The 144,179-nt window shown below is 32.4% G+C and overlaps 4 protein-coding genes across 4 annotated transcripts; 3 read left to right on the top strand and 1 right to left on the bottom strand.

The window, feature by feature from the left end:
• The first annotated feature begins 44,384 nt into the window (after window positions 1–44,384).
• On the top strand, window positions 44,385–85,600 carry LOC127729829 (neuronal calcium sensor 1-like). The gene is made up of 8 exons (XM_052237756.1): window positions 44,385–44,634; window positions 51,139–51,163; window positions 52,589–52,637; window positions 71,126–71,215; window positions 73,634–73,712; window positions 75,138–75,226; window positions 81,234–81,311; window positions 82,769–85,600. Exons 1-8 carry the CDS (start codon window positions 44,571–44,573, stop codon window positions 82,874–82,876), a joined length of 582 nt encoding a protein of 193 aa, XP_052093716.1. The 5' UTR covers window positions 44,385–44,570; the 3' UTR covers window positions 82,877–85,600.
• A 2,526-nt stretch (window positions 85,601–88,126) lies between these two features.
• LOC127729806 (uncharacterized) lies at window positions 88,127–94,185 on the top strand. The gene is made up of 2 exons (XM_052237714.1): window positions 88,127–88,260; window positions 91,989–94,185. Exon 2 carries the CDS (start codon window positions 92,011–92,013, stop codon window positions 93,868–93,870), a length of 1,860 nt encoding a protein of 619 aa, XP_052093674.1. The 5' UTR covers window positions 88,127–88,260; window positions 91,989–92,010; the 3' UTR covers window positions 93,871–94,185.
• Window positions 94,186–97,390: 3,205 nt separating this feature from the next.
• Window positions 97,391–115,379, top strand: LOC127729819 (caspase-3-like). The gene is made up of 7 exons (XM_052237737.1): window positions 97,391–97,813; window positions 98,256–98,321; window positions 99,470–99,556; window positions 107,058–107,254; window positions 108,354–108,441; window positions 112,547–112,684; window positions 115,002–115,379. Exons 1-7 carry the CDS (start codon window positions 97,450–97,452, stop codon window positions 115,217–115,219), a joined length of 1,158 nt encoding a protein of 385 aa, XP_052093697.1. The 5' UTR covers window positions 97,391–97,449; the 3' UTR covers window positions 115,220–115,379.
• Window positions 115,380–122,591: 7,212 nt separating this feature from the next.
• Window positions 122,592–128,187, bottom strand: LOC127729810 (uncharacterized). The gene is made up of 2 exons (XM_052237720.1): window positions 128,084–128,187; window positions 122,592–124,702 (listed from the first exon to the last, which is right to left on the bottom strand). Exon 2 carries the CDS (start codon window positions 124,698–124,700, stop codon window positions 123,027–123,029), a length of 1,674 nt encoding a protein of 557 aa, XP_052093680.1. The 5' UTR covers window positions 124,701–124,702; window positions 128,084–128,187; the 3' UTR covers window positions 122,592–123,026.
• Window positions 128,188–144,179: the final 15,992 nt, after the last annotated feature.

Below are 144,179 nucleotides of genomic sequence, written 5' to 3'. Positions count from 1 at the left end.
GTTAAATCGTACAGGTTGTACATTTGCTCTTTTGACCGATAAATTTGTGACGCTTTTAATATTTGTGTGGGTTTTTTTTTGTTAATTGCGCTTATGATATACCTTTATTTTAATAAAAATGTAATTAGCGCAAACGAATGGTAGCCAAGTGTTTGACTCCAGCTTCATTGTACACCTATCGTCGACAAATGCTGGAATAACTATTAATTCTAGAAATGAAAGCATAAAAAAATCGAAGATGTCCCCAAAAGAGGTATAGCCAATTTCTCCTGTATTTATTTTACTCACAAGATCATAATCTAAAAGTTGTCAAATCCTCTGGACATTGAACATTAAATAGTCAATATCATATACTTTAAATGTTTTAACATTATTTTACATATTTCCAGTAATAACGCTTGTGTATCAATACTAAATGTTTGGCTTACCAAACTTTTTTCACGAGCGAACCTTATAAAAGTCACAATATAAATAAAAAAGGTTCACACGAGAACAAAGTTTGGTAAGCCAAACATTTAATATCTATACAAAAGCGTTATTACTGGAAACTTGAACTTCACTTTAGTTTTAAGGATGCATTGGTGATAAGCCTGTGTCTTATTCTTCGAGTACATGTATACTAACAAAGATCAGATTATTCATATGTTATATATAATCACAAACAAAAATGTGTTTCATATATTTCAGATATCATATTGTGTTAAGGCAGTGTCATTGTTTATCATATCACACAGAATTCATATTGTATGTCTTTAAGGATGTACTTAGGTGAAATTAAAAAAAAATCTAGAATTTAAAATTGATACTATAAGTCAGAAGAGCATAAGTTAAGGAACAAAATAAGCTAAGAATATTGATAGGTTATGAAGCTCCTTTTCGAGATATATATTTTTTTAAATGGCGGGAAAAGGCTGACTCGTACTTTTACCTTATATTTGCATGGGTATTATTGGGTCTTAAATCGAAAGAAAAGAAATCAAGAATCTGCTTAAATTTTGGTAAATGACCTTTTATGAGCTATTGAAGTCTTATATGAAAAGAAAAATGGCTGTTATGGGGCAAAATATTTTACCCTGTATCGTAGGAAAAAAAAACAAGGAGTCCGAACATCTGACAAAAATTCCTAAATCTGACCTAAGTACACCCTTAACACGATTCATTCAAAACTTGAGTTTCGCATATTTTGTAAAGTTATGTGCCTCTTAATAAAACCTTATCATCTATGTCCAAAATCAAAATATTGGAAAAATGGAAAGATGACAACCAAATATGGATTTGTTGACGGAACAGAGAACATTCCTGATAACGTGTATACTCCTGAAATACTGAAATACAATACAGTCATATCATCACATGTTAGTCAATATTACTTAATGATTTCTATGAACGAAATCTTAAAAGAAGCGCTACTATTCGGTACCATAGTGACCTACAAATAAAACTACAAAATTAGATATTCGGATACCAGAAAAAAACAACAAAAGGTGCACACTGGAAAACAGGTACTGAGGATATTATAGGGAGAATCGACTACAAAGTGCTCAAGTACAGATATAGCTCTATCGATATCTAACTGAGAACTCATCTCAACAGTTAACTCGAATAATACAGCGATCTCTTACGGTCAGTGTCCCCCAGAGGTTAAACCATTGTGGTGACGTCAACCTATTCATTTACCGTGGATTCTTTTTCTAGAATCAACGCTCCCTAAATCTGCCGCTGAAATGGACTCATCAAATTATATTCAATTGTTTCCTTTGTGTCTCTAATTTCATTAAGTTTGAATTGGCTAATTTACTGATTTCTGTTCACTAATGGAATTAATTTAAAAACTTACCTTTAATTTTTGTAATTTGTATATGCCTTCACTGGGAATCGAACCCTTCCTTGAAATCTGTTATGAATGACTGACATCAACACATCGACGAAACTTCTCGGCTACCAATGGGTTACAACTTAGATGTCTATTTTATATATATAAATGAACATCGGACACACAGGGGTTGTACCTTTATATATACACAATGGGCAGTCGTATAGTATAAGTTGGTAGCCGCGAGGTTAGCATGCTTAAAATCAACGAGTTAAACGATAGGGATTTGTCGGTTAAGGTTCGAATCCCTGTATTATCTCTGTTGTCCCAATTCTGTTTTTTTTTCTAATTTTGCATGTTATAGTGGATATTTTTGTAATAATAGCGAGGTTAACCGTTTATTTTTTGGATTAATATTGGCTATTTCACATGTTTGAAACAAAAATGATTACATTCTATTTGTCAATTTTTGTTGTATAAATATAGTATGATTTCATCTGTTTTACTACATAATTTTACAAATGTTTGTTCGCAAATTCCTATGCGAGAAAATCGTGATGTGCCTAGAGTGCTAGAAATTTCGGTAACATACTTATTATATATACTTTATATATGCTCTTTGGTCGGGTTGTTGTCTCTTTGACACATTCCCCATTTCCATATTTCCATTCTCAATTTTATTAGAAATAAGTTCGAAAATGTCTTATTTTGTAAAAACAGATAATATTCAGATGCCTGATAATATAAAGATCTTTAAAGGTAGAAGTGTTATATTTGTATTTTGTTAACCAATTAATTGTGATCTGAGATTTATCAATGCATCGTTGGACACGATAACATGGTTATTTAAACTCACTTACAATACCTTCTAATTAAGAAAAGGCTTTAATTTTGAAAAGAAATTAACACAATAGTTTAAGTTATAGATACAATGGATAAGCGTAGATTCATGAAAAACAAACCATTCGCCCTCCGGGCTCATGGTTTCTTTTTCAAGAATCCACGCTTATCCATTGTATCTATATAACTTAATGGAGTTATCATTATGAGCGGAATTTAACGTCTGGATGATTTGGGTTACTCAACAGTTCATATGAGTCGCTTTTAACTTGCAGTGATGGCTACGTGCTTTTGCTCCTTCCAAAAAAAAAGCATTACTGAAATGAAGACGAAGAACAGTAATAAAAGCGGTAATTTTTATTAGGGTTTTCGTCAAGTGCGGGTTGGGATTTTATGTCTTGAACTATTAATACACCATATCCTTTTTTTCTCATTACAGCAGTCTATCAAAACTGAAGCTGCTTCCCTAAGCGTGGTAATGATAATAATCTTTCTGAATTTTTCTAAAACCAAACTAAAATTTATGGAAATTGAATATATGTACTTGTTTGCACCTGTCCTAAGTCAAGAACCTGTTGTTCAGTGGTTGTCGTTTGTTGATGTGGTTCTTAAGTGTTTCTTGTTTTTTATACAGATTAGACCGTTGGTTTTCCTGTTTGAATTGTTTTACACTAGTCATTTTGGGGCCCTTTATAGCTTGCTGTTCGGTGTGAGTCAAAGATCTGTGTTGAAGGCCGTACTTTGACCTATAATTGTTTACTTTTTTCACATTGTGACCTTGGATGGAGAGTTGTCTCATCGGCACTCATACCACATCTTCTTACTTCTATGTACGTAAATATAATATGGTAATTATTTTCTATTTTTAGTTGTCATCAAGTTTCTATACTTTTTGCTTAAAAGAAATAAAAAGGAGGCAATGAAGTAGTGCATTAACTGTTTTTTTTTTATTGTTAGGAACCAGTACACTAACTTTTTCAATAAAACCCGATTCGATACGGCACCTTGAAAATTTGTATTCACAAGGAAATATATCACGATTACCAATATATATCGAGAAGAGAGGAATTATTTTGGACTATGAAATGGGTGAGGGTCTGGATGGGGGTCCTTCAGTTCTGTATTCTTTATTTTTCTAGGTCATTTTTGTCTATTCTTTATATTTTTTGGCCATTATTCTCTATTTTTTTTATATTTTAGCACCGCATTATTCTCTATTCTTTATTTTTTCGGTTCATTTTTCTCTATTCTTTATTTTTTTTTGTCCATCATTCTCCATTCTGTAAACTTTCATCCATACCCTCATAGGTAAATTCTAACAGAACGTTCCTGAAAATTGTGTTTTTTTTTTCAAAAACCAAAACATATCAGATATATACATTTTCTAACAGTCGTCTTGAAAAAAAAGAGTTCTCTGTCAAGTTCAATTTATCAATATGTTGGAAAGTTAAGTGAGCTATACAAGAAATTTCTATCGATAGGTAAAAAAATGTATTCGAATTTTTTGTAAACAATCAAATGCGTACATAGTATGATAGAATAAATATAAAATAAGAAGAGTGGAAATATATTGCACAATTATTCTACATTTCCTTTCACTGTATTAAAAGATGTATGCAATAAGGAAAAACAATCGTTTATCGAATAACTAATATTTGTTTTAAATGAATCTTTCTGAATAACAATTATTAAAAAAAATCTCGAACCTATCGATAAACACTAAAGTATCACTAAATACAGAATCACCAAAGTTGCACCAAAGATTATACAAGAAAACTATAAAAAGTTGTTCTTTAAGAAATTAAACTCTTTAACGGAAAATAATAAATTAAATATTTATAGTAAAGTTAAAAAGATTTATGAAATTGAACCATATTTACTTAAAGAAAATAACTTTGAAATCAGGAAATGCTTTACTTAATTAAGGGTAAGTGACCATATTTTGGAAATTGAAAGGGGGAGGTACAGAAACATAAGAAGAGAAGAACGCTTATGTCAATATTGTTCTTCCAATAAAATAGATGATGAATATCATTTCTTATTTAAATGTAAACAAAATGAAAACTTGAGACTTGAATTCTTAAGTAAAAGTAAAAATATCTAATCAAATATAGATGAGATGGATAAATTTTATGTCTTTCATGTCCGTCAGTTATGCGGTATGCGGTTCCATTTATTAAAAAGTCCTGGTCACTGAGGAGAGTTGATACAACAACTGCATGATATGTACATATATGAATTGATGTCTTTTTTTATCTTTTTTTGTGATGTATTATGTACTGATGATGTGTTATTTTGTTTTCATGTATGCCATCAACCCCATTGGGGTATAATACTGCATTATTTCCGATAAACATATATACTTTCAAGCAGTTTTCTTTAAAAACAAGGGTGGAAATTAGTAGCACTAAAAATTGACATTACTAGTCGAGGAAAAGACTGATAACTGTATGAACAAGGCGAATCGAGAAACTAATATTTGGCAATCCTGCAATCAGCAAATTATCGCACAGATAAATGGCATAAACATATTTGCTTTTACTTTATTTGTAAAGTATACAAATATCTTCTGTTGGTATATTGATTCTCTGTTGAGCGAACAATAATATTAATTATTATTCATTTGGGGTTCGCTCGCCTCCTTTTTCTTCTTATTTCCATAGCTTGTGCATATATTTTCCAGCAATGTATACATTCAAATGTGATTTAACGCAAACAAATTTAAGGTGTAACAAAAAGTTGACAATTAACCATTCTATTGTCGATGCCACAATGCAGTGAGACATTGGACAACTGTTTTAAGAGATAATTCCCGAATAATGATGAAAATTTGAAATTATACATTCAAAGTCGATATTAATAAATATGCATATCTATAAATGCAGTGCGGCATAACTTTCACTTTACATCCAGGAGAGCAAATTACAGAAATAGAGAAACTTTGAAATATGAAACTTCTGCTTTTTTGATGGAGTATATTTTTTTTATCTTTCGTCAATATTCCGCTAACATATTGACTTTTCCAAAACTCACTTGCACGCAAAAAGGTAACTGAAGGTTAAGGGCGATGCTATTTCGATAGTGCGACAATTGTTAACTTCCCATTGGCTGTGACAAGTTCACTATACGTAAAATATTCCTTTCAATAGCTCTCTTGCATATGCACAGATTCCTGATGTAAGGTACACTTTCTGCCAATGCAGAACGGCATGCATTCTTTTCATCAGTAATACAAAACTGTATAGAGCCTTCCATTTTATTCATATGGTTAAATATGTATACATATGAAAATCCATGTAATATTTCCCACTTGACTTAAGCAAACAACCAATCACAGAAACTCGTCCCTTAAATCATGATATGATTTTAAAGGAAGTTAGTCTTCTTTGTGTATGTAGTAGAAGCACCTGTTTAGTGTACAGTAGCGCTGCTTTGACATGCCAAAATATGTTTTTATATTTTCAGTCATGCTGAAAAAGAACCAATGTTTGACTCTATATTGCAGTGAACAATTACTTTCCAGCTAGAAAATTAATTTTGCTGCAAATTATAATAAAAGAGTCAAATTAACGAACTCAGAAACTTGGGAAAGGGCTATAAAGGTGTTAGACCACCAATTGACTCCCTCCAATTTAGAACGTATGTAAAAGTAGCTCTACTCTGACACAAAATAGTGCTTTTGATGTCATTGTTTACTTAAACTGACCAACAAATTTGCAGAAATGAAACTATTGGTGAAAGAGAAATAAAGTTAGACCATTTTGAGCAAAAATTTACTTGCCTATGAGTTTGCATTAAAACTCGAGTATTAATGCGCTCCATAGTATACTAATTTAAGATTTCCAGAAAACCAGGGGTTATTTTTACTAGTACTTGTCTTCCGAAAGGCAGTTCTTTCTTACAAGACTTTAAACATGGGTTGAAAATTGACATGTAGAAAGGTGACACATGTACAATTCAGGATATACCTGGTTTCTATGAAGTTAAACTTATGAAAGCCTTGAAAATTGCAAAATTTGGTTAAATAGATAGGGATTTGAATTGGTGGTCTGACACCTATAAATAAGACCGGCTCGAGACTTACCTTTCGCAATATTGTTCTTCTTTCATAACACCAAATCTATTGAATGTGTATAACAGGTACAGAAAATCCAAAATTAAAAAAGAAATAGTTTAAATTTTCTTACACAATTCAAATGAACCGTCCAATACAATTGCATCTAATGAAAGTGAATGTGAATAGCTAAGAATTGGAAAATATATTTAATAATGTTCAATTAATTTGATAAGCCCAATGGTGTAATTTTACAAATTGTCTGGGTAAATAGTGAATGAGTTTGGCGACTTCGTCAAATTAATTCCGTGGTCTCTATCTTTTATTGATAATATCCTTTTTACCAACTGATTTCATCTTTCATATTAGATATTGCTTTTCCTAGTTTCTTGCTGAACTCTGTAATTCTTGGGCAATGAATTTTATCAACAAGTACATTTCAATATTAGAAAATAAAAAAACCTAATGAAATTTTGCCAGAAATTGTGAAATGGAATAGATTTGATTATATTAAACATTATTCGCTGCGTGGAGCCCATTGTTGTGGGGAAAACAAATTTTATTAGTCAATCTCAGCTATAGAGGTAATTGATCAATCCAAAGACACGGAATCATCATTCCGTTTTGATCTAATTCATCAAAATGTTTGTATATGACCTAAAATCTTTTCTTGCGCAAACATCGAATGAGGCTTTCCATGGATCGCCTATCTACATTTCCGACTTGAATAACTAGTGTCACGATTATCTCCATTTTCCATACTTAGACAACAACAAAAAGTGCATAGTAAAATAAAGCAAAATGTTGCATATTATTTAAAACCTACCAAATATGATAATCATTTTTATACGCCCGTCAAATTTTTGACGGGACGTATTATGGTATACAAATGTCCGGCGTCCGTCCGTCTGTCCGTCTGTCTGTCCGTCTGTCCGTCCGGCGTAAACATGTCGCACCGTAACTTGAGAAAGACTTATCCAAATTTCATGAAACTCAACATATTTGTTTCTTATGATGGTCAAACGATCTGTATACTTTTTGGTGAAAATAAGATTAAAACTTTTTGAGTTACGGGACTTAGTAACTAAAACAGGTGTGTGTTTTTTTTCACATGTCGCGCCGTATCTCAAAACAATTTATGATTATTGCTTAAAACTTTACACACTTCTTAGTTATATTAATCTTAAGATCTGTATACTTTTATGTGATGATTCAAAATTTTATTTTAGAGATATTGAGTATTTTGTTAAAAAAAGGGAGGGGTTTTTCACATGTCGCGCCGTATCTCAAAAACAGTTTATGATTATTGCTTAAAAACTTTACACACTTCTTAGTTATATTAACCTTAAGATCTGTATACTTTTTGGTTATGATTCAAAATTTTATTTTTGAGTTATTGAGTATTTTGTAAAAATAGGGGGAGGGGTTTTTCACATGTCGCGCCGTATCTCAAAAACGATTTATGATTATTGCTTAAAATTTTACACACTTCTTAGTTGTATTAATCTAAAGATCTGTATACTTTTTGGTTTTGATTCAAAATTTTATTTTTGAGATATTGATTTTTTTTTTTAAAAGGGGGGTTTTCACATGTCGCGCCGTATCTCAAAAACGATTTATGATTATTGCTTAAAATTTTACACACTTCTTAGTTATATTAAACTTAAGATCTGTATACTTTTTGGTTTTGATTCAAAATTTTATTTTAGAAATATTGAGTTTTTTGTAAAAAAAAAAGGGGGTTTTCGTATGTCACGCCGTATTTCAGAAACTATTTATGCTTATTGCATAAAAATTCACACACAAGACGACGGGCGTATCATGCGCTCATGGCGCAGCTGTTTATTAATATCTTGTTCCGATAAAAAATTAACAGAAATTGCAATCTTTTTCTTCATTTAGTTCTTGTTTATAAAACTAGAAGAAAACACTGAAGAGTCACACAAAAGCAGAAAATGAATTAGTGAGTGTCTTGTAAATAATATAAATAAATCACCTGAATAATTCAAATACATGCATTTAACATATTTCATTAACGAACTGGATTATGTCAAATATTTTAGAAAATTTCATTCAATGATAGTAATGATGACTGAGGTCACTTAGTAAACGAATGTATTTTACATGGTAAGGCTATTTGTGTGTTTTTTTTTCAATATCACAGAACTATTTTCACAGAACTAATTGTGGAAAGAATAGCAGTTTTTTTTAAACACGTTTCTGCACTAAACGAGTCAAGGAAATATGAGAGTGGATCCGGCCGTTGCTTTTAATTAGTCTACACATACAGTCGTTAGTATTTAAGTGTATTTACTCCCTATTTGGCCTACACATTACCAATTTATTTCTGCATGCTTTATGTAAGAAATTGCAAAACTAAGGTAAAAGGAACTAATATGACCGACCACAGATATGTTCTGATTCTCGTCGCCACAATTCCGTCCAATTTTTCTTGATTCTTGACATCTAAGAATGCGACTGATTTTCGGATTGTTTAATTGCCTTGAGCACTACAACGCGTACCTCTAGTGAAGCAGAAACTGTTTACCCTTCTGGAGTACTAATTCCTGTTTTAAATTGGGTTCGTTTTCATCAATCTTTAGTTTTCCGATGAGGGTTTTGTGCACATGTTTATCTTCTTTCGTTTTTAATCTAACTGGCCACGATACTATCCCTTTTCTTTGACTTATGGTCTTTGATTGCAACCGTGGTGTCTTCTTCTTTTTTTTAATCATGTTAGTGTGTTTTTTTTCACAGGTTTAAACAACTGTTATGTACTAAGATACCTTTAAATGGAGCTTATTCCACCATTTCCTTTGAAAAAAATCCATCTCATAATTATATATTAAGGAATAAAACAGATATGCATTAGATGCTTCGTGTGTCTTTTCAACTCTAGGGTACATGTATATGCATTGTTCTTACAAGGCGTTTTTTATGAAATGCTTTAAATTGTCCCGTGTGCTTCCACCTATCATTCCTATTCTCGAAATAATCCAAAGCAACCCAACGACAAAAAAATCTTTACCTAAGTTCGTTTTATTATATAGTTAAAGCGTTTGTATTCAAAATAGAAGATAAACTGTCCCAAGTTAATGAATATCATTATTATAGAAAGATGCTTCAACATAACATTATCTTCTCCAAAACTATCATTCTTTAAAGCAAGATCATCATCTAGACCCTCATTTAATCAGTAGATGCTCTTGTATTCAGAAGACACTCGCTGGATTGCTTTTAGTTTTGATTGCTATGTCAAGCGGGGTATGAAACATGAGCAAATGAATACACCACTTTATCAAAAGACATTTTTATTTACTCAGTGAAGATGATCAATGCGGATGGTTTTTTTCTGCTTGTTAGTTCCCTGAAGGCATGGTGATGTTATTTTTAATACCAGTTTGAATGTTTACTTCATTGACTTTAAATAAGACATTTGTTTGCCTTTCTGTTTAAGTCAACAGTTTCTGGTTTGGTTTTATTTTCCATTTTAAGCTGGTTAGGTATAGAATGAAAAATAAAAAAATCAGCGTGTGTTGAACTTAAAAATGTATGCGTTTTCCAACTTTAGAAAGATTGTAGCAATTGGCCGGGATGAATGTCCGGCTTTGAAATATTCCGGAATTACCAAGCATTGAGATAATTGTAAGCACTGTGTTTTGTTTTTTTAAACATTTTAATAAATAAATAAAACAAGTGTTCCTAGATTCTAGCGTAATCTGTATACATAGTATATCCCACTTGAGCTTAAATCCTAGCATTCATATATATATATATATATATATATAGGTTTCAAATATTTTTGTGTGGAAATATTCAAAGCCAAGAGATGTTACCTTTTTATACTTTTGATTACATTTGTGACGAATTTCAACTCTGATTTATATGGGAGTTCCAAAGTCCCGACGCTCAATATATTTTTCGTGTGACCGTTTTGTTTCTTCAATAATTTAATTTCCGGTGGTTAAGTCATTTCCCAATTGATTTGACTAATCAACACTTTATGAATATTTTATACCAGAAGAAATAGCTTCAAGACAAAGTACAATCGAACATACCCATAGCCAGTTGTGAGTTTGGTCTATAAGCATTTCACCAAGTTTCTTAAAATTAATACAGATATTTGCTTTCCTCAACCAATCACACTGTTTCAGATTTTGTTACTTCCTTCCAAACCGGTGAACTTTAGGCTATTATGTAATACTTAATATATGGATAATACATAAAAGGTTGTTGCAAATTATATCCCTAAAGAAAAGTAAGCCGGAATGAACACAAAATTTACAACAACAAAAATAGATTTAAAACTAAAGAAATTATAGATAAAAAAGGTAATAAAATGTTAACAAAAATATTTGGATAGTACAACAAATCTCACCAACCATCAACACACAATTACTCTGAAAAAACATACGTACAAACAAATAAAAAGATGTAACCGTTATTTGTAACAAAATTATATTTTATGTTATGTATATATTAATTTATATTAGAATTAAAAATAAAAAATGAAACATTTGTTTAGATTTAGAATTGAAAATGTAACTATTAACAGTGTAGAGACAGTCAATATGGAAATCATAGCAGAAATATAAGTCTATTTCACGAAATTTAAGAAAATATTTATGATTCGTTTATGCATCCTACAGAAATGTAATAGTCTCGCAGACATCGTTCAAATTGAAAAACTTTCAAAAATTTTTTTTTTAATAAAACCAATCAAACATACAAAAGCCGGAAAATAAGTGGATTATGAAAGAGTTGAAAATATTAATTTAATTGTGATTTACATTAGCAACAAATGTTACATTAGCAGAATGTGCTACATCAATGTAACAAAACTCTGTTTCTTTGTTACATATCAGATTTAAGTGAATTCCATTGTGATTGCATTTTTTTCTGATGGAAATCTAATTTCCACCTTCATATAAGATAATACAAAAAGCAAATATTTTAATAACATATCTAAACAAGGAAATCATTTACTGTCCGCGCTTTTAACTTGTTGCTATTGTTTTGAACACAATGGCCTATTATTTCTATAACGGCATATGATGTGTTAATTTTATTGGCAATGTCCCGAAGGATAAGTTGTCAATTTTGACTTTGGAGTACAGACAACTAATCAATGAGCCGCTAACGGATACGGTTAATATAGATTTCCGTGAATTACTAACAACACAAACGACTATATCCGGCTTGGGCATTTTAAATATCAAAATCAAGCGGAGATATTCGCCGGAGGTTTTCTATTAAGCTGTCAATATAGCACGACATTTTCGTAATGGTTTGCCAATAGAAGCATGCTGGTTAGCGGGAATTAATGGCAGCTTCACATCACATCACTGATTCGCTGGATCCATGTCTTCAAATGATGCTTTTTAATGTCGCCAAAAGTCTACCCTGGGAAATCAACAAATTGAAGCTGATCGAAGTTATTGCAACGGATGCGATATAAAAATTGACCCCATCAATTAGAACTTCCAGTGCTATAAATTTACCAGATTAAGTGTTCCGTGATGGTAACAGCTATGTTTAAAAGTTTAGGGAATCGAGCTCTTGGTCAACAATCAATTGCGACTTATTTTATTTCGGTTATCAAAAAATCATTTGACAAGTGCAGTAAAGCTGCAATGTTTCTACATCAAAATTAACTTCCGTAATTGCCACATATTAATTGTTTACAAAATTATTCCTTGATATTTTTGAAATATATAATATTTAAAAAGAAAAACATACATGAAATTTATTCATGCTTGTTCGAAAATATAACCATAATTGAGAGGCCAAATTTATTGATTCTTGTTCGAAAAGAGGAACGAAAGATACCAGAGGGACAGTCAAACTCAAAGATCGAAAACAAACTGACAACGCCATGGCCAAAAATAAAAAGACAAACAGACAAATAATAGTACAGATGACACAACATAGAAAACTAAAGACTAAGCAACACGAACCCCACCAAAAACTGGGGGTGATCTCAGGTGCTCCGGAAGGGTAAGCAGATCCTGCTCCACATGTGGCATCCGTCGTGTTGCTTATGTTATTACAAATCCGGTAAATAGTCTAATTCGGTAGGTCGCATTCGTGAAAAGGGAAGGGTATTGTAGTTACGACATAAGGAACATATCCGATATCATCTGTGAAACGGTTATTCCATAACGGTCAACCAACTCGTGATGGCGTCCGTAAAATTTACGAAGGGATGATTTAAACTTCACCATTTGGAACTCTTGGTTTAATAGCTTCCTTGTGAGCAGCAATCCTCTATCAAGGAAATCATGATAGGAAATACAAGCCCGGGAATATCGTATCAATTGGGAGATATATACTCCGTATGCAGGCGCTGCTGGAATGTTGCTACATAGAAATGGAATGTTCACAATTGGGAAGCTGAAATCATCTCTTTTGTTTTCAACCGACCCATAATTGAGAGAGAGAATCTCCTTTTTTTTAAATTCTTCAAGAATTTTAATTGACTTTGAATTAAATTCATAAGCACGAGTACAAACATACGTATGAAATGTGCCCTTTGTATATTATGTGGTCTTTTATACCTTGCTATGAGGGCCGTACAGTGACCTATATATAATTATAGTAGCCAGCATCTACGCCATTATGTCATGGTGGATAGTTGTGGATACCATATCTTCATAATTTAAAGGTTGATATTCCTATTTATATATTTATTTATTTTTAGAACAAACATCATGTACCGATTTTGTGACATGGATGGATATTCCATATCCTTTGTTTTTCTATTACTAGTATATATATAGTGCTTGCCAGTTATATAAATTTATCATATATAATATATAATTATGTATTTATTTATACGTTTTCTGCTGGTGATCACATTTTAACTTATTAACATTAACATGGACTTTTCTTTTTCCTCTAAATCCTACGTTTTAAATTTTTAAACATGCTCAAACATAATGGATCTATTTTTAGAAACTAGGGGACATGTTATATATCAGTATCAAATTTTTTTTAAGTTTTTTAATTGGATATGTAAAAAAAAATATAGAAAAATCAAATATAAGGAGCGAAAATATTTTGCAAAAAGAGTAACAGTTTCTGATATTTTTCACTAGACTGTTTTTTTACTCCAAAAAATGTGATGAAATCATAAAAATACATAAACTAATAAATATATGCAAAATACAATACGAATCACTTAAAAAATACTGCCAATAAAATATATACAAAGAAACACCAATCACAAACTGTTTTCTTGTGAGATAAAATAACCTTTATAGAAAGTAGAAGATGCAAGTGTATGAAGTCATCATGTTTACCATGACAACATTTTGCTGAGCTAAAGTCACACAAATTTCTTTTCAAATTTGAATATAGTTGTAGAAATGTTAACTTAACTCAATTGTTTGTACATCTTAACGTTTCATCGTACGCATTTGAAAGCCTCGTGTTATTACAAAAGTATCCAGAATGCTCTTTGAAATGGTGACTAAAATATAATATAAATGAGCCCAATTACAACTTCAAACGAAATTTTAGGAAGATTTACACTTATAAAATTCTTTTAAATATTTTTTTTTAGATTTCTTGTTTTATTGCATGTAGTATTCATATGCTTGTCATATTCAAATGAGTAGTAAGTTGGTATCCATATATGCTCTAAAAGGTTCTGTTTAAATACATTCAAAGCCTTTTTTGGAAAAAGGATGATGTATCGCTTGTTATATAGCGTATGTCTGTTGTTGGAAAATGCATGTTGTTTTTTATATATCTTTTGGTTGCAATTTTTAGCATTGCTGTACATTTACAGCCATCGCCTCCAATATATTGGAGCTATTTCGTTGTTCAGATTAGATTAGGTACATACCTATTATTCACAAAATTTAGAATATCCAGACAGAATATCACTAGTCGATAGACGGCGGGGAATTATTATTCGAGTTATATTGACAATACAGGACCTGTACTGAATATATTAGAATTTGTTGCAAGCGAAATAGTTAAGCAGTTCAAAGGAAGTATCAAGAAACTGATTGCTTTCTGAACAATGTAGACACTTTGGATCATGTCTAAGTTTGCTGTTATATTAACAGATATATTTATGACAGTGTAGCCATTAAATTCATATTTTTGTTTTAAAAAAATAGTTCATGTTCCATTATTATGTTGCGAAAGAGGATAAAAGGTTGATGCACATGAGACAAAATCTAATGATTACTATATGGAATGATAAATATATCCCTACACGGCCGTCAGGATTTTCGGTATCATAAGGTACCATGTCCTCAGTATTTTAAAAAAAGATACCAAAAATTCTTCTTTCCACAGGGTTATTGCACAGAAATTGAGTATCGCCCCAAGTAAAATATGAAATTGCACGTGCATGCGATAACAATCATTATTGTCGTTATTGTCCCCATCTTCAAACGATATTGCACGCACGTATGCAAAATTTCCATTAATTGTATTTTTAGTATTAATCGATGAATTATACAGAATTATGAAAATTGTAAATTCTTTTTTCAGGGGATGTTTTTTTAAAGGACAGAAGACACTTTCCAATTAAAGTTCCATCCAGCATACATACATGTAAATCTATTTGATATGTTAATTGCATCCAACAAAATAATGTCTAAAATATTGAGGAAATTCATTACTAAAGACAAATTAACTTTAGCCAATTACTTTATAATAAAGGTATTATATGATAAAATATTTAATTTTAAAATCATTATATTTCTTATTTCTTATCGATTTGAAGAATACATATTCGTAAAATAGTCACTATAATAAAATTTGTAAGGGTTCCGCGGAACCCAGTGTCTCGCCTACTTTTTCTGTTAATCGCAGGCTCAACAAAAATGAGGAAGTAAATCAATAAAAATATTCCTCTTGATACTATCTTTTGATTGTAGGAAGCTTCTGCCCAAGTTTGGTAAAAATCCAGGATAGTTTACGAATCTTAATAAATGTTTAAAAACTTTAACTGTAGACTGAATGTAATGTTAACTGGAAAAAAACAAAATTTCCTTCTAGATACTAGCATTTGATCATAAACAAGCTTCTGTCTAAGTTTGGTACAAATCCAAAATAGTATAAGAAAGTTATTAAAATTTTAAAAACTTTAACCACAGAGTGAATATGTTGTTTCCTGGCAGAAAATCTAAGTCCATTTAAAAGTGAAATACGAAAAAAATGGATTTATTTTTTTACAAAATTTCCTTCTAGATACTAGCTTTTGATCATAAACAAGCTTCTGTCCAAGTTTGGTACAAATCCAAAATAGTATAAGAAAGTTATTAAAATTTTAAAAACTTTAAACACAGAGTGAATGTGTTGTTTCCCAGCAGAAAATCTAAGTCCATTTAAAAGTAAAATAAGGAAAAAATGGATTTATTTTTTTACAAAATTTACTTCTAGATACTATCTTATGATCATAAACAAGCTTCTGTCCAAGTTTGGTACAAACCCAGGATAGTTTAAGAAAGTTAATAAAATTTTAAAAACTTTAACCACAGAGTGAATGTAATATTTCCCGGCAGAAAAACTAAGTCCATTTATAAGTAAAATACGGAAAAAATGGAATTTTATTTTTACAAAATTTACTTCTGGATACCATCTTATGATCATAAACAAGCTTCTGTCCAAGTTTGGTAGAAATCCAGGATAGTATAAGAAAGTTATTAAAATTTCAAAAACTATAACCACAGAGTGAATATTTGTGGACGCCGCCGACGACGACGACGACGACGACGCCGACGGAATGTAGGATCGCTATGTCTCGCTTTTTCGACTAAAGTCGAAGACTCGACAAAAATGTAAACTCAACCATGCAGTGTTGATTAAGCAAACGCCTGCACATAATTATTCGATTCTTCAATAGTGTCATTGTAGGTCACTAGCTCTTCCGTCTTCAAACTGTTTTTTTTTAAACAAAAATATGTGAATTTAATGGCTACACTGTCATAAATATATATGTTAAAAATAACAGCAAACTTAGACATGATCCAAAGTGTCTACATTGTTCAGAAGGCAATTACATACATGTACATCTATTTGATATGTTAATTGCATCCAACAAAATAATGTCTAAAATGTTGAGGAAATTCATTACTAAAGACAAATTAATTTTAGCCAATTACTTTATAATAAAGGTATTATATGATAAAATATTTAATTTTAAAATCATTATATTTCTTATTTCTTATCGATTTGAAGAATACATATTCGTAAAATAGTCACTATAAAAATGTAAACTCAACCATGCAGTGTTGATTAAGCAAACGCCTGCACATAATTATTCGATTCTTCAATAGGGTTTGACTGTTCCTAATTAATGAAATTCAGAAAATCGCTTCGGACGCACCAAAATTATAAAGTCTTATTTTTTTCAAGCACTAGGTTGATACCGCTGCTTTTGAAACGCTAGCCTGGAACAGAAGTAGGTGCTTCTGTACTCACATTATTTATAACCACCTTCCGTAAATTCGCTTTTGATAACTTTAGAAATTATTAAGAAACTAATGTTCCAAGAGAGGCGAAAGATAGATACCAATGAGACATTCAAACTTATATGTCGAAAATAAACTGACAACGCCATGGCAAAAAAAAAAAGAAAAAGACAAACAGACAAACAACACATAAAACACAAAATAGAAAACTAAAGACTGAGCAACACGAACCCCATAAAAAACTGGGGGTGATCTCAGGTGCTCCGGAAGGGTAAGTAGATCCCGCTCCATAAGTAAAGTTGAATTTGATGGAATTGACTTTTCTTTTTTTTCTTCCTTTTGGTTATAATTTCCCCATGTATTCAAGTAATTATACATCCTTGGATTCAAATTAAATCTTATGGTTTGAGAGTTTCTGATAAAGGTATTTCCAGAAAAGCATTTCGCACACACTAAAATCATATGAAAGTTATTTTCAATTCAAAAGGAAGGGCTGGGAGTTTTACTGCTCTTTACCGATGTAACATAATTTTATAAAATAAATCGTAAAGGATTGTGGTAAACCCTTACCTCCCGCCCCTTTTCTACTTGCACTACTACCACAGAGATATTAATACGCAAAAATTTGAGTTTATTAAACAAATAATAGGATGGGACGGTACCCCTTTTACATTTCCATAGAAAAAAAATAAAAATATCATCAAAATGTTTTTAATAAACGCAATCCAAAACATATTAAAGCAACATATTATTTGCAAATGTTTAAATCCCTGTCATTTACGGGATAGGTTACATTGATATGTATTGTTTCGTTTGAATTCTTTTATTTATCTAAAAACACTGAGAACACTGCAAAATGTGTAAGTTATACTTAGAAACAAATAGCACCATGATTTACTACTGCTCATGTAAAGAGATTTTCAGTAAATTCAGCAAGTTTGTCTAATTGCATATTTCTATTTATCTTCATCCAATGAATAAGTGTGTTTTCATTTCATTTTTTACCTTTCTTTCGTGTAGGGATATACAATTTCAGTATTTCTTTTCCTAGATAAGAAAAACCTTCAGTCTTCCTTCAGCATCGTCAATCAATATTTACAAGTAGAAATGGTAACATCACCTGTCAAATTAATTACCGTCGAGTTGGAACTAATCAATAAAATTAATCAAGAAAATGCCCGGAGATGTCAACGCCAGTCATAACATAAACATAACACTTCACCATCGATGGTTAATATCAAAGTCTTAATTCTTACTTTATGCGCATGCTCAGATTGAAAGAGCTTTTGAGTTTAAGAAGACTTTTTTGTATTAAGGTTTTTCATAAATTTGTCAGTAAACTTGGATAACGAAATGTGGATGAAAAAAGTAAACGAGAATAACTGTATGATACGAACGCGTACAAAAATTCTTCAAATAGTATCTAATGAATAAACAGATTGATTGATTGATGGTTGCTTAACTTCCAGTGGCAAATATTTCATGCATATTCAGGACGATGAACAATGCTCATAGTTTGTTATTTTCGATGCATGTGTGACAGTGATATTTTCCATTTACTTCTAGTGTCAACATATAGAAACTTTTAGAATTATTTATTTCATTTAATTTATCTTTCAGACAATTCTTCTGTTTTCTTTCATGTCATTCATTTTAATCTTAAAGGACTTCAACTACATGTAGGTGCTAATTACACCGTTTTTGACATTACGTACGTTTGTCATTGTCCATTGTCTAAATACTTTACGATAAGTTCAATATCTGAACACTTAGGGTGCTTTTGTATTTTGTTGGTTTATAGCTAATGATGTAATATTATATGTAGTAGATAGTTCAATTAAGATTTAGTGTGACCTTTAGTTGGGAATCCGACAGACTAAGGCACGGACGTTGCATTTATATATATACGGAAACCCGTAGTCAACAAAACATTTATACTGGACTTTGCCGTGTATTTACATGTATGATTTATACTGTTTTTAACAAAATAATTGTGGTTGTATTTTAAATTGAATTAATATAACATTTGGTATCGATCGAATTGATGTTTTATTTACTTATTCTGTGAGCTACTCCCCAGAACATTTGTTATAGCACTGTCTTCAACAGCAATATTTTGCGCTGAATAACATTTTTATTCAGATGTGTAAAATTGTTGACAATTGGTGTGAGAATATTATATAAATCTCATTATATCACTAGTAAGTTTAAACTACTTTCCAAGTTTCTCTCTGTGAGAAAACATATACTAGGAAAATTGGCCCTACCGCTTTCATGTGGCATCTAAGTCATGTAACGTCTATCTCTAGTACTATCATAAAAACTTTGACAATTTATGCCACTACTTTTCTGTCAATTTAAAAAAAAAAAAAAAAAACAGGCTGCCCTTTAGGTCTATATAATAAATTTGTATTTCAATATTTGCAAGGTATATCATCAGTCTATGTTCATAACAGGCTTTTCAATTTTCACTATTACTACAATGAAAAGTCTAGTACTAGATTCTATAGTAATGGACTTCTGCTACCATTTATTGCAGTACAAATAACAAACACTATGGACAAAAAATAACGGATTGCTTTAATTAAATAATTCATTATTGAATTGTAATGAAATTTATGGAATTTCAACGGTGTTTTACTTCGAGTATTTTTGCCCATTAGTTCGGAGTTAATTCAACTTTTTTCATTCCATTGTTTTTCTGCTTATATCTGGATTTGTTATATTTCAATGTTCCAAATTTATCAAGCTTTGGTCTACTTCTGACCGGCAGTAAAACCCTTGCGAAAGTGGGACGTACGTTTTGCTGTGTGGGGTGTATAAATATGCAGCCACATCCGGTCTGAATGGGGATGTTAAATCCGATGCATCGTGTAGAGAGACTGCAACGCTCTATGCACGTTTAGAACCCTTGCATTAACTCTTTCAGGGGTCCGTAATTGGCAGGTTGCAAGACAAAGTATTAAGCACATTTGTATCAACTCTGTAAGAGGTCTGTAAGTGGACTGTTGCAAGGCAATGTCAAGTTTCTGTCCTTATCCAATTTACCCTAATTTCTAATGTCAGTCTAAATGTCTAGATTTATACATACATATCTCGGTCGACCCCTATTACAAGACCTACCTACATGATTTGTTCTCGTTAGGAACATGTATGAAGTATTTGCTACTGGACGTAAAGCAGAACACAATCAATCAATATTAGTCTTGCAACTTTCATTTTCTCATTAATCATCCATTATGCATCCATCAACAGCCAATCAGATTCTGAATAAAGCCGTTTTTCAGATCGTTTTTGTTTGGTTCTGTTATTCCTTTGATGTCTCACCGCCCCGTCTAAAAAGTGTAGCTTTTATACTTGATTTTTCTTAACCTTTATCTATATAAACTGTACTTAGATAATTTCTCAAAAGAAACAAATAACTTAGTATTCGAGAGCTGGTTATTATATATACATATATATATACCATATTTGCATTACCATAACGTAACAGGCATTATACGAGACACTATCGTAAGATAAATGTGCTTACAAAATATATATAATGATTGATGATTGATTGTTGGTTGCTTAACTTCCAGTGGCAAATATTTCATGCATGTTCAGGACTAGAACAAATTAACAATAAATACAATAGGTAGGTCTTATAATTGAGGCCGTCCGGGATGAGGTCGGGAAAATTTCGACTGCCATGCACTGGAAAATGAAGGTATATTAGATAGGGACAGAAATTTGGCCTTGCAACAGGCCACCTACGGACCCCTCAAAGACGTGCAGAGAGCGTGGCACTCTCTCTACACGAGGCATCGGATTTACGTCCCCATTCTGACCGGACGTGACTGCATACTTGATATATTCCGCACAGACAAACGGATGCCCAACTTTGGCAAGGGTTTTACTGCCGGTCGGAAGAATCCTGTAGTGACCATATTTCTATTCCGCAGTCACTCTTGGGGGAAAATATACATAAAGCCGTAAACATAACTAACAAATCAATAAGACTGTTGAGCGAAAATAAGTAAATAAAATGTGCAGCGAATCCAAAAACTTCAAAAAATTAAAAAGAATCTTAACTCAATAGTTTGCTCTGGATGATCCAAACGACATCATGATGATAAAAGTCAAAAACTCATCATATTTGAATTATGTCTTAAAAAATAATGCAATCAGCTATATATATATGTAAGAGTACTTCTCAAATCTCGATTGGTAAGTCTCTGATTTGCCAATGGGAAGACCACAGTCTATTCTGTTTAGTCACGAAACGAATTGCAAGAATAAAAGCTTTATGTATTGACGATTATATAGAAAATGAAAATAACACTTTATAGATTTGGAGCATGCGTAGTGCGATTAAGGAGGATTTGAAAATTGAGCATGTGTATCCGTGCATATTAATGTATCTTTCAGCAGTATCATTAGGGTGGTGCCCTTAGATCAGACGGATTAGGTAATGACGGAGGACCAGGTCCATTTTGTTATTGGGCATAAAAGGGATTTTACTGCATTTGGGGATTCAAATAAAGAGCAATAACACAAAACTGGTTTATTTCCCAGCAGCATGTTGAGCAATTACTCTTAAACCAGTCGGATTAGATTCCCTGTCAATTATTTTAATGAGGCTCCATTGATTTTACGACAATTGCGGGTTGAAATTCAAATATTTTATTTAGTTTTCACTCAAGCATGTGGTTTGGGAGTGTTAGCATAGTTACGCATTATTACTTGCTAGTTTTGAGAGCACTAAGACTTTTACAATGTTTCACGGCACCATAACTGGCTAACTCAAATTATTTTTTATCGATTTTGTTGTCATTTTCCTTTTAAATTGATACCTTGACACAATATCAGTTATGTAGTTTCCTTAACTTCCATTTTATACCTAAATTGAAGTATTCAGAAAATAAATATAAAGATCATTATTTTCTAGGAAACCATAAATATATTGTTTCCAGTTTTGACAAAACTTACAAAAATAAAACGAAATCAAACTTATAGTAACAAACTAATAATAACAATAAATAAAAACACCGAAATTAATTTTTTATTAAACAGACAATTCAAAGTAGACCAGCTCTTTACATCAATTTTGCAATTTTTGTGCAGTAAACAGCCTAAGATTTTTAGGTACATGTATGACAATCAAATATTGATTGATTTGTCAGAGGTAGTCTACGACATTCAAATATATGTTTACGTCTCGACTGGATAAATAGGAAGCAAATACAATCTTCAATATAATACATATTTAAAACAACGGAATATGTTTATGAAATGAGATAAAAATAATCCTGCACTTTCAATCATAGAATTACCAATTATACAAAGTCAATCTAAAAGTCGATTACGTGCAAATTCAGTTGTAGACTATTCAAATGATTATTTTGTTTAAATATCAACCTCTTTAATAGTACACATTCATTTGTAGTTCATTTCTTATTAAAATGTTGTATCAATGGTTTCATTGGATTTTCGATTTGACGTTTGATTGACGCATATAGCCTACACCTCCTTTTGTTTATAAAGAAAACGAAAATATCCTCATAGTTATATATATTTTCTAGCAAAAACTGAAGTATATGTTGTTATGTGAACCTTGTATATAATTTCTTGTTATCAATTCGTGTCATTCTGCATTTGAAGATAGACAAAAATATCAAAGCAATCACGGTAAAAGAACACCTTAATTGCACTTTATTGTTCTGTGCAGTATTTTATGAGTTATTTATTGATCATCAAATTTAAATCACATTTTACATGTACTTTTAAACCCAAAACCTTGCATTAAGAATCATAACATTTTATTGCTAATCAAAATATGCCATCTGAGGCGATCGAGTATCTGTGATTTGTTCGTGACTTCTTCTAGAAATCGGAGTGAATAATGCCTTTGAATCATCCATGCATATTGTTTATTACCCATTAAATTTCACTCTGTCATTAGAAAAAAGAAACGGTAAAATCTTAGGACAGATGGCAAAATAACAGTAAAAAACATGTCTAAATGACAAAACACAGACCGTACGTTCCGGTGAATTAACTCCGGAATATCAACATTTGATTAAATGTTCACGCTGCATGATTTTCTATATTAATATTTTACTTGATGAATGAGACAAAAATTACAAATATCAATTTATGTTTGAAAAACCACAAGCTTTGTAGTTTTCTTATTTACAGAAGATGGTGTCTTATATAAAATGAAGAAGTTGGGTTCTTCTGAAGTCATGCGTCAAAATGGATGTACATTATACAGATAGGTTAAAAGTGTGGAAATTTATAGAATTCTTTAAGTTTCAAAAGTCCTTGATTTATTATTAAGTCAAAATTTTCAATGTAAAACCGAAAACTTTAAATGAATATGAAGAAATGTGCGTGTGGAAGAGAAGGGCGCTTATTCCACAAGACAGCAAACCTTACGACACATAAAAACAAGACATCTATTGAAGTCAACATCAACAAGAGACAACTTTCTATATACACAGTATCACCTTATCTTATAGTAATATTTGGCACAACTTTTCGGAATTTTTGGTATTCAAAACTTTACAATTTACTTCTATAGCGTCGGTAATGAGTCATATGCAGACAAAACGTGCGTCTGGCGTACACTATTATAAGCCTGGTATCGTTGATGAGTTTTTACAAGCACTGGGTCGATGACACTGCTGGTGGACGTTTCGTCAACGAGGATATCACCAGCCCAATAGCTCGCACTTTTGTGTTGACATGACATATCATTGATATGTTCATCTTCTGTAAATTTACTGTATACATATATATATATGTATATATATATGTTGAGTTATTCGAAACACTAAGGTTTTTCTACCCCAGGTATAGATTGCCTTATCCATATTTGGCACAATTCAACTTTTCAGTATTTAATGCTCTACAATTCGTATCATATTTGGCCTTTAACCTCTTTTAATTCGAGCTCCACTGATGGTTCTTATGTAGACGAAACGCGCGTCTTTCGTTACAAATATAAGCCATTCACTCAGTATATAAAGAAATGTGTGTGTGAGTATGGAAGTATATTTGATGAGTTTTTCACGTAAGATTTAAAACGGCCATCCAATAGAAACGCTGTGAATTAATTTTTACAGATACTATCAACGATCTGTCATATACAATACATTTTATTAAGAATCAAACCATTATGATATATACTAGTCAACAAAAATAACGATACACAAGTTTGAACTCCAATGTATCATAAGATATAATAAATAGGAAAGCCTGGCTGTTAAATTATCCAATGAAAACATTCATTTGCAAAGCAAATGCATATGATTAAAAGAATCTGACCAAATTGGAAAGTGAGAAAATATCGTGTTATTGATCACAGGGGTCAAATTTATTTTGCGGAAATGATGACATAAGTCGGCACTTAATTTCGAAGATGAAAATTAAGTATTCAAATATCTGCAAAGGCATTCAAATTTTAAGCAGACAATATTTGAGTTTAAAATTTAAAGGTCAATTGGGCAATTATTTACCTTGGTACAGTGTATACAATTTCATTATATATGGAAAATACATTGCCTTGTATCGTTTCTTTTGTTGACTAGTAAAGTTAAACTCTTTATTATAGACTTTACAATGTAACATATTCTTGTAAATGTTTAAAAAAAAACATGTTTTTTTATGCTGGAAATCCTTGCTACTATATACTAGTGCCTCTCCCATATCACCTCAATATTGACACACAGTTCAGTTTAAAGACCTCTAACAATAATAATTCAGCAGCATTTAAACTATTTTATTTTCAGTTAATCTTTATCCTTTGAACGATTACTTAATCTGTGACTCTACAGTGTTAAGCATCGTGCGCACATCTGTGTATAAAAATTGTTTCAATTTCTCTAAATCTTCATCACTTAACCTCAAACGATTTTATTAATCATATGGATTTATTCCCACTTAATATTAGCTGAGTATAATCCTTTTAAACTTCTATGAATATTTAATTAAAGCTAAGAGTCCTATACAATATTTGCCTTAAATACATTTCACTTGTTTAACTGTCAACTAATGTTTCGCATGGCTGGTGAGCGTATTATGTCTAAAGCAGAATTCATACTGCGTCAATCCTTGTGGGAGCTACACAGAAATTATTTTCCTTTTTACTAACCAAGTTGGCAGAAAATTGAAGTTCTTTTATCAAATCAAATCCCTTCAATTTTTCCGTTTAACCATTTTAATATCTCATACAGATCTAATAATATAATCTTATTTTTTTATATTCCTTCTTCGTTAAAACGTCGATGACAGATGCGGCCCTAGATATTGAAAGGCAAGCAGTATCCTTTATTATATCTTATGGGGAAAATAATTCAATAAAAAGATTATGCAATTGGAAAAACTACCATGGGATAGCAAAAAAAAGCAACTTATTTTCAACTAAGTTATCAGGAAATTTTTCAATCAAAATACAATCTATTCAATGCCGTAAATTTTGTTTTATTCTTTGCCTTCTCCTCTTCTTTTTCGTCGTCAGAAATTACCATAAATTTTTCAAACTGAAAACTACCGATATTACCAAAGACTACGTTCAATAGAATGATACCGAGGAACTCAACCGAACTATATACCATGTGAGAACTTTGATTGATTTTTTACGAAGCAAACACAGGCACTTGCCACTGAATTTTTTTAACCTCTATACGTTATATTACAGTATATTGGTAAACATTTTTCCAAAGACAAGTGCCTGTAGAAGAACACCTGATTAAAAGGTAGGATCATGGAGTTTTTGGTCAGGGAAAGTGTAGTTTGTAGCCTAACATTCGAAGACGTTTTAAAAATTTTAATAAAAAGGGGGTCCGACTTGAGAACAATCCGTCCCAGATCGGCCGTATGTCAGTAAGCCATTCGCTATGTATTATATTTCCCAATTACGTTTTCCAGGTATATTCAGAACATTCAAAATAAAACTAAGATTACAATTATGGAAAAATGACACAGCACAATTCTATATTTATGTCATATATAATCCTTTTCTAAATAGAAGAGTAAAATGAGGTTTCCATTGGTATTAAATTTTCTTAAAGCCTCTTAAAAGATCTATTTCTATAAATTGAAGTCGTTACATATATCCATTTCTTATATATGTTCTGTTATTTCACCTAGGGGTTTCCCCTATACATCACATTGTTCTGGTTAAGGTATTAGCACCGACGTTTTCTGTTGGGAATATATAAGTAATTTTTATAGGCCCTTTCGATTATTGTGACGTTTTTTTTACAAAGTTGAGAAGGATGTGTTAACAGTATTCTATAGAGTCTGTTTGTGTTGTCTAAGTTGAAAAGTTTAAGTATTGTTACATCTCTTCGTGAAATGTTGGGGTATGGCTCCGGAGTAATTTGAATAATTCAATCCCTCTCCGTATCCGATTTTCGTGTTAATGCAGCCATCGTAGAGCAGTAGAGAATATAACGACTTAATTAATCGGGTTAACACAGGAGAAGACATTACTCTTCAAACCATACAATGCGCAGAATCCTTAACACTAACAAATTCAGTGGAATGGACGCAGTAAGTTTGTTCAGGACATAATTTTAGACAAACAACGTGCAAGAAAAATTTCAGGCGAACACTGATTTCAAAGAAGGGAATACAATCCAGTTTTTTAAAGACAGAATCCGTTAACTATCCCGCATTAAGAAAATTTTGTCAGGCGAAAATGCGAAGAAATTTTCGACTTGATTGATCCGGAGAAAGCTCTTACGCTTTGCAATAAGATACTCTGAAAAGCAGACCGACAGGATTGGGGGACGATTAAAGAATACTCAGATTCTGACATTACGGATAATAATGGAGACACCTCTAAGTGACGGGCAGCCATTTTTTTAGCATCAAAGAAGACTTCTTACGCGGAAATCCACTTGCACAGTCTTTTCTACGAAATAGAGCATGAGTTTTTGACGGCATGTCAAACAACAAGCTTTTTGTCGTCTAGAAAAGCTTCACTCCTAGGTGCTGTACAGACAAAATTTCACCCCAGGAGCGAACGTTACTTGCCACTTCTGTAACATGCCCGGGAATTTTGCCAAAGTTTGCCTGTACACAGCTCATTTGACAACAGCGTACCATCACTCAGATTTCACAGAGACCGCCATCAAAGAACTTCTGAAAAAGATCTTATCGGCGAGATTTTCAAATCCATTGTCGGTGTCCATAAAACAAAACAAAAAATCAAGTCTTATTCTAGATCTAAGGCATATTAAAGCATGTAATGTTAAAAGAAAGATTAAGTTTGAGGGTGCCTTACAAATACCTTTTTATGCTTAAAAGTGCAATTTTATGCTTTAATTTGATTTCACTAGCGGTTATATTCATATAAATTTCAATTTTGTATTTTAGCCTTTGCAACGCTGCGTATATATGTACAAAATTTACAGACCCTTCGTCTCCTTTTGGAGGTCTAAAGGTATATAAATGTTCATGTTCTCGACGACGGGTGGAATTTTGATGATTTTTAGGTGCAAGTCGGCATCTGTACGTTATCCACGCAGTTTTTTAAGATTGTACCGTTTTGGATTGTTATGGTTCGATATACCTGAACCTTTTGGCGGGAGCCGTTGATGATAAGCTTGAGAACCTCCGTGTTAAAGTGCATAACCTTATAGGTTTTAATATTTTGCTACGACTAGGGAACTTGCAGCCGTTGTCGGTTCTATTATTTCTAAAAGATTTGCATACGGTCCTATTTGTAAAATTTACTCGACAATTATCTGATATCGCCATGAAGTTTTATTTGGGACGAGAAAGTTCCGCTTTCTTCCAAAGCCTTAGATGAGCTTCATTTTTAGTATCAAAGTTTTGATAGTTTATCACATAGAATTATTTAACCTTGTATCAGACTGCAAGAGCGTATTCTTTACACGGGATCACGCTGAAGCTGATATTTTACTAAATGAAACAAACGACATCTCACAGTATGTGGGACGATTCTGATAAAACTCAAAGCTCAACCTTTCGAGAGATAAAAGCCGTAGATTTGTTACTGAAGACTATGGGTTCAGCAAATTTGTAAAACTATATTCAGATAATCAGAATGCCATATAAATTTTTCATATTGGCAGTATGAAGTCACCGCTTCAGTGCTTAGACTTCAATATATTTCACCCTTGTCTTGTTTGTAATATTTATTTATCTGTTGCTTTGGTGCGTAAACTTCGAAATCTACAGCTGATTCCACCAGTAAGATCTTCGACTTTGACGATTGGGGTATACATCAGCGTATTTGGTTTAGATAAATCTAGCATTTTTGCGACTTAGAATGTTCAAAGAGGCGTTTTAGTGTTACGTTTTAATGTTAATCGTATTTGAATATTTCTCATGTAAAAACGTTACCAAAATATCAAACTCCAAATCAAATTCAAAAAGGGGATTTCCATTAAAAACTGACAAAATCAAACGTTATCAACCAACGGAATGAGTGAAAAACATTTTAGCTATATTTCTGCACCTCTACAATTTAATTATGAGACATATAAAAAGAGTTAAAAAGTATTTTGATACTGATTACGACTGTTTATTTGTGGAGAACTGTAAACTTTAAGAGAAAACTATACTTTCTGTTTTTGTATATATGTAATATGGAATGTTTATTTGAGAAGAACTGCACGTGCACTCCTGATTAAGAGAGGTCTGCACTCTTTATAGTAGAACTCACTTTCTTATTACTGATTATTAGAGTATTTTTTCGAGTGCAGTTCTGTAATTTGAATACAATAGTTTGATTGTATATTTTAATATATGTGTTCACAAATACACGCACATATTACTGGAATCATTTATTATTACTATTTGTCTTGTTTATATTCCTGTCTGATATTTTGTCACAGGTGCTACACGCTAGGCCAGCTACCAGAAAGAACTGGAGAAATACCAGTCCCATCCTACTGTGTTTAAATCTCTAACTGTCATCGTTAAAAATGCTAGATCGACTGCAACCAAAAAATATATGACTTATATTTAAAACAAAATTCGGATATGGTGCGTTCAGAACTATTTTTCTTTTTTACTGGCATCCGTGTCTTATGTTGCTTTGTTTGTGGAGGTACCATACAGCAGAAATTGTCAGTTTCAATTTTGGAAGCCTATTTTATTCTATAAATGGCAGCATAAGATTTCCCATAATATAAATCCTTGTTTAGATGAATTTATTCTGGAAGACGGAAAACGAATGTTTTGTAAACACTTTACCAAAAATGACCCAATTACTTAAAAAATGTTGTTTAAGTTACATTTGTAGTTCAGCATCATGCAATATAGAAAACAACATGTTCTATTTTAGCCCACTTGTGTCAAGTGTCTTCTGGGTTTTCAACTTTTGTTTTTAGATGCAGTGAACTAGTTAATATTCGGATGTCTAATTTGGTTTTTCAGTTAAATTGTTTTGGAGATTAAAACTGATTTATATAGGAGAGGCAATTCAGATATTATTGCAAAAACACACAACGAGATTTGTCCTGTATTCTGATGAAGAAAATACAATGCGTTAGCAGGTATATTATAAAGAAATCAGACGAATTATATTTTACTGCCATGAACTTTATGAAACCTTAAGGTGAGTACAAAGCAACTGACAAGTCTAAACCCCTTTCTTATACCAGATGAAGGGAGATTTTACTGTAGGCATTGAAACATAAAGCCTCATAGCCTTAGAAGTGGGGGCGGATTTAGCAGCTGCTAATAACAATTACTGTTCTCGATCTTCTACGTGTGTGTTGGGCTACCAACGGGTATATCATTCAGCATTGGTATCTTTAAATTTGAGTTTGACATGCTTTCTTTAACAAAACGCCTTTGCAATGCGATCATTGTAGCGAACGCACTTCCCACTTATTTGTTGTTTTTTGGTTAGTTCAGAAAATGTTTATTTTTAGTTAATTCAAAGGTATAGACAATCAAATATCAATATCAAGATTTTCAGGTAAAAAGGCGATATAACAGAATTATAAAAACGACTTTTAGATAATAGTTTCCAATGCGGCCGACCTTGAAGTGTTCATCTCCCACTTCTCCTGCGGCCAACCTTAATGTGTTCATTTTCCACTTCCACTGCGACCAAACTTTTAATGGACCATCACTTTCACCGAGGCCGAATCTAAGATGTTCACTTCTACTACGGTCGACAGTTTCTTTAGTGGCAATCAATTCAAATCTTTTCCAAATTTCAGTAGATTTTAAACAGTCGGATTAATTTGTATATACTAGAATCTAAAGATTTATTGACGGCCTAACGTACGGTATCAATTAGTGCATACATAATGAAGACGAGAACAAATTTACAATACATCCAAAAGATAGGTTTTTCAAAGTTTTTCGACCGGAATAAATGGCGGAAAATTCAGATTGAACCTGAAAAAAAGAAGATGCGTTTTAATGTGATTTAACGTCCTAATTCAGACTAGATGGCTGCGTATTTAAACATCCCACACAGCCAAATAGACACCCATCTTTTGCACAGATTTCACCGTTGGATTGGAGGTCAAGGTAACCATAATTATGGCAAAATTAACATAAAACTATCTATTCAATTTGCAATCTGATTAAAATTCAGATCTATGTGAACTCGCGTGCTCGTACATATGAGGATATTGAAATTAGAGATCTTTATTTTGATTAGATTGTTAAATTTGTAACAAATTATGATATCTGTAGAAATGTATTAAGAGAAAAACACAAAAGATGACACCTGACACGAATCCAACGACTTGTGAAAAAAGGATGGATGGTACCTTGAGTAGGGGTATCGAACATTATTATCGCCAACTCTTACGCGATTTTGTACATCTTTAGAAAATAGAGGGACTCCTGAACCCTTCCATTTGTAACTTTGTATCCGAAATCTTACGTACATATTCTGTAGATATTTACGGAGAATAGCACTGCAATCACTGGCAAAGATATGAAATTGCTGATTTTCAGTTTGTCTGTTATTCGAATATTTCACCTTATACGAGGGGTATTTTAAGCAATTTTTAAAATTCAATCAAAGTGGACTTTTTTGACAATATAGTAACTTTCGGGAGAACTTTTTGATTAGTTCTTGGTGTTTTCTAAAAGAAAAGAATTAGACATGACTAAAGTTAACATACTTTTGACGTACTGATAGGAGAAAGGGGTTCTTATTGCAACATGTTAACGGTTAACGTATTTGTTCAATTTATACACAAACTACATGTATCATACATTTCCGTTACCTCAAAGTATTCTCATTTTGAATAGATTCTTTTTATGTGCTGCCACTTTTTCTTCACTGTTTTAAGTAATCAATTGAAATCGGATAAATTTAGAGTGATTTGATCAATGAAGCAGAAATATTAGCCGCCGAGATAAATGAGAGGCGAAGGATACCAAAGGGACATTCAAACTCATAAGTCGAAAATGAACTGACAACGCCATGGCTAAAAAAAGATAAAGAAAAACAAACAAATAACAGTACACAAAACAACAAAGAAAACTAAAGCCTAAGCAACACGAACCCCACCAAATCTGGGGGTGATCTCAGGTGCTCCGGAAGGGTAAGCAGATCCTGCTCCACATGTGGCACCAATCGTGTTGCTCATGTAAGTACAAACCTGGTGATATGTCTAATTCGGTAGGTCACATTCGGAGGAAAGGGGACGAGATTGTAGTTAAGACAATTGGAACATATCCGTCATCATCTGTGAAAGATAAGCTGACAACTTACTCGACGTCATTTATCTTTGTATATTCGTTTGTATTTTGTTTGTTTATTCTCTCGCGTTTATTTGAACGTCAACAGTTACTGAACACAAATTCACGACCAGTTTACCGGGTATTTTAATTAAGACCTTCGGAAAACATTTTACGATAATCAGAATTAATTGTAAACTTTGATTCAATGAAAACAATGTACCTTAAATAAACGCCATGTTCTTTCATTGTCGCCGTTTCTTCGTATAGCATACACATTATTGTCTTTGCTTTGAGATTCTTAAAGGCCTAAATGAAGTAAAAGATAAACGGGTTACAGCTTGTCGATTTCTTCCGTCCATCATTAAAACTATATTAGAGAAAGCAGGAAGCTATGCTATTTGATCGTGCGGGATGTATGAATACGCATCCACATCGGGTCTAATCAAAGGATGTTGAATCCAAGACACTTGTGGGAGAATGCAAGACTGTCTGCATGTTGATATACATGATCCATTTTGTAGGATAATTAATTATATTTGATTTTTTGTTTGTTTTGTTTATCGTCTTTTCATACGGTATACCATCAGATTCAAGACCATCAAATTTTAAAAGTGACTGACACAACAAACATGTTAAAAGCAATTATTTGACTGCTTTGCTTCAGTTGCTTTTCATGTGTCTATTCATCGACAAATTTCATGTGGAGACACTTCTTAAATTTATCCATTTTAAACATCGTCTTTCAAAAACAATTGGGAAAACCACTTTAGTATGTAGTAGTCGATAGAGAAATCGAATGAAATTAGTTAGCTCTGATAACAAATGAGCTGCGTCGGATAGAAATCGACCTTATGCAAATGAATATCAATACATCTGTTAACATATTTCGGGTTTAAAAAAATCTCCACGAAAAGTCTGTAACTATTTGAAAATTGAGTTGTTATAAGAACCCTACAACACAGACCAAAATTAATCTTTTATTTCGTATTTGATTTTTTCAAAGTCATTCAAAGTCTTATATACATATGCATGTATAGGTACACTTGCATAAGGTCGATTTATATCCGACGCAGCTCATTAATGAAAAAAAATCTTCGTTTTATAACCTGCAAAGTTTGTTTCTATGGGAAATAAAGAATGGTTGAAAGAGATACGTGTACTACATTTACCTGTTGATTGTTGGAAATATTATTTACCTCTTGCAATTAAAATGAACATTTATTGTACAAATAATACAAATGACACTGAGAATTCGTGGAAGACTTCACTTTACCCTATTTAACCACTGTTAAAATCTTCTTCAGTAGACGCGGCAAAAGTAACGAACTAACATATTAGGTGGTTAATGGTAAAAGACCGATAACTCTAAATTAATGTTTAAAATGTCATTCATCATATACGTATACGGAATCTGTTCACATTTTTTTTTATGGATGAATGTTTAACGTCCAGCGGTAAATTAAATGCATATTCAGGTCGAGATCATGTTAATGTTTTATACCACAACGACACACTAAGCAGGATTTTTAACGTGCTAGTTCACAAAGTAACAGTTCGCAGGAATATACATGTCACCCTTCCTGGACGCGATGTGAGCACGAAACCATGAGACCAACGAGGTGGTAGAATTCATTTGATAGAAATCAAGCAATATATACAATGTCGGTTAAGATATTCTAGCATTACTAAAAACTCATCAAAGGTACCAGGCTTATATGGCACTCGAATAAAAAACATAGAAAGGCTAAAGCTTATTTAATTACGAAGTTGCAGAGCATTGAAAACCAAAATTAAAAAAAAAAGATTTGTTTATGTCAACACAGGAGTGCTGACTTCTGGGCTGGTGGTACCCATGGGGAAAGAAAGATACTTGCAATTTATTTGGCAATACAGAAAACGCTCTATGATTTTTAATTCTTTAGAATGAAAACCTATTAATTTTACAAAATTCCTGAATTTGAAAATACCAGAAAATGTATAATATGATAAGATAAGATAATATGTTTATTCCAATTAAAGGACCCATGAAGAGCAATTAATTCATTACAATGATTTTTATAATTGACACAAATGATTTTGAAAATCATATATAAACATAAAGATGATCATCTAAATTGTATGATCTTAAGCCACAGCCAGACCAGAGCCATAAGCATAGGTATAAAAAGGCAGTAATAAAACTGATTATACATAATATTAACAGGCAAATATTCTTAATGGGTTACATATAAGCATAGCAACTCTATATTGTTAGTTTTCTTAGTTCAAATCAAAATTCACAAATATTTTTTTATAAATCTAGGTTTTATTGAATAAAAAGCCAATTGAACTTGGCACTTGTGTTTAACATTTCAAATTTTTACAACTCGTCAAAATTTTATCATAGAACTTTTTTCTCAATCGATTATAAAGGGGACGTTCACATGAAAATGTTCCTTTATCTTCAACTTTATCCAACGTACATTTTTTACATAACCTTTGTGATTTATCTATTATAGTTGTTTGCATATCTATCTGTCTCTATTTCTATTTTTAGGGGGCGTGCACTTCTTCTGATTTTGCATAGTGCTTGTCTATCTTTAAATTCCTTTAATTCAAAATAAATTTCTGAACCAAAAAAAATCTAATTAAAAAACAAGTCAAGATATATATATATATATTTGATATGTACATGTGATGTAGTATCGTTTTTCAGTCCAAAATAAGAGTATACACGTATCATAACAGGTTTTTGTACCATAAAATTTTCCTTCGATTTGACAAACCTGAAGATCATAAAGACATTTTCTAAAAATGAAATTCATTATTGTCGTTGGTCAAGTCTGTAATATTTGTTATTCGTAAATTGTTTTTTTTATAATTTTCTCTTTTTAATTGGTTCACAATTGTCATGTCTGGGTCTTTTAAAGCCGGCTTTTTCTCGTTGTTGGAGTGTAACCTATACTTGCTTATATCTACTTCAGTTGAACTCTGATGGATAGCTATCTCATTGGTAATCATACCATATCTCCTTATTTTTATATTGTATCGTTAGCATAGGTAGAGATGGCTAAAGTGGTATATTTGATCACTTTATATATACATGACTGAACTTTGAAATTACAGCTGTTCTCAACAAGTGCATGTAAGCAATCAAAATCACAATGTGTTATTTGTTATGACTGGTTGACATCACCTAAGGCTTAATGTCAGACTAGTCAGGCAAACAGTTGAGAAATACAAAAGAAACAAGCAAAGCCTAAAATGTTGAGTAAAGTCCTTAAAACATACCATAGGAAAGTAAAAGTTATTAAGCAAATCGAATCCACCTAATTAATTACTGAGTGGCCTGCAAATTAAGAAGTTTGTTTTAACTAGTTGCTCATATCGTGTTGCTAATGACAAGTAAAATCAGATAAGTTCTGGTCGGAGGTCAGGAATAGAAAATGCAGACTTTGGGTTGTGAGTACTACACATATACATAGTCATCTGGTATATTCATATTTCATAACGGCGGATTAAAGTTTCTATAAGGGTAGGTAGTCAACAAAATAAAGTTCAGAGTAAATTTCACATTTTGTAATATTATCGATCTGAATAAGGAACTATGTTCTAGATTTGGATCCCAAAGAGAGACTGGGGACTAGAAATATGGTCACTTTGGTCTTCTTCCGACTGGCAGTAAAACCCTTACCAAAGTTTGGCGTTCGTTTGGCTGTGCGCAGCAATGTCCGGTCAGAATGGGGACGTGAGACCGATACCTCGTGCAAAGATAGCACTACGCTCTCTGCACGTTAAGAACCCTTGCAACAACTCTTTGATGGGTCCGTACGTGTCCTGTTACAAGGCAACATTTCTGTCCCTATCCAATAAATCCTCAATTTCCAGTGGTATTACAAATTTCCCCGACCTTCATCCCGGACGGCCTCTATTACATGACTTACCTTTTTGAATTTATTGTTTATTTGTTCTCTTCCCGAACATGACATATTTGCCACTAGACATGAGCAATCAACAATCAAACAATCGAGATTTGGAATTGCCATAAAGTAAACGTCATCTGATCAGATAATAAATTGTACAAAGAGAGACAACTGGCAGATTTCTTTGATACACAGAGAATGTAACATCGTTTACACGAAGTTTATTTCTTATAGATTTTCTAAAAGAAATCTCAATATTATGTACTTTTCCCTTTTTTCATTGATGGATACAAAAGGGTGACAGAGGTAATTAATACACGCGGTATATACATATATATATATTTATAAATATACTTCGTCGGAAATTTAGCCTAACAATGTTAGATCTTCCCTCAGCGAAATTCGACCCCTGAAAATTTTATACATCGTGGCAACATCGCCTGCACTGTGTCCAGCGCCCTAGACCACTGGACCAGCTAGGCTATATAAAAATATAGCTTTCGTTAGTCGACCATGCCTTTCCTCGTCGGCTTTATCTAGGGTTGTAACACATTACATGATGTATAGTGGCAAGTAAATTTTTGTCTTCCCTCTGCGGGATTCGAACCCCTGCATATGACCTATGAGACATCGTGGCAACACCGCCTGCACTGTTTCCAGCGCCCTAGACCAATGGACCAACTAGGCTATATAAAAACATAGCTTTCGTTAGTCGAACAATGCCTTTCCTCGTCGGCTTAATCTAGGGTTGTAACATATTACATGATGTACAGTGGCAAGTAAATGGTATACCTTGCAGATCAGCTGTTTTTTGTCTGTCGTAAAGGATGATAATTTTACTTACAATGTCGTCACATCAAATTTTTATTTTATTATATACGTCTAAATATGTGACAACTTTACGACAGACATTCTCCATCGGATAACACAATAATTTATAAATACTTCGTCTCAAATTTAGCCCAACAATGTCAGATCTGCAAATTTGCGTTAGGAAATTTTTGTTCTCCCCTTAGCGGGATTCGAACCCCTGCATATGATCTATGAGACATCGTGGCAACACTGCCTGCACTGTGTCTAGCATCCGAGACAACTGGAACAACTAAGCTATATAAAGATATATCTTTCGTTAGTCGGGCAATGCCTTTCCTCGTCGGCTTTATCTAGGGTTGTAACACAGTACATGATGTAAAGTAACAAGTAGATGGTATACCTTGCAGATCAACTGCTTTTTGTTCGTCGTAAAGGTTGATAACTTTACTTACCATGCCGTCACATCAAATTTTAATTTTATTACTAGTATATACGTCTAAATATGAGACAACTTTACGATAAACATCTCCATCGGATATATAACCTGAGGTTATACAGGGCTAACATAATAATTTATAAATACTTCGTCTCAAATTTAGGCCAACAATGTAAGATCTGCAAATTTGCGTGAGAAAATTTTTGTTCTTCATTCAGCGGGATTAGAAACCCTGCACAGCGTTCAGCGTCCTAGACCACTCGACCAACTAGGTTATATAAAAATATAGCTTTCGTTTAGTCGAGCAACATTGCTAAGGATTGGTCCAAAGCTATTATTAAGAATTATTTACCTCGGTCACCCTTTTGTATCCATCAAAACCGAATATTTGAAAATCAAAGATGTATAAGGACCGAAATAGTTGAAGAGCTACGTGACCGAAAAAGGACATTACAATAATAGCCAAATACATTTAAGGTCAACTTTGCCTGAGGGAGTTGAAACTTTATTTCCTTAATGATTCATTAACGGATAATTTTTGAAAGATTTGTTAGAGATCATGTCAAAACACTGACTCTTGGGCCGATATGAATATTTTTAAGAAGAAACAATATAAAACAGAAGAAAGACATGACACATGTAGAAGGTTTCCAATTATGCAGGCAGTCTGGCACTCTGCAAACATGGACATAGGATTTGACGTCCCCTTGCTGGCCGGACGTGGCTGCATATTTATTCATCCAGAACAGCTTTAGCAAAGGTCTTACTGCTATGCAGGGCAGGAGAAAAATTTAACAATATTTCTTCACCCCAATCCCACTTAAGTTATATCAAAGATATAGTAATATCTTAAGTATATTGCAATATTCATCTCTCAAAGGTGTCAATTATCAATTGGAATTCTAACACTGTACATGTATATAGATTTGTGATGTTAGTAAATGAATTTTAAACAATCATTCCTACTTTTTAACTTTCAAATACCATCAGATTGTGTACACTCGTAATTCAGCTTGGGGAGTTTTGTATATGACATGACAGGAGATTAAAATATAATTCTAAGACTGTTATGAGTTGAATGTTTTAATTTTTTAAATGATAAAATAAAAAAATTTCTGGTTTGATCTATTCAAAGAATTATTACATATCTCAATTAATACGTTAGAAAATATTCTTTTCTTCAGAGCGCCTCTCACGGTGATATTGTGCTCATCTCGTGTCCTGGAGGTCGTGGGTTCAATCCCTGGCCAGGTCAAGGTATTTGCTGCTTCTTCGCAAGGCACGTGTAGTTTATAGGAATAAGAGCAAAGACTGGTCGACTCGGATTTCAAACAATTTCCCATGGTAGGGTGACAGGTCTTCCAGCGGACAATTAAACGTTGAAACTCAGACTCAGCGAGTCGGGCTAGTACAAAGAAGAATTCAAATTCGTATCACATGAATATGATCTCGTTCTGAAATGCATGTGATAGCTGCCACTGGACCGCATTAAACATCAATACATCATCATCGACTTTTCTTTGTATTATTTAAACTGACTTGGAAATATTTGCCTTAAGTTTAAACCTGTTGGTTTTCCAAACGTTTGGTAATAGGTGCTCGTCTGATGATGACATTTATGCACATGAAGCTCGCGTCATATCTTTTTGTCTTTTTATTCTAAATATAACTGCAAATAACCTGATCAGCAGAAGCTCTCCTATTCATGAAACTAGTATATCTGTTTCTTTCTGTGTCATTGGCTAGCTTATTAATTAAGATGTTTTGTTGAGGTTCGTTTTGCTATTTTTTTTTAGTCTTATGTAGTGTTTTGTAGACTGTTATTTGTCTTTTCGAGATTTTTTTTTTTTTGGCAAAGATTTTGTCGGTCTTTATTTCGACTTATGATTTCTGCCTTTGGTATCTTTCGCCTCTTTTAAAGTATGTCCTATATCTTTTTATTCATATCAACATTGTCCAAAATTTAACTTACTTAACTGTTGCAACAAGGTTGGGTAAAAATGACCCATTTTATTCGAGAAGTTATGTTGTATCTAAACGGAAATTCATGATTTCAAATGCGTCTAACATGAATGAGTAAGTTCCTTAAGTAGCTCACAAAGAATCGCTTCCTTGATAGCACTATTCAATACGAACTCCTTAATGATTATGAGTTTTTTCATGAACGCGTTTGGAAATGCTGTATATCGACCTTTTCAAGGTAAGTGATAAAAGATCAGTCAGTACTGTTCTATTCCTTTAACATGTGGAACAGGATCTGCTTACCCTTCCGAAACACCTGAGATCATTCCCGGTTTTTTGGTGGGGTTTGTTTTGCTCAGTCTTTAGTTTTCTATTTTGTGTTTTGTTTACTGTTGTTTGTATTTTTAGCCCTTTTTACGTTTTCGCCATAGAATTGTCAGTTTTTTTTATCTACCTTATAAGTTTGAATATTCCTTTGGTATCTTTTGCCTTTCTTTTTAAGTAGATGCCACTGTTCTTACAGAAAGTGCCACTTTGTGGTTAGGTCTAATTGAGATAAGTATTGACTTGGTTATTCTCCCTTACAGAACTTTGCATTGGTTTTAAGATTATGTAAATATTACGGAGTATCAAACAGCAAAACGGTTTCGACATTGAATGCTATATCTACAGGCACTTTAGTATAGTTTATATAGGCCGAAAACATAAATCAGCGGCTTTTTGTTACTCAATTGGCCCCTTGCCAACAGAAAACACTGTAAAATAATACAGGAATAAATGTTGCTTTCATTACATTGTATCGCTTTAACAAAAATATTTAAATCATATTTTTATTGTAGGAGCGTCCATAAGGATTTGAATTTCAATAACATACTAATCTACAAATTAATTATTTATCTTTAAGATTAATTTTAGATATTTTGAATTCTATTCTGCAGACAATACTGAGTATCAGGAAAAGCCAAAAGTCAATTCGGTATATCCTCGGAGGTTACCTAGTAATAATAAATTTTGCAGAGTGTCTGTAGAGAAAAACCAAAAGTCAATTCGGCATATCCCCTGAGGTTATCCGGTAATAATGAATAATACATTTGCATAAATAGACGAATTTAACGCCAACAAGCATCCTACATTGTAAGTACAACTGACTTACATCGATATCAATTCCTAAAACGAACTTAGATCGATGAGAAAAAAGTATTAACAAAAATACCATACTCCAAGGTAAATTAAAAGATGGGAGAGGTACTATTTTTGTTCATTCTATGGATGTTATTGATGAATATGGAGCAGATAAATAGAAATAAGATGTGGTATGAGTTCCAATGAGACAACTCTCCATCCAAGTCATAATATGTAAAAAGTAAAACATTATAGGTCAAAGTGCGACCTTCAACACGGAGCCTTGGCTCAAAAAGAACAGCAAGCTATAAAGGGCCCCCAAAAATGACTAGTGTAAAACAAAACATGAAAACCAACGGTATAATCTATATGAAAAACGAGAAACTAGAAACACTTATGAACCACATCAACAAACGACAACCACTGAAACATGTTCCTGACTACGGACAGGTGCAAACAAATGCAGCAACACGTATTACTAGTACTTATTATGATACATAATTTCAAGAAACCTGTAAAATGGCCGAGAACCTCTCGGAACTGTATTTCGTAAATTTATTTCTTGTTTTGCTACTTTCAATGCTATTACATGTCGTCTGCTTGGCGTGCGCAAATATTTCAAATATCTAAAACTATTTAGCCATTTGCCATATGACTTTACGGAATTGATTTTTTTGGGAGTCTTTATAGTTTATTTTTGTTCATTCTAGTTCAGTTCATCAATCAACATGGCCGCCAAGGCTAATAATAGAACAAAAAATGCAAGTAATTGTATAATATCTTCAGAACCATAATCTAATCTAGGTCTACAAAATCTGACAGGAAAAAAGTATAGAATACCAGGATCTATCTATCCTCCGTTTATATATAAACTATTAACGACTTTTTATAGGATGCATTGCCGGAAATTTCCAAATGTAGCGTTTCTGCATATTAATTTGAAAACTATGATATTAGGTAGACAGAAACTGTAAACAGGAAAAAACTACAAGATCTAAAAAAGTGCAAATAGGAAATAAGACAGTTAACAACCTTCACTTGACTCGTTAGTTCCCAACTGTCAAAGTTTTTTGTACATATTATCTGAGACTACTATAACACATGTGTTATAGTAGTCTCAGATATTATCTTGATAACCATAGTTTATAGACACAAACTGCGAAACAGCAAAATTGACCAGAAATACAAGATATATATATATACAAAAATACCAAATGCACAATCATGATTAACCTCATTTGGCTCGTTTTAAGAGATATTGCCCTTAAATGATAATTTCTTTAATTTAAATTTAGTGTTTTATCTAAAATCTTGAAACATTTTATGAATTAATACAAACAGTTAAACTGGTTAAATGATCAGCAATGCAATATTAAATATGCCAATACGACTGAATCCATCAATTGACTTTGAATTTTGTAGTTATGAAAGTATTTCCTCTAAAAAGATTATATTTTTTTTTATCAATATTAGTGTTTTGACTTTTATCTTGACAGTTTAATAGATGTGCAAAAAACTTTAAGCTGCAAAAATGATCAGCAAAAGCAGATCTTTAAAAATATCAATACGAATGAAAATGTCAATTGTATGGAAGCGTATTAGAACCACAAAATTATTTTTTATATATATTACTTCCTATGTTTGCGTACCTTTGCGTTATAACGCAAACCTTTGCGAAATAACGCAGGCCTTTGCGAAATATGCAAACCTATAGCACAAACCTTTGCGAAATGACGCAAACATTTGGATATAACGCAAACAATTTGATTTGAATTATTCATTAAGTTTTGCATATTTTGTAATGAAAAACTATATTGAAATTACATTTTACATTTATTATATAATGTGAAAAGTAGTGTATTGGAAATCGATTGCCGGCATTTGCATGTCCGTCTACCGGTAAAATTTGGTTAAGAGAAAAACGAGGCCAAGTCATTATCATAAAGATACATATAGGAAAAAGGGAAATATGTGTCGCAATTATACATAAATTAAGAATGATTTTTGTGTCAGACAACTATATAAATTTATATAGAAAAATAAATGAACCATTTTTCCAGGTTGGGGGAGGGTTGGATTCGCTTACAAGTTTAACCCCGCCACATTCTGTATGTGCCCTTCGAAAGTCAGGAGTCTGTAACTCAGTGGTTGTTGTTTGCTTCTGTATATCACATTTGTTTTTCATTTATCGTTTTGCCCGTATATCAGCCCGTTAGTTTTCTCGTTTGAATTGTTTTACATTTGTCATTTCGGGACCATCTACTATAGCTTGCTCTGCCTATGGGTTATGCTCATTATTGAAGGCCGTCCAGCGACCTATAGTTGCTTACTTCTACGTCAGTTGATCTCTAGTGAAGAGTTGTCTCCTTGATAATCATACCACATATTCTTATTTCTTTAGGGGGGGGGGGGGTGGGGTGTTACGCATTCTGTATCTGCAACTCCTCCTAAACCATTTATTAAAATTGAAACTTTCTCTTAATATCATTATGCACCTGATACTATGTTTGTTGATCAGACTAAGGTGTCCCTTATCAAAACATAGACTTTCCCATTGCCTCTTTTTGGAGGAACAAATTTTGTATCCGCAACTTTTACTCATTCCCTTATACAAATTTATTGATTTTTTCTCATCAAAGCCATTGTTTTATTTGAGGGGTACCATGTTGTATATACGCATATGGTCCAAATATTCAAATAGTCCGGAACATATACAATAAATGAAAATATAAAAAAGATATCAATTATATTTGTACAGTAATAAACAAAAGAGACATTAAAGCATACTGAATTAATATTTCTTTTTTTGGGAATGAGAATAAAACAGTCATGGCATTTTCTTTCCCGACATTCATCCTTTATAAGAAAGAAGCGAAAGATGTCAAAGGCATATTCAAACTCATACGTGTAAGTCGAAAACAAACTGACAATGCCATGAAAAAACGAAAAACGATCAAATGACAAACAACAGTACACAAACACAACATAGAAAACTAAAGACTGAGAAAAATGAACTCCACCAATAACATTACAATACAATCAATTGCTAATTTTCTTCTGATGTTGAAATTAAGACAGGACTAATTTGGCATCCCGGACCATTTGGCACTCATCCTAAAAATGTTACCCCTGAAACACATGTACATGCGCACTGAAATATATACAACTGCAACTGGGTCGATACCGCTGCTGTGTATACTAGTTCCGATGATTAAATCCGCCAAGTAGCTGATATTTCGATATTTTTTATTTTGATTTATAAGTTAGTAGTTATACTTAGTCCTCTCAGGAAAATTTGACCTCTTGAACCGGGTTTAGGCTGTTTTTTTTCATTCCCTGGTTAATATTAATTCAGATGCAAGTGTCGTCCAACAGATATCCATATCGTGCTGTTTTTTTATAGATCTAGCGGTCAGTGTTGTAATTGTATGGCCTGAAGCAAACGTCAACAAATAATGAAAAGTTACGATAAGAAATGAGGATCTATACAATCCTCCCTTTCAGTAGAATGACAACAGATTTTGTAATGTCATATGTTTTTCATGCCTTGTAATTACGCGCGAAACCCCCACAAAGAGGAGTATTATTGACGCCAACCAAGGGAAAACACAACACATTTATTTTGTACCATTATCATATTATTTTAGACCTACTTTTAATGTTGTAGGTATGAGTTGTTTTTATTCATTGCATTTTTCAATGTTTTAAATCAATTAAGGTGGTACATAACACAACAGGGAGAAAACTCTGTAAAAACAGCTGAACGATTTAAACACGTTCTATTGCTAATGAAATATCAAGCTTCTCAATGATAAAAAATAATGATAAATGTGTGGTTTAAATTTTGTTTAAATTTTTATATTTTTATCAAAGGGTCAAAGTAAATATTTTTTCAAAATTTTATGAAAATTAAACGAGCCATACTAATTTTAGTCAAGGTGTTTGGTACCACCTTAATGCTTTTTGAGATAGAAAAAAGTTAGATAATCTTAAATTAAACTCAGGTTGAAACTTTTTTCTTCTTGTTTAATGTGTAATGATCGCTATCCATCAATACTTGATATTATAAATACAGTCATTATCATAAATAGGTTATAATTACCCATCAGACTGCTTGTACAGAATGAATCTGTATTATGTTTCTATTTTCCGGAGAATTATCTTAACATTCAATGCATATATCATAAATAAGAGGAAATCGATTTCCAATGCACCTAATTACCAAACCAAAGAAATTTTACAAAAACCATCGCTAGGGATGATAATTATATTAACGTTATTGTTTCCTACGTGCATGTTAATGAATTACAATTGGCGCCATTTCTCTATGGAAGATAAGCTAATCAGCAGCATCAACACAACACTCGGAATACCTCTGATGTAACCGTTATTATTTGACCTTGCATTTGTAGCGTATGATCAGCGTGTCAGATGTGGTATTTTTGGTTCATACATGGATGCTTACCACAAATAATAAGAATGGGAGAGTGAATGATGTATTTCTGGGAATTTAGAAATGGGAAAAAAGAATAGTAAATTAAAACCAGAAGAAGTCAGCGATTTAAAAAAGAAAACATATTGTAAGTATATTTGATTATTAAATTATAAACTAGTTCATTAAATTTATTAATAATTTGTTTGTGTAATGTATAATTCTAAAAATAATTCAATGATATTACTTCTCACCACCAACGGATATAAATAGCATTGAATAATATAACTATACATATATATTTTGTGTGTTCAGTTATATTGTTATACTGTACTGCATGTGCATTCACTAGGGGGTATTTTAAGTTCTCCCTTAAAGTGCCTCTCTATAATTCAAGTGATTATATGCAAACACAATGATCTTTTTCAAGTTTGAATACAGAGCTTTTTATCGTTTCAAATTTATTTAGTAAATTGCATTTGTCTTTACAAGGATGGTATCGATTTATTGAGTGCCTTGATATCACCAAGGGAGCCTTCCACATTAAGCAATCAATATTATGTTTATGATAACCACAACATAACGTTGCAGTAGCGTGCTCCATTATGATTTATTACGTGTCTTATCCACATATTCTATTATTCAATTATCACATTGTTAGTAAGACAACTATTCAATGATAAACGGATTCTACAAGAATTTTAAATTCAATTTCCCAATTTCAGATAATTTCAGATTATTATTTTGCTTATTACATGTAGCCTATAATTTTGATTTAAGTCAATTTGGTAGGAAAACATGTTTACTATAGCTAGTAATATGAATGTTTCATTCGACAATGTTCGTGATACCAAATGTTTACTCTTATCAGTTTACTTTGAAAGAGTTATCTCTCCTTCGGGAAGGGATAGTACCGATCTATAATTTATGATGATAGTTTTATATTTACACGTATTTGTCCTTTCAAAAAATACAATATTTTAAGCAAATGTAGAACAATATTTTGTGGCATATATGGAAATTAATCTGATCAATCGCTCCGTAATTCTAGTATCATGTCTTTGTGCGGAATTTATTTCACAAAGCCATGTCACAATTTGAGAGCCTCAGTCCGGGGAGGCGAAAATATTACCTGATTTAGTAGCATTAAACAGGTTATCGGATTTTCAGTGTATAGATATCGTAAATATCAGCCGCTCGATACATTATGACTCCGGGTTGATATCTTTCGATACCATTTGCAGAAAACATTGTAACATATACTGCTTGACTAGCGTTACTATTTTTCTGTGTTTCCCTGATGTTGTCATGTATAAGATTTCCTGACTTCTTAAATATTTCGTGTTTTCTATATTGCACGTTAACTTGCGTTTTTAACATACCTGCTTGCACATTCCATTCTGTCTCTTTGACTTTTTACGGGAATATTGAGTATAATCGTACGTTTAAATCATAACATTCATTTAAGTGCCAATTATCTTTTTCAAACAAAATATCAAATAGATATTTTACATAAATGTCAATATTATAGACATTTGATATGAGTAATTAAACAATATGAACATTGCAAAATAATAGAAACTATTTAATTTATCTGCCATGTGAGCTGTTTATTACTTAATATCAAACATTTCTTTTAGTTTGTTGTTGCATTGCAGTCTCATTGACGTATATCCCCACATTTTCTTTTATTCTTGTGACTGAGGGCCATTGAATAGCCTATGGACATCGAGACCATGAACTTCCTGTTTGGCCCAAAGTTCTGAAAGACTTGCTACAATTGATTAAAGAAACTGCCACTAAAATGTGCATGTTATTTTAATAACCATTTTATGTTTGTGTTGAACTTTTCTTCTTAAAACGGTTTGTCAGCTCACATTATAAAAATAAGGAGATGAGGTATGATTGCCAATGAGACAACTAACCACCAAAGTTCAAATAAAGTGGATGCAATGTATGTTTTGTTCAGTGGTTTTACCTTCTCACTTACTGTACTGCTTTTTCTGTTCGTGTCTTTTATTATGTCTATCCAGTGATCTAGAAAAAAACCAACATTTAAGGACCATAAACAAAACATTGATCAATATTTTTGTATATGGGTCGTAAGAACTACTCAAACTTAGTATACATGTACATTTATAGGGTACTCGATGTTTTACATACATGTGCAAATATGCTAGTATCTATCTATTTCATCAGATATTGGTCAATAATTAAGATAAGGAGAAACAAACAAAATACAGGTAATAAGCATTCTATAGACACCTGGTAATGATGAGAGATTGGCATGCATTACACATAATTACTCTCTACACAATATGGTATACATTATCATACGACAACAAGCGCATTATGTTAAAAGGATTTGATTCTAACCTTTATGAACCATGCATAAGTTTCTCGTTTGTATGTTGTATTTCAATATTGTGTATATCTCTATTGTTTCATAAAAGCAATTTCTCATTTATTTCGCACGTTTATTTTATAATAGTTCAGGATGTCATCTATAATTTTTCACCCCAACTTCAATGTTTTGTCTTTTCTTCCATCCTTTTTCAATTCACGAATCATAAATTACTCCGAGATCAATACTGTCTCCCTACGGTCCAAACATCCCGACTCCTGCTAGTTATAAGAAGTTGCATGTTCTCTCCTTATTCATTATGTTCTTCTTTGTGGAAGTGCCTCTCTCGCATGTGTCACGAACTTAAACTGTTGCTTTATTCGTTTTGCAGTATATTAACATTGTCAACATGCTTACATAAACCATTGCTTAATTGGTTTCAGAGTATTGTCAACTGCCGAACCTTAACTTTTGAATTAATCTTTTGCGGACAAAAAGATTAAGAGTTTTTCTAATGTATTGTTTATTCACATGTTATTTGTGTCGATGGTTAATGGATTTGATTATGTCAATAACAAAAAGGTCGATTGGCGCTCTAATTTCATTAGACACACACTTGAGTTTCCGCTGCTTCTGCCATTTTTATGACAGTTTTTGAACATATTGATGAAAGAGTTATTACTACCTGTGTTCGAATAAAGAGATTACTAAGAGAAAAGGACACCGATATCATTTTCTTCTTCGTTTGATGTTCTCTGTATACATATATTTTTGTAAAATGTAAAAATATCACCGTGAGGTTGCGAAACTTGAGTTGTATGTAACCGAACAAATTCCTCAACCACGACAACATACAAACACGAGAAACTCTACACAACAATTTACGACAAAAGGGACTACTTTTCTTTCCCTATTGTTAATTTTCCTTTTTTGACGGTAATGTTCCTTTGGCACCGTCCTACGGTGTTTATATATCCCAACTCGTTCGCTATGCCAGTGTCTGTAGTGACGTTTTGGATTTCAATGAGCATAATCTATGTAATACTGGTAAATTATTAAGTCAGGTATTTCGTTACCACAAACAACTTAAAACCTTTACTAAATTCTTCCATAGGTAAAAATATTTGGTTTAGGAAATTGGCAGTACCTGTAGAAAATTTATTTCAAACGGAATAGCACATCCTAATTTTTACGGTGATGTTGTTTACCGAGCCCGGAAATTTAGATACGATCCGGGTAAACTTATCAATCCTTTAAATAAATTTATTCTAAAAGGTTACAAATTCAACACTGTAATTAGATCTTTGAATTTTTTTTTTATTGGTATAAATGTTGATTTTGTCATCAGTAAAATAAAACCATGCTAAATATTATTGTTATACACATATGCACATTACATGTAACGGTACTACAATCTGTCGATACCTATATATTTTGGCATTGCACAAGATCATGTTTAATTTTTTCTCTGACTTTGAATGACGTCTTTACACTAAATCCATTGGATGTGTACTGATTGATATTTTAGTCTTAGATACGTGATTTTTTAGTTAGTTGTAATTGGCTTTGAACTAGCTGTTTTATGTTGTCAGGGATGTATAAATACCCTGCCACGTCTGGTCTGTCTTTTTGTTATATGTTTTTCTGCTTTATATCGATCTGATGAGTTTAGCCCTTTTCAACTGATTTGTATTGTTTGTTCTTATATTGTATGTTCCACCACTGTCCCATGTTAGGGGAGAGTTTGCGCCTTCAAAAATGTTTAACTCCGCCACATTCTTTATGTGCCTGTCCAAAGTCAGGAGCCTGTAGTTCAGTGGTTGTCGTTGGTTCATGTCTGTCATAATTGTTTTTCGTAAATTGTTTTTTTTTTTATAAATTAGACCATTAGTTTTCTCAATTAAATTGTTTCATATTTTTCATGTCGGAGTCTTTTATGGCCTACTATACGGTATGGGTTTTTCTCATTGTTGAAGGCCGTACGATTGACTATGATTGATTACATCCACTTCATTAGAACTTTGGTGTATTGTCTCATTGGCAATCATACCACAACTCTTTATTTTCATAACATATGTGCACAGTTTTATTTTCAAAATCTGCAACAACAAAAGAGAATGTTTTAAGGATAAACAATTGTAGTGATTCAAAAAAAAAAGAAGATCCGTGTGCATTCGTACAAACTAAACCAAAATACTGTCGGACAGATCAACATCCCACGCTTTAATTACACCAATTAAAAATCTGGCATCAATTATCGGTAAGAGATAGGTCAAATGAATAAAACTATTTCGGTAATATTGTTAATTAACTATACAATTTAGAAACAAAAAATAAGCTGGCAATATTGTCAGTTACTTTTTTTTCTGTTGCTATAACTTTTTCAATTTCACCTGATTGGGTGTGTATGGTTTTAAAACTGCGCAATTTGCAATCATTCTATTTGAGGAGAAAGTAAATGGTAATGTTGATTCCTTATATCTAATGATATTCAGTATATTAATTAAAAATACTTTATAAAAAAAATACAGAATCTTCGTTATAGAATTACCTCTGATTCCGTCGTGATTATCATTAAAGAACACATTAAGCTGAATTGTGTATCTATATGAATATAATTTTGTCAAATGTCACTCAACATTGCGAAGATTATTGGCGGGTTTTATACATAGAATTTCTCCTGTTGTTAATTTTACTTTTTTTAGCGGTGATGTTCCTTAAGCTCTTCTTACGGTGTGTATACTTCCCAACCCAAGCCCGTGTTTGTAGTGATGTTTAAGATTTTAATGATATTTTACAATAACCTTAGTTATGGTACGAACACCTTTAATAGAGACATCGACAGCAAATGCGACATAGAACGATTGCATTGACATCAAGTTGTGTCAGTATCTCATGACCAAATATCAAAAGGTGAAAACGTGCCGAAACTAAAGGAGTATCAAAGTTATATAGACAGTGCATTTCACTGAACTAAAACGTTTTCACATATTACCACATAAACCTTAAGCTCCTGCTATACAAGATTCCATAAAACTGGTGCCATTGTAGCAGGTTTTTCTATTTTACTTTAATGTAGAAACTTGGAAAATGATGTGAAAGAACAAATAATAATAGAAAAATAAAGGATATGCGGTACCAACCATGACACATAATCAGTCCATGCACAGCAAAAAGCAAAAGAACAGCGCTTTTATTGCTGTTCTTTATCTCAAAGTTACAGTGAGGCCTTCAAGACGGAGCAAAAAAACTCTTACCTCACTGCAAGTTAAAGACGGCCCCTAGCACCAGCTTGAGCGGAATTTTGTGCAAAAATAATTCGGATAGACTTTGTAAGATGTAGCACCACCAAATCGGGCTATAGATAATAAGTCTTATATAACTTTCAAATACTTTTATCATTACGGTTAAACAATTGTGATGGGTGTATATATACAACTATCTTATAGAGCCCAACATTTATTCTCCCTTCCAAAAAGTCTTCTTCGGAACCGACACACTCTATATCAATAACGCTCTTATTCAAATATTTGTAAGTCAAAATGTTGAAAATTATACATTGTTGTATGAGGTGTTGGAAAGTACATTCGGAATGGAGTGTTGAAAAACTACCATTAAAGTGCAGAGAGCTTTTTTGTACTGTAAATGATGAAAAAATGCAGCCTGCACCGCCCACGTTTGTGTTTTCTTGGATTTCCAAGATTCCGTTCAGAGGATATTTTTTTGTGCTTAATTTCTTGTCTTAAATAACTTCATGTAGGACTAGTTCGCACTTCAAAAGATTAAAAATCAATGTTCGCGTCTTTGATTTCACATTTACATGACGAGGCAAAATTTGAAACCATGAATTATCATTTAGCCAAGAATTTTAAACAGAAATGAAAGACGCATTCACGTAGCAGGTAATTGGATTTTGGAAAACTTCCACAATATCATTTGTGAAAACAACACAAAACGAATTACGCATAGTTAGATACATGAAAAACAATACGTGAATTAATACATTTTGTAGTTTATTACAAAAAACAAAGGTATCCAAAAGAAGGTTGCTACACATTAAACGCTGTGAATATCCACGAAAAATTCTTTTTGAATTGTGTTTCAAACAACATCAAAAACAATCGCTGTATGATTAAAAAAACACAAAAAGCTATCAACAATAAAATTGCTGCATTGCCAAACGAGTTTATTACAATCAGATTTCATTGTGAAGATGATAATAATTCTTCTCACAAAATGAAATAAGGATTAACCGCCTAATGTTTAATATCTTCCCGTATACCTGAAACATTTTCTTTTCTTTTTCAGTTTCAGAAGAGGAAATTCAACAATGGTACGTTTATGTATTATATGTTTCCATGAAAGTGATTGAAGTTTAGTCGAAGTACTTTCGACCCAGTCCATCAAGCAAATAATTAATCGAATAATATATTGTATTATCAATTATTAATAAGATATACATCGTACAGTAGCATTTAGTCATAATAAACAGATCCCAAGGGTTACCATATTTTATTTACCCAAGCCAACCAACAATGGACAAAAAAACATTAAAGGAATGTGGAATGTTTGCCAAAGAGAGAACTATCAACCAGAGACCAAAAGACGATGGTGTAGAACAACTGCGCCTTCAACAATGAGCACATTTGACAAAACCAACAGCACTCTTATTGCTGTTCTTTAATTAAGTACCCCAACACTTTGACTAAAATAGATTTGTATTGTCTAGAATTAATAAAATTTGGACAAAATATTTACTTTGACCTGTTGACAAATATTTTTTATAAAAAAAGAAAGAAATTTGAGAACCACATAATTTGCAGAAATAATTTCATCGGATATTAACCGGTTTGAGAAAAACACTAATTTTGATCATTGAGAAGCTTGATTTGTAAGCATGTGATTAAAACGTTCAGCTGATTTTTAAAGAGTTAACTCCCTTAGATGTTCTGTAGCCCGCTCAAGATTCATAACGAGGCCTTCAACGTTTAGCATTAAATATCACATCTTTCTGTAATATCAAGACGGCCCCTTCCACCGGATTGATCTAAAATGGACAACACTACGTACATTTACATCTGTAGACCAACAACAGATAAACAATCGAACAGATACTGTCATAACTTACCAGACAATTTCACTGTCAAATACAGAACCTGTATGAATATTTAGACAGGCATAGGGTTCATAAACATAATGACAGAAAATAATGCATGGGTTAAGGACAAATAGTTCAGATGGAAGACATAACAATTTCCAACAAAAAGGCAGATTTAGAAAGAAAACTGAAGAAATACAGATAAGAGAAATAGTTTCAACAAATCAATATACCATCGCTGAAAAAATATAAATGCATATACTCTGGATTTTAAGATTTTCTAAAAGTTAAAAAAACAACATCAAGGTACACAAAACATAGATATAAGAAGATATGGTATGAGTGCCAATGAGACAACTCTCCATCTAAAACGCCTACTTCAAACCATAACATTTAAGTGTCATTTGTTTAAAAAATAAACTGTACCTCAAACTGATTATTTCTATTGCTGCATACTACTAAAATGAAGGGCCTCATAATTTGATGTTATATAAAATGAAATTTGAATATTAGAATAAAAGTGGTGCTATCTGTACAAACCACGTGCAGATAAATACAAAAGTAATGATAACAAATAAAGGGAACGTGAATGATATTTCAAGATAAGTTATTATGAATGTTTGCGATGAAATGTAAATGACATAATTTATTTTTTATCAGGTACAAAGGTTTCATGAAGGATTGTCCTGACGGCAAACTGACATTAGATGTAAGTACATCATACTGTTAAGAACAAGTGGGCGGAATATATATCAACTGAGTTATTAAAGTCTCTTCATCGACTAGACATCTCCTTACCCTTCCAGAGCACCTGAGATCACCCCCCGTTTTTGGTGGGGTTCGTGTTGCTCAGTCTTTGGTTTCTATGTTGTGTTTTGTATATTGTCTTTTTGCCGTTTTCTTTTATTGCCATGGCGATGCCAGTATATTTTCGATTTATGAGTTTGAACGTCCCTTAGGTATCTTTCGCTTCTCTTCTAAAATGTAAGATTGCAACACTCTAAAGGTAGTTGACCGTATACAATTTTGCTGTACTATTTAGGCCCTTATAGTTTGTAGTCATACACGTAATATTTTTTTGGCTTTACAAATTTGGATCACATCACGAACGTATCTGTTGAAGATAATTCCATAAGCACGTGTTGTATACACGGACATATTATATCGGTTATTTTGTACATCACATTGCTGTATTTACATTTGATATGACCCAAGGTCACACTCCTCACTACATCATGTAGTCGTATTTGTCATACACATTCTCTACAATCACATATATGTGTTTTGTACCTTTCAGACCACTTCATACACATTTTGAATATTAATGTCATGCCTTTGACATGATTTTTTATTGTTCTTTCGATCATTTACGTTATCAGTACCAACATACATTGGCCTATATCATCATGTTGTTTTCTCTTTTACTAAATAAGATATGTTTAATATTTGTCATCACACTGCTTTCGTTTTGTTTTCAATTGGCGTTCTTAACGTTTCGACATTATTACTCCCGTATTTGACTTTTTGTACTTGATTTGTTTTCTTTATCTACTAAACTACCCTTAAGCTTTTACTATACTATTCTTATGCTTTTACTATACCATCCGTAAGCTTTTACAATACTAATCCTTAGGCTTTAACTATACCATCCTTAAGCTTTTACAATACTATCCTTAGGCTTTTACTAGACTATCTTTAAGCTTTAACTATACTATTCTTAGGCTTTTACCATACTACTGTAAGCTTTTACTATACTATTCTTCAGCTTTTACTATACTATCCTAAGGCATTTACTGTACTATCTTTAAGCTTTTACTATACTAACTTTAAGCTTTAACTATACTATCCTTAGGCTTTTACTATACAATCCTAAGGCTTAAACTATGCCATCCTTAAGCTTTAACTATACTATCCTTAAGCTTTTACTATACTATCCTTAAGCTTTTACTATATTATTCTTAAGCTTTTATTATACTATCCTTAGGCTTTTACTATACTATCCTTAAGCTTTTACTATACTATCCTTAAGCTTTTACTATACTATTCATAGGCTTTTACCATACTATCCTTCAGCCTTTACTATACCATCCTTAAGCTTTTACTATACTATCCTTAGGTATTTGCTATACTATCTTTAAGCTTTTACTACACTATCCTTAAGCTTTAACTATACTATCCTTAGGCTTTTACTATACTATCTTTAAGCTTTAACTATACTATCCTTAGGCTTTTACTATACTATCCTTAAGCTTTTACTATACTATAGATCCTTATGCTTTTATTATACTATTCTTAAGCTTTTACTATACTATCCTTAAGCTTTTACTATAATATTCTCAAGCTTTTTTTTACTATCATTAAGCTTTTACTGTAATATCCTCAATCTTTAACTATAATATTCTCAAGCGTTTATTATACTATCCTTAAGCTTTTGCTATAATATCCTCAAGCTTTTATTCTACTTTCCTTATTCGTTTATTATACTACATAAGCTTTTACTCTACTATCCTTAAGCTTTTACATATACTATGATATCTTTAAGTTTACATTTTTTCGCTTTTTAACTATACCATCCTGAAGTTCATATTTATTCGCTAGAAAAGGTCCGTTTCGATTTATTATGCTATCTTGAGGTTAATATTATTAGCTTCTACTACACTTTCTTGACGTATATATTGGTTATTTCTTATAATATCTGGAAGCTTGTGCATATTTCGTTTCAACTTTTGCAATTTGAAGGTTATATTTTTCACTTCTATACTACCATCTAGAAGTTCACATTTGTTCGCTGGAAATCGTCAGCTATAAAGCACATTTTTTTGTATTCATGATTATGTTTTATTTCAATAAAGCCAACAGTACATAAGTTAATAACAGATAATTGGTCTAATATAATCGTTATACCATCATTTAATTTTCCTTGCTTCTCTTAACATCAGTTTAGTCGCTTTTGATCTGCCTGGTTAGTGTTGCCCTTTGATTTCCAAGTTTCGACTTATCTTTTAGTGCAGTTTGTTTCGTAAATTCGAACTGTTATTTACTGACATGAATCATCCCACTAAAAATAGTACGAATACTCTTCTCAATATCACATACCACGGTCTTGGTCGTTCTAGGTTTCAGTATTATAATTTTATCTTTTGTTAAATCTTCAAAATTAATGTGCTATACATTACAGATGTATCACGCTTTGTTGCATAGCAACTTAAACTATGTCCAAGACGTAACTAAAGTTTGCACCATTATAACGCGCGCTTTGAAACTCATGAAAGATCTTTGTTAGGTTATGCGGTGACCATGTCATATTAAAGTTTTGCGTTACAATTAAAGGATAGCGAGCTCGTGCAATATATTTGGTTGTATCGCAATATAAAGTGCGTACAAACCAAACCAGAGTGCAATTTCTATGGTATATCGTCATGATTTGACGACCTGGACGATTAAAAAAGATTTGCAATGCAGTAAAAAGATTATTACACGAGTAATTAATTAGTTGCGTAACGTCCAGTGGCAAATATTGTATGCATATGCGAAACCAGAACAAATTTACAGTTCGCATAACAAGTTGGTCGACCTCGACGAAGGGCGGAATATTTGAACTGGCTATTGGAAAATAGGGATAAATTGGATAGGGCCGATATTTTGCCTGGTAACAGGCCTTACTCGGACCCTTATTAGATAGTTTCTCCAATGATTGTTTAAAGTGTGTTACTCTTCCTACACTAGTCACCGAATTCAACGTCCCCATTCCAACTGAACGTAGCTGCGTATTTATACATTCCGCAAAGCAAACGGACGCGCTACTATATCAAGGTTTTATTGACGAAACAGGAGTCCAGGGATGACCATATTTCTATACCTCAATCAACACTTAAGGTTGGTTATTTTACAAAACGTGGTGATCGAATGTTACCACCCATTATATTTGTAATCGGCAGCTCGTAAATTAATAATAACTACTTCTGACAACATCTATCAATATTCATGTAATATCCCGTCAGGTATATCCGTGCAATAACATTATCATATTACACCATTTTCTCGTCTTAAGTATACTGAAGAGATACATTATATTAGAAACACAAACATGAAGTTGTAATCATTTGTAATGCCAAAGACTGAAACTATTATGTCATATTTAAAGAAAAACAAAAGCCTGAGTACCCTAGGAAAATTCAGTACAACATTTTTACTTAACAAATTAAATGCAACTTGAAAGTTAATAGATAGTTGAGTTGAGATTCTATTATTACGACAAATGCAAACGTATAAACTTCTCCAGTTACATGTACCACCATGAAAGTGTTTATTGGAGTTAAGTGCTTTTACCGAATTTATCTTTATGTACTATATATTGAAGATTCTTTACTTTTCGACTTGTGAGTTTGAATGTCCCTTTGGATCTTCACCTCTCTTTTACGTAAGGTCAACTTTTTTTTTAATTCGGATATCGAGATGAGAGGGAGATGATTGATGTAATTTCTTAATATTTTGTTGGTGTTGATGGCAGATCTATCATAGCCTTTGTTCGGTTTATTACTTTAATGAAACGCAATTTATGATTGCGAAAGCCAATGGTGACCTATAGTTGTTAATTTCTGTGTCATTTGGTCTCTCGTGGAGAGTTGTCTCATTGGAAATCATACCACATCTTCTTATTTTTATAATGGCTTACGAACAAAAAAAATGGAAATATGTTTATAAATCAAAAACTTATATGCATGTTACTAGATATATTTTTAGCATCATGTATATTGTTTCAGAATTAGGAATTTGTTTTAATGTATATTTATTTTCGAGTTATCAGATATTTGTTCAATAAAAATCTGTTCTTAATTGTTTAGAAATATGACATGACAAAATGGAGTTCATCTTCTAGGACGTTATAATGTGGCTCGATGATTTTTCTTGTATATCATATACCAGTTTCTTTCGTTAAACAGTGTTCGCTAATTCGGAGAGAAGTAGAATAAATTATATAAGGATGGTCTGACAGTATGGGTATTCAAAACTCGATCGATGAATTATGTTGCTATAGGGTCAAATGTTATTGGATAAGCGCTGATGGTCAAAATTTATACATTTTTTATAACACATTTCCTTTGATTTATTCCGTTTAACACGATTAGTTTTATTGACATTATTTGCTATGTGTGATGTTTAAACGGTGTTCATATCATATCATCAGGCATTACATATAACACATACAAATGATGGCTATTTCATGCTAAATTTTCCTTTCACAGTCCAATATTCATGACCTTAAGAACGGAACCTATTGCCTGAGAGGTTTCATTTTTTTTTATCATATTACATGTAGTAATAATTATGAAACTGAAACCCAAATAAAAGTAACCGAAATAAAAACTTTCTCTAAAAATCACAAAAAAAAGCATGAAAACAAAGTCTGACGTTAATTAATTATACTGTGAAACACTCCATACCTTTTTGGAAAGGTTAAACTTGTTTGCTCTCATATTTTCAGTATCATGTTATACATTATTCTAACTTTTTAACATGGGAATACGATGAATATGTGTCTGATTTATGTTATGTTTGTGCCAAAATCAGTGTTTTTTAGTAGTATGATAATTTCTCTTTTTGAGAGTCAATCGTGATACAAAAGAGTCTGTCTTTAAATGGGCCCATCAAAAGGATAACTGTCCAGTTCTGTTCTTACAGCTATTTTATCGGAGCATTTTCTTACTCCCCATATTAAATTATCAAAATTATTTAAAACTTGCTTTCTATCAATAAAAGTAAGAGCATCTACTTTAAAAAAAAAATTTTCTCCTCTAATTAGAACTGTTCTAAACTGTCCTAGAACAGTTCTACCCTAGAACTGTTCTTAGTAGAACTGTCAGAATCAGTTCTAGGTAGAACTGTCTTAAACTGTTCTAGGTAGAACTGTCCAAATCAGTTCTAGTCGTAGAACTGTTTGCAGAACTGACCAAATCAGTTCTAACCGTAGAACTGTCAGCAGAACTGACAATCTTTTTTTTTTATATATATATTATATTCTTTTGAATTATTTATATTTAAGACAAAGAGTTCTTAAAACTGTTCTATGGATAGAACTGACTAAATCAATTCTAGCCGTAGAACTGACCAAATCAGTTCTAATCGTAGAACTGTTCTAGCCGTAGAACTGTTCTAGTCGTAGAACTGACCAAAGATTTGGTCAGTTCTAGGTAGAACTGTCTAAAACTGTTCTAGGGTAGAACTGTCAGGATCAGTTCTAGGTAGAACTGTCTAAATCAGTTCAAGGTAGAACTGACCAAATCAGTTCTAGGTTAGAACTGTTCTAGCTATATATGATGAGAAGTTAGAAGTGATCTCCACTGTATATCCGTATAAATGGTAAAGTTTCTACACCGGGCCGATTTAATGCTTAGCTTATTGTACGGACACCGTTGTATTGTTGAACACTGTAGGTGTCTTTTGTTTGTTTGGCCTAAAACTACATCTACTTTTATTTATTAAATTATGTTGAATGGACACCGGTATATTGTTGAACACTGTAGGTGTCTTTTGTTTGTTTGGCCTAGAACCTACATCTACTTTTATTTATTAAATTGTATTTTACCATACTAACATTACCATTTTCTATGGTATCAAACAGTTGATCAGCATTGACTTACAATGGTGCTCAAACTGTTTATTCAATGAAGACGCCGTTAGAGGCTACGAACCCTCTTTAGATATCTAACGTTTATATAACATGAACCATGACATTTCATTTTTTTTTTAGAATAGATAGCTATTAAATATCGATGATGTATGTTCTTCCACTTGTGCTTCACACTTGTTATTTGCTTTGCTGATCGAAGTTAGACTAATCAATGCCTGCATATTTAGATCATCAATTATATGTTTTCATTTCTTATACAAAATTATATCGTAATAGTCTGTAGAAACTTTAAATGTATTTCCATGTACAATATTATTTAGATTCCTGGCTTTTGCAGGGTATTATTTAGATTTCTGGCTTTTGCAGGGTATTATTTAGATTCGAAACAACATTATCGGTATCAATTGACTTGTATTGCAGTTCAGTTCAGTTTCTTGTATATTCCTCCATTAATTGTGGAGCACTACCCATAGGGTATAATTGTAGCAACTATATACACCTTAGAACATAAGGAAGCATTTAATTATGTACAGATGACTGAATTTAGGCAATAATAATCACTAAAAATTAATATTATAACTAATTCATAGGATTGTCATCATGAAATTTTAAAAATAATATTCATAATGTGCTGAAGTGTAAGAATAAGTTAAGTAAGAACTGGATATATTTACAAATAAGAATTTAGAATTTAAGTGGTCTTAAATTAAACTTTCTTATAATTGTTAGTTAAAGGTGCTATACATACATCAGAATTTATAATGAGAAGGTTATTTTATAGGGCTTATGTAAAAGGGTTGGGGTTTAGAACAATTCATCATATATACATAAGTTTACCTTCACAGTTTAAATTTACCTTATTTCGGATCTTATCGTTATTCGCACCAGATGCGCATTCCGACAATTAATTTATTTGAAATTCAAAAATTGCAAATTGAGTTTTCTTAATGCAAGAATGCTGTATTAATTATTTAAATACATACCTCCAGATGCGACGAAAGGGGCACTTTGCCTTTTTTTCAATTTTGAAGCATGTCAAATTTTGAATAAACATTAAAGTGTACATTTAATCAACTTTAGAAAAAAGTCCCAGGGCAAATGTAGTTTGTAGAAATGAAGAACATATATTTGAAAGTCAGTTAATTATAGGCGTTTACATTTAATTGTAATATAAATTACGTTGTGATATCGCTGTATGTCATCACATTCCAACTCCTTCATTTTCCTTATCTTTTAGGGTGTAATGAATGAACAAAGAATTATCTTTTTGAAACGAAAAGTTAACGTATTTTTCCCTTTCTAAAATAAATGATTACTTTTAACGTGATTTTCATCACGTTCTCCATCCAGACTGGTTTGGATTGTTGCACTGTTCATTTTTTCGCCGTTTCAGAGTCTAATGCATTCTGGGTAATATTTTCAAAAACCTACACCAAATATATAATATGTAAAAAAAAGTTTCAAACAATGAAAATTCAACTATGAGGTGAAGTTCGTTGTACTGTAGGATGCGAAAATGAAATTACCCATAGTCTTTTAGATTCTGAAACGGCGAATTACTTCTAGACATTTCATCCCAGTCCTTTTCAATTTGACTGAGTTTCCGTTGTCTGGAGCGGATCCAGCCATTTTTAAAAGGGGGGGGTTCCGACCCAGGAGAAAGGGGGGTCAGAATGTGTCCCCATTCATATGCATTGATCGTCCAAAAATAAGGGGGGGGGGGTCCAACCCTCGGAACCCCCAACCCTACCCCCGGATCCGCCGTTGGTTGTCATTAAAATTCCCCCATTTTTTCAAAAAATTGTTCTGCTGTATTTTTGAAAGTATTTGGATGCGATATATAAAAAAGTTCATACGCTTCATTACCAGTAACTATACCGTGTTGTTATGTAACATGATAAAAAGATAAACTGACAGGAGATTGGCAGGTAGTGTATACTAGGATCATGTGTGAAACGGTTCGTTACCAATTAATGATACATGTACACATTCATTACAGTAGTTAATCAAAAACTACAAACAGAAAAGTTCCCCTTTAGATAAATGTTCCTACTTTCATATGTATGTCAATTTTAAAACATAAATCATTGTATTTGTAGCAAGTACAGTGTTGCGGCTCGAGTATTGCAGTTTATATACTTGAGCATGTCGCACGATAGTTTCACCAAGACATACATATTGTTAACTGAAACCTCGTTTTTTAACTATCCTCAAATTGAATACTTCTCAGTTGGTCGAATGAATATCAAAATCTAGGTACACTAGAAATAACCAATCTTGAACGATATACACTTATACTGGATATGACGTTGATATGCATAATTCTAAATAAAGTAATGACGCAAGTCTGATCGTAAAATTTATAATGTCAATTTTTATGCAATGTCTACATTGTATCGATTTTGACTGTGTAATATTAAAATTATTTTGTTGGCAGAACATTATTTTAATGTATCGAAGGTTTTCTGCAGCAGCAGATGTTTCCTTAAATTTAATAGAAAGTATATGAAATGTTATTCTTGGAAAACAGATTCAGAAGAGTTACATAACATTATCACTGGGTGATTGTGATTTGTCATTGTATTTGTATAAATAACACTTTAAAAGTTAAGTTAAGTAATGATAAAGTAGGTGTCAGAGGTGCTCTTATTCTGTAGAGTCTTGTTCTGCTTTCTAATATGTCGTATGTTACGAAAACTCGAAGGACCATAAGAGCTACAGTTCCACAGATATTACGATGTAATCATGGTATTATTGACATGGACAGCTGTAAAAATGTCATTATTCTATGGTCACTAGTGGCTCAAATTAAATTACAAAGTCTTACATTACATTTGTTTATGGAATCTGATACAAAATACTTCATCATTATGCAGACATAACCAAATTAATAGTTTATTGTAATATAATATTCCATCTTAAAATGTCGGACTGTTCAACCTAGAGCGGACATTTGCATAGTTTTATCCATTGACGTATTCCCCTATATATATTTTTACCTAAGGGTGGCTAAAGGTTTGACTTTCCGTTTTACCGTATGAATGAGACCATTGTTTACTCAGCCTATTGATTTTGACCGTATATTGGTCTCTTAATATATATTTTTGTTGTCATGGCACCTACACATATTTATAGTTTACAAAAGTATATTGAAATGTTGTGCTCTTTGATGAAATTTGTAAGTATATAAAAATACCTTATTAGATATATGGTTGTATTGGAGATGTTTGATACGATGCCTCGTGTTGGAGGAGTTCTGCGCTCTTTGAAGGGCCATATATGTCTTGTTGCACGAACTATTTACCACTGGTAGTTATACAACCAACACTCAACACATCAATTTAAATTTGTTTTGATAGTTTACCTCCCTGTCTGGCTTTATAACAGACTGGCCCTAAAACCCTCCATGTACGCATTTCTGTGTCTTTTGGTCTCTTGTGTAGAGTTGTCTCATTGGCAATCATACCTCATCTTCTTATCTTTATATGAGAACGTGTTTGATCTTTAATTGCATATACAATGTTACATCTCTTGCCAAAAATATGATTTTCCTGTAACATGTACGATATTGTCTCGAGCATATAACGACGCGGTATACAATTTACCATCTATGACAATAATTCTAGAGAATAGTAAGCCAGTTTACTAATAGCTCATCAATACGTGGTGTATCTGTCGAGACCAAACGTCACAAGTATATGTTGTATCCGCTTCTATCTGCTGTTACCGGAAGACAGTTACAAAAAAAAATGCAGGTGAAACATCCACTAACATGATTTATTAATCCTTTGTCTACAAGAGATAAGAGAAATATCATTCAGAGAAATAGTTGCTTGTGATTACTCAGAGATGTTTGCATTATATGTTTGTTATTCCTATTTTCATTTTTGACTTGCATAAAAAATATGGAAAACGAATTTAAAACGTCTATCTTTTTTCTTTTGTTGGTTAATGATTATTCTAGGAGATATAATTGTAAACTTGTCATACTACCAACATTTATATCAATAATTGTTCGCTAATGACAGTAAGATATATGCACATATGTTAAATCAGCATGTCTTTGGTTTTTTTTTTATTGCAATGACATTTAAGAAATAAGCTGTGCAATAAAAAAAAATATTCCAATTAAGTAACCAACTTGCTATGGATATATTGTAGGCTAACAAAATAAAGTTTTTAAATCTAAACTTGGACAACACACTCACAGAAAATCCCGATATGTCAGTGAAATAATTTCACCAATCCAAACAACAATGTAAAGTTTGAAGCAAATTCATCCAAGCATACTCGAAACTAGTGCACGACAGGTGAAAAATTGCGATAATAACATCTGACAGTTTCATTGAAAGTCAAACCTAACTATTTTCAAAATAGAAAAGGAAGCTTTTCCTTTTATTTATAATTTTAACAACAATATGAATTTTCTGTTAAATTTTTTACAAGTGGGAGGTTTAGCTAGTTATAAAACCAGGTTTAACTCACCATGTTCTTCGGACAATGCCTGTACCAAGTCAGGGGTATTGCAGTTGTTTTTCACTTGTTCCATTGATTGATAGCGCTTATTTTTGTCAGCTTTTATGCCCTCCTCTTTTTGATTATGCCTTGGAGTTCAGTATTTTTTTACTACTTTTTAATACCCAAATTAATGTGCGACATGTGAAAAATAATTGCCTAAAATCAAATGTTTATTGTACAATCACACTGGAATGACCAATGGAAAACCTTTTAATAAAGAAAAGAAACATACTTCTGTTCATAATTATTATTACTACATCTAGCGAACCAACGTAGTTGTGTATACTTTTGGTATAGACTCCTGAAGAGGATACTTTGGTATGCAGGTTTGTCAATAAATATCATCAAATAAAGTTGCATGTTAATAGTCCTGTTGACGAGAAGTGAACTGTATTATTGACATGGACAGTAGAGGGACAATAGATACCTGACAATAATTGGAGAGTTAAACTGTGTACCTGAGTGGACCATATCAAGTGAAACTCAACTGTTTATTAATTTAATCATCTCCTGCAGGGACGATTTAAAGTCCACAGCAAAATCCATTTAAGCTTTAAATTTTCTAAAACATAAAATGCATTTGGATTTTATTTATCTAGAGAATGCTATCTACGCCTTAAAACTTTTCCAGATGCAAAGGCTAGTCTGTAAGTAAATTTTGAGGTGAAAACGCATCCATTTTAGCCAAAGAATCCACATGTACCTTAAGGGACGTATAACACATTTTTTGGTGTTATGCTGCTTTAGTTGTGTTTTCGTGTTTTGGCTGTGACGTTATCTGTCCTTAAAATTAAGTATACTATACTGACCGATTCTGCTCTTGTAATCAGTGGAAAATTACTTCCCTATAAACATGTTTATCAAGCAAGACGAAGATAGACATTTACACCCGTAAGGTTGCCATAGGACAAACGATCTGTAAACCTTGGAAATGATCCTTCGATGATTACACAATTCGTTTATGATACCTCAAATACCAAAGTGTTGGAGTATAACATGTTTATCAAGTAATGTGCAAATAGACATTTTTATCCGTAAGGATGCTATAAAACGAACGATATGTAAACCTTGGAAGTGATCCGATGATGATTACATAATCATTTATGATGATGAATATTATTTGAATGTTTAATTAAACTTTCTCAAGGGTAGGACACATTTTGCTGTGTTTTCCCTGAATCAGTTTAACAGCACAAGTTATATTAAAAGATGAAAATCCAAACTAAATATAAACCATTTAAAGAGAAAACCACGCATACAATTGTCATTTAAATTATGCAAATATCATAACGAACGGAAGCTGAACAGTACATTCGTTCTAAAATCATATGATAGGAATTCCCAACCTATAAACTGACTTAAAAATAAGGGGTATTAGATGGGATATACATGAGATGATCACTTTGGAAATACTAGATAATCACTGTCTATTAAAGAACATCCCAATGAGCTTTGAGCTTTTAGAAATGAAACTCAGCTGCTGATATCATCGTACACCCCACATCGTCTTATGATCATATAAAACATCAATATAGAAAGTAAAACAATCTTCTTCAATTCCGCTATGTTTCCAATCTTATTTTTATTAGAGTCAGAAAATAATATTTATGGAGGTTACATTTTAAATGCATCATTGTCCTGTTGTATCATACTTATAGGAATTAATAATTGAAAATTGGTGATTCAAATATAAGTGATGGAAAATTATGCGGATTTAAGTTTTCAAAGTGTTCATCGACCTATTCAATTAGAACCATGATCATAGGTTTCAAAAAATTGCAATAAATGAATTGATAAGGAAGTAAAGGAATTAAAATGAAGAAAAAATAAATGAAAACAACACTAAAAAATTTCATGCGTCCGAAGCCCTTTTCTGGATTTACCTTCATCAAGAACGTTCATAGCCAACTTTTTGAAAGCCACGAATGTATGAATAACGAAATAGTAAAAAAGATCAGAACGCACGTTCACAAAATGATAATGTTAATGTCATTTGCTAAGTAATAATAAAATATACGCATCAATTATGATATTTAAGCGACATTAACATTAAATCAATCGCCTCCACCAGTTACATATACGTTAGTAAGATATATGAGAACGAGTTAGCATCGGAGCTCATAATTCTCTTTAAAGATGGGAACGTTTCACAACTTCTCGTAATGGTTGTTTGACCTTTGTCCTTTTTCGGGTTTTGGCTTGTCTGTCCTTCAAATTACGGTTGCTGACTATTTTTTTATCTTTGAAAACACAGTGCTAGTAGTATTTGATGTTTATCAAGCACATTGCAAATAGACATTTATATCCATAAGGATGCCATAAAACGAACGATATGCAAACTTTGGAAATGATTCGATGACGTTTGCACAATCGGTCATAATGATGAATATTATGTAATGTTTGATAATCTTTATTAAACTTCCTCAAGGATAATGATTTTTTGCTGTGTTTTTCCCAGAATAAGTTTTATTGTACAAAACATGTTAAAAGGTGAAACCCAATACCAAATATAAACCATTTATAAAGAAAACCATGCATGCAGTTGTCATTTTAACCATCTTTTCTTCCATTAAAACGATAAAAGATTTCAGTTATGATGAGTAATGCAAGGCTAAAAATAACTAAGTGCTACCATCACTAAAGTATAGAAATTTCCAACTCATAAAATGGTTTTAAAAGAAGGGGTATGGGACGATGTTCAGGAGACAACAGAATGTCGATGCATTCAATTGTCATACCCTCTTTTCTTCCTTTAAATGACAAACGACTTCAGCATGTTCAGTTAACGGAAGTTGAACAGTATTTCTGTTCTGACATCATCTGATAGAACTTTCCAACTTATAAACTGATTTAACACATAAGGGGTATTAGATGGGGTATATTGAGACAACCACTTTTGAAATACCAGAAGATCACAGTATATCAAAGAACACATCTTTGTGCTATAAACTTTATAGAAAAGTAAACTTGTCTTCCCTAAAACGCAACTTCCGTCTTTTGATCATGTAAGCGATAAAACATGATTACGTGGGAGTTGTTCCGCAAGTCGTTTTCAGTCTATGATTGTGTTAGCAGCTCTTCAGAAATAACAATCTGCAGCAGCTCACATGATAAAGTTCAATATTATGATGTGCGCAATTAATTCAGTATCTAGATATGTTTAGTGTTTGAACCAACTCAATAAGGACTTTTGGTGATTCAAATTTTTAATGATTGAAAAATATGTGGATTTCAGTGGTTAACCGTTCATTAACAAATGTTAACAGAAACATAACCATTCGAATCATAAAATTACGATGAATGAAGAAACAAGAAAGTCAATGCAAAAAATAAAAGAAGTGGAATCCTTAAATTCATTTAAAACTTAACGAGTCTCATGACGTATGCAAATAAATAATATATGCGTATAAAACATAAATTATTATATTGATGATACAATTAACATTAAATTTTAATCAAGTGTTTGATCATTTTATGCAACGTTTTGGCAAAATCAATACTACATCCACTTCATTTGAAATTTGGTGGATAGTTGTCTCATTGGCAATCATACCACATCTCCTTATTTTTATACATAACAAAACAAGTTATCCAAAATCATATAAAATACAAAAAGTGTTTTAATGTTGGAAACTTCATATTTTAAAGATTTCCAAGTGGTCTTATTTAGTAATTTCTGCAGTCATTATTCTAAAATGTTTTCATTGAGAACGTAAAGCAAATACAGAGTCGACAAAATTGAATATAGTATAGATATCTGCAAAACCATTGTATTTTTTTTAAAATTGGACGGGAAAAATATATACGATTGAACTTCTTATTACTTTCTTCTTTTTGCAAAAAGCATACATTTGCAAATTGGATTTTGAAGTAAAGATAACAATTATAGAAGCAGGTCTATTTTTGTAATATCTGACCCAAAAAAAAGCGCATATTCTTGCGATTTTGATACATTGCAAGGGATACACTGTAAAACGTCAAAGAAATAAATATATTTTGTCGCTGGGTTATAAAGTATACTTTTTAAATCATTTGCCGTTTTCGATTAAGGTCTTTTGATTGTTTAATTACTCACACTCCATAAAAAATAATGGTTTGGTATTGTTTGAATTTGTCATTCAGGAGGTCATATTTTTACATACGCTTTTGATTTAATACCTTGAATGCTAAGATAACTTTTAAACGGAAATTTTAAAAATCTAAGATTAAAAGTACGAAACATCTATCCCTTAGCAAGAACTTTCTTGTTAAAATATAAGAAAACAACTACAAAAAAGCGTCAATACAAAAACTCAAATTGGCACTGTAGGTAATGCAGAAAGGCGATTTATTCTTTTTTGGGAGGTAAAATGACAAACTCTTTAACTTAGAATTTCTTCAAAACTTCTTCAATTACTTTAAATTTTACTGATTTCCTGACCGTTGCCGATGACACCATAAGTTTCTGATGTAGAGAAAGAAATCAAATGGAATTTCATTATAAGATTTATATTTATCTACGATAAAATGATAGAAATATTCTTCTGCTGTAACGATTGTCTAAATCAAAGACTGCAGTATTACCTATAGTGCTCTAATTTATCTAGATAATGACTTTAAGAGGTTTTTGTCGTAGTATGTTTGTTATTTCTGCTCATTCAGTGCAACCTAATTATCTTTGACACACATATTACACGTTCACAAAGTATAACTTGAAATTCATTACTATATGTGTAAACAGCGTAGTTAAGCTATATGTGTAGCTGGATTAATAAAAACTATCAAAATATAAATTCAAATTCGAATTCATTATTAACTTTGAGCCTTACGGCCATTTGCCTGAACAGTACTGAATTGACTGGAAGCGATTTGTCTGAACAGTACTGAATTGACTGCAAGCGACAAGTCTGATTATTGATTGAAAGACTTAAATATATACCCTTAATAGAGAAAACTACGCATACAATTGTCATTTAAACCATATTAAAGTGATAAACGACTTCAGTATGTTAAGCTCACGGAAGCTTAAAAGCATGCACGTTCTGCGGTTTGGAAATCCTTGAAAATGCCAGTCTATTAAAGGAAATCCCTTTGAGTTTTGAGTTTTTCAAAATGAATCTCAACTTCCTCGAGCTGCTGATATCATCATATACCTCACATCGTCTGTTGATCATGTAAAAGCTCAGTATAGAAAGTAAAACAATCTTCTTTAATTCCGCTTGGCGTTTTCAGTCTGATTTTATCAGCTTTCCGAAAATGATATTTATTGAGGTTGCATGATAAATGCATCATTGTCCTGTTGTTTATATTAATAATTGATAATTAGTGATTCAAATATAAGTGATGGAAAATTAAGCGAATTTTTAAAGTGTTAATCGAATTATTCTATTTCAACCATGAGCATTTGTTTCTTAAAATTGCAATGAATGAATTCATAAGCAAGCAAAGGAAATAAAATGAAAAATTCAAAGATCATTACACACTTCACAAGTTGATAATTGTAATGTCGTATCCAAAGTAATGATAGAATATAAACACCAACTATGATATTTAATTGACACCAATATTTATAACCAATGACTTTCACAAGATACATTTAGTATGATGTATGAAAACGAGAGAGCATTTAAGCCTGTCATTCTCTTTTAAGATGGGAACGTTTTTGTTATCTTTAAAAACACAGTGCTAGTAGTATAACATGTTTATCAAGTAAGATGCATATAGACATTTATATCCGTAATGATGCTATAAAACGAACGATATGTAAACTTTTGAAATGATCCGATGACGATTACACAATCGGTTATAATGATGAATATTATGTAAATGTTTGATAATCTTAATTAAACTTCCTCAAGGATAAGGTTTTGTTGTTGTTTTTCCCTAGAATAACTTTTATAGTACAAATTGTGTTAAAAGGTTAAAACCCAGACTGAATATATACTTTTAAAGAGAAAACCATGCATGCAATTGTCATTTAAACCATCTTTTCTTCCATTAAAACGATAAACAACTTCTGTATGAAAAGCTATAAGTGAAGCTGAACATAACAAAGTGCAGCATGATAGAAGTTTCCAACTAATGAAATGATTTTAAAAGGAGGGGTATGGGACGATGAACATCAGACAACAGACTGCCTATACATACAAATGCAATTTATACCATATTTTCTTCCATTAAAATGGTAAACAACTTAAGTATGTTAAGCGAACGGAAGCTGAACAGTATTTTCGTTCTGACATTATCTGATAGAAATTTCCAACTTATAAACTGATTTGAAAAATAGGGGGTATTGGATGTTAATAAACATGAGACAACCACTTTTGAAATACTAGAAAATCACAGTCTATCAAAGGACAAATCTTTGTGCTATAAGCATTTAAAAAAATCAAACTGGTCTTCCTTAAGATAGAGATAGCTTCATAAACCCAACTTCCGTCTTTTGATCATGTAAGCGATAAAACATGCTTATGTGGGAGTTGTTCCGCTAGTCGTTTTCAGGCTTTGATTGTATTAGCAGCTCTCCAGAAATAATATTGTGCAGCAGCTTACATGATAAAGTTCAACATTATGTTGTGCGCAATTAATGCAATATCTAGATATTTTTTTTGTGTTTGAACCCACTCAATAAGGACTTTTGCTGATTCAAATGTTAAGTGATTGAAAATCATGTGGATTTCAGTTGTTGACCATTCATTTACAAATGTTTACAGAAACATGACCATTTGAATCACACAATTACCATTAATGAAGACATAAGAAAGTAAATGAAAATAAAAATAAAGAAATGAAATCTTTAAATTCTTTTAAAACTAAATAATTCTGATATCGTTTCAAAGAAATAATATATGCGTATAAAAAAATTATGAAAGTGTATTAACATTGAATTTTAATCAAATGTGGTCATTTTGTGCAACGTTTATTGCAAAATCGAATACATAAAAAAATAAGTAAATATAATCAAAAATTATATAAAAAGCAAACATTATTTTAATGTTGGAATCTTCTTATTTTTAAGATTTTCAACAGATCTTATCAATAATTTCTGCAGTTTTTATTCTTAAATGTTTTAATCGAGAACGTAAAGCAAATATAGGGTCGATAAATACAAATATAGTATAGATATCTGCCAAACCAAGGGGTTAAATGACAAACTTTTTAACCGAGAATTTCTATCAAAACCTTTAGGTCTAAATCAAAGACTGCAGTATTATTTTTGGTGCTCTTATTTATATAAATAATGACTTTTGTCGTAGTATGTTTGTTATTTTCTGCTCATTCAGTGCAACCTTATTATCTTTGACACACATATTACACGTTCATAAAGTATTACTTGAAACTCATTATTGTATGTGTAAACAGTGTAGTTAAGCTCTATGTGTAGCTGGATAAACGAAAACAAAAAACAGAAGCCTAGGCCAAACAGAAAATCCTGCAACAGTTGTCTCCATCAAGTGCTTTTAATTGGTTATGCCTTTACTTTTAACCGCCTATATGAATGTATTATGTATTATCATGTGATAAGTACACTGCTCATAGATACCAGGCTTAAAATTTTGTACGCGAGACGCACGTTTCGTCTACAAAAGACTCATCAGAGACGCTCGAATGAAAAAAGTTAAAAGGGCAAAATAAAGTACCAAGTTGAAGAGCATTGAGAACTAAAAATTCCGAAATGTTTTGCCAAATACAGCTAATGTATTAAGAACAATTTAATACTTTGTAAACAGTTAATTTATAATTATGACAATATCAATGATAAGTCATGCAAAGTTGATCAGTCTATTTCATTGCAGTTTCTTAACAAAATGCCAGGTTAAGTTTGAAGAAGTGGATTCGTGTCAATAATCGAATATATACGTGTTTAAAAAAGTAAACCATCACAGAGATTTTCTTATTTATGCAGCTACATGTTTATAAGTCGAAGATGTAGAAAACTCGACATACATACAGGAAATCACAAATTCGGGACGGTTATAAATCATTTTTGTTTTATTCCTAACTAATCTTTTATTTACCCATAATTTTTCATTTTTTATCTAAACCTTTGTTTTTGTTTTATATTTCAGGGTTTTACAAAGATTTATAAACAGTTCTTCCCGTTTGGTGATCCAAGTAAATTTGCTACATTCGTTTTTAATGTTTTCGATGAAAATAAGGTAATATCCTTTATAGTTTTATAATTGTTGGGTATGGTTGGTTCACTGACATATTACCTGCACCCCCGTTTAGGCAGTATTAGTAAATTATTATTACATTGGACAAGAAAAACAGTTTACAAATAAATGTGTACACACAGCTTTACATATGAAGCAGACAATAATCAACAATAAAGGAGAAGGTGCATTAATGTCTTTATTTGGCAAAATATTTAGCAAGTCTTATCATTAAACATGATGACAAAACATGTGATAACAATATTTAGGAGAAGTGGGCAATATTTTTTATTTTTGGAAAGTTTGTATGAACTATGAACTTGCTGAACTACATCTGAATATCGGAAAAAAATACATATTGCATTCATACTTCCAGGGATACTGTTGAAAAAAAGATTATATTAAAAATACAGATCGTAGACATGTTAAAGTGCAATATATATGAATTTCATTAATGTAATTTGCAATTTTTAGAAATCTATCCTTGGAGTTTTGTTTAAAGTGACATGTTATTGCAAGGAATGTTTTTCAATTTAAAATTACTACTATTGGGACTCTGGATTAATTTTTTTCAGAAATCAAATGTCTCGATGTGTACAAAAGTGTGGAGAAAACCTCGAAATAGACAAAATAACCAAACTTATCATACGATCGTGGCGGCATCAAACTATAAAATCGTATTTAAAATGAATTTTCTTGTATGATTCCTAAAATTTTAATGATTTAGACTCTGATTTAGAAACCACAAACGATGCCAGTGACCCCCTTTAATTTTCATATCGTTAAAATGGAAACGCTCATAACAATAGAATCGCAATTATACACAAGTTTCAGGTGGAATTTCGAGAAATCACAATTAAAATTGAAAACAATAAAATGTTATGGCACTTTGACGTGCATAAATAGACTATTTTCATATTACCGACTTTTGACTGCGAATTATATAATTTTTCGACATGTAACCTACTCTGTGGTAGGACATTCTTGTACTCGGTCGAGTAAGAGCAATTTAAAGAAGTGAAATCAAACATATAATCGGTGCAATTTGGGGAGAAAGTTTACTGTTTTCCAATGATTTTGTCGTGTATAGATAACACAAAACAGTAAATCCCCCCCCCCCCCCCAAAATAAAATACAGATTGTAAGATTAATTTTAGTTCTTTAAGTTGCTCTTACTTGACTGAGTACCAGGATGTCCTACCTCAGAGTAGGTAACCTGTCGAAAAAATATATACTCTAGAGTCAAAAGTCTGTAATACGAAAATAGTCTATTGCTTTGTATCTCTGGAGGTATAAATATCTAAATATATATACTTCACTATTCAGATTCAGTTCAGCAATCTCTTATTCCAGATTACATAAATATCATAAATACCTTATTTGTTGACGAACATTCACATGCATGAGACTAAATTTTGACAAATACCATATTTTATAAAAAGTCTTCTAATAGCCTTTAAAAAACTGAAGAATTAAATTAAAAAAAAACATCAAATCGCATTGAGATATTTAAAAAAATTAGACAAAATATGAGGACCAATAAGTAATAGTTTACTTACATTGTTTATTTGTCTCATACATTCGTGTACATTAATACCTTGAAAAACCCATTGAAATTTTTTTTTAAAGTTTTATCTAGTAGTGAGAGAATCTTCATTTTTGTGCGTTTGTAGAATTACAACATGTAGAAGATACAAGTTGGGGCGTTTATTTTTACCTTTTGCTAATACAAATTGCTTTTATTGGCAATTAACCGAATGATAGAAACACATGATGTTTAAAATCGGATTTAGTTTCACAATTATGAAAATAAAAATATTTTGATCTATAATAACATTAGATACGTTAAATATAAACTATAACTGTTATGAAAACATTTTCCACAGATAGCAGTGATGTATATTGACAACTTTATCTTGAAGAACTAGGCTTAAAGATTTAATAAACTTTACACCTATTTTTCTAATTCATAACCACCTGTCATCGCAAAAGCTTTTAATATTTCGAACACGTGCTAAAACGTACCATTGGATCAATACCGTTGCTTGTGGGCAGAGAGCATGAATTGTTATATACTTTTTAAAAAATCGAAAATATTCGAACTCCTAAGTCTTTATGACCTCAAACATTTTTTTAAATCCTTATTGTTACATGTAACTGTGCACTGCATGGTCTCACGAAGATCTCTACCTATGTTTCCATTTTGATATATACCAGACGGCAGATTTGGCCTTGCAAGTTTAAATAAAGGAATGCTTGACCTATCATTGTGACTGTCGTATTTAGTAAAATAGATGCTTAAAACAAATTTTCAGCTCTGAACAAAAGGCTTGATGTGTTTTTACTCATTTTCCAGACAGCCAAAAGTGGTTTTGTTTTACATTTACCTATTATTTGACCAATCTGATTGCATTTTTTTAGGACGGTTTTATAGAATTTGGAGAATTTTTACAAGCTTTATCCGTGACCTCTAGAGGAAGTGTACAAGAAAAGTTACAATGTAAGTGAACACACGTTTTTTTTTCATTTATTATCATGATTATTGGTTATACAATTCACTGTTGCAGAATCTAAATGCATTCTTGGTATTATTTTAAAAAGAGTACACTAAAACGGCACAAACAATGGAAATTCAACCAATGACGAGACCTTATTTTCATAAACAATGGAAATTCAACCAATGACGTGACCTTATTTTAATAAACAATGGAAATTCAACCAATGACGTGACCTTATTTTCACAAACAATGAAACTACCCATAGTCCTTTAGATTATAAAACGGCGAATTGTTGAAAGGAAATCAGAAATTGTTGCACCAAATAAATCCATGTTTGACTTTCTGGATTACGTCATCAGTGTTCATTGTGTTCACGTGACAGTTAAACATTTTACTGTCCTCTTGCATAATAACCAATTTTAAACACCATTAATCAACAAATTCTCTTTCATTCAAATCACTTAGAACATAGTTGGTATATATCTTCTTGATGTGTATGCATTAACACCTTTTAACATAGAAAGTAGCTTTCAACAATATACACATTCTTCAAATAGTTAAGCTAACCTTTTATATTTCGTTAATAATAATGTTGCAATGGTTAACCACAGGATGTTATGCACATTAAAAGATACATATATCTTATAAATACCCGTCCTTCATTTAAGTTAATTTTCATGTAAACATTGTTTAACTTGACGCTCTTTATCTTTCAATTAATCCTAGCAATGTTATGCAATAATTGTTGTATAACGTCAGCATTGTTTAATTTTACATGTTCTACAGTTCTGTAATGGTGATCTGAAATAGTTTTTTTACACTTTTCATGAAATAGAAAAACACTTGATTTAAACAAAAATAGAAAGTGTTGTATTAGAACAATCTTAACTTTATAAAAAAAAGTCAATAAAGTATCAGTTATATAAATATTTGTATTGGTATGTTGGATTTTTACCTTTCTGATACAAGTCAGAAACTTTACGATGCCTCGATTCTTATGAGTCGGTTTTTATACATCCTTGGTTTTCAAATATTCGACTTTGAGCGTTACCAATGAAGGGAAATCCAAAAAATAATGGGGACTTCGTATTTTGCTTAATTTAATTAGGGGAACACGGACAATGCCATATTTACAAATGGTTTGGCGTGCCATATTCAAATATCTTTATTACTCAGAGAATAAGTTGCAGTTAAATCTTCAAAGAAACTTGTAAGCATAATGCACTTGTTCATCTTATATTTTATTTTTATGTCAATGATTTTAATGTATGCCAAATTTTAACATAGACGTAGAAAAACATTAAAAATTATTAAATTATTATTATTATAAACTAGTATATATTGAGTTTGAGGTCTTCCATGGACAACTCACATTTAAATATTTGAAATGAAAATATTTTTTTGGAAATCTTGAATTTTTATTCCAGGGGCTTTCAAGTTATATGACCTTGACAGTGATGGCTATATAACACGAGTAGAATTGTTAGATATAGTAGATGCCATTTATAAAATGGTGGTATGTATATTTTACACAAATAATGCAAAACAATTAGGTATTAGCTACACGCATTTGTACAAGTGTATTTTCCAAATCATCTCCCCTTGCATGCATCCTTTCTACTTTCACTTCTTTCCTTTTCTCCTAGGCTTGCAACATGTATTGTTCTCACGGAAGTCTTTTCCAAATATGTTTGCCTTTTCCTCCATTCTTCTGATTTTTATATTTAATTTTGCAGTGCCCAAATCTTCAGTTTTAAAGCATACGGATTTGCAAACGTTAGTTCTTGCTTGTTCCCATTTGTGTGTTGTTTTAAAGAATTTGATGGCAGGTATCTCCTTTAATACTGTTGATTTTTCCGTCTACCAGATTAATACAAACATATCACATGATTTCCATGCGGAAAACACGTGTTTCTAGAATAAGCTTCATCAGCTACGCTGAAGACCAAAAATGTGGAAAGACGAAAATAAAAATGTAGGAGAGCACAAATGAATGAAGAACCTAAAACTAAAAGCCAAAACTGTCTAAGGCGTAAGTTGCATGTTTGAGTTGAAAGCTTTGTACAATTACAAAATATTTTGAAATTGGAACTTAAAGAAAAAGTATCATTTGAATCAACACTTGCGATATTTGATAAAAATGCCATGTTTGTTTTGTTCTTATGCATTTTCAATAAATAAATGCGTTTTTATACGACCGTTTACGGGGTGTATTATGGTATAACGTTTCCGTCTGTCCGTCCGTCCATCCGTCCGTCGTCAACATGTCGGACAATAACTCAAAAACGCTTTAACCAGTTTTTATATAACTTTGGTGAATTGTTTATATCTATTGACGTGAGCTCCCTTTCGTTTTTTATAAATTTTTAGATTTTACGTTTTCGAGTTGTGGGGTTTTATTCATTAAAAAAGGGGGATTTTCCAGTTTTTGGACAATAACTCAAAAACATTTTCACCAATTTGCAAGAAACTTTGGTGAATTGTTTGTATCTATTGACATGAGCTCCCTTTCAATTTTTATAGATTTTAGATTTTATGTTTCAGAGTTATGGGGTTTTATTCATTAAAAAAGGGTGGATTTTCCAGTTTTCGGACAATAACTCAAAAATGCTTTCAGCAGTATTCATGAAACTTTTGTGAATTGTTTATATCTATTGACGTAAGCTCCCTTCCGATTTTTATAAATTTTAGATTTTACGTTTCCGAGTTATTGGGTTTTATTCATTAAAAAAAGGAGGATTTTTCCAGTTTTCAGACAATATCTTTAAAGTGCTTTGAGTAGTTTTCATGAAACTTTGGTGACTGGTTTATATCTATTAAGATAACCTTCCTTTAGTTTTTCATAAATTTCTGATATGACATTGAGAAGTTATTGGACTTTATTCTGTAAAAACGCGACGGGGGTATCATGCGCTCATGACGCAACAGCTTATTAATCATTATATCGGAATGTATAGATGATATTGATAGTGTCCGTCCGTTCGTCTGTCCCTTAGCTTCCAATAAAGGAATAGTTTGACATTTTGTCTTGAACTTTATAATGTTGAGTGGTTACCGTGTAAGCGATTTTCATATCTGCCGGACAGTCACGTTCTGGTTTCGCTGCGTGCAGCTACTTTCATGTTCATATAATTAGATATATTTGAAGTTCCCTTTGCATTCATATTCAATAACCAAAGATAATATTAGATAAATCAGTATTCCCTTGAAATACAAATTTGGGAATAGATTCTATATATTACGACATTTCTTTCGGGGTTCAGAGTTATTTACTTATTCTCATGTAACCGTTTTTTTTACGTTCGTTCATTGTATTGGTCTTTTTAAAAAAGAAAATAAAAGCTAAATTTTCTTGCATTTTGCGCGAAAAAATATTTACTGTGGATTTTCGTGGATACCGATTTGAATGGATATTTGATTTCGTTGTATTGCCGAATTCTACAGACAAGGCTTTAGAAAATGTGCATTTCGTTGAACATGGAAATTTGTGGTTGACCTAAACTGACGAAATGCACGCATATTGGTATATAACGATTAATAATGAAGTATTATACAATGCTATAACTGAAAGTAATAGGTTTTTCCGCATTGCACACGACAATTGGAATAAGACTCGAACACACATTACCATGGGTAGTGATCACTGTAGAGCATCTACTTAGACAACTCGGCCAACGAGGCCTCTCTTGAACTCGAAGACAGTTCCCAATTAATTTGCACATTAGATGCAAATGACAAACGACACGTTAACATACAATTACAACTTTGGCAATGAAAATATTATGGATATTATAGACATAATTGATGTTACCTGTTTTACTGAAGTTTATGATGAAAGATGCCATCAATTGTCTTTAAAACTGGCTTGATATGATATAACAAAACTCATCATATGATAAATAAGATGAAGTGATAGTAAGAACACAATTATACTAGCCAAAAGAAGAAACGAAACACATTACTGCATTTTACATATTTTCTTGAAACTTTATATTCGTGTGTGGGTTTGGTCTTAAATTTCGTCTATTTGGCAAACACATCTACAAAATTCAAAATTAAATTTCTCAAAAGTTTGAGATAGCACTAACTAAACTCCTCAATTTTAGCTTTTATCAGACTTTTTTTTTATATTTCTTGAAAATTAAGATGAATAATTAGACATTGTTGTATGGAGACTCTTTAATGGATAAAAGGTAAAATAATAAAAATACCGAACTCCAAGGAAATTCAAACAGAGAGTCCCTTATCAAATGGCAAAATCAAAAACTCAAACACATCAAACGAATGGAAAACAAATGTCATATTCATAACCCGCGTCTAGTGTAGTTGGAATGAAATTCACAGCCAATCATATTAAGATTCGCCAACAACACCAAAACTTCAATCTTTAACTAAATACAATCACTGACGAACTTGAATTGGGACTGGTACATTCGCATGTGTTAAAGGAGTATTCAGCCTACCGCCTTTTGTAATCTCCATCAAAAAAGGTCGAGAGAAGAACTATAATTTAATTAGAGAAAACAGTAGTTTACAGATATTCAAATCTTATAAATATATTGTGAAGATACAAATCAAGGTAAGAACCAAAAGGAACGAGACCAGATGCGATTAAATATTAAATATCATTCTAGAAAATAAAAAACCACTATTATATGTATAACTCACGTATTCTTGGAAAATGGTAATATATTCTGCATCTGTTAATCAATGTACCCCTTTAATCAGTTCTTAAACCCACTTTTGTTAAAATGGCTTATTTTTTAAAATCTTAAAATGTGCATTAGATGTAATCAGTACAAACACACATAAAATTACTTTCAATTTATACAAATTTAACCACAATATGAATAGATTTTCAACTTTGAATTTTTTTAATCGCATACGTGATATCATAAATATTTTGGAGAACAAAAACATGCGTTGCACATGTTAATTTACATTGCAATGATATTTACAACGGAAATACAACTATTAAAAAATAAAGATATATTTTTATGAGGAAAAATATGAAAAGGTCAATACTTAGATTTTGATTTCTGATAACACAAGGAAAGTTTTGATTTTAGTAGCCCTGGTAGTATGTCTGTGAATGTGAATGCTATTTTTCAAGAATTTAGTTTTTGCAAGTAGCAATCAACATATGCCTTCTGTATATTAAGATATTCATATGTATCGTGTTCGTGACTTCATTGAGGCAATTTTATGTTGGTTTGACTTAACTATATAAAGAGATTACCCAATGGAGGAAAAGGTACTTGACATTCAAATAGTTTTGCTATCACAAGAAAAAAATATTGTAGGCTTAAAAGTTTTACAACAAATATTACCCACTTCATTCACAATAACACTCATAAAGATCCCAGATGAAATATCCAGACATTTGGTAACTGTGTCATTGAATTTACACCTACAAAACTTCGCGAGTATGGCCATGGTTCTTGAAATGAATGAGATAAAACGGTGCAAAACTATAAATCTTTGCGCATTCTATTTGTAGAACTTATTTCTTTCTTTTAATAGTTTTTTTCTCCGTTGGCATATTTAATATGCACGACTTTTCACACAAAAACAATAGTTTGGTGAGGAATTTTAATCGACACTCTCCTTGCAAAGTTCTCCCTGAGCAACAGTTATTAAGTTAATTGTGGTTTTTTTTATATTTGCTATACTTATGCATTTTCTTCGTCAAATTATTTTGTGTTTAAATGATAATCTGAATGCAGTATTTTAAAATACAAAGAAATAATCAAATAAATCGGAAGACAATTGATACAAAAATATAGAAAAAGTGTTCACGTTTAAGTTTAATGAATTCCTTTGAATAAAAAAAAACAAAGGAACAAGAAAAAAAAGATCAAAATATCCAAATGCCGGGTTGCGAAGAATGTTTATTAAAAAATGAGGAATAGTCTTTACTGAACATTTAAATATATGGAAATAAAACTTAAAATGTATAAACGGTAACATATATGTAAACAACTCCATAATGGATGGTGCACAACTTCAATAAGTTTGCAAACTTTTTGTGAAGTTGCAAAGATCTAGGTTTAAAGCGAAAATTGTTGCCCCTTTTTAAAATTTTAAAAGTCTGGAAAAAAGGGAAATCCTTAACCAATTCCTTAATAGCGGATGCACATGTACAACATATTTGCAATCATTCTGTGAAGTTTCAACGATCAAGGTTGATAACTGTAGGAGAAATGTTTTACACAAAATTTGTAACTTTTGTCGAAAAAATAACCAAGTTTCCAAGTCTTGTCAAATGGGGAAAAATTTCTCAAAAAATTCCATAATAGCAGGTGCACAACTTCAACATCTGTGCAATCTTTCTATGAAGTTTCTATAGTGGGAGTTGATTACACAAATTATGTATCAACTTTTCTCGAATTCCGTTCGTCCGACCATCTGCACGACATCACCATACTATAAACCAATTTTGGACATCCTACCTTCCGGCCAAAAGCAAAAAAAATCTCACAATTCTAAAATTTTAGGACATTTCATCAAACTAATTGCGTGTGCTTTTTTCAAATATTTATATTCTATAATATTTACCATTTGGCCTGCAAATGGGTTTTGATTTCCTTTTCAACGAAAAGTTGCTTATGTTTTGTTTGTTTTAGCTGTTATTAATACACATCACATTAAACATGATTATGTTCCACCTAGGAGTTTTAATATAATCACAAATGTTTTTAGTTTTGCCTCATTCTCACACTTTTAGTTTACCTTTATAAAAACTGCCTTTATCTGGATACTATATTTTGTTAAACATTGGACTTTTAACAAGCTTTCAGTAGCTACAAGTACTATTGGCTCGGTTGTTTATGTCTGTTATCTTTTGTTATTTGTTTTTGTGCCTACAACTGATTTAATGAGTCATCCCTTTGCAACTGGGATTTACCTGTTTTTCTTAATTTATGTTGTTAAACTATACTGTCCCAGGTTAGGGGTTAAACACTCACAAACATGTTTAACCCAGCTGCATTCTTTAAATGACTGTCCCAATCGCTGTTTGTCACATTTTCAAATCGATTTTGTTTTCATTTTTTATATAACATTGCCTAAAAAATAGCCTTTTGGCATTTTTGTACAACAATATTAAAGACACCCAAATAGGTCGTTATTAGTTTGCAGAATGAGCATCAGAAACATTTTTTTAATATTTCTTTCAAATTTATTACTAAGAACAAACTAATAGAAACAATAAATAGTGAAAGAACTTTCACAAAATTGGATCTCACCATCCATTTTCTCATCACTCAATACACATGTTAATAACGCCTACAGATACTTTGATACTTTTTTGCTGTACAACTGCCAATTGTTGAAGACTGTGCAGTGACCAGTGAAAATGTTATCGCAGCCAATTGCGTTTGATTAATTTAGTGTTTATAGTTAAAGGATTGTAAATACTTATGACTTCACATGAAAAGGGTGAAAGTTAATTTAAAAGTCAAGAGAAATTATGTACATCAAGATATCTTATTAATATTTGTCTGAATTTTGTTTGTTTACAGGGTAACATGGTAAAGTTACCAGAGGAAGAAAATACCCCAGAGAAAAGAGTCAATAAAATTTTTGACATCATGGATAAGGTAAGGTAATCATTGATGCCTGAGGTCAGATCATATTTAATATTTAATTTATGTACTGTAAAAAAGACTGAAATGCCTGTAGAAATCGAACATCCAGAGGACAGTTGTAGACCTTTAGATAATCAGTTTAACCTTTTATTACAATGTACGTGTAAGCATGTTTTGCCTCAAGTGCAAGACAAGGTAATGGTAACAGGCAACCCATGGCACACAATATTCATTAACGAATTTGAAAAACAATGTTGCAATGCTTGTGCTAGATTCAATGAATCCAAATCTAACACATATCAACATTTAAATAAACAATACTGAAACTAAAAGCGGGGCTGACTTGAACTAAAATATAAACTAAACAGAAGTCGAAATGAAAGCGGGTACTCCGTAATGTTCAGCATATCCACATGCCAAATCCGTCTTAAATGTTAAGTTATGTATAAACTTATCATAGATATAGCTTCTAATTAACAAAAGTCTGGTAAGGAATAAACTCATCATAGATGTAGTTAATAATTAACAAAGTCTGGTAAGGAATAAACTCATCATAGATGTAGTTAATAACTAACAAAGTCTGGTAAGTAATAAAATCTTTATAGATAAAGTTACTGATTAACAAAGTCTGGTAAGGAATAAACTCATCATAGATAAAGCTAATAATTAACAAAATCTGGTAAGGAATAAACTCATCATAGATGTAGTTAATAATTGACAAAGTCTGGTAAGTAATAAAATCTTTATAGAAAAAAGTTACTCATTAACAAAGTCTGGTAAGGAATAAACTCAACATAGATAAAGCTAATAATTAGCAAAGTCTGGTAAGGAATAAACTCATCATAGATAAAGCCAATAATTAACAAAGCCTGGTAAGGAATAAACTTATCATAGATAAAGCTAATAATTAACAAAGTCTGGTAAGGAATAAACTTATCATAGATATGGCTACTAATCAACAAAGTTTGGTAAGGAATAAACTCATCATGGATACCAGGCTTAAAAGTTTGTAATCCAGCCGCACTTTTCTCAAAAGACACACCCGTGGTGTTCGAATAAAAAAAGTCAAAAAGTCAAAAAGGCCAAATAAAGTACGAAGTTGAAGAGCATCGAGGACCCAAAATTTCGAAATTTTTTGCCAACAGCTAATATAATCTACATCTGGGGTTGAAAATCCTTAGTATTTCGAAAAATCCAAAGAAATGGTATTATTAAGAATAATATATAGGATACATTCATCTGTTACTGGTCGCCAATCTTAAAACTTATATGAAGTGATACCATTTGATTTCTTTCACAAATATACACTACTCACTGGATTGGTTGTTTGTTTTGCGTCCAGTGGAAAATGTTCATGCATATTTGAGATAATGCACTAATCGAACAAAGAACTTAAATAACGAAAGTAAAACTGTCATTGAACGATTTTTAAATTATATATATCTTATTTACCTTTCCTTTATTTTCAGAATAAAGACGATAAACTATCATTTGAGGAGTTCATAGAAGGATCTAAAAAAGATCCAACAATAATCCAAGCACTGACTCTTTACGACACTCAAAATAGCTCAAGCTAGGGGAGACAAATCCCTAAATATCACAATCTCTGAATGAGGACCATCTATATGTCTTCCAAAACCATGACGATAGATACATTGTAACACATTTGGGATGTATGTGAATGAGGTCAAACCCGATATCTGAGTTACCATGGAAACAGAACCCTTTTAAAGTGGATGACCAAAGAAACGATGTCTGTACATAGACAGCGTTACTTAAACCTGACTGTTTCCCGATCAAATTTTTTAACAACAGTTTTTTAATGTTTATATCTTGTTGATATTACCTGTATAGAATATACCATGTACCGACACATTATTAGGCAGATGTGATAAAATAAATAGAAGCTTATACAAACTGATACCAGTTTACAAATTATACCTTCTTAAGTAATTTGTAGTATATATAGGGGGTTAAACTTTTTAAAACACCTGACAAGTCATCCAGGCCAATCATTTGGATGCAAATAGTACCATGTTCCTGCTCTGTAAAAGCTTTGTTATTGATAAAATGAGGATTGCAATATTCCCGATCTATAATAATCTTTGTTATCCGATATATTTCAGCAGAATATATAAAAAACATATCTTCCGAAAGAGCATGCAGACATTTTGAAAGGACAAGGTCAATTGCAAATAATAACATAATTTTTTGACGTAGTTGGAGTTGTTGATTCAAGAGAATGACTTCAACATGAACTATACTGCTGTGATATAGCTCAAATGTAAATCTAACATTTTATATGCTTAAATGTTATTAAGTTTATTTATTGTTTTAAAAAAACTGATGTGATCAACTTTCATCCTATTCAAAACTTGGTTATATACTGATGATTTAAACCATCCTATTAGTTGATATATTTTCTTTCTTTCTTTTAAATAATGTTTAAATGATTTATATCGCATTTGTACTGTATAGGTTAGCATTTGCCAACAGGGATGTGTAACATACATAATCATTTACCTGATATTTTTTTTTGAAAATTAAAACATACAAAATAAACGTTTATAATCAAATTGTAAATAAACAAAATTAATCCTGAATGTTTAATCAAGACTTAGTAATAGCTTCAATGATAAGGGGGTAAATAAAAAAATAAGATGCTTAATATTCTAACTCCGCTTTGTAGTGTTCGTTTTGCCCTTCAAGTTGTTCGTTCTATTGTTCGTCGGTTCATTCTCTGTATCCGCATCGCCACTTTAACCAAAGAAAGATTAAATCAATACTAGAACTCGTAAAGAATCTTTTAGTATCTTATGGCGAGTGCAAATTAATGTTTAGTCCTATTGAGTTTTATACAGCAAAATATGGACTGTGCCAATATATCCGATAGGGGAAAACATCTTGTATCCGGACCTCCTAAAACAATGGCCTTATTTCAGTGAAACTTTCATAGTATTTTTTTACCTTATTTCGTTATCCATCTCTTTCTTTCAGTTTGACAAATTTGTGATTTTTAAACGGCAAAACATGGAACTAAGTGAATTTTAAACAGATGGATATATGTAGTTATTTTTATGTAAAACAATAAATGATATTAGAAAGTGAGTGATTGACAAGTCATTTAAATATTGTTTAAAAGTTCTTAGTGAATATCATTTACTTTTGGAAAAAAATATGGTTTCTGTTGACTATGTTTTATTTTCATACGAATAGTTATACAATATAACGTTTATTATTTTTTTAATTTTAATTTTGAAGTGAAGTATGTATCCCTTGTTTCGCATATAATTTTGCTCCGGTAACCATATTAGAACTTACAGAAAATCATTATAAATTACATTTATATGTTTTTCTAATCAAACAACTTTAAAGGTCGATTTATAAATAGCTGCTTTAAATTAAAAAAATCAAGAATTGTAAATACTCACTTTTATAAATCATGATTGAATGTGGATGTTTATATACGTTAGTTTGAGATCTTGTATACATGTACGTAATGGGGTTTGTCACTTGCTTCAGTCTCTTTCCTGTCTGAGAGGTTACACATAGTCTACCAAATTAAGGCGTCCTTAGAAGGGACAAATATTGAACTCTTCTTATATATCGGACATATGATGCGTTTGTAACGGGCGATGTTTTAGTTGAGAATCTTCTGGTGAAAGGGAGATAACCGAAATTCAACTCTTAGTTACATGCAGTATTAGTATGTTAGACGAATCCGAAACTTTAGATTTGTATAACTAATGTAGTTTTGTGAATGTCGGACACTTATAAGAATCGTCCGGACTTGCAACATAAAAAATAATTTGCTAAATAATCTGACTTATTTCACACAATTTTACATTTAATGTATTTGTTATGTTAGGTTATTGGTAAATAAGATTTCTTTCTGGTAAATGTACATGTAAACAGAAAATAATATAATCTGCTCCATCGCTCATTAGAAATGCATTATACAACCGATACTTATTTTATGTGCTTACTTAAATTAATAGTTAGGTATGCATTATGTATAAGTAAAGTCGGACGTATTATGTGAAGTAACAGGTTAATTAATATATACCTTAGGTGACGTAATTGAACATTAATTTTGTCAATCATTTTATTACAATGCTCATTTTCTCGATGTTATGTATTTGTTTATTTATCTTACACCAGTTTGTTTCCCAGAATTTAGAAAATGATTATGCAAGATGTATTTTATTTATATAATTGTTGACATTTTTCACATATTTTTAATATATTACTTATGTTGTTCATGGCGTGTTTCCTCACTCAAATACAATTTTTGAAATCCGTGTCTTTTTATTGTTATTTATGGTGTTTTTATTCACGAATATGACGCAATATTAAACAGGAATCGGGAATAACTAAATCCCTAGGGTAAACACACTGCAACACAATTATCTACATAATGTAGATATTTTTTTGAAATTGATGCTGACATCAACAAAAGTCATGAGCATGAATAGACGCGAATAAATGAAAACGTATATAGCAAATAAAAAAACCCCGATTGTACCAGAAAAAGGAGCTATTTTTGTTTTGAGCCTCCGAGAAGAGTCAATGAAAGCCTTCAAAACTAGTGTGAACAGATTCTATTCAAGTGCGCTCAATCATATGCGGGTTGCGACTAGAATTAAACAACAAAACAATTGTATATTTTTTCCTAAAGTAAACGATTTCTGCACTCTAAATTACAGTCCCTCATTCTAAAGAGAAACATCGTCTACATCTTTCTTTAAACAGTATTTCTTCTACATGAATGGTAAACGCAGTAACCATTAACTATATGTTTCTCTAGATAGAAATACAATCTACTTTTAAGAACAACATTGGAAGTCGAAGTAGAAATAATTCTTACGCTGAAATGTTTGATCGACAACATACCTGTTGAATTAGGCAGATTAATATGCAAGCAGAGAGTCTGTATTCCAACGGTTACAACATATAATTGTGCGCCCCTGATAGAGGACGAGTTTTAATCTCCTATGAACCAGAATTTATACTAAACCTTCTCTCAGATAATAAGAGAACACCTAACAAAATCTTTCGATTTCATATTCATATATATTGGTAATGACCTTCACTAAAATCGATGCATACATCTCACTGATCTCTGTACATCTGAAATTAATAAAACGATAAAGACATGAAAGTCTGCTTTCTTATCTAAACATTTTCTTCAAATTAATGATGATGGACATTAGTAAACTAAGATCTATGATTTCAGTTTTCCTTCATCAACTTTTTATACTTGAGTAAATTCGTATCATCTGCGTCAGCCGTTGGTGTGTACAAACTGAAACGATAAGTCAGAACCTGTTCTCATTGTGGCGTCTTTGCTGAAAGAAGTTTCTCTGAACTCAAATGCTACTCCAGCAAGGGTATAAGGGATACCAACTGAAATTATTACTTAAAATTACATTCAACGGGCGACGTTATAAATTGGCTGCGCGTTATAGTGTCTCAACTTCTCAAATAACTACGAACATTATAAATCTGTCATATATGTCACATATATAAAAATAAGGAGATGTGGTATGATTGCCAATGAGACAACTATCCACCAAAGTTGAAAAGAAGTGGATGTAAGCAATTGTAGGCAACTATACGGCTTTCAACAATCAGATAAAACCCATACCGTATAGTTGGCTATAAAAGGCCCCCACAATGAAAAATATAAAACAATTCAATTAAGAAAACTAACGGCCTAATTTATAACAAAACGCGTTACGAAAAACAAGTATGACAGACATGAACCAACGACAACCACTTAACTACAGGATCCTGACTTGGAACAGGAACATAAAGAATGTGACTTGGTTAAACATGTTTGTGAGCGCTCAGCCCTCCCCAAACCTGGGACAGTGGTGTTACAGTACAACTTAAGAACAAAGTATAAAAATCCATGTCTACTCTTTCAATCAATCATTATTATCGGGTTTTGTCATGTTCCTTCTTGTGATACTTAGGGAGCTACCATTTGATTTTTATAGGGAAGGGGGCTAGGATGAAAATTTTTGTCCTGCATTTTTTTTAAGTTGTAATCTCTGTCCTGCCTATTTATTTTTCACTCTATTTGGTCCTGCCTTTTTTTTTATTAGTTTATCCTGACTTTTTTTACAAAAATTGTCATCCTGCCTTTTTTTTGGCAAAGTTGCTCATCCTGCCTCTTTTTTACTCCAAACTCCTGTCCTGTTTTTTTTTAAATTTCATCCTAGCCCCCCCCCCCCCCCCATAAAAATCAAATGGTAGCTCCCTTAGAACTGAATTTGACAGTGTGACAGTTGATGCATACATGGCAGAATACTGATCTTGTGTACGCAACTGACCTTATTCCAATTCATGTTCATGTCATTCTATTTATTTTCGCTACCATCTTGTTTTATATCTGGTAACTTATCTTATATTATACCACTGAATCTTAGATTTGTAAGGGAGCTGCCATTTGATTTTTATGGTGGGGGGCTACTAGGATGAAAAATTTTGTCCTCCATTTCTTTTTAGTTGTAATCTCTGCCTTTTTATTTTTCACTCAATTCGGTCCTGCCTTTTTTTTTTTTTTAGTTTATCCTGCCTTTTTTTTACTCAAAACTCCTGTCCTGCCTATTTTTTTCAAATTTCATCCTAGCCCCCCCCCCTCCCCCCCCATAAAAATCAAATGGTAGCTCACTAATCCAGTTCAAAAACCAGTATTTCCTCATATACAAAAGAAATTTAACACAGATATCTAAAAATAGAATGTTTATTGTTTGTTTACATTTGATAATGAGATATGATTTATGCAAGTTCATTGTTTAAATACTAGTTTTATAGCCTTTCATGAAACCGCCACTTGTACAATGTTGTTTAAAATAAACAGAATTGAACGAGGAAGTAAAAATAATTGGGAATTTACAGGTGTCTGAGGCAAAAAGAAAGTAAACATGGATTTTGAGCTGGTTATTTGATGCAGGTAAAATATAGGTGGAAGATACAAAAGAGATACCAATATAAAAACTAAGAAAATGAGGTATGATTGCCAATAAGACAACTATCCACCAAAGTTCAAATGAAGTGGATGTAAGTAATTAAAGGCAACCGTACGGCCCATAAGTCGCGGATGACGAACTGACAACGCCATGTCAAAAAACGAAAAACGACCAAAAGACAAACATCAGTATACAAATACAACATTGAAAACTAAAGACCGAGCAACACGAACCCAACCAAAAACCGGTGGTGATCTTAAGTGCTCTGGAAGGGTTAGCTGATCCTGTTCCACATGTGACACCTGTCGTGTTTCTGTTATAAAATACGTTGATATATGTACTTTATATAAAGTGATAAGGCATCACACAAAAGCGGACTGGTGACCGACTCTGATCTAACCATAACTTTTATTTGCAAGAAATATTCATTTATGCAAGTCACTGTTCCTACTGTTTACTCATTCAAGTAAATGATACAAAAGTATTCTAACATCAACAGTTCAGATTTGTTATTGTATATTCGATGAGAATCACTCTTTTTATGCAAAGCGTTTGTTTGTGTTCTTGAGCGTTTCACACATACACACACACACACACACACAAATCGCTCCACTCGAATTGACATAACCTGAAACGAGGTGAAAGGTGAGACGAATGACGGTCTTTATTTCACAAATTCTCGCGTCACCATGACTCAACTACATTATGTTCCAAAATATTATAATTCTTACAAAATTGTGTCAATGTAAATAACGTGCCTTCAAAACATTTCTAAAAATATTCATAGTTCATTTATTTCATTGTTGTTTTCCTATTTGCAAATGTTTGACTTGAGAATTAAGAAATTAACTTAAATGATAAGCACATTTTAATTTCTCATTCTTACTAGTAGCATCATTCTGAGAGAGTAAAGAGGCAAAACCATAAAATTTAAGGACATATAACTAATACCTTTATCATTATAGCAGATTTTCACGTCATTCACATACAATTTTAAAGGATAAGATAAGATATTTTTTATCCAATAAAAGGGCCCATGAAGAGAAAGTAATTTATTACAATGATTTAGATAATTGACACAATAATTTTAATAATCATATATAAATATGAATATAATCATCTCAATTCAAAGATCTTAAACCACAGCCAGATCAGAGCCATACACATATTAGTAAAAAAACATAACAATTATAGTTAATATTAACAGGCAAATATTCTCAATGGGTTATATATAAACATATCTGTACTATATTGATAGTTTTCTGAGTTCAAAACATTTATTAATATAAATTGCAATAATGTTCAATCCCTCTAGGTTTTCTTGAATAAAAAGCCAATTAAACTTGGCACGTGTGTTTAACATTTCGAAATTTTTACAACTTATCAAAATTTTATCGTAACTATAACTCTTTTCTCAAGACATTGACAAATAAAATGTTCTTCGTCTTCAACTTTATCCATTGTGCATTTTTTACATAATCGTTGTGATTTATCTATTATAGTTTTTTGCTAATCTATCCGTCTCTATTTTAGGGTGTGTACACTTATTCTGATCTTGCACAGTGCTTGTCTATCTTGAAATTCTTTTAATTCCAGATATTTTTCTGTACCAAAAAATGTTTGATTGAAAAATAAGTCAAGAGTTTACCTTACTCTGATTTAACAGTATTTTCTCTAAAATCTCTCCAATAATTAAGAAAACTTTTTATTACAAATATATGCATCATATAATAAACCATCCTTTGTGTTCTCTAACCTATGAACATATTTTAGCATTGCCAATGAAATATATAGGAAATCTTTCTGTTAACCCCAAGAATATATTTCATAAATTTTGTGTGTGATTTTTCAGATATGTCTTTTGAAAAAAAAACTTTTCTAAAATGTAATCGTTCTTCTTCTTACATGCAACTGAAGTGGTTGAAAACATTTCCCATATTTCACTGCCATACATTAAAATAGCTTTAATTGTATGGTCATAAAGGTGCATTACATTTGAGACACTAGGATTTGATGATGCTAGGCATTGTTGTAATCCAAAACCAGCTTTTATAGATTTCTTGTATAGCTCATCTTTACACTGTGTTAATTTACCACTAGATACAAAAGTAATTCCTAGGTACTTATAACACTTTACACTTTCAAGTTGTTTGCGCATTTAAATACAATGGACAATCAACATGTTTTCCTGGATTGTTAAAAATTTAAACTTTTGTTTTATTAAGGTTTAAATTTAAACACCATTTTGAGCAATATAATTGTAACCTATCCATTCTCTCTTGTAAACCCTCTCGTGTTTCAGATAAAATAACAATGTCATCTGCATACATAAGACTATCAATTCTGTTGTCGTTTAGATCAACAGAGTCAGTACATAATGAAAATGTTTCTAGCAGATCATTTATAAACAACTTAAAAATATTGGGCATCGCCCTGTCTTACTTCTATAAAAGTTCTAAAAATAGGGGTTAATTCATTTCTAATTTTTACGCATAGTTTATTTTTACTATACATGTCTTTGATAATAGAATAAAATTTGCCTGTTATATTTAGTTTTAAAAGTTTATATTTTATGCCTGCATGTTTAACAGTGTCAAATGCTTTTTTAATGTCTACAAAGCAAGCAAATAGTTTTACACTTTTTTTTTATTAATATATTTATCGGTCAGAGTTTTTAAAACAAATATATGGTCAGAAGTTCTTGATTTTTTACAAAACCCAATTTGGGATTTACTTATTATATTTTTTTTCTTGTGAAAACTTTTCTAATCTTCAATTTAAAATAGAATTGAATCATTTGCCAATGCATGAGTTAATTGCAATACCACGGTAATTTTCTGGTTTGCTTGGGTTACCGCTTTTTGAAATTGGTGACAAATATGCGGACGTCCACTGTGTAAGATATTGACCTGAAGACAGCAATAGACTGAAGAGTCTTTGACTGTAGCAGAGGATTTAATACAGAGGAACCTGCTTTCAACATTTCAGCAGGAATTTCATCCAGTCCACATGCTTTTTCACTTTTAAATTTAGATATTGAATCAGAAATTTCTTTTACTGGAATTCTGTAATTCATAGAAACTTTATTTTTTTTCCATATTTGCTACTAGAGCATTTATCTCATTTAAAGATGATGTATCTTACAAGTATTATTTTTTTTTAACTGTGGAACCTCAATTAATACTTATGCGTTGTAACTACATATTATAACAGATATTAAAGGTCAATTAGATATTTGAGAGGACAAACTTCTTTTTTATTTTCAAAAATATATAGCGCGGACTTTTGTTTCTCTCTCTCTCTCTCTCAATAATAACTTAATTATAACATTTTATACATGGTTGAATTCATTATTATTATTATTTTATACTTGTCTCTTGTTGAAGACAGTATATTGATATCTAAACGTTAACTGGTTTTGCGTGTCGTTGGGTTGCTGCCTCATTTACCTTTACCTCCTTTTTTCGTATGTATCAAAGGTTAAAATCTGAATAGGATGCTTCATATGGTCAACATAGAAAAAGCGCCAAGGAATACGGTTATTACCAGAGTATATGCCGCTTGGCTTTTGCCTCCATCTTTGTCGAACTTTAAAAATGAATGGCAAATAATAGTAGCACAATTATCGCTTCAGATATTATCACGAGGTGTACTTTCTTTTGGTAATCTTTAATAGCATTCTTTTTTAACTGTTTAAATTATTTATATTTAGAACTAACTGACATGAGGATAATATGGGAAACATTACATCAACAAATAACACCAAAAACAGCACCACCTCTAACCAACACAATAAACCTATGGAGGAGAACGAACAGTGCATTAACAGTGACGTCATAATTTCAAATTCTACCTCCGAAAATGAAGAGCAAACAAAGGTCGATGCTGCAAGACTACCTGTTGTCGATAATAACAATTTGAATAAAGACGATTTGGAATCAGAAGGTCAGAGTGAAAAACGAACCTCACAAAGAAACGAAGACGAAGTTTTTAAAACTTGCAGTTTAGAAGAAGAACAACAAAACTGCCATGATGAAACACTAGTATTGCTAACCGGAGAAATCATTGAAACATCAGTTACAGAAGTACAAGCATATGATCAACCAACAGACCAAAGAACTATTTTGCGAGAAGAGAAAAAAACAAGTAATTTTGGAGAGGACCAAAATGAACAAGAGTTAGAACAGATAAAACAAACTACCCAAAATGAAAACCGGAAAGTTACTGATAACGAAAGCCCAATAAGTTACCAAAATAAACAATTGTCCCTGGACGTTTATCGACAATGCCCGATATGCTTTGAGAGCGCCTACAAATGTCCGAAATTGCTCCCATGTGGACATACATTTTGTCTTCCGTGTTTGAAAGATCACGTCAGAAACAAAATTTCCGATGAGTCCGTCATTTGTCCAATGTGTCGCTCGAATATACACATTCCTGGCGATGGAGTAAAAGGATTTCAGGAAAATTATTTCGTGAGGGCTGAAAATGTATTAACCTGTGATGTGTGTCGCGAAAACGCGAGTGAATGGCTCTGTGGTGAGTGCGATAAACGTATGTGTGTAATTTGCCGAAAGAGTCACAAGTGTAAAAAATCTGCTTCAAAAGGACCAAGAAATTTGTTTTCGTTGAGCACGTTTAGTGATAGTAGTGATACTGATTCTGATTCATCTTCGCATTCTGTAAGGTCAGATGCGTCTTTACCTTGGTCTTTCACACGACCGAATGCACCATGGACAAAAATTCTTCTTACCGAGCATGCGCATTTTAAATTAGAGGAAGATACTTGTTGCAATGGTATTCTCCCCGTTTCAACAACCGAAGCTTGGTTATTCAAAACAAATGAGGAATTGGAAACCTGTTCTTTTGGATTATATAATATCAACGGAGACATGTTAAGAAATGTTGATATACAGCCATCAGCGTTAGGATTTGCTGTTGAGCAAACACATACAATCCTGGTTTCATTTGCCCAAGAAACTGTCGTTCGTCGTTTCGCAGGAAGCGAACCAAATATTATAATTCCCCCAAGTATATTTCATCCTATAGGTATCGCAATTTTTCCGGATGATTCAGTTGTTATAGCAGGTTTTGAAAAGGATAATGTCGCAGATGTTGTACTTGGTTGTGTAAAATGTTTTATGCCAGCCGGGGAGGAACTGTGGAACTTCAATACGGGGTATGACATCGTACCAATGCGAGTTTGCGTACTGGGGAATGATCTAATCTGCCTATGTTTTTCGGAAAATCATTTTGTTGATGTTCGCTTGAAAGATGGTAACGTAGTCGGAAAATATTATGGCAACGATTCCGATGACGACGAATCATTTACGCCTGTTGATTTATGTATTGGATCTTATAGTAACAGACAAGTTGTCTTGGTAACAGATAGTTATTCAGACACCATTCACATGATTTCATACGCAGCGGAATTCGTTGGACTTCTTCTTAGATCCCCAGTATCAGGGTCGTCAGGTTTAGGGGAACCAGGGGCTATAGGGTCTGATTCAGATGGGAAGCTTTGGGTTGGGCAGAGGGAAAGTAATGAAATTTCTATATATAATGTTTGTAAATATTCAAATGTAATGCAGTAATAAGAATAGTAGAAGTTAACATAATTAAAATAATTAAACACGCATGTCGCTCAGTGTCGTTAATTTAAAAAAAATGTTGTTTTTTGGAGGGGGTAATAGATAATGTACATGATTAAAAATAAGACATACTATTGAAAAAGGTTTTGACAATGCACAACATTTTGAAAGTAAAGAAAAAGAGATATAGAAGTATTATTGAATGGTCTTTTGAATAAATTAAACATAAGATCCCCCCGGGTTTTGGTGGGGTTTGTGTTGCTCAGTCTTTGGTTTTCTATGTTTGTGTTTTGTAATATAAACTGGTGTTTGAATTTTGATCGTTTTCAGTTTTTTTTTGCCATGGCATTGTCAGTTTGTTTTCGACTCGTGAGTTTGAATGTCCCTTCCGTCTTTTACAGGGCTGCACAAGATATACTTAAGAATAATTTTCGACTGATGTCAGAAATAAAGTTTCATACATTGATTTTCAGTTTTCTTTTAAAGAAAATAGAACATGTTCCTATAATCAGCAAACAATTACTCTGTTACTAAAATAGAACATCTGATTAAAATCAATGAAAAATTTGAGTATAAAATAATGATGAATGATGTAAAGAGGGGTTTAGCTGCCAACCTTTTTGAAAATGATGCATCATACCAATGTATGATCTCCTTTAGTAACTGACCCAACCCCGACAAAAAAGTGTCCTCATCGTTACAAAAGAAGAAAATCCAACACGAAAAATTCAGAAAATTATTCTTGAAAATCATATATAGAAAAATGCTTATTACCATAATTGCTATCAACATAACTGTCACCGTTTAAAAAAGTATTTTACCAAATGTATTCGTGAATTAATTTTTTCGGCCGATAACCACAATAAGGAGAAACAAATTTTACGGGTCTTTCGGTTCTTTATTTCATCATTTATCGATGTAAGCTACGAAAAATATGAACTTCAAATAACAATAATCATAATTGTTATATAGTTCTCTAGGTAGTTTATAACATTTTCTCTAAAAAGGCATACTCATGATACTCAATTGAGAAAAAGAGTACAGGGAAAATGTTTAATGTCAATGGCCCACAATCTATTTCACACTACGACCATTTAAAAAAAAAGTATTTTTTAGATAAATTCTGGGATTTGAAATTAAAGATTTGATGATTTTAAGACAAATTTAAGAACGGCCGATTTTATTTGCTTTCTAAGTACAAATGATAAATTTTTACCTATTTTGACAGAATTAAACCAGTAATAATTCAGAAATGAGATGAATGAGTTATTTTTTTCTCAATTTTCAGTGGTTATAGTTCAACGAGCCAATTTGTATGCAAAATTTATCCAAAATTTGTGACATACATGTATCCCATTTACTGTACCTTTATCTTAAGCCGCCACATTCGTTTAAGAGAATGGTAAATGTTCTGTTAACTGCTCCAATCGGATAAAGAACATATGAGAACTCGAATTCAATTGTTTCAATACAAAATATTCTAGAAATGGAGCCTTTCTGCAAAGTATTAAAGTTAGAATATGTCAATTGAAATTGTGTCATGTGGGTAATTTTTTTATCCTTTTAATGTATAATAGAAATAGACCAAGGCAATTGCAGACAATAAAGAATTTGTAGGCTGCTATCAAAACTTGAACAAAAATGATGTTCAGTAATACACAAACTTGAGATAAGTACCGATTTTTTATAATATGTTTACACTTTGTAAGGATAGTAGTACAGTGTCTATCTTAAGCATACACCTACATAGATAAGTTATCTCTAATAACTAACGGTTATCATTTACATTTACTGTTATGAAACAATCCGGATTCTGACTCGGAATAACACGACGGGTGTCTTTTGTTGAGCAGGTATTACCGACCCTTCCGGAGTACCCCTAGTTCCACCCTTGGTTGTTGATAGGGTTTGTGAATCTCAATCTGTGTTTTTTTATGGTGTTGTATGGACTGTTGTTATTCCTTTCGGTCATTTTTATTTTGTAACTTTCTTCGACTGATGAATAATGATCGTCTGTTTCGTATTCTTTTACCTTTTAGGGATCTGATCCTCATCTATGTAATGTGAAAACATTATGTATGAAGATGAATGAAAAGAGATGTGGGTGCTTACTTCACCGAGAAAGCAATCAGAAAACACAATAAAATCAGAAATAACAAACAGAGGGCAACAATAATCGGTCTTCAACAATGCACAATGTATATATAGTATATCTTTAGCATTAAAAAGTGTTAAATCGAGTCAAGAAAAGGAGTTTGAAAAATTTATAAGAGACTATCAAAGATCTGACATCAATAAAATAATTCTATCAGAAAAGGCTGTGATATAAAAAAAATAGCACTGACGATGTTTCTTACTTGGGACAGGTGCATTAAAGTCAGTTGTATTTTGAGCATTCCGACCTCTCCCTTTTTCCCAAGTAAGGGGAAAGGGAAAAAAAGGTTAAGAGTAGAGCGTGCTTTGCAGTAAACATGTTAGTTCAGAATCGAACATCGATCGTTTTAAAGATAACAACAAAGAATGCTCACAGTAAATGGAAAGCAACTTCTAACACTTTCGTGTTCTGATAGATTTCGTACAATTACGTCCCGAACATTGTACAAAAACACGACGTTGCACAATGTTTAAAGTACACCCGTATACTTCTGTACATATTGGAATATAGAGAAAAATTTCATAATGACCGAAACAAGCGTGTTTTAAACGAATATACACATTTTGTTTAATTCAGTTTACTTCAACCTCACCCCTCCCCATACCTAAATAGTCTGATATAAAGACTTTGTAGTCCAATTTTGAAAAAAAAAAATACACCGGGGAAGAACACGGCTAGGAGCGTGCCACTGTATGTTAAAACATTCATTTGGATCAAAATTTATATATGCTTAAACTGAAAAAGGTACCCAAATTTACATACATGTATATATTTATACATTTTACACTTAATATAATCCTCCTTACTACAAAAAAAAAATATTAAAAAAAAAAATCATAGCACAATATTATGTCACGTGTTTTATACCTTCAAAAACGCAGATCCTTTTCTGTGTATCTCCCCCTTAAAAATAACTACATATTGTTGGGAAATAAACATATAGAATGATATTGAAGGTAAACCACCATCTACCTCCCCACGGGAAAAAGGCACAAAAACAGATCTATACATGCATGCACTAGCAAACTTGCATTTAAAGATTTAAACATGTTAAAAGTCATACATGTATAATTTTATTAGCGAGCATTTGATTACAGAGATGTAATATCTGTGACCCAGTTTAGTCAACTATAAACACTGGTATATCCAGTTTTCATAAATAGATAACTAAAAACCTTGAACTAGGTAACGGTATGGTTCAATGACCCGTTATTAATAAATAAGTGCAGATAAAAAAGAGAATTGTTAAGTATTATATTTTACCACAAAAGGACAAATAAATATTTTACCGGTGTTTTAATCAATATTTCGTTCTGATTATAATGTTGTTTATTTGAATAATAAAATTGATTTTGCGCTTTTAAACAGGAAGTTCAATGCATGAGTGAGGTCATATTACGAATTTTAAATTATAAAGGAGGTAAACAATGCCAGCTATACCAAAAGAGGCGTTTGACAAGCATGCTTATCTCACCACTGAACTAAGCAACTACATCGGCAGTTCGATTGACAATGATCAGTATCAACGACTTTTAAATAGGCTGAAGTCTGTACTTACTCCAAAAGACAGACAAAATGCTAATACCATTATGGACATCCTGGAATCTATGGAGAAGAAAAGCTATATTGCACCTGGCAAATATGCAGATTTAAAAAAGATTTTAAATGAATTTGACGAACGAATAGTTCGAGATGTAATAGAACCAATAGAAGAAGAAATTAGCGCTATCTTAGAAAAGAATTCAACCAATACTGCTCTACCCCCTGGACAAAGTGATAGTAGTAACAAAGGTCAGTATACCTCTTTCGATTTCAACAAGTACTTGTTTCAAACATGATTGGATTTAAAGAATAAGTTATTAATAGTTGTATCTATTCTAAAATTACTACAACGGTGTGGTCCTCTCGTCCTGTAAAGCACTGGTGGGAAATTTCCAGTGGTACTTTTGATAGTATTTGAAATCACCATTCACAACCACTGCAAATTAAATGTAGTTTTCTCTTTTCAACAACTTTTAATTATTTTTCTTTCAATTGTTTAAAAAATGTCTTGTATATAAAATATATAATAACAAACTAACAAACTGCTATAAATAGATACATGCTAAGAGTAAAAGTACATTTCTTTGAAGTTCTTTTGAGGTACATAAAACCATAAAAAAAACCCAATGTATCTTGTTTTTTTTTATGTTGCATCACAGAATTTTAATGTGCAATTTCGCTGTTTTTTTAGAAGCTGTTGCATCAAGTTCTACTGACAAACAACCACCAAAAAAGAAAAGGAAAATATCCGAAATTGGTAAGCACTACAGTTTTTTTCCAAGCGACACAGAAGGTACCAATGGGGCAATCAAAAACGATATCTTTAAATAAAAACAAATACCCGAAAACACCATGGCCAAAAAGAAAAACGACGAAAAGATATGTCAACGAAACTACACAGATAACTAAGATTAAGCATTTAATTTACCGACTCTATCAAAAACTGAGGGGTGAAATCAAGTGATCCGGAAGGGTAAGCAGTTCCTCGTTCACTAGTGGCACTTAAATGTTACTCCTCATTGCAATTGAAAAGTCGGTGATTAGTCGTATTCTGTGATTCCAAAATCGAAGAAAAGAGGACGAGATTGTGGCTAAAAATGGGACATATACATGATCATCGGTGACACAGATATTGCATAACGGTCAGTCAAACCATGATAACGTCCTTAAATGTTTTGAAGGGATGGCTCCAAACTATGTAAAAAGCATTTATTTATATACTGTGATAAGAATTTGTATAATGTCTAAGGTACTAAAAGGAGAAGGAAAAAGTAATAATGATACCATTTGGATACAATGAAGAAAAGAAAATTGATCTTACTTTGAAAAAAAAAGTTAATTTAAGTCGTAATGATTTAGTATGATATTAAACAAAAGTGATAGAAGAGAAATAATTTTAGTTATATTATGTTTAGTTAGACTATATTTTTGAATAGGGAACCAAAAGGATGTAACTAATATTATTTTTTACAAAATGTTTATTTTCCATAATTATTACTGGTAAGATACCCCCGACCAACCGGGTAAGGTCTAGTCAGAGGAGTGCAGAATCCTTGCCCATTTTAGATGATTTTTTTTCTCTTTATTTTAAGGTTTCAAGGGGTTGCGAATGACATAAAACTGAGCAGTATATTGCATGTATTGGGCATTAACCGCCAGTGTTCTGTAATTAAAGAACTAATTAAACAGGGGGTGCCAATAACAAAACATCCAACCCTCTTTCCCTAAGGGTTAATCCTTATCTTCTCAAACCTTCAATACGGTAAACTGCAGTCCTTTGTGTACAAGCTAAATTCGTTTGGAAGACTAAGTCTTCATAATTGATCAGTTTATTATCATTTAGCTGTATTGTAATTATTATACATATCTGTTGTTTTATATTTGTTTTTAATTATATTTTTCAAGCAATACCGGATTCAGCTAAGTATGTGTATGAGAATTCCGGTCAGAAAGGTCTCATGTTGATACTGAATTTCTCTCGAGACCGAGAAGGTACGTGATAGACGTCTTTATACTTGATTGTATTATTTTCTTGATTTTATAGAACATGACGACTTCATGGTACAAAATATTCATAACAATATATGAATAAAAACGTGTACATAAAAACAATATGCTACAAAATACAGATGACCAGTACGCATAAATATATTGTAGTTCAATTCAATAATTTATTTTAATCTTGTCTACCAATAATATACGGTATAACATTACATTAATTGTAAGCTGTTATAGAATGAATAAGAGAGCCAATACGGCCATAGAGAATTAAAAGAGACTATAACGTTGCAAATAATTCGTATGTATATATACTTTAAAACTATTATATTTTTTCGTTTGGGCTTGTATTATATTTTCCTTCGGGTTTATATGATCCGTTCATCCTATTTCGACTCTTTAAAATTCAAGAGTCTATCCTAAATTGAGGTATATTATATGGCCTTCCAAATACCGTTTCGATCCCTAACATCACTGAAGAGACATTAATTGTCGAAATCCGGATATGGTGTACAAAATTTTGCCCCTCATGTTTGCGGTATACCATCTTCTCAACAAGTTTATTGTTTTCTGTTTGGTATTAGATTTAATATAAGATCCACGTTACATTTGGCAGACTGGTGATCAATTTATTTGGCAATCGTCAATGGCAGTCAGCAGGGTTTAAGAACATCAGTTGTTCGACCTGTTAGTCAAATGCGTTTTGTTAAAATATACTTTTTACTTTTTTGGTCTTTTGGAAAATGTTGTTTGTGCTGTATTTAGACCCCTCTACCAAGAAATTTGTTTTACATGCACACGTATAAAAATTGCGGTTTTTATCCAACGCAATCATAGGTTTTAACGTTGTTTTCAATTTAGACACGTTTATACTTTAAAACTTATATACAGACTATTTACAGAATAAAATATTTATTTACGTATATTTGAAATAAGATAACACACTTTGTCACAGTACGACTCATAATTATGATACAAATGGCTATAAATAAAAAAAAACAAATTCTAGGATACAGAACATTTCTCGTTTGAATTGTTTCACATTTTTCATGTCGGGGTCTTTTATAGCCGACTATACAGTATGGGTTTTTCTCATCTTCATATAAGGAAATACTGGCTATAGTAAAGTAACAAGGGCTTCTTATTCTTCTGTAAATTTTTTACGTGCATCACAGACTCGATTCGTTTAAAGTTTCGAACCTCTCTGCTTTTATTCTTAATAATACAACAGTGAACACCAAATCGACATTTGGCAAAAGAACTTCTATGTATAAATGGCATTAGCATTTTAGTAGGGTGCCCAGTCAACAAATTTGATCGATTTGGGTTAACGGAATAACACACGGCTATATTTTATACCATTGGAAAGAAGAGAACAAGCCTCGTCGAAATATTGATGTCGTCGTTGTCTTCAGTGGTCACGATTTTCTAAAATTTGGGTCAAAGGTCAAATCTAAAATTTCAAGGAAAACGTAGAGTCACGTTTAGACAGCTGGCCACCCCTACATATTTGCGTTTATAGCAAAATAAATTCGAATAATTCAAAGGATTATAACTAAAGTTTCTATATTTAGGACTTATTTGATAATATTATTGCCAAATATGGTTCGAGATTGACATTTGTACTTATAGGGTGCACATTTACAATTTTCATTCAGCTGTTAAATAACAGTGACCTTGACCTTTTAAAAGTTCCAAAACCGGAATTTTACACAAGATTCAATACAAGCGATCTTTGAGATGTTTTTTTTTAGATATTAACATTTATAAGTTGCCCTCCCAAAATGTTATTTTTTCCGCCTTTTGATAGAAGGTGTTCGTCATGATTTTCTGGGTAAATATCCAATTTTCTTTTGGTGAACGTGGAAGCACATCAAATAGTACTTAGTTCCAAAACTGATGAATATTAACGCAGAATTGATTGAAATACCAGGTCTGAGTATATATTTGCTTTACAGAAATAAAAAAACAAACTGCAAACGGTGAAAAAGGGGGAAGGTTTATGTTACAAGTTATGAAAACAAAATGAGAATTAGAAACAGCAGGCTAATCACTCCAACTTACACACTTATATCAAGTGTAATGTACATGACTTATCGAACATAAATTGGCCTACAATTGACATGAAGTTAAAGATTATCTACAAAAAGAAAGTTTTGTACAGCATCGATGTATTTTACAAACACTTGTAAACAACATCAATCTAATTAAAATATAGATCTCTGATTTTGTTATCCTCATTTGAGCTTATATATAAGAGCACGCGAGTTAATAAAGATCAGAATTTTAATAAGAGCGAAAAAACATGGAAAAATTACCGAAGCTAGTAGTAGCTATTACGTTTCATTGCCTACTGTGAAGTTGAAAGCCCGTCGACTAGGTTTAGGTAAGAGAGCTAATTTCAGTTGTTCTTTTTAAATCGCATTCGACGCAAGTAGCAGAATGCGAGGCATACAGAATACAATCTGATGGTGGTGGCGGCAACACCGTAAACTATTTGTATAGCTTTATATTTCAGAGGGCAGAGGAACTGGATGATTCATACTTTGTATATAGATCCATTGTGTTACGAAGTTTCCGTCATATAATCATTATCCTGGACCTCATATTCATGGTTAAGTGACTGCTAAAAAACTGTATAGCTTTTTTCGTCATGTGAATGTCTCAATTATCACGAGTTCTAGGATAACTATATTTGGTTACTAATATATGGTATCCTTGCAAGGTCTACATGACCGTCAGACATGATTCACCTGACCTCGACCTAATTTCACGGATCAGTGAATAAGGTTAAGTTTCAGTGGTCAAGTCCGTACAGTCTCGGATAGTAGTGGGTTAAATATATTTGGTGTATGGAATGGTAACAAGGTGTACGTGATTTTGAGGTAGAGTTCATTTGACCTTACCTCATTTACATGGAACATTGATAGTGCTAATTTTATGTAATACTTGTTGTATAATATAAAAATTAGGAGATGTGGAAGCAAGCAATTATAGGCAACCGTACAGCCTTCAAACAATGGTCGGCTATAAAAAGGCCAGTTATGAAAAAAATGAAAGAATTCATTTGAAAAAAAAACTAACGGCCTGATTTATAATAAAAGCTAGTTTTTACGGTAATGATGTTTATGATCATACTTTTCTCAGACTATTGATGACGTCCTTTCATTAGTTTTCAGTAAGGGAACACCCATTTGATTTCGAAAACAGGGAGGGAATGAGGATTTTGAAAATGAATTACTTGGCCTGGTATGAACTGAAATAATTGACTTTGCACAAGACAGGATGAGAATGAACACTCTTCAACATGAAATGCAGGATAGTTGAGGATATGAATGTGTACAAAAGTTAAAATAAATTTTCGCACCGCCAGCCCCATCCCTTTCTTCAGAATATAAACTGTTCTACCCTAACGGCGATTACTATTATATCGGTACTTTGTGTTTTTTGTCTTCATGTTAGTTGTTTTTGTGCTTCATGCCGATTTGATAAGTCAAGCCATTTCAAACTGTTTTTCAGCAGATTTTTCTTATGCTGTGTTGTTATACCATTGTTCAGGTAAGGGGAGGGTTGAAGGATCACAAACATGTTTGACCCCTCTAAATTCTGTATATGTCTGTCCAAAATCAGGAGCCTGCAATTAAGTGGTTGTCGTTGGTTGCTGTCTGTTGTATACGTTTTTTTTTGTTGCACGAACGGTGGTATATTTTTGTTGTCGTTCCCACCGAGAGGGTTTTAGGTCGAAAACATCATACAAGACTTTTGATGTGCTATATTCCGGGTGTGAAACAAAACCGACCAATTTGATTCTTATACTACAATTATAACAAAATATTTATTCAATAAAAAGTTTAAAGTTTTGAAAAACAGCCACAAAACAGATTTCTTCGAACAAAGTGACAATCTATAAAGTTAGCTGGCTTTTCACAACAAATAAATCAACCACACAACAAGCAAAAAAGACAAATATTTTGAGTGACCTCTGTCCTTGTTAATGACCTAATAGTGTAAGCAACAAAATGATTAATGGCACGAGATAATCCGTGTTTAATCAATTATACCAAAATGTTGACTTAATTTGTGTTTTTAATTTGCTAATTTCTTCATAACGATTTTTATTTCACGCATACAATTTGGCACACACATGCACTGTGTCTTATTGCTTAAATCAGAGTAAAAAATATTGTGATAATACACGTAATAATTTTGCTTTCGATGAAAATAGGGTAAATTTCGGGTAAAATTTTACTCTTACTAAAATGCTGAAATACTTATATCAAAATCACTTAAATACTTCCTCCGATTTCGTTATATGATATATTTAATATATAAACTATATTATAGGTACTGTTTTAACTACCAACAAAGAACGCAATAATTTTATATTTCATGTTAAAGATTCCCCGTACAATACGGTATCTGGTGGTACCCTGTAAAAACACGAAATTTAGAAAATCGTGACCACGGGAACTTACGACGACAATCATGATTATAAAATATAATGATTTTCCTATAATGTGCAAAAATATCAGCCGTGCGTTATCCGTTAACTTAAACTCGTTAACTAGAGGATTTTTTGGACATTGGGCACCCTACTATTTTAAAATACGTTCGTTTCAGTTTCGAAATTTTTATAAATAGATAATATGTACAGAGCTTATTATCCTCTTTGCATGATATACATGTAGCTCTTTTTGAGTATTATGCCAATGCTCAACATAGTAACTGGTCATTCTCGACCTAATATTTTAACAACTGAAGTTGTATCATTAATATAGTCTGTAATGATACCCACATGTTCCTTACATGGACATTCCATTTTATATTCAACTACGGTTTCCTCTCGTAATGTATTAGATACAATATAAAGGTAACAAAGAAACAGGCCGGTAACAACCGTTGCCGGATAGTTTTTCTGCACGAGTAGTCAGGTCAAGGTCCGAGGCAATAGCCGAGGACCTTGACCTGACTACAATTGCAGAAAAACTATATGGCAGGTTGTTTCCGGCCTGTTTCTTTGTTACCTTTGTTTTGTATCTGACTTGTACGACGTTTCAAGAAAGAAGTAGTACATTTTGCATTTAGAAGAGGTATCAAAACATTTTAAAAACTTGCATGGCTATATACTAGTTAATGTAAGTTACAGTTCAAACACATTTTTTTTTTTCACTTCCCTTCAGCCGAGAGTTATTTTCTCAAAAAATTCAAGAATCTAATAATTTTATAAAAAAAGAACCATTTCAAGTAAAAGATGAATGTTGTACACATTTGAGACTTTTTAAAATGCAACTTCGAAAGTAAGTAATGTATAAAAAAGATTTCAGAGGTAAGCAAGCTAACATTTGATTTTTATTGGGGAAAAAACGAAAAAGGGGGGGGGGGGGGGTTAAAATAAATTTAAAATAAACAGGCTTGATCCTTTTTTTATTGAAAAAATGCATGATGTCCCATTCCATCCCCCCATTCCCCCTTTTAAAAAATCGTAAAAATCGTACGTTTGCTGCCAAACATACGAATTCAATACATACGAATTCAACTTATATATGAATTCAATAACAATATAAATGTATCAAAAGAATGAATTTCCTATTTCATTAGTGAATGAAATGTAATGAAAAAATGGATTTTGTCTTGTTATTAGATATATATAGGCATGCAATTTGTTTGGTTTTTTTTAAATTTCATGCTTACAGGTTTTTATATGTCTCTGATAGTGTTGATCAGGATTAAACACGTGTTACTATATGATCCAATCGCAGCTTACCGTCCAAAATTGATGACATAAGTTGAATGATTTTTTTTAAAGATTTGCTGCCTATTTGAACATGTATTACACGGACACTTTTTATTTATAGGATCAATCGTGCATTGGTGAGTTGATAGGGATTTTATCTTTTGATAAGATTTGATTTTTTTATAAATATTTCCTGTCTTTTTTATTGAAATATAAACGTCGGTATCATCATTTCTTTACTTTCAACATTGTCCAGAATACTATTCATGTCCATATAGTGAAAAAAAAAACGTTTACGGACCGACCATTTAGCTTCAAAAGGGGGGTATGTTCTTTTCTGAGTAAGAAAGTTATTTAGTTTTTCAACGCTATCACCCAAATATTTTTTTTTTCGAAATTAGCACTATTATAAACTGTATTTATTAACATTATGATTTTGTCATCTGCTTGACCACAATATATTTTTTCTCATAAAATTGGGGATCAAAATATTTTTTTTAGGAAAAAACCATAACCCCCCCTTTTGAAGTTAAAGGGTCAATCCCTTAGTGTACTGATATGAATAGTTACTGTAATTTACTGGAATTGTTTGGAAAAAAAAATTATTGATGCTAACGTAAATATTTTAATAAAAAAGACAGGAAATATGTCGGTGAAACAAAATTTTCAAATCTTATTGAAATTTAAAGTGCCCTTGAACTCACTGATCATGCACGAGTGATTCTATTCATAAAAAGTGTCCGTGTAACAACTAAAAAGTGTCCGTGTATCATCTAAAAAGTGTCCGTGTAACACCCGTTAATGTACTGTTTTTATATAGCTCTGCTGGGGGCAAAGTCGTACAAATCTTTCTACATGAAAATCTTTCTGCTTAACTGGTTAGATATCGCGTTTTTATATGTCTGTGACATCAGATGTACATGCACGTGTCTGGAAGACTAGTTCGCTCATTACTGAAAGAAGCTATAATTTCATTTATATATTATGATATTTTAGATTATTTTTCCATCTTATTGAATCATGAATCTTGAAATATTCCTGCACTTATATTCTAATATTGGCGACAGAATGCCTAGCTCAACTTTTGAACTTTTGATATAAGATGTTGTATAGCATTGAACACATTTATAATGGTACAACTGCAGCATCTCAAGTAATATTGATTGTTTGGTTTCAAACTGAGTCTGATACGATTTTACGCGTTCTATGGCTAACTGAGAACCTGCTATTCAAGGTAAAAGGGCATTTTTTTTCATATAAATTTCCGACCGTTATAATTGTGTAAACCTTGTTAAATCTTTTTTTCATAAACACTATAAAAAGAACATGCATTTTCGTTTGGTGTTTTTTTTCTCTCATATAAATCAGATCTTTGGTTTTCTCGTTTGAATTAAACTTTGTTTTGTTGAGACCTTTATATTTTGCTTTGTGGTATGGGTTTTGCTCATTGTTGACCCCCGTACGGTGACCTATAGGTGCTTCCACCAATGTCATTTGGTCTCTGGTGGATATACATACATGTATATAACTGTCTCATTGGCTATCATACCTCATCTGCCTATTTTGTAGAAAATGATTTTTTTCATGCATTATATGTAGTCATATTTTCGTTTCTCCTTTGAAATCTCTTTCAAACAAGAGCTAAGCCAGATCACAAAATAAAGCTTTACATTCGCATACGGTTAAAAAGTATAGTTTTCAATATAAAGTACGATTGTACCTGAAATCTCATTAACACTACTTTAATTTGTATAAGTGCAGGAAGTACAGATGACGTGGAAAAACTTACAACTTTCTTCGGAGGCAAGTTTGATTTTGAAATTGAAAACCAACCCGATTTGAAAAAAGAAGATTTACAGAAGGAGTTGACTGGATTTAGAGAAGAGTACCTAAACAGTCCAAGACATTCAAAGAAATACTATTGTTTTGTTTGTGTTATAATGAGTCACGGGAATGAGGTAAGGTTTATAAGATAAGATAAGATTCTTTTTTGAGTGATTATACACATTATGAAGAATCTATTAAAAGTTTAAATTCACGCTATCTATTATTCGATTATATAAAAAAGATCTAAATTTGACTGTTGAAAGCGGAGAATATCGTATCGCACGAGAAACCGTAAATAACTTGTTTTTCCTATGATTTCTACACGATATCAAATGTACGCAAATTTTAACGTTCTTTTTAAACATCTGCATAAATTGTATTATTTTTGTGTGACGTCACCAGGAAAGTCTTCTCATCGTCCCAATAGTTTCAATATCTTAAGACTTAATTATCATTGTACATGAATGATGAATTTTTACATGATTTTTTTCTTCGTATATGCTAGTGACCGAGAGAATCATTACGAAGTGATTTAGGTTGTGCAACTAATAAATAGGTTATTAGATATTTATTTGAATTTAAAAAAAAAAATATCTTTATAGAAAAGCACAAGATAATTCTTTGTATAATCCGTCATTATGTAAAATAGGAAAAACCGTGAAATGACTAAAATTAATACCAACCAGCAATAATACGTGAAAACTGAATTGGTGTCGAAAAGAACAGAGATTCAGACATCGCATCAAATAAGGAATCCAAATACGGTCAAAGGTTATTCAACAATGAATTCAAATTTGATTATTTTATCAAGAATATAATCGTAACAAGAAAACATTGATGCTTTTACTTATACACTCATTCATCAGAAATCAATTGGAATAATACAGAGTTACTTAGATGTGGAGGTCCGTTTGGGACCTATTAAGAAAACAAATCAAATAAACATATTGTGCACACAATTTATTTTTTTGGTGTGCTCCACTTATTATAAAGTTCACCAGCTAGTGAATAAAAATGATATTATGCATAGGTAATCGACATTAACTGTCATGCAAAAGCCCTTTTTACTGTAAAACAAAACTGTTTAAAATGATAGCAACATGGTGTTTCGCCTCCGATAAAGTCTACATTCCGTGCGATAATACAGTACACTTCGTTGATTTATGGGGAATTATGCATGTAAACCTTTGGTTAGGAAGTAATACACTATATTTAATATTTTTATTACAGAAAGGAATCATGACCGATGATAAACAGGCAATTTCAATCGATGAAATAACCTCATACTTCAAAAATAAAGAAACACCTCACTTTATTGGTATGTTTACATAAAAATAAGAAGATGTGATATGATTGCCAATGAGACAACGCTCCACCAGAGACCAAATAACATAAAGGTAACAAGTATAGTTCACCGTACGGCCTTCAGCAATGAGCAAAACTCATACCGCATAGTAAGTTATACAAGACCCCGAAATGACAAATGTAATACAATTCAAACTATAAAACTAATGGCTACGTTCATATATGAATATAAATTTATTTACGTGTTCTGGTACCCTTAAATATATATACCAAATTAAAACAGCGAATGATAAATCTGCTTTTTATTCCTTCAAGGACTTTAATATACGTTTTAATTAGATCGCAGTAGTGGATCCAGGATAGGGTGTAGTGTTATACGTCCCCCCTTTGATCGCCAAAAAGCTTTACAAATCTCCTGTTTCTCACGATTTGTGATTTTTTAGCATAAAATCGTCCGAAAATGTTTGTGCATCGCTCCGCTCGGCGGTATATATTAAGTTTTCTGGAATTAAGCCCCCTTTCAAATATCCTTGATCGGCATGTTCTATAAGATGCATGTTATACACGCAATTCATTTGGTGTTAATTATGCGTATATGCAAACAAAGTTTAAAGGGAAAGATATATCTTGACTTGAAAGTGTTTGCATCGTTGAATATTTAGTCTATTACTTTCAGAAAATGAGAACAGAATTTAAGCAAAAAATGTATCTTTTACATTGAAATGGTGAAATAGATCTATTAGGTTTACATTCGAATGAAAAGCCAAAATTAGATTAAAGTCAGAATGAATTCCCCCACAAATATATATCTTTTAAATGCAAATCATAATGAATTGCCAAAGTTTAACATAGTTTTATTTGATTGAAATCAGAATGGATTGCCCAAAATAGATCTATTAGGTCCCGATCAGGATCATAATAGACTGTTCAATATAGATCTATTAGATTTAAATCAAGTTGGATTGCCCATTTGCCCACAATATATCTAGGTGATGCATGAGAATGGATTGCCAAAATTATATTCTAAAAAGATTTCCCAAAATAAATCTATTAGTTTCAAATTAAAATGGATTGCCCAATTAATCGGATTCAAATTTGAATAGATTGGTCGAAATAGATTTATTAAATGCAAAGCAAAACGGATTGTCAAAAAAAGATTCTTTTAGCAAATCATTAAGTAGATTTATTAGATTCAAATCAAAATAGTTTGCCCAAAATAGATCTCACGGTAGGTACAATGTATAGTGCTCGTCTGAGATCGTATTTTTTTGAGTGAATCGGTTCACTTTTATCGAGTGTAGATCAGGTTTTTTCGGGTAATATTACATATGTACCTGCGATTACACCGATTTACTGCTATTTCGCGAGTATAATTGTTTCCTTCGTGACTGTTCATCTTATTCTGAATGCTATTGATATAAGAAGATGTGGCATGAGTGTCAATGAGACAACCTTCCATCCAAGTCCAAATTTTATAAAAGTAAACCATTATAGGTCAAAGTACGGTCTTCAACATGGAGCCTTGGCTCACACCGAACAGCAAGCTATAAAGGGCCCCAAAAATTACCATTCAAACGGGAAAACCAACGGTCTAATCTATATAAAAAACGAGAAACGAGAAACACTTATGAACCACATCAACAAACGACAACTACTGAACATCAGATTCCTGACTTAGGACAGGTGCAAACAATTGCAGCGGGTTTAAACGTTTTAATGGTACCAAACCTTCACCCTTATCTGAAATAATAGTGTAACATCACAACATAGAAAAACACACTATAAAATATCAATTGAAATGGCTTAACTCAATCAAAAGACACATTAACACCGGTGAACATACACTGAACAAATAAATTTGATCTATGAAACAATGCAAATACAAAATAAATAAACTAAGGGAAGAATAATTAAAGTAACATGTTATACCTGTGCGAAATGTTAAACAATTTAAGAAAAACAATATACTTGAACAAAAATATCAGCCATTTGCAATTACTTTAAACACAGGTAAATAAAAATAATTTTGTTGTTAGGTATACGTGTACAGTTCAGATAGAGAAAGGAAATATTTTTACAAAATAAATAATTTTGATGTTCATAGTACAAAGAAGTGAAAATTTATAGTAATACCAATATTTATAGTATACATGTTTTGAGCACAAACGGCAAACAATTTCCTTGTAGTTCACATACAATTCAGTGTTTTATATTGTCCGTGTTTTTTCGAGACATTCAAAACGTCCGGGTTTTTCAACAAATGGTCTGTGGCACTCTCTCCGATCTCTGATCGGACGTGGCTGTATACTTGATCATCCCACACAGCAAAACGGACGCCGCACTTTGGCAAGGGTTTTACTGCCGGTCGGAAGAGGACCCAAGTGAACATTTTTTTTATTCCCCAGTCCCCCTTTCAGGTAAACAATTTTAGAAAGGTTTGTTATAAGTCATGTCAGTACCGAAGTGAGCATATCATAAAATCGGGGACTTATCCAATGTATTTAATAAACAACGAAATAAATAATCTGTAAGCTTTAATACGATCCTTTTGAAATAATAAAAAAAAAAACGAAATGTGTATATAATATGCGTACACTTCACAAATATACATTGTCAAAAAAATGAATCTTTATTCATTTAATTTCTGATGGAAATGAAGCTACGATGGTGCTTTATTTCTGTGTGACCAAGCATAACATACGCTTGATCAGACCCCCTCTTCACAGTAGGAGCATTTGAACATTGTTCTTGGTTTCCATTTCTAGAACGATAAAACATATTATCATCAAGACAAATAGTAAATGAAACATTTATGATGTATTTTCTGTTAAAAAATACACACATTTACCCGCTTTACACACTATGTATACGTACGTCTCAGTCAAACTTGTCGGAGCTCACATAAAGATTGTTTACATCACGAAATATTAACTGTGTGAAATCCATTTCGGTATACTAACATGAAGATTTCTGAATACAAATGAACGATGCCTTTCATGAAATGTACGTGTTAATACAGCATTATCAAACTGGTTTAATGCAATGTTTTGTGCTTTAAAAAGTACTTATTTTAACCTTTTCATTGTTTTTTAAACGTAAATGCACTGACAAACTACATTAATAGCCATAAGATCTTTGTTTTTTTCACTCGATAAAACAAGGACGCACTCGAAAAAACACAGACTGCTCTCGAAAAAAACACGGACATAAAAATGATTTTACTCTCTAAAATGTCCTTTTCAATGCAAAAACAAGAATTTTTGTAAAGCGTCTGAATATTAAAGTATAATAGATTCCATGTGAGCATCTCTGTTTACATTTGCATTGGTATGTGTATAAAAATGGCTTTATTCTATATTTTGGAATAAATCATTGTAAGGCTAAATTAAACGTTTTTAAAACAGAATAATGTAGGGTTGAAATTTTTTTTATCACAAATACTAATTTACCTTCTAAGATCTTGTATAACATCTTTTTTATGTCTTATCAGGAAGGAAGTCTACTTGTTTACATTTTTGATAATATTCACTCGAAAAAACGTGGTCACACGCGAAAACACCCGATCAAAACACTCGAAAAAACACGATCCCAGCCTGACACTATACCTGCTGTGGATCTGTTAGATTTAAATCATCATGGCTTTCCCCGAAAGTATGAATTAGATTAAATTTATCAGAATGAATTGCCCAAAAAAGATCCGTAATGGTACATCTAACTAACAATGTTTCATGGTTCTAGTGTTGACTTCTTTGAGGTCGACGTACTCGAATACATATGTTGTAGGATTTCCTGACTTGCCCCTCTAGTACTTGTCGAATTGTCAAAGATTCGGTCCTCCTATCTTCCATAATGTTTTAAACGAGAGGCGAATGATACAAAACGATATTCAAACTCATAAATCGACAAGTTATGGCAAAAAAAAACAACCAAAAAAAAAACGAAAACGACAAAAAGACGAACAACAGTACACAAAACACAACATAGAAAGAATGAGCAACACGAACCCCACCCATAACCGAAGGTGTTTCGTTTTTAATTTTGAAATAGAAATTTTATGGTTCTTTTAAATTCTTTTATAGCTTTTCAAAAGCTTTTCTATCTTCGTTTATTTTTACAAGGAAAACCAAAGATATTTATAGTCCAGGCGTGTAGAGGTTCATCTATTCAACCAGTAATAACACCAGACGACTGGCCAGAGGATAAAATGTCGGTACCACACGATGCTGATATTCTTATAGCATACGCAACTACTCCAGGTTCGTTCGTCAATTACCAACTGTGATGTAAATTGCGAGCAATATTATCATAATACATACAATATATTATATATTTTTCGTATATAACAAAAACAAACTGAAAATTCAAAATAATATTCATAAACTTTAGTTTAACACTACTTATGGACAAAGAGATATTAGATAAAGTTATACTTTTCAATTAATTCCAGTGGCAAGTATTTCATTTATACTCTTGAAGAGAACAAATTAGCAATAGATTTAAAAGATAGTTTCTGCTAAAGAGGGTCAATCGGGACGAAGAATGGGAAATTAGACTGTCACTGGAAAAGAGGGTAGACGTGTTACCTTGTAAAAGGCCAATTACAGTTACGTAGGATTCTGTATCATGTACCGAGTACTTAATGCTCTCCCTACACAAAACACAAGATTAAACGTCCCTATTCAAACCGCACGTGGTTCCGTATTTATGAATCAAATACTGCAAAACAGACACCCTTTAAAGATGTGTTTTACCACCAGACGAAAGAAATCAAGGGGACCATCTTTTATAATCATGGAGACAAATTTTAGGTTTAACAAATTCCTAAGAAGTACTAGTAATGCAGAATACAGAATAAAGATTAAATTAATAATACATATTTTATGAACGAAACAATGACGTTACCTGACAGTTCCCATGCAAACGTAAAATACCGGTGTAAGATAATTAAATTTCTTGAATTAAACAGCAACTGAAGGATGAAAATGCCAAATATAATTAAAGAACCTTAGTGAGCGCGCTCACATACCCCACGTCCCCACATTGTCACTGGAGAAATAAAATAACAATAAGAAAAAAAAATTGTTTAAGAAAAAAAATTGAATCGTAATTTCCTGTCGATATGCACATCTACATAGTATGTCCTTATTATCTACAAAGTTTCATGAAATTCTGTTGTGTGGTTTCAGAGGAGTTGCGATGACAAACTGTTGCAGAGGTATAGTGAAGCAAATAAGTTCAAAGGGGCGTAACTCCTAGAAAAAAATTGAATCGTTATTTCCTGTAGATATGCACATCTACGTAGTATGTCCTTATTATCTGAAAAGGTTTCATGAAATTCTATTGTGTGGTTTGAGAGGAGTTGCGATGACAAAAGGTTGCAGTAGTATATTGGGCAAATAAGTTCAAAGGGGCGTAACTCCTGGAAAAAAAATTGAATCGTAATTTCCTGTCGATATGCACATCTACGTAGTATGTCCTTATTATCTACAAAGTTTCATGAAATTTTGTTGTGTGGTTTCAGAGGAGTTGAGATGACAAACTGTTGCAGTAGTACATTAAAGTAAATAAGTTCAAAGGGGCGTAACTCCTAGAAAAAAAAATTGAATCATAATTTCCTGTCGATATGCACATCTACCTAGTATGTCCTTATTTTCTACAAAATTTCATGAAATTCTGTTGTGTGGTTTCAGAGGAGTTCAGATGACAAACTGTTGCAGAGGTATATTGAAGCAAATAAGTTCAAAGGGGTGTAACTCCTAGAAAAAAAATTGAATCGTAATTTCCTGTCGATATGCACATCTACGTAGTATGTCCTTATTATCTGAAAAGGTTTCATGAAATTCTATTGTGTGGTTTGAGAGGAGTTGCGATGACAAAAGGTTGCAGTAGTATATTGGGCAAATAAGTTCAAAGGGGCGTAACTCCTGGAAAAAAATTGAATCGTAATTTCCTGTCGATATGCACATCTACGTAGTATGTCCTTATTATCTACAAAGTTTCATAAAATTTTGTTGTGTGGTTTCAGAGGAGTTGAGATGACAAACTGTTGCATTAGTACATTAAAGTAAATAAGTTCAAAGGGGCGTAACTCCTAGAAAAAAAATTGAATCGTAATTTCCTGTCGATATGCACAACTACATAGTATGTCCTTATTATCTAAAAAGGTTTCGTGAAATTCTGTTGTGTGGTTTGAGAGGAGTTGCGATGACAAGAAACAGGACTGACGGACTGACGGACGGACAGACGGACGGACAGACGGACGGACGGACAGACAGACAGACGGACGGACAGACGGACGGACGGACGGACGGACGGACGGACGGACGGACGGACGGACGGACGGACGGGTCAAACACATTATAGCCTCCGCAACTCGTTGAAGATACCGAAGGGATTTTCAAACTCACTCGTCGATAACAAACTGACAACTCCATGGCAAACCATTCGAAAAACGACGAAAAAAACGTCTGCACACCACAAAATATTAATGTACAAAATTACCGTTCGTCTTAATTTGATATAAATTGATTTTTTTTAATCGATTTAAACTTACAGTTATAATCTTTGTTTAAGGGTTTAAAGCCTTTAGGACGAAGTATTCTGATGAAGGAGCATGGTTCATACACGTATTACTTCAGGAGATTGAAGAATCCTACGAAAGCGACCACCTTGAAGACATGTTGATCTCAGTAAGATATAAACTGGCAATTGACGAGGAATGGAGGCGGCATGAAATGTGTCAAATGCCATGCACATGGACAACCTTGACGAAAAGACTTTTTTTCAGATAACGCATTCGTAATGAGTGTTGAAATATCGATAAGGCAGCTTTGCACACACATATAAATTTTCTGTCCATTTTATTGGGAAAATTCATCGTATAATATGAAAAGATTGTAAAAGTCATCTATACTTATGATAAAGGCATAATAAAATAATCATGATCTCTAATGATATTATTGAATCCATCATACTCTTGTATCCCCAAATGAAACTCATAACTGTATTTTTTGTCTTGTCATGAGCACCATGACGGGTATCACCAGTGGAGCAGAAACTTACTGCTAACCCTTCATGAGCACATGAATTTACTCTCGAATTACAACGAGTTTTATGTTTAATCTTTACAGTTTTGTATGCTACGATTGTTTTTGATTTTTTTCTTGCCCGGTATGTTTGCTGGCGTATAAATGCGCCGGGTACCAATCAAATACTAAGTAGATGTAAGCATGGCTACTGACCACGTGCACTTGTTTCCTGCGATGATAAAAGCTCCCTTCCTTTTTTCTACGAAAGAAAGAGTGATCCTTTACCATCACATGAAACAATGATGGATTGACATGACCTGCTGATAACTACCATGTCCAACAAGGAAACGGATCATTGAATGTGGTTAAAATGCCCATTGGACTGCACGGTTACCCTCTAAACCAACGTTTTGACATCCAAACCATCTAGAATAGACTTTTCAGTTTTCTATGCAAATAAATGCGAACTGAATGACATGTTCATGTCGCCCGCAAAATAAAACATGAACAATTGTATAACCGTTCAACTACAATTTTTAATGGTGTCTATCTCTAGTATAAAGCCCAAACTTGTTTAAATCCAGATTTGATTTCTGTAATAGTTGTCGTCTTCGTGTAATTTGTTTTAATAGAATGGCCATTAGAAACTGCCTACACATTAAAATGCATACACATGACAGATAAGGGGTGTGGGGAAGATCCCTATGACACCACAACCCCTAACCATCTGAAGACTATTACAAGGGGGCACTGTCAAATCATAAACGAGGAGCATCATCCGCTGAACGGCAATCTTTTATCGACCCCTATTAGTATACAAAACAATACAAAGCAACCAATTTGAACAAAACCACCAGTTATCAAACATGCATGTCCCAAAGTGCCCAAAATTGAAGATGAAAATACCAAGGGCAATTTATCATGTGCTGTTTAAAATTGAGAAGGGGCACTTTTTGTAAGGTTACAGTTGCAGATTCCGGATTTAATGATAAGAGGGGACAATAAAAAAAATATGAAAAATGCTAAATTTTAAACTTACAACTTCATCGATATTTCCTGCACTCGTATGAACTTTCAATATCTAACGATATGAATCAGGAGAGGTCGATAAATCAAAAAAAGTATAGAGGGACGATAATTTGTGGTGATATGAAGACAGTCCATTTGTTGGTTGTTTTATATTGTGCACTTGTCGATCTCATGAGTTAAGTTTTTTTCATCTGATTTTTTTCGTTTGTTCTATAATAATGTCATGCTGCTACACTATGAATTTTTTCCAAGTTAGGAGGAGGGTTTGGCTGCCAACACATATGTTTAACCCCGCCGTATACTTCATATATATGCGTGTCCCTAGTCAGGAGCCCGGAATTCAGTGGTTGTCGTTTGTTATTGAATTTCATATTTGTTTTAAATTTATTGTTTTGTATATAAATAAGGCAGGTGGTTTTCATATTTGAATTGTTTTTCACTGGTCATGTGGGGCCCTTTATAGCTTGCTATGCGGCGTTGGCTTTTGCTCCCTGTTGAAGGCTGCACGATAACCTGTACATTGTAATTGCTTACACCAACGACATTTAGTTCTAGGTGGAGTTTCATTTGCAATCATACCCCATCTTCTTATTTTTATACTGAAAGCTCTGTTTATATAGTGCCTTGAAAAAGATGAAAATTTCAAACAGAACTTTTATTTTGATATAGTTTAATAAGCATGATACCAAACACCGTTATACACAAAATCACATGTGATTTGTAATTTGAAATATGCAAAGGAAAATATTCTTCCATCACTTTCTCTTGCAGATACTGTAAGGTTTCACTTATATATAAGAATATGGTCACCTGGACATTTACATCAGACTATGGGGATGTATAAATACACAGCAACGTCTGGAAGGAAAAGGGATGTTCATTCCAATGCCTCGCGTAGAGAGAGTGTCACATTCACTGCACGTTAGACAACACCATGCAACAACTCTTTAAGGGGGTAGTTGGTTGATATTTCAAGGTAAAACTTCTGTTCCTGTCCAAAATACTTTCTCTCCTTCTTTCCAGATGTAGTGTAGATTCCCATTCTTTATTCATGTCGACACACTTTGCAAATCCTACCTCACTTGGCGTCTGTCGTCGTCGTCCGTTAACTTTTAAAAAAACTTCCTCTCTGAAACATGGAGTCAACTAACTAAATTTTGTCAAAATGAAGTTTTGTCTATAATTTTCAAAACAGCTATAGAAAACTGAACGCGGCAGAAATATTAAGAATGTTGAGATCTACCTACTGTTCATTTATACCAAAACTATCAGACGACTCCTTACAAAAGATATGTCGTCAAATGACGTTTTTTTTACTAATTAATTTCAATGTTGAAAGCTATAAGAGATAGAGAGAAACTATAAATTGCAAAATTATCACCAAAACCAGGTCAAATGGCTGAAATCGTGAGTTTTCCTCCTAAATAAAGATTTTTACCAATTTTTGGCGTCGTTGCTTTTTTTTTTCTTGAAAACTACACTGGATAAAAAGAAACAGTAAAAATTATCAGCTGGGCAAGATCTACAAATTGGTCAACATTGGTTCTGAATCGTAGATCGACTCCTTAGTTATTGCCCCTAAATTACAATTTTTACATTTTTGGGCAAAATTATAGTAGAAAGAGAAAAACTGTAAACAACAAAAATGATTAACAGGACCAGAGTTAAGACCTTTTCAACTGATTTTATTGGTTGTTCTTATATTGTGCTGTAACACCACTGTCCCAGGTTAGGGGAGGGTTAAGCGCTCACAAACATTTTTAACCCCGCCACATTCTTTATATGCCTGTCCCAAGTCAGGAGCCTGTAGTTCGTTCATGTCTATGTTATCAAAGGTACCAAGCTTATAATTTAATACGCCAGACGCTAGTTTCGTCTACACAAGACTCATCAGTGACGCTCAGATCAAAATGGTTATAAAGCCAAACAAGTACAAAGTTGAAGAGCATTGAGGACCCAAAGTTCCAAAAAATTGTGCCAAATACGGCTAAGGTAATCTATGCCTGGGATAAGAAAATCCTTAGTATTTCGAAAAATTCAAACTTTTGTAAACATCGTATTTGTTTTTCGTAAATAGTTTTGTTATAAATTAGGCCGTTAGTTTTCTCAATTGAATTGGGTCATATTTTTCATGTCGGGGCCTTTTATAGCCGACTATACGCTATGGGTTTTTCTCATTGTTGAAGGCCGTGCGGTTGCCTGTAATTGCTTACATCCACTTGAACTTGAACTCTGGTGGATAGTTGTCTCATTGGCAATCACACCACATCTCCTTATTTTTTGTAAAATCTTACAAATTCGTCAAAATGGCCGAAATTGCCAATCTACTTCCATAAACGATAAAAATAAATTACAAAATACCTCGGACTACTTGTTGATCATTATAAACAATCACAATGAACCAATGTAATTGACTATATTTTATATATATCTATAAAATACAACAACAAGAACGATTATTATTTTTAGTATTATTAGTCATGCGTATTGTCTTACAAGGCGGTTGTGGTTTTTGAACATTGTCTGTCAGTTGAATTGACTGTTGAGGTTGCTGTCGTCTGCTGGGTCTATCATACAATGCAATGAAATAAGCCAAAGGTTCGACATAGTATGTTTCTATCCATGCCATTTTATAAAACATTATTTTCTTTACTTTTACTTTATCATTTCCAACCATTACAGATTGGGTATCAGCGATAGTCTTTAGACGAGTATTCACATCGCAAAATTTGTTCACATTATTCCCACAGGCCATTTCGTCCTGGAATATACACACATCCGTTAATGTACCGGGGTCCAAATATGAGCAAAGAATTATCATGGAGGCAAGGTCTTCGTCAGAGATGCACACATATCTCCTGAAATCTGTAAGTCGGGTAATATCATATTCTGTCTGATCAAGATTCAATACTTTACACATACAATTCAAATAATACATTAATTTTGCCGTTGGATTATTCGGAACACTAACGTTTGAACCGGATTCTTTATCGTTGATAGAGTCTCCGTTTAACACTAGTGCCATCTGCAAATCTGTTGCAATGTGTGTCACTAAATTATAGTCAATTTTATTGCTTTAGGCTTTGATTTTTAATCCTTATTGCTTAATAGTAAGTCAACAAACATATATGCCTTGCATGTACACGTAGCTTCATGGACTATACATGTTTCCGTTTGTAGCCTTTCAAATGTAAATGTGTGTTCCGTTTGCGCCCTATTAAACGAACTTGTATATGTTTATGTGAACTTACAAGCTTCCATGTAATTTCCTCAATAAATGAGACCATACAAATCTTGTTATTAGTTCTTTTGAATAATGGAGTCAAAAGATGGCCGACCTATTTGTTTATAAGTCATTTATATTCATACTAAGTATTCATAAGCAGTGATGGTCTAATTTTTTAAATTGAAAACAATTGATTGATTTTCATTTGCTTAATATCCTGTTGCAAATATTTCATCCATATTCAAAACGAAAACAAATCAACAATAAATTCAATAAGTAGGTTAGGACGGATAATTTGGACAGCCACTGGAAAATCTGATTAATTTGAGCAAAGACAGAAATGCCACGTGCCACTAGTAATACCGACCCCTAAACTAATCATGGCAAACGTTTTGTTAAGTTCAGAGAGATTGGTTATGTCTCTACAAAGGCATCGACAGGACTTAACTCGCTGCGTATTCATACATCCCGCAAAGCCAAGCAGACTATCCTTATGCTTTGGTTTTACTGCCAGAAGGGACAAGTCTAAGTGACCGTATAGTTCTACATTTAAGAAAGTCAATCTTTGGGGCTCTGTGGCAATGATGTATGGTTAATTCTTTACAAACACATGATTGATTGTTGGTTGCTTAATGTCCAGTGGCAAATATTTCATGCATGTTCAGGACGATTTACCAATACAAAATATATTTTTATGTCAAAAGAATATTTATTTTACTTTATCTAATCTAACCATCTTAATATTTATAAAACTACCAATATTCTTAAATATAGAAGAAAAGACAATCCAGCTACATTCTGTACCCAAACAACAAGATCTTTCCAAAGTGTTCTCTCACAGAAATGGCTAGACAGTTCCACTCTGTACCATCATAAAAATAAAAGCTTTAAATATTTAGATTTTAATGCGAGAAAAATGTATTTCCTTTTCTCAGTAAGAACGAATAATCAACTTGGCGTAGCCTCGTAAAGACGAAATGAGCTTTTTCCGGATCGACACACTCTCACACGTATTGTTTATTGTTTAACGATATAGTGTATTATAGATAACAGTGTTAACTTTGAAAAGGAAGTGACGATGTGTAGTTCTTACGAGAATTCAGTAAATCATTATGATAAAGAAATTGTGTTTAATCCTAGTCATAATGAGATGGAAAAAGAGAATGACAAACGAGCCCCAATTATAAATAATCTGTTATTCTACGATAGATATATATAAGATAATGTCATGTCTATGGAAGACAAATTTAATTTATAAGGTTAATGCTGGCTCACTTATAACGAGAATAAAATATGTTACATTAACAGATTATTAAATAGAATTTAAAAAAATACATAGACGACTGAACTGTATATTTGAGTGGGGCAGGGAATTAAAAAAAAAACCCAAAAAAACAAAATCAAATCCGATAGAGAACCGTTGTTGCAGTCATTCAGATAATAGGAAAGAGATTTTAAAATCAATTGTTTTATTTGTGGGTTGCTTAAACTCCAGTGGCGAATATTTCAGGATAACTAAGTAGCACACAATATTCGGGTTTTTCTATTAATGTACATACACAATTGATGGATATTAAGTAAATTTGTAAGACTGATTTTTTGAAAAATTAAAGTTTTGTTTTCAGTTTCAACTGAATTATGAACAGATAGCAAAATATGTCGGAAGGTAAATATTGTTTTATCGTCCGACAACTGAAAGTGAATAAAGATTACGAAATCCGCGCAGATGCAGAATTTAAACTGCTGCCCGAGAACAATAGTAGTTTCTTTTTGACATTCATAAATGAAATTTGTATTTTGTTAATTTAAAAATTGTTTCTTATGTTTTTAGCCAAAAAAAAGATTTTAGCAGATTTGCATATATGTTGTTTTGCATATATAAAAGTACCTAGCAAACTTACACACGTATAGTTGCAGCAGCAGCGTAAAAAGGGCATGCAATCACAATTGAAACGAGTTAATTCATCACCATTACGTCATTGTTAATTTATACCTGAGTTTTGTCATGTTTCTTCTGTTATAACTTTGGTCTTCGTACCAACCATACTGATGCATCAAAACCTAGTGATGGAGGAGTTAAACTGAATAATGTTTATCTAAAAATAATTCTAAATTGGAAACTACGAGGGTGAACAACTATGTAATATTGTTTTAAAACCAGACTTTGGTATACAATAGGAACACGGTCGAACTGTACATGGACATATGTCACTACATATTGCTTCAATGTCCGTTCAATTCCAAAGGACTCTGGAAATCAAGACTAAAAAAGAACTGTTCTACAGTAAAAGATGGCCTTCTGAAATATTGTAATATGTATTCAACCAGTGGTTGATTCTGAAAAATTCTGAACACCTACTTCAATCTTCAATCACAATCTTTACATTTTTGCAGTTATATCAAAACCTTTGATTTATTCTATTCTTTAGACTACTATTTCACATGCTTAATTGAAAAATCGGCTACATCGTCTCATTAAACAAAACTTATCACACAAAAATAGGAAACAAAGATACAAATTCCTTCGTGTAGGCCATGAAAAGTCTTATGACAACCACGCTGATTTTAACTTATCACACGATTAAAACCATCACGATCAAAATAATGTAAATCCTGATCTTTTACGATCAGTTATTGTTAAATATTATAAAAATGTCCAGTTTTTCTAAACAAAAGCCTTAACCTTTTCCGTGAAAACAAACCAATTACACTTATCTGTACTATGTGACCAATAATCGATTTAGTTTCAAATGCAGAATATACCATGTTATATTCTTAAATGTGATTTTTTTATTATTCGCATGCATAGGGTCATGTGTAGCCTTTTCTGTTTTCATAAACGTACTGCATATTTTCTAAAATTAGTGCGCAGTAAAATTGAGAAATAAAACACATTCTTACAGTCACATTTAATTAAGTTAATTCTGATTTGCTACAAATAATACATCATATTTTTTCCACAGATTTATAAGTTTAATTGTATCATTGCATTGACGACCCGATATCAGATCTTTCACGATCCGATCACAATACTTTACCATCGTTAATTATTCTTGATCAGTTATCTCGATCTTCCGAAAGACAGCTGTGGAAAGGCGGTTAATTTTGTTTTATACCGAACAAACTTTATATGCACCTTTTTCGTTCGTTGTGCGTTCTGCTACGTGTTTAAGGAATAACACAAAAAAGGGTAAAAAAATCCAACAAAAAAAAAAAAAAAATGCTAACCGTTTCCTAGACCTTTAGTTTTCCAGTTATGATAGATCAATTTATCATACAAATTTTCCTTTCGCTGTCTTATTCTTAATTGTTTTATCATGGTTTAAGCTCTTGAATCACTGAGTATTCGTTTCTGTATGTGAATATTTTAACCTGTCCATCTTCAAAACCGATCCACAAATGATCGTGAGGAGCAATTGCAAAACAAGCAGGCTGACTATCATGCGTGTCTATTTGAAGTAACACGCCTTCTTTGTCAAGTAGATGTTGTCTGAAACCTACTCTATCTATCACTGTAACTGTTCCGTCAGATAAAAATCCTGCACCTATAAAATCATATTTTATTCGCTTTGCAGCCTTAAGATCGATCTCTGGATATCTAAATTTCATTTCCCCATTACAATTCACAATGGTTATCCATGAAGCTTTTCCTTCCGGACAACTTACAATACATAAATCTCCGTTCGTGTTTTCGGAAATATAAACTGGCGCTTCAATATCAATTTTATCCTCAGACAAAACCAGGTCACTCTCAAGCTGCGTTTTGTCATTTGCATATCGTCGAATAATCGGATTCTTAACTAGATGTTGGTCAGACGCTGTTTTTTCTACAAGACATACTGTTATGTCGCCATTAACGGACGCGGATGTACAGGTACATAAACACACAGCTTGAAGAGGCGCGGTGTTTATATAGTTTCCAAGAGTATAACTCTTATTTCTGGAGAAAAAATTGAATCCAAATGATCCGCTATATTTTAGCTGTTTAAGAGACTTCTTATTCAACATCCCAATGATAAGTTCGTTTGCATTATTTCGAGCTGCACACTGTGGTTCCTCGTCTAAAGTCTTTAATATTTTTGTCTTGACAATACCCGTGCTACAGTCTAGTTCTTCGATATCGCTGTGAATTAGCCATGCTTGAAGACTTTCTTTTGGTACAATGTGAACGACTTTAGCTGTCCGTTTAAAAGTATTTATAGCGAAGAAATCTCTCTTATTTTCCTCTGTAAATTTTAATAAGGGATAGAAATCACTTCCTTTTTGCTTTTCTGTGTCTTCGTTTTTGTCTTGATCGTTTTCTTGCCTCATACGAATTCCAATTTCATCAACTTCAGCATAAGTCCCCGATTCCATGTAGCCTATGATAGCTTGTAACTTACCCTTTTGTACTAACTCATTTTGACATTGATATCTGGGTGGTTGAATCCTTGGTACTACGTCTACGTACGGATCATCTTCAAGGTTCAATGATAGTTTTGAATCGTATGACAATACCTCTACATCAAACATGTTTGAACTTTTAGATTCCACAATCTGTATAGTTTCTTGGATTAAATTTAATCTTGATTGCTGCCTGTTAGAAAATCTATCAAACTCTTCGTTTGCAGCAATTTTAGTAGCTTCAAAATTTTTAATCAGATCGTCTTGTAATTCGTCCACATTTTTTTTTATCATTGCTCGTCTAAGTTTTACTCTTTCGATTTGTTGATCGACAGACGCATTAAACTCTGCTTTGCCTATATTTGCCTTCTCCAGTTCCTTTTGTATGTCAGGTAGGTTTTTATGTTTTGCTTCTGTTGCAGTTTGTATTAAATGTTGTCTTTTCTTGCTGAGATAATCAATAAGTTTGATTTTCGTATGACCACTGTGACGTCCAATGACACAGTCATCGCAAATCACCACGTGATCATCTTCACAGTAGAACCTTGCTTTCTCCGATGGATGTTCTGGACAAGTGATAAACTGATTACTTATTGTGGCTGCCATTACTGAAATAGACATATTATAATTGTGTGTAAAACACCGATAGATTTTAAAAATAAATAAACATTATATTATTTATTTAGGAATTCATTTGGGAAGAAGGCAAGAAATTTGCACAGTCTGGAATAAAAGACTATGCTGTGAAGCTGCACTTTTTTGCCTTTCAATGTGTTAATTCAGTCACGGACATGGGAGTTTTCTAGTAGCTTTTAAAATTGAAATATAGCTTCGGGAAATACCATTTAATTTAGTTTTCCGCCATAATTGATTGAACACACACCGCGTATCCATATTTCTATTAACTTATACAAAGACTGTTCGTTTGATTTTGCATCGTCCTGCAAGTCTTTTGGGGTTATTCTCAAATGATTGAACTGACTTTGATATTGCTACATTCAATTTCAAGAAAAAAATCTTCATTGTATTTTACTTTTATGGAAAATAGAAATGTAAAGTTTTCATGGAAGAGGTTCAATGATTGTTAGAAAGCACGAAGTAAGCAAGTTAAACAGTTTAAGGATGTTCGCAAAGGACATTTTGTCAGATATTCGGAATCCTCTAGTTTTATCCATTTAGTGCCAATACAAATTTTGCCCGCTAGCCCCCACTTTTCTTTTCATACTTTTATCACATATAGTAGCACATATAGTTTAAAAAAACATTTTTGAAAATCATATAAGATCCTTGTTATTTTTTCATAGTTTTTTGGAAAAAGGTACCAATGTAAAATGTAGGATAAAAATAGAGAGAATCATTTCCCCGCCAAATTTCAATTGATTAGGTAGCAATACACAGTTAGGACTTCAGTTTCGCAATTTGGCCATGGTAAATTTTTCAAATGTGAAAGTTTTTGAGCAATAAAATTGATTTTTAGATAGCTATGGAATTATATAGCCTTCAAAGTGGGTTTATATGAACATCAATATTTTTTTTGCATGTTTTATAAGCCATGTTTCTGTTTGACATCCGTATTTTCACATCCGTACCGTCCGAAAGTCCAGACATTATTGTAGTGTTTTTCAACAAATAATTGACCCTCGAATGTTTCAATTTAATTTCATGGAAAAACGAGGCGAACTGCATATGTTTCTTTTTATACCTCTAGATAGATAAATGTCAATGTCAAGGACACGGACTTGTCATTTTTTTCTCTACTTTTTCAATTACGATATTTATATACTATCAATTTATAACAGTCTTTTAAAATGCTTGTTATTTTGAAACAGTGACCGCGAACAACTTTTGCAACATTTTCGTATTGTATCAATGGTTGTGAAGCATGTCGGAAGAGTTGTACCCTTAGGGTTGTCGCACTTGATCTCACTCCGTTTGTTTCAAACGAATCTGACTGTTTTCATTCCTATTTTTGTCTTTTTATGCCTTGACTTATGATATTTCATTTGACATTTGTACAAATAAAAAGTGTTTAGTTTTCGTCAATGAAACATAAACACAACGATACAAATAACAAAAAGACATATATACCTCCGAAGGTAATGTTTTACGATGACATAAGTCGGGTAGTGATATGCGTATGTTTAACGCTAAGGAACGTCTTTATCTTTTAGGTTATTAAAAAAAGAAAAATAGGACTCTACTGTAGACTCATATCTGTGTGAAATATGTATTAACAAGGTAGGAAAAATGCAAATAACACTTTATAAGTTTCATGTGTCCGAGGTACTTTTCTGGATTTACCTTCATCGGGAACGTTCAAAGCTGAATATTTGAAAGCCAATGAAGTTTAAGAACCCTGACAGTTGAAGAGCTGTATGACCATAAAGAACCTAAAATAATAGCTTAATTCATCTAAGTAATCTTTATCAGCGGAAGTTGAAATCATCGTTTTTTAATAATTTCTTTCTAAATTTATGAAAAAGGTAAAATAATAAAAATTCAGAACTCCCAGGAAAATTCCATCGGAAAGTTCCTTATCAAATGACAAAATCAAAACCTCAAACGAATGGAAATAACTGTCATATTCCTGACTTGGTACAGACATATCCTAATGTCGAAAATGGTGGATTGAACCTGGCTTTATAGCTAGCTAGACCTCTCACTTGTATGACAGTAGCATAGAATTCCATTATATTGACAACAATGTCAATTTTAACGGCAATTTGAGAACGATTTGTTTAAAATGATGTCAGTACCGAAACATTTGTCGTAAAAAAAAAATCAATCACAATTTACTTTAAACATTCCAATTTGATTTTTTTTGTAAATTCTTCTCAATTCGATTTCCTGACATTATATTTTGAGAAATTGCATTGAAAAGTAAAGAGCTTTAAAGGAAGGTGGTAGGAAAGTATTCTTAAGTCAACTCAAGATCTTGATTCTGACCAATGAAAACATAATTTTGTCATTACAAAGTGGGTCATGCTAAAGTTACCACATTTAAAGACATTTTCAACAAGGAACCGCTCAAATACAAAACTTGGTGAGTTAGAGTGCCTAAAGATATGTCTAACAGTATTTAAAAAGCGATTGAAGAAAATTGCCCACTGTCTATAATACCATCTTTACTCTAGATTATGCAAGATTACGAGATTATATCACATGTATGAGCAAAATGTAACGCACAGCGCTAATATAATTTGTCGTTAGCTTTTCTGTCTCATACATATGAATCGACACTGACCCTCCATTTTTTTTTATTCATATTGAAAATACGGGAGAGTATTTGATAATGGAATGACAGAATCTCTTGCGTGTTATTTTTGTAAAATTTTAAATATTGTTTGCATAATAGTAGCCAAACGTTCAGTGACAAATATTCCATGCATAATCAAGACAAAAACAAGTTGAAATATAGCATCAGGTAGGGATATGAATAAGGGGGAGGCAGGAAAAGAACGCTATCTTTACAACAAATACTACCTTCGAATTTTCTTCAAAGATTTCATGATTGTGATCCTTAAAAAAGGTGGAATATACCACGGAGACGTTCAATTCCCATAAGACGATGAAAAACTGACAACACCATAATTACCATGACACGAAAGACGAAAACACTACACAGAAAATTAAGGACTGATGAGCAACACGAATTCCATGTGATGAAAAATGGATTTTTTCGAACATGCTTAAATTTAATGTCACCAAAAAGATCGACATATGACAAAAAAAAAAAAAAACGAAACGAAGAAATACACAAACACCTCAACGGACGCCCTCTCAAGTGCAAAGACGTCTTTTGTTCGAATTGTAGTCAGAACTTTATAGCCTCATTTATAGACCCCAGGTGACCTTGAGCTACCTGAATTAATATTCTAAAAAATATTTTGTCTTTTGCTTTTCATTTAGTGATACTATAAAACTGAGTTTAAACCATTTAAAAGTTAAGATTAGATTAGAAATCAGTTAAGATAAATCGCAGTGCTTACCTGAGATATAAACCTTGATGTTAAAAATAATAAAATGATTCAAGATTTGAAATGATGATATAAGCCATAACTAAAATACATCGTCCATTTTTTGTATTTTTTGTCAGGGGCAGTTGATTGAAAAACATACCAATAATTGATCATTGTATAAATGTTTAAATACCTTAAACTAGTATTTGAAATAATCAATCATTGATATATTTTTATCTGATCGTATAATCGAAGTAAATATATTTTAGGTTATTATAATATGAATGACGCACGCCTTAAAGCTGTATATTATTTTCAAAATAAATATTACTTATATTTGAGTTATGTTCTTGTTCATCTTTCCAAACGAACAAAAGTATTCACAAATAAAAACTATAAACACTTTATTTCGGATATAAGCTCGGGTAAATAGTACGGTAATGCCCTGATGTAAAATATAGTAAAATGTATGCAGTAATGTGTATATACATAAATTATGCATGTATTTTAACTGCATTCAGGCACTGCTTCATCATTATCAAGTAGCAATACACAATCTACTAAATGAATAATGTATGTTACTAAACAATCCTCTTTAAATTTGGGAAGATATCTCCTTCATGCAAAGCTCTGAATATTTGCACGGCTTCGGCTACAATTTTTGTCCTTTATGTTGCTAGCTCTTCGTGTTTGAATGCGATTAGGATTATAGAATATTTTATCCTTGAGCATCACTTAAGAGATATTAATTGTCGAAATGTGCATCTGGTGCAGTAAACTTGGTAAACAAGGGGCGAAAGATACCAAAGGGACATTCAAACTCATAAGTACTGTTTATGGTATTCATGTATGCAAATTCATATTATTAAAATAGAAATAAAGAGATGTGGTATGATTGCCAATGAGATAAATATCCACCAAAGTTCAAATAAAGAGGATGTAAGTAATTATAGGCAACCGTACGGCCTTCAACAATTAGAAAAACTAATACCGTATATCCGGGCTTTAAAGTTATTGTTAAACTACCTATTCTAGAGGTGGCGTGAATCAGATGTGGATACAAAAATTTCCAAAGATCTTTTAGAGTACATAAAATCTAAGACTCTTTCATCTTGCAATAGTATTAAAACATTTGACTTTTCTACAATTTACACAAGTATTCCCCATTCCAAACTAAAAGACAAGTTGAAAGAGTTGGTCCTGCTATGTTTCATAAAAAAGAATGGCTAACGTAGATACAAGTATCTTGTCTTAGAGGGGGATAAATCCTATATTGTAAAAAAATCACTCTGATTCTAACAAAAAATTCTCTGAAACTTACATTATCAAGATGCTTGACTTCTTGATAGACAACATATTTGTTACGTTTGGAGGACGTGTTTTTCAACAAACAATCGGCATTCCCATGGGAACCAACTGTGCTCCTTTTCTTGCCGACTTGTTCCTTTATTCATATGAGGCTGACGTCATACAGAAACTTCTTAGGAAGAAAGAAAAGAATTTAACAGTATCCTTTAACTTTACTTTCCGCTACATATATGATGTTCTCTCACTAAATAATTCAAAATTTGGTGACTATGTTGAGCGCATCTATCCCATCGAACTTGAGATAAAGGATACAACAGATACAGTTAAGTCTGCCTCATATCTTGACTTACATCTAGAAATTGACAATGAGGGTCGGTTGAAAACAAAACTTTATGACAAAAGAGATGATTTCAGCTTCCCAATTGTGAACCTTCCATTTTTATGTAGCAACATTCCAGCAGCGCCTGTATACGGAGTATATATCTCCCAGTTGATAAGATACTCCAGGGCTTGTATTTCCTATCATAATTTCCTTGATAGAGGGTTGCTGCTCACAAGGAAGCTATTAAAACAAGAGTTCAAAGTGGTGAAGTTGAAATCATTCCTTCGTAAATTTTACGGACGACATCACGAGTTGGTTGACCGTTACGGAATATCCGTTTCACAGATGATAGCGAATATGTTCCTAATGTCGTAACTACAATCCTGTTCCCTTTTCCCGAATTTGTGACCTACCGAATTCGACTTATTACCGGGTTTGTGCTAACATAAGCAACACGACGGGTGCAACATGTGGAGCAGGATCTGCTTACCCTTCCGGAGCACCTGAGATCCCCCCAGTTATTGGTGGGGTTCGTGTTACTTAGTCTTTAGTTTTCTATGTTGTGTTTTGTGTACTATTGTTTGTCTGTTTGTCTTTTTGTTTTTAACCATGGCGTTGTCAGTTTATTTTCGAATTATGAGTTTGAATGTCCCTTTTGTATCTTTCGCCTCTCTTCTATAAAGGAATCCGACATGAAAAATACGAAACAAATAAAATGAGAAAACGAACGGCCTAATTTATAACAAAAAAAAATCGTTTTAAGAAGTATACAAATAGTAGCAAACTCATTTATCTATCCCACTTATTATATCTCAAACAAATACGGTGATGTTCCAAAGTCATTATTTATCTGAATGTTGTTAAAGGGAGCAATTATTTGCATAGGTGATAAAGGCAGCATTTTGAGGTTTAGCTATTTTCATGATCAAAAATCGGTCGGAAAATATGGTTTAAAATTTGATTATCTTGCTTTATTTTCTCCAAGAAATTATGAGCAGTTCTAGGAAAAACAAATCCTGCTATTACATGTGTTTTCCATTTTGTGGAAAACGAAATTCTTGCTACATCACCAAGACAAATTTTCTTAAGGCTTGACATTTACCTTCAATTCATATTTTACAAATACTATAATTGAAATTAAATGTAATTTTTAAATATTGAACACTTATTTAAAACCTTTAAGAGAATAACTGTCAAATTATGAAAACAAAACTGATGCAGCAATGTTACTATTGGAATTTATAGAGGGGTTTTAAATTAGATTAAACTATACTGGTTCAAGGATCTCGATTTTTGCAAGTAATCATATCGGCAGAAGTTCACAAAACTGAAACGAATTTAAAATTACAAAAAGAAGTCGTCTTGGTAGAATGTTGGGTCTCTTTTAAAAATTACGAATTTCAACTTTAAGAATATCTCCTATTGGGGTTGTTGCAAAAAATGACGGGGGATAGCGTCTTATAACCCACTTGTCATATCCTCCAAACTGGAATGAGAATGATTTCATTGATCCAGAAATTTGCAAAGTAAAGTATTCTTCTTTTGATATGATTTCAGAATTAGGAAATAACGTGCTTTGCGCAAAAATGGACATTAGTCAGGCCTTTAGAATTTTATTGGTTCACCCAGCTGATTTTGACCATCTGGGAATTTTCCTTAATGGGTTATGTTATATTAATAAATGTTTGCCTGAAGTCTGCTCTATAGCATGTGCCCTCTTTGAAACATTTGCCACTTTTTCTTGCATAAAACAGTTGCATTGAGAGGTGGAATTGACACTTTAGACCACTATTTGGATGATTTTTCCTTACTGGCGAAAGTTCGACAGATAATTGTACCATTTTGATGGACACTTTGAATGAAGTATGTAAGCAGCTAGGTGTTCCACTGGCAGAGAACAAACCAGTAGGTCCTATCACATGTATCACATTTTTAGGCCTTGAAATTTACACAGTGCTTATGTTGGTTAGAATACCCCTGAAAAACTGGATAAACTTAAATTTATGCTTGATCAGGTCTTGTCGAAAAAGAAAATGGCACTGAAGCAACTTGAATCAATTACTGGTTTATTATTATTATTATAAGGCTTTTTATACTGTCAGATTGAATTCAGAGGTGAAAGCAGATGCTAGAGTTTGGTTAAATTTTCTAGATCGATTCAATGGTCAGTGTTATTTTCCTGATAGATTTTGGTCGACTAATGAAAGTATGGCATTATTCACTGATAGTGCAGATAATGTTTTATTAGGTTGTGGAACTTATTTCAATGTCACTCGCTACAATAACTGTGAGCCAGTAGTTGGGCTGATACTAGCATTTTATTGGATATAAAATGTTTGAAGAGATTATTCCCATCGTGCTGGCTTTCATGATATGGGGTCCTTCTTTTAGAAATAAACAGATTTTGTAAAGAATAGATAATCAGGCATTGGTAAGCATTGTGAACAAAAGAACATCAAAATCAAAGACAGTTATGAAATTGATAAGACAACTAATTTTTCTCACTATGGACAACAACATTCAATTTAGGGCACAACATATTGAGGGTTAGCACAACGTAATAGCAGATGCTCTTTTTCGATTTCAGGAACAACGTTTTATGGACTTTGTCCCGAATCAGACAGTTCTCCATCCGCAATCCCACAAGAATTCCTGACAATGATTTCAGAACTGAAATGAATCAATTACTTATAAATTCATTAGCACCCAGTACACAGAAAGCATATTTGCGTAGCATGGACATTTTTGTTAAATTCAGAGAAAATCAGGGTTTTTCTGATGTCTGGACTATTCCACTTGGTGACTTGACATCATTAATTGTTTATCTGTTTAGGAAGGAACTGTCCCACTCAACAGTACCTAGCTATATTTCAGGCTTAAGTTACTTTCTTAAAATAAAAAATTTAGAAGACAATACACAGAAATGTGTAGTCAGAAAATTGACTGAAGAAATAAAAAGGTTGGGGGCCCAAATCAAAAGGACACTAGATTACCAATAACGAGAGATAGGCCTATATTGGAAAAATTATTGAGGTCACTGGCGGTGATTTGCAAAAAGGGTATGAGACAAAATTGTTTATGACCGCATTTTCGCTAGCCTTTCGTAGTTTTATGAGAGTAGGTGAAATATCAGTCGATTGCAAAAATAAGCAGATGCATACTGTAAAATTTGAAAGTATAAAGCTATGCAGTGCACGATTAGAGGTTTTATTGACGTCATCAAAAACTGATCAGTTTGGTTCTGGAACAATAATCGTTATTTCTAAGCAGAAAACAAAAAATGTCTGTCCAGTACAATGCGCATTAGAGGGTATTTCTGATGAACAAATTAAAGAAATGGGACGTTCGAAGTCACAGGCCTTTTTGCGTCATATTAGGATTTAAAATGTGCCTGAATATTATACTGTACACTTATTTCAAGTAAATATGTTTCTATAATTGCTTATTTTATAATGCAGTCTAGAGCTGGCATTTGAATATAAATATTGTATTAAGTAAATAAATGGTATGTCCTGCATCAATATAAGCAAGTAATAATTTCTTTCTAAGAATTGCAGGACATGCTACAATTTGGATGGTTGGATCCTCGATTATTAAGCATGCCTTTGTGAAAGCCAGAGGAAGACCGGGAGGGTAAACTTGGGGCTGCAGAGGATAGGAGTAAATATTTGGTGGCAGGTATAGTGTAGAGGTAAAGTGATGAACATGAAACAACAAATAAGAACCATGTTAAAATATGAAGATCCACCATCTATACTATTTTTACATATTGGAGGCAATGATATAGGGAAAGAAAGTACAAACACTCTTTGTGAACTAATAAGGAAACTGTTCAGTTGGATGCGTCAACTGATGTTGGACACAATTTTTGTCTGGTCTCAAATTATTCCGAGATCAAGTTGGCGTTACTCTAACAATATTGATGCCATGGAAAAATGTAGAATGAGGGTTCATACCTCGAGATCTATAGCATCATTCTTAACAATCATATGGTTGTTACATCCGTTACCCTGATATTAGGGTAATGAATCATTCCTAATGAAAGATGGAGTGCATTTGACATCTTTGGGAAATAACATTTTTTTTTAATACCCTCCAGGGAGGATTAGAAATTATTATCAGTAATCTTGGCATAAATTTAGCCCTGACTGTATTTAGATAACAAGAATGGCTGTTATGTTAACATTTTATATCTGACGTCACAAGCAAGATACTAGGAATTAACTTGAAAGTAGTTATATTAAAATGTATTTGGCACAGCTTTGCGCAGCTCCACTCCCTCTTTTCAGTGGCGGTTGTCCAATCAGATCAAGTTGTTATTCCGATCTTATCGGACAATTTGGCACATTTCGCTGCGCTGGATTCAACATTCATATATTCAGTGAACAGTTATGATAGCCTCTGATTACCAGGGCTCATCAGTCAACTTCTCGTACCAGACATATTACTTAATTATATTTATATAAGTGGTCTGCCATAATTTGCGGTAGCCACATTATATTTATATATATATATTAAATACATATTATATATCATATATGTTATATTTTAATCAAGATAAAGCTGTGGTCAAATACTGCGAACACCTTATTATCTATTTGTTGTTTTTTTGGCCTCAAGGATAAAAGGATTTAAAATCTGCAATTTTAAAGCCCGTTATCCATTGTGTACAAACTTGAAAATTTTAATTTGGGTAGGTGGTTGTTCACTGTTTGGTTTTTTAACATTTGTGTTGATTAGGTTGATCGCAACCTCGCTTTGGTCTTTTCGAAATACATCAGCAAGGTTGCAAACGACAAAAACTTAACGAGAAAATAATCTAAAAAAAATCCACCACCCTCCCAATGTAAATATTTTGTGTTATTTGTTCTGAATGGAAATAAGAAACCAAATACTGCTTTTAAGTTTATATTTCAGCTTATTTCCGGTAATGGTATCGAGGTAGGAGACAACTAGTGAACATTATGCAGATGTAAAAGGTGGAAATTGGCAGACTTGCACATTTCGCTGCGCTGGATTCAACTTTCGTATATTCAGTGAACAGTAATGATAGCCTCTGATTACCAGAGCTAATCAGTCAACTTCTCGTACCAGACATATTACTTAAATATATTTATATTAGTGGTCTGCCATAATTTGCGGTAGCCACAGTATTATTTACATATATATCAAACACATACATTGATAAATATATTTCAGAACAAGTTTACCAATTTAAATATATATTATACATCATATATGTTATATTTTATTCAAGATAAAGCTGTGGCCAAATACTGCAAAAACCTAATTATCTATTTGTTTTTTTTTAACTCAAGGATAAAGTAGCTATATTTACATTATACTTTCAACAGTACATAACAGACGAGACATATGAGTGTCAACAGTTTATTTACCAAAAAATGTTCTGCCTTATTCTTATTTAGGGGATAACCATTTGATATTGGGTTTTTTTTTACTATTCATCTACATCTGTTGCTACGCATGCTTTTTTTCCACAGCAAATGGGTCTTTTACGCAAGTTTATCTGTTTTCAGCTTCCCCTTCCCTTCCCCAGAAAATCAGATGGTAGCTCCCTAAGTTATATTTATTTGAAACGTTTTGGATCAGCTGCTTCAAGCATACAATATGTGTCATTATGATTGACGAAACAGAAAAGGAAAGTACTAAACATAGTTGTGGTATTTAAGATACTAAATGATGTACAAGTTCAACACAATTGTGTAGGGGTGACAGTCCAAATCAGTATATACACATACGTATATTGATTTGACTCTAAGAACAATTTGCTCACCTTCAAGGACCCAAGAGTGTAAAATGTATAATCACACTAATTTTATTTGTTTCTTCAGATTTAAGCATTGTTGCACTACAGATGAAATATAATAAATATCTTTACAGAGTACATTTTCATTAAATTTTCTTTATGAAGATCAATATTAATGAACTTTGTGATAAATACGGTTATTCAAAATCAAATCCACGTTTTTTGTCGGCAGGGTAAAAAATCATTGCTTTTGGGGGGTTAAAGGGGAACCACAAATTGTTACTGAAAGATATGCTCTGTGCATTTCCATAAGGGTACATGTTTTTGGTTTCTCGGCTGACTCTTAATTTTAGCGCTGACCCGTACATTGTTTTGAAGATTTATTCAAAAACGACCACCAACATATTAATTGTTGAAATAATGGGTGTTATCTCACCGTCTTACCTCCACATTTGATAATGTATCTTTATTGAATTATATGCGGTGGTAAGACATAAACATGATAAAATATCATTGCGTTTTTGTAATTAATTTTAACGTAAAAAATGAAGTTTAGTAGGAAAACACGTCTTATCAACATCACATACTTTTACCATGGCTTTTACAAAAGTTGTATGCTTTATTCAAGAGAGAAAAAAGGCACCATAAAGAAATAATGATGTACTTCCACAGTGTAATTTTTTTTCTCAAAATTAAGTTAAGTTTTAAATTCCTTACAACAAAAAAAGTTCATTTAGGCTCAGTTTGGTTTTAATTATATTAACTGTAGTATAGCTTCCAAACGTTTTATTCTTCCTCATGTCTGGGTCAATATGCGCTATTCATTTCAGATTGGCGCCTCTTCTTCTGTTCTTCTGTCAATACCGTAAACTTGTATATGCATGATGGCTCGTGTTGAAACTTGAGTTTAATTTACGTGGTTCTATTTATTTTTTTTCTAATTTGAAAACCCTGAAAGACCTCTTGTAATGCGACTTTAGCAGGTAAAATATCCATATTTTATCATAGCTAAGTTCTCTGTAAATTCATTCTTTTAAAAACGTTCCTAGACGTTTTATAAAGTCATCAAAGTTACCTGGCTTATAGTTTTGTACGCCAGACGCACGTTTCGTCTACAAAAGACTCATAAGTGACGCCTTATTAAAAAAATGTTGAAAGGCGAAATCAAGTACGAAGTTGAGAATATTTAAAACCAAAATTTTCAAAACTTTGTGCCCAAAATATGACTAAGGCAATATCCATGAGTAGGGTAGATCGAGAAAAGTGCTTAGCATAATTCAACAATTTATAACAGTAAACTTACAGAAAGTCAACAAATCAATGATATTTTCATGTCAACAAAAATATTCTGACTTCTAGGCTGGTGATACCCTTAGGGCAGAAACGTCCAGCAGCAATAACACCGTTTCTAGCTAACCTATCTTAGGTATCTACTTCCTCAATTTGGTAATGGTTAAACTTCACCCTCGCATATCTTTTTGTGTCATTTTTATTTACTTTTATTGTTGAAGAGCGTCGACTAGATATAATAAGCAATTGAATTGGGTTATCTATCCATTAAGATAATTATTATCTGTATTAGGCATATGATACTGAAGCAGTTTTTACATAGCTTTTAACATAATATTTTTTTTTTCATTTTTTCTCTTTAATCATCTTTTTCACATCTCGTTATTATCTCAAATTAATGTAGTAAAACTAAAAACATGTATAGTTTGGCGATATTTTGCCACATCTTTTTATTAACAGGTACAACGTAAGTTGTAGCAATGCGGAAGAAGCAATTGTAAGTGCTGTAAAGTCGTCAACACTGAAAACTCTTTCACCAGCAATTTGCTGCACAGTAACAAAGCAGCGGTACAACATCTATGTAACATCCAACTGTAAAACGGAAAACCGTGTTTGTATTCTTACTTATGGAACTTGCAAGCCAATATGCTGGCGAAACAGAAAATAAATTTAACAACAGACAAAATAATCATCGGTCATTTTATACCAAAGGAAGAAACTGCCAAATCATAAGACACCTCTTAAGAACAGGAAATACTTTTGAAAATAACACCTTTTAAATAATAGAGGTCAACCAAAATGGGGACACCCAAAGTAGAAAACAGAAAGAGACATTTTGGATGCATCAGCTACGTACTCTTGAACCTGATGGACTGAATGAGAGAAAACAATTTTAACAAAAACCAAAGGTATAAATCTTGAACTTCATCCTTTATAACTAACACAATAATTTGTTTTGATTTAATAATCGCAATGTACCACAGCTGCAAAAATATATTCAAAGGACATGTACGATAAGCGGCAAAAATTTCTTCCGATTTTTACCTGGATGGCTGCACGCGCCTGATGAAACTAATTTGTTTACCGAAATATCACGTGAATATATAAAATATAACAACTATTTTATAACACTCATTAGCGTGTTAAAGTTACATTCTTGGGCATATATATATATGTTATTTGTAACTATGTGTGGTTACCGCAGATATGACAACCGAATAAATATATTCTAGACAGATACATAGGTAAACAATGTACAACTCAGATGCACGGGTGTTAATAGATTAAAGTTTGAAAGCACCGTGATTACCCAGGTGTGAATGTCTAAAAACATAACGAGTGTGCATAAGATATCAAAATGAACCTATGATGCAATAAATTCTACCAAATTGAAACAGGAAGCACGATTGATTTTGTCAACCATTTTTAAAAAGGAGTTTGCTGCAAAGTTTCGAGCCAAATACATTTATATTAAATGCCAACAATCTAAATTAATTCAAGATATTTATATTTTATTAAAAAAAACTACTGTTACATGAATTAAAACAATTCACATGATAAACATTTCAATCCATAAATACCGCTGCTGGTGGACTATAAGTCTCAGGGGGTATGATCATCTTGCCAACGAGACAACTATCCACCAGAAATCCAATGAAGTAAATATAAGCAATTATAGGCAGCCTAATTCATAACAAAACAATTTACGAAAAACACATATGACAGACATGAACGACAACCACTGAAGTTCAGGCTCCTGACTTGGGACAGGCTAATAAGAATGTGGCGTAGTTAAACATATTTTTGAGGGTTCAACCTCCCTTACCTGGGATAGTCGTGTTACAGCAAAAATAAAAGCAACCTGTAAAAAACAATTGCATTTTGCTGAACTCAAAAGATCGTTACGAGAAAAAATATATAACAAAATTCCAAGATAAATTCAAATCGTAAGCAATGTGCTAAATTCGAGACATCGGTAGGTAATCGACAGTCAAATCTCGAATCTTACAGAAACGCATGAACACCAAAAGTAGCGATATCGGTGCACCGACAGGGTAAGCGTCTCCAGATAGGCACTGTCATGTGAATCCACACTCCGTCAAAATGTTACAATCCGGAAAAGGACGCAATCGGTTAATTTCCAGGTTGGACGACTTTTCTGATATTTTCAGACCACGAAAACATCTCTTGTGAGTATACGTAAAGACACAGACACATCGTATCGGTCAACCCATTAATGATAGTAACAATTAAATTTATGGAGTGTCGACTGCGGTCGTTCTATCTCTTAAATCTGTCAGGGCAGTTTCTATTGGATAACCGGATAGTGATGTTCGTATAGTGTTTACGTGTACAATAGTAATGTTTCAACTGAGAAATGTAAACGAAATACGATGGGGCAGATGGTTTGTTATTGCTAATAAATAGAAAGTTGAAAATGTATAAAGTGTCGACTGCGGTCGTTCTATCTCATAAATTTGATAACCGGATAGTGATGTTCGAAGTGTTTACGTGTACAATAGTAATGTTTCAACTGAGAAATGTAAACGCAATACGATGGGGCAGATGGTTTGTTATTGAATCTATTCCCATCGAACTAGAGACAAAGGATACTACAGATACAGTTAAGTCTGCCTCATATCTTGACTTACATCTAGAAATTAACAATGAGGGTCGGTTGAAAACTTTACGACAAAAGAAATGATTTCAGCTTCCCAATTGTGAACTTTCCATTTCTATGTAGCAACATTCCAGCAGCGCCTGCATACGGAGTATATATCTCCCAATTGATACGATATTCCCGGGCTTGTGTTTCCTATCATGATTTTCTTGATAGAGGATTGCTGTTCACAAGGAAGCTATTAAACCAAGAGTTCCAAATGGTGAAGTTGAAGTCATCCCTTCGTAAATTTTACGGACGACATCACGAGTTAGTTGACGTTATGGAATAACCGTTTCACAGATGATATCGGATATGTTCCTTATGTCGTAACTACAATACCCTCCCTTTTCACGAATGTGACCTACCGAATTAGAATATTTACCGGATTTGTAATAACATAAGCAACACGACGGGTGCCACATGTGGAGCAGGATCTGCTTACCCTTCCGGAGCACCTGAGATCACCCCCAGTTTTTGATGGGGTTCGTGTTGCTTAGTCTTTGGTTTTCTATGTTGTGTCATCTGTACTATTATTTGTCTGTTTGTCTTTTTATTTTTGGCCATGGCGTTGTCAGTTTGTTTTCGATCTATGAGTTTGACTGTCCCTCTGGTATCTTTCGTCCCTCTTTTATTGTCGTCAACTAGTGATAAGTGTGTTCCTATTCTATTTTTTTCTTTATTACTAATTACGTGAAAAAATATAGAACTGGGAATCAAACACTGTAAGTGAAATTAAAACAAACTAATTATTGTCATAAAGAAAAACGCAAAAGACATAATCCATCCCGTGCCCCTTCCTAAAAAAATTACAAAGTAAACTAAAAATTGAGTAACCGATCTTCGCCGATTTCAAATGCTACGGAAGAAGCAGCTGTTGAGCGTTTTGTTGTCAACATACAGACGAAGTTCTACGCAGGTACTTTATAAAAAGTACAGTTTGTCTATAGTCCTGCTTAAGTTTGACAAAAATACCATATGAAACCGGTCAACAAAAGCAAAAAAAAAACCCGAGATTTAATTATCAGACTTAGATTTAACACTCTTAAAAGTGTTTATAGCGAATTTCTTATTTCACTCAACGCTTGTTTGGATCTTAATCGCGTTCTTGTAAAGATTGTACAAAAAGAATTCACCATTTAATTCCATCTATGCAAAATACATCTTTGAAATTAAACGGAACATAAAAGAAAATAATAAGGAGAATACTAAATGGCTCATCATGAAATGTTAATACTTTTTGAACTAGCAACAAATTTATCGTGCATGACATTCGGAGAATCTATAACAGCTAGGTCACGGACAAAAGTTGAACACTGTGCTACATTTGTACCCCTACTTTTAACACAATACGAGTATGTTATCGATAATCTTTAAGAGTGTCAGTGCGTGTAAATAACATTGATATATCCTCAAGATATATAAGATAGGCTGGTTGAATTCCATTTAAGGAAGTGAATTCCAAATATAGATTTACTAGATAACTTTTTGATCGTTGTCTACAGCATCATACTTAAACCACAGAAAACTGACAGTGTTTAAAATTATGGCGCTAGTGTACAATAGAAATTCCGTTGGTATAAAAGCAACAGGATTAGCTGTCACAGTTCCTGATAATCCAAAAGCCAGACTTATGTACTATTTAAACTGCATGTGTAATGTTTTAAGTCTTGATCGGACGGAACATAATATTGAACGATTGACTGATTACCATAATTACAATTTACTCTCCAATGAGCAGACAGCTGCAATGGTCCTGTTATGCACCCTTCTTGATCCGGTAACGCTAAACGATGTGTGCATATTCCATGACGAAAATGCATGCGGTAGTTACGGAAATGAATTCTTTGAAATCAACGCGCGCCGAACTACGATAGCTGCGGCACAGTCAATTATGGTTGGGAATGTACGAGTAGCCATCAAGAAAATCATGTGTTACAAGATGTCGTGGCTAGAAAAAAATTATATCGAACCACTTGCATTTTTCATTGCTTTATATCAGAACGCAAGTCGTCAACAGCAACGCCAAATAACACATACGAGTCATCCGAGAGCTACATACATCGACACGAGTAGTAACACTTGTTGCTGCAGCATTTTGTGAGAGATGTGTCAAAGCCTAACATGAACAGACAATCCTGCGATTATTATATTTTAAGATTGTTTGGTTGTGAAATAGATGATCTTGATAATTAGCACAAGAAGCAATTGCTGATAATTTAAAATCTTGTTGTACTAAGGTAATATAATAAACTGAATTGAAAACGAAACATTTGAAATTTACTTAATTGTTCAAACTATGAAACATTTGTAACAATATTGCAAAATATATTTCATTCTGCACTTATTTGACTATAACCTGGCATTTGATTTAACAAAAGGCTGAAGAACACTTTTTATTTTTTCTATAGCACATGTTGTACTCCTCTTGTATATTATCTATGAAAGAAAGTATTAACTTTTGTAGGGCGATAGTTTAATTTAAGTTTTGTTCCTTTTAATTTGAAAAATGTATTTTTTATCAATCCGATTTTTGTATTTTTTTAATATTATTTTTTAAATAATTGAATATTGATTAAAATATAAATGCAGTCTTGTTTATTCACGTATTAGATAATGAAAACAATGACTATATATACATTGAGAATGGTAGGCTTACAGCACGTACAGAGTCTTTTTTTCTGTATAATAAACTCATCATAGATATCAGGAGTCGGTTTCACCAAAAAAACATATGACTAAGATTGCTTGTACGTATACTGAAGGACTTACGATCAATCTTTGTCGTAAGTTTTTTTGTGAACTGGACTCCAGGATTAAAATTCTGTACGCCAGACACGCGTTTCGTCTACAAAAGACTAGGTAATCTATTCCAAAGAACGTCTCGTCTTTTTTCTTAAAGTTTCATCGGAAAGTACCGATATATAGTAGATAAATATTCAGTGTCTCCTTCACAAATAATACAAGATTCTGGGTGTTGAAGTCGTTTTCTTTTATTTACTTTACAGTTTTTCCTTTATTTGTCTGTGTGCTATTATATATATTCCATTTGGTCGTATAACTCTTGACGTGACTTGGTACTTATGCATCCAGCCATCGGGTTTTTGGCTTTGGACGTTGGTGTGATTCGGACACAAGAGAGTTTTACAGTGTCCTTGTTATTTTGTTTACCGTTGTGTGTATATTTTACTTAATTTGTACTTTATCGGAAAAGTGTTTAATTTATATTGTATGTACAATCGACAACAAAACCTTTTTTGTTGGCGTCTTTGTCGAATTAAGTATCACATTTTTTGTTGGCGTCTTTGTCAGATTTGTTTGTATGTTTGTTCGAATTTTCATACGCCCGTTTACGGGACGTAGATACTTCAACATAGGAGGACTTTGACGGTAAGTCGTTCCGTTACAGCTGTCTTCAGGAATTACATCATTAACGGTGGTCTCCATTACCTGAAGCCATTCTATTGGTTGTGAATTTCTTCGAAAACGCTTTCCATTCGGCAACACTGAATATTGGAAACTACCGCCGTCTATTGACATGTTTCCGTTTATTTTGCCGAATTTTGTCATCTGCGTTTAAATTCCCACTCCCTTGTAGTAACGAGCTGATTGTTGCCGACGTATTATGGTATACCGTCAATATGAGGGACAATAACTCAAAAACGCTTTATTCAATTTGCATGAAACTTTGATGAATTGTTCATATCTATTGACGTGAACTCCTTTTCGATTTTTATAAATTTCAGATTTTAGGTTTCCGAGTTGTGGGGTTTTATTCATTAAAAAGGGGGGATTTTCCAGTTTACGGACAATTACCCAAAAGAGCTTTGAGCAGTTTTCATGAAACTTTGATGACTGTTTTAAATCTATTGAAATAACCTCCCATTATTTTTTTTTATAAATTTCTGATATGATATTGAGGAGTTAGTTGTGTTGTATGTCTGTGGTGTATGTTTACATGTTTTAGTTGCTGGATCCGATTTATTGTCACATTATTCTGTCATATAAAAAAAAAGATATGGTATAATTGCCAATGAGACCACCAGAGACCAAATAACGTAGAAGTTAACAACGATAGGTCACCGTACGGCCTTGAACTTTGAGCAAAATCGATAATGCATAGTATCTTTGAAAGGCTCCTAAAAAGTAAAATAATTCAAACGAGAAAACTAATGACTTGATTTATGTACAAAACAATAAACGAAAAACACAGATGATATACAGCATAAAAGACAACAAGTGAATTTCAGGCTCCTGGCTTGGGACAGGCAAATACAGAATGTTGCGGGGGAAACATGTTTGCTGGCGCCAAATTTCACCTTAACCTTGGACAGTGGTGTAACAATACAACATAGGAACACACTATACAATCAGTTAAAAAGGCCGAACTCATCAGATCGATAAAAAATGTAAATGAGTGTGTTTGGGTTGTTCATCCATTTTTGTCAATATAACGGAACTATGCACAATTGTAATACAAGTGGGCGGTTTAGATAGCTATAAAACCAGATTTAACTCACATTCTTCAGAAAATGTCTGTTTTAAGTTAGGAATATGACAGTTGTTTTTCCATTCGTTTCGTTGGCTGATCAAGTCTACGTTTGATGTTTATGGACTGCCCCCTTTTTGTATTTACCTGGAGTTCGGTATTTAGGATGATACTTTTTTCAAATTCAAAAAATTCAAAGTTTTGTTAACAGTTAAAATATAATTATCACCATATCAATAATAATTCATGTCAACATAGAAGTGCTGACTCCTGGGTTGGTGATAACCTTGG

The sequence above is a fragment of the Mytilus californianus genome, unplaced genomic scaffold (assembly GCF_021869535.1).
Source record: "Mytilus californianus isolate M0D057914Y unplaced genomic scaffold, xbMytCali1.0.p SCAF_2, whole genome shotgun sequence".
Classification (NCBI taxonomy): domain Eukaryota; kingdom Metazoa; phylum Mollusca; class Bivalvia; order Mytilida; family Mytilidae; genus Mytilus; species Mytilus californianus.
Note: the sequence above shows the minus strand (reverse complement) of the source record. Positions and strands in the feature narration are given on the sequence as shown.

Coding starts and splice junctions, on each gene's coding strand:
- LOC127729829 (XM_052237756.1), top strand. CDS start 44,571: ATGGGAAAAAAGAATAGTAAATTAAAACCAGAAGAAGTCAGCGATTTA. Junction 52,638..71,125: donor ACGGCAAACTGACATTAGAT/GTAAGTACATCA, acceptor TTTATATTTCAG/GGTTTTACAAAGATTTATAA. Junction 75,227..81,233: donor ATGCCATTTATAAAATGGTG/GTATGTATATTT, acceptor GTTTGTTTACAG/GGTAACATGGTAAAGTTACC.
- LOC127729806 (XM_052237714.1), top strand. CDS start 92,011: ATGGGAAACATTACATCAACAAATAACACCAAAAACAGCACCACCTCT.
- LOC127729819 (XM_052237737.1), top strand. CDS start 97,450: ATGCCAGCTATACCAAAAGAGGCGTTTGACAAGCATGCTTATCTCACC. Junction 99,557..107,057: donor TTTCTCTCGAGACCGAGAAG/GTACGTGATAGA, acceptor GTATAAGTGCAG/GAAGTACAGATGACGTGGAA. Junction 112,685..115,001: donor AGCATACGCAACTACTCCAG/GTTCGTTCGTCA, acceptor TCTTTGTTTAAG/GGTTTAAAGCCTTTAGGACG.
- LOC127729810 (XM_052237720.1), bottom strand. CDS start 124,700: ATGGCAGCCACAATAAGTAATCAGTTTATCACTTGTCCAGAACATCCA.